This window comes from Vombatus ursinus, unplaced genomic scaffold (assembly GCF_900497805.2).
Source record: "Vombatus ursinus unplaced genomic scaffold, bare-nosed wombat genome assembly UNPS02010219.1, whole genome shotgun sequence".
NCBI lineage: Eukaryota > Metazoa > Chordata > Mammalia > Diprotodontia > Vombatidae > Vombatus > Vombatus ursinus.
Genome location: NW_020949997.1, coordinates 31,632 through 175,810, shown reverse-complemented (window position 1 = coordinate 175,810; position 144,179 = coordinate 31,632). Strand labels below are relative to the sequence as shown.

Here is a 144,179-nt window from a genome sequence, read left to right as displayed (position 1 = left end):
GAGGACACTGGCAGTAAGGGGGATCGGGAAAGGCTTCTTGTAGAAGGTGGGACATTAATTGGGACCTGAGGGAAGCCAGAAAGTGGAGATAAGGGAAAGAACTCCAGTGACGGGAGAAGGCCAGTGAGAAGAAGGAGTTGGGAGATAGAGTGTCTTGGGCAAGGAATGGCAAAGAGGGCAGTGTAGCTGCACCATCAAGTATATGGAGGGAGGAAGAAGAATGCAAAGGTTCAGGTTATGAAGGGCTTCAAAAGACACACAGAACATTTTATACTTGAACCTAGCGGTAATGGGGAGCCACGCAGTTTATGGAGTAGGGTGAAGAGATGGGGTGAGATCAGGGCTTTGGGAAGACCACTTTGCTATCTAAGTGGAGGATGGACTGGAGTGGTAAGAGATCTGAGGCAGGCAGACCTACCAGAAGGCTACTATAATAATTCAGGAGCAGGGTGTTGAGGGCCTGCATCAGAGTGGTGGCAGTGTCAGAGGAGAGAAGGGGGCACGTTGGAGAGATGATACAAAGATGTAATTGATTGAACTTGACAACTGATTAGATATTATGGGAGGTGAGAGTATGGAGTTAAGGATGACGCTTTGGTTTTGGCGACTGGGAGAACGGTGTGATACTCTCCACAGTATGAAAAGGGAAGAGCTCCCAAGTTCAGGGCTACTTTTCACAATCCCATAATTATGACCTCAGAAATCTATCAAAGGGTAGGTTGAGAGGCAGATTAGTTGTTCTTTTCTTCCCCCATCTATTTATTTGTTTATTTGCTCATTTATTTGTTTATTTATTGAGCAGGAGAGTGATGTGATCAGTCTGATAGCTCTGGAAGTTTATTTTGATGCCCCGTGCAGAGCATGGATTCACAGTGTGCTCATCTACATTATCAAACATCTTATTAAACCACTGAATGTTAGAGCTAGGAAGTCTTAGAGCTCATTTACCCCAACCTCCTCATATAAAAGTACAGAGAGAAGAGCTTGCCTAAATTCACAGAGCTCATTAGCGCCAGAGCCAGGACCAGAGCACTGAACTTGTACTCCTAGGCCAATATGCATTATATGATCCAACACAGAATAAAAATATTGTAGATTCAAATTCAGTTCAATAGATTAGTTGTTCTTGATATCTATAGAACTTATTCCAATGTTCCCTTTGTCTCGCCTCTGGCCTCAAGAATCCTGAAGCCAAGTGGGACAAGAATGTTGTTTTAAATAAATGCAGTTGGTGGGGAAAGGAGGAGAAGGAATATATAAATCTCAATGGTGCTCAGTCATCAAACACTATTGACAGAGAGCTTGTAATGCACTGATGCTGGTTCTTGGAATCAGTCTTCAACTGTACCCTCAAAGACCTCAGCCTAGTAGGGTAGCCAAGAAAAGCATTTATGCAATCTGATGTACAGATTAATGTGGTAATTACAGCTCCCAGCTAGGGATGGAGCTGAGTGGAGTTAATAAAAGGAGTCTTCCTGGAAGACCTGAAAGAGGTAGGCTTGTATTTAAGGTGGAGAGGAAGGCAATTGGGTTGAAAGGACAAACCAGGCTGTTCTTGTGAATCTAAGAGGTTTGAGAGGGGCGAAATGGCTGGCAGATCTAGTCCAGATGGTGTGGAGTTATGGCTACATAGACGTTAGTGGAAAGAGATGGGGAGTCACCAGTTTAGTATCTGTTATGAGCTAGGCATTATCTTAATCACTGGGGATACAAAGAAAGGCCTCCCCGCACCCCCAAAAAAGTCCTGTTCTCAAGGAACTCATGGTCTAATGGGAGAGACATCATACAAGCAAGTAGGGATAAGAAAGGCATATACTGGAAAAATTGGAGATAATCAACAGAGGGAAGGCACTGGGGATGTTGTCCAGCTGTGTCTGACTCTTGGTGATCCCAGTGGGTTTTTTTTTTTTTGGCAAAGATACTGGAGTGGTTTGCCATTTCCTTCTCCAGCTCATTTTACAGATGAGAAAACTGAGGCAAACGGGGTTAAGTGACTTGCCCAGGGTCACACAGCTAGTAAATGTCTGAGGCCAGATTTGAACTCAGGAAGATGAGTCTTTCTGACTCCAGACCTGGCACTCTATCCACTGCACAACCCAGTTGCCCGAACGGGGAATAGGGAAAGGCTTTCAGGAGGAGGTGGAAGTTTATCGGAGACTTGAAGGAAGCCAGGGAAGCCAGAAGGGGAAGATGAAGAGGGAGAGTTCCAGACACAGGGGGATGGCCGGCAAAAAAACCCAGAGCCAAGAGATGGAATGTCATGTAGGAGGAAGTCCAGGAGGTCAATTCCTAGTCACCAGAAGGTTAGAGTGAACAGGTCAGACAGTCAAAGCACTTTGATATCTGATGATTCATCATGTGTGCCTTCAAGTGTTTAAAGTTTTGGCTAAGGCAGCTAGGTGGCTCTGCAGGCTGGACCTGGAGTCAAGAAGCCCTGAGTTCAAATGAGACCTTGGATGCTTACTAGCTATATGACCCTGGGCAAATCACTTAACCATTGATTCCCTTAGTTTTCTCAACAGTAAAAAGTGGAAATAATAGCATTTACCTACTTTCCAGGGTGGTTGTGAGGATCAATAGAGATAATCTTGGTAAAGTGCTTTGTAAACCTTAAAGTGCTTTAACAAACCCTAGCTATTATTATGTGGAAGAGGGTTCAGACTGCAGGGAATCCCAGAATCTCTGATTTGAAAGGAATTTCATCTAGTCCGTCCTCAACCAAATCAAGAATATCCTCTTCAGTAAACACTAATCTAGCCTCCTACCACTAGAAGACCTCCCGTGACAGGAGGCATGAAGCCTATCCCCACTTGTAGGAAGATTCAAGTACAACCGAAGTAATTACAGCCTTCAAGGCTCTAAGGTGGGCACTAAAGGAGGTACAGAGAAGAAGACCACTATGGGTAGCCTCCACACAGTCCACATAGCCTGAGAACGTTCACAAAACATTTTGTCCCACTTGTCCCCAGAGGGCTGAACAACAGGTCAAATAAATGTGATAGGCAGATCTCGGCTCCATACACAGAACCTCTCCAGTTTCTAGGAGTAGATTATTCCAAAATCTGAATGGGCAGAGACTGCCCCAGGGGAGGGGGTGGGGATAATGTATTCCCTCCCTTGCAGAAGGACTTCCAGCCCGGGTTGGACCTTCACTTATCAATGGTGGTGGTAGGAGACCTATCAGCCCGCAGCTGTTCCCTCTTCATTTCTGAGATTCTTTGAGTGCTTTTGTATTGTTCCCTAGCTCAAAATCTTTGCAGCTCTAATTCCTGGAGTTATCTTCAGAACCTTAAGGAGATACTTAAAAAAAAAAAAACCCAACACCATAAAATCCCCTCAACAATGACTTTGAACACATAGCCCACGACTAATGGGAAAAGGTGGGCATCTCTCCCAGCACAGGCTTCAGAGCAGAGGACAGGAAGCAACTAGCAAAGCTTTATCCCTGCTCAGATTCTGTTGTTTTTATCAGGCTGCTTTCTAAGCAGAATGTGATTACTGAAAAGGCCCCCTTCAAAGGAAAAAACAGGCAGTTTCCTTCCATAAAATAAAGGCTAAGATTGCTTTTTTGGTATAGGTAAATCCGTTTTTTAGGAAAGTCAAAACAGCATGAACATTTTCTCCAGTGCCATTCGCTGCCTGATAAGGTGATTGAGGATTCAGGCACCCAAAGATTTGGAGACCAAATCTTGGAGTACAGATGCAGACAACCTGGAAGGTGTCCCTGACCACTAGCCCAACAACTCTTGAGGCAAAGACAGCATTTCTCTATGCATAACCATCAATAATCAGGACCTAGCAAACCATTATTAGGCCAGGCTCCTACCTTACCTTTTTTTTTTTTTTAGTTTTTAGGCAATTGGGGTTAAGTGACTTGCCCAGGGTCACACAGCTATTAAGTGTCAAGTATTGATCTGAGGCCGCATTTGAACTCAGGTCCTCCTGACTTCAGGGCTGGTGCTCTATCCACTGCACTACCTAGCTGCTCTCCTACCTTACCTTTCTTGCTGTACCACTTACAAATCCTCTGCACAATCTTTCTGCTCTACACCAACTGGACTAATTCTCCATTCCCTGAATATATATTCAACTCATCAAGTGTTTATTAAATATCTATTATATGCGAGGCTCTTGGTGAGATGCTGAGAATACTAGGACAAGAACCCATGCCCCAAAGTGTCCACTCTACTGCAATACCTTTTACTACTTCTCCCCTTGCCTTTTGCTCGTACCAGTCTGTCCACCAGAAATATCCTCCCTCCTCTTCTCCTCCTATCAAAATGCTCCCCATCTATCAAGGCCTGGGCTGATACTCTACCTTCACCACAAAAGTACCTAAGATGACCCTAACCCTTCCAGAAGTGAGGGGTAGGAGATAAAGAAAGGCACGTCGGAAGTTCAGGGTAACCCAGCGATGGGTCTACTCCTAACCAGCCTCCTACAGGGAGGAAAACAGGGGAATGCGCTCTAATCTATTTCTTTAGAGATCCTTTATCAGAAGGTGGCAAGATATCTGTGGCAGATTCCCCAGAGACCTTGGGCTAGGGTGAAGGTTGGGGAGGAAGTTCTTAAAACCAGAGCATGATTTGCCTTGGGTCACCACTGAATCAGCAGAGAAAAGATGACCAACATCCTCAGGGAGGAAGGCCAGGCTGCAGACACTCTGCAGAACATACGGGAGAGAAGAGGCCAAGCAGGCAGGCGGAGGCAGCCTCCCCTCCCCTATAAATGAGGACATTCTATTTCTGAGTCGCTTCTCCACATCCCTCACCCACCCCCCTCTGAGTGTCCACATCCTACTCATCCTTTCCGGCTAAGCTCAAGTCCTAATTCCCCTTAAAGTCTTCCCTGAAGGCCCAACCCATGCTAACCCCTTCGAATCACTCAGGTGCTTAACTACTGCCTGGATCACTCATTGGGCACTTGACCTGCACTGCCCCTGTGATGCCCAATCCTGCTTTTTGGCTTTTACTCTATATGGAAAGTATGTGCACCTCAGTCTGACGTGAGAGTGACCGTGGGTCCACCATGCAAGCTCAGGCAGGCCCTACCAAGATGGAAAGGATTTCAGAACAGGCCTGGTGTCTATACCCCAAAGAGATCAAACAAAAGAAAAGAACCTGTAGGCACAAAATTACTTAAAGCAGCTTTTTAGGTGGCAAAGAACTGGAAACTAAAGGGATGCCCACTACGTAGAGAATGGTTGAACAAATGAAGGCATGTGAATGTAATGGAATATCATTGTGCTGTAAGAAATGACCCAAAGGATGACTTCAGAGAAACCTGGGAAGACCTTTGTGAATTAATGAAGAATGAAGTGAGCAGAACCGGTAGAAGAGCTGGTACTATAAACAATATCGAAAAGACAAATAACTTCGACAAACTTAAGAATACGGATCAGTTTGGAGACGATCATCCTCAGGTCGGCCACAACATGAGGAATTTTTCAGGCACCATGGTGCAGCAAAAAAGCAGTGAGCTTGGGGCAGGGAAGACCTGGATTCAAATCCTACCTCCAACCATTTCTAGCTGAGAGAACATAGGCAAACTGCTTACCCTCTCAGTTTGTTTCCTCCTCTGTAAAATGGGAATAATAAAACCTGTAGTAATTAACTTACAGGGTGGTCATGAAACACTTATATGATAACGTCTTTACATTTACTTTGCAAACCAAATGCCAATTATGATTGTTAAGATCAAGCATAGTGCCTGGCACATAGAAGGCACTTAATAAATGTTTACTAAATATTATCTAATAATGCACAAAGGTTCTGAGACCTGCCTTGGTGGAGGAAGCAGCCACAATGAAGAAGTGACAGATCCTGGAAGGACTAAAATATAGATACGTGCTTCACATCTCCCTCATCTCCTCTCCTTGCTCCTTTCTCTCCCCTGCCCCCAACAAAAGATTGTAAATTTCTCTTCTCACTGCCCATCACGAGAGCACACAGAAGCTTTTCCATACTGAATGAATGAACAAATGAGCATAAGCCACTGAGGTGGTGGTTAGGAACTGGTGCCTCTAGGTACCAAATAATCAAAACCACTTTCCTCTTCCTGAGGGAACTTCCTTCTCCAGTCCCACTACTGATGTTCTCTGACTGGATTTGCTGGCCTGGTCTGTCCTACGCAGACGTGCACTCCTGCCTTACCTTCCAGCTGCCCTCCTGAGTCAGCTCTATCCTGTTGCCTCTGTTTACTTTGCCACACTCTTGGGAACAGGGAAAGGGAACAAACGTATGCTGGGCTGAGCAGGAAGGGATCTTTTGGAAGAAGAGAAAATCTCCAGATCCTGCACCTTCTGTCCCCATCACCTCTGACTAAAGGAAGCGGCTGGGGATCTCTTCTTATCCCTTTCCCAAAAGAGAAGCTCTTAACCCAAGTCTCTCACTACAAAAACCAGCCATCCAGCACAGTTTAAGAGAAGCTTTACTTCCATGGGCAAAAACATTAGACAAAGAAACTGATCACACAACCGGGAGTTAGAATACCTGGTTCTGGTTACTAATTGCCATGTGACTCCACACTGTCTCTCCTTTCTTGACTCAAAAGAAATGTTCCCTTAAGCCTAACCCCATGCCTTATTTCTAGGGGTTATTCTGATTTCGAATGATCATAAATAATAAAATTTATTCCTTTGAAGGATCTTAGGTATGTAACAAACCAGTCAATTCATTCTATGTTGATAAAGTAGCCATGCCTTATACTAGACACTGAGATCATCTCACTGTAATTCCTTCATTTTCTTCAGATGAAGAGAAACTGAGGTCCAGAGAGGTATCAAAGATCAAGGGATTGTAGATTCAGAGCTGAAAAGGACTTCAGGGGCCATCTATCCAACCCAGGAATTTTACAGAAGAGGAAACAGAAGCCCAGTACAGTTAAATGACTTGTCCAAGACCATACAGATAGCAAGCAGCACAATCAGGATTCTAATCCATGTTCCCTTACTCCAGTTCTAATTTAGCCCTCTCTCCACAGTAGGCCACACAGTCTAAAGCCAAAATTAGAACCCAGCTCTCTTGCCTTCCAATGACTAGGGATGTGTTCACTTCCCTAACAGCCCAGAAAGAAACAAAGAGTACTTGTTTGAGGGGGAAAAAAAATGACTCCTCATAATGAGGGCTTGCTACCTATCATCTGTATTCCACACAGCAGAGTCAGACTAGAGCTAGAGTAATTCTGCAGCCCCTTCCCCCACCCCCAAGGCCAGAGAAGAGGGCTCATAGTCCCACTCCAAAACATACACCCAGAGTTATCTAATTCACCTAGGCAACTCTATCAGCTGGCAACTCTGCTTGCTCAGGACCTATCACCTCATTGGCAAGTTCCTCCTAAGGCTTGAGCCCAGCAGCTCTGGGAGAAGATGAGAAAGAGAAACTTTCCTTAATTCAACTCATCAACACATTTTTATTAAGCCCCTATTAAGTTCAAGGCCAAGTGCCAAGTCCTGGGGTTACAAAGATGGACAATGACAGTCCCAGAGCTCATCCAACAAACATATATTAATTTCATATTAATGTGCCAAGTATCTGCTAGTCACTTAAAGATTTAAAAAGTGTAAAGAGCTTATATTCTATAGAAAATTCAAAGAACTCATAGCCTGGGGGTGGGGGTGAAACCCAACAGGTCCTCTCTTTGACAGAATACAAGGTAGGGTGTAATGTGGGCCAAGGAGAGCTCTAAAAAAATGAGAAAGAACATTTTCAGCTGGGGGGAGTTGGGGAGGAGGTGACTGGGGAGAGGGGGAAACCAGGGAAGGCTACATGGAGGAGGCAGCTCCAGGACTGAGCCTTGAAAGGAGGATTCTGAAAGGCAGAGCTATTCCAGGCCTTCTTGGAAGCCTGATCCCCAATGCACAGCTAAGAGTTCAAAACGCTAGGGGGTGGGATGATGGGCAGTGCCAGGCACACAGTAGGCGCTTAATAAACATTTTCTGAGTTGAGTTGTGCCCCCGTGGGCTGCCCGGGGTCTGCCTCTTGGGCCCCGGGGCGTCCTCGCGAGGACCGAAGTGGAGGGTTGGGGGCAGCAGCATTCTCACATGGCCGGGAGCTAGCCCAGGCACAAAGGAGGCAGGAGGCAGGAGGCATGAGGCTGGAAACCAGAGCCTCAGGAAGCTACCTCCGAGAACTTCCTACCACGGAGGCAGACGTGTCCTCTCTCCCTCCTCTTCTGCCCTCTGCGCCCACGGGGACCATGCAGTCCTGCCTGCGACATTCATCAGGGTCCGCTGACAACCTGGGTACAGCGCGTCCAGGTGAGGAGGCTGCTCCAGGCCACGGGCTGCCCCCCGCCCGCTCCCTGCAGCATCTCGCCATCCCCAGGGCTCCCGGGCGCGTGCCCGTCTCCCGCGGCGCCCGGCTGTCTCCGCGCGGCGGGGAGGGCTCCGGACAGCGGAGCGGCGGCTCCCCGGCTCGCCCTCCCGCCGCGATGCTCCCCCCTCCAGCGCGAGCCCCGCGGGGCCGCCACGCGCGCCGTCTCCCGGGCCGAGCCCGCAGCCCGCCCGCTCGCTCACCTGCAGCTTCCGCGGCGCTGGTCCCCGCTTCTCGGCGCTCCCCGGCACCGGCTGGGCCCTCCGGGACCGCGGCGATGACAAGCGGCGGCGGCGACAGCTCTACGCACTCGGACCGGCTGCAAGCTCGAGCGCCCCCCTTCCCCGCCCCCGGCCCCCCCGCCTGTCTCCCGCCACCGCGCGCATGCCCGACTATATACACCGCGCGTCAGCAGCGAGGGGCCACCCACCGCGGAGCCCCGGCCCGGCCCCGCCCCTCCTCCTGGCCCCGGCCCCGCCTCGCGCCCCCGTGCCCCCGCGTCCCGCGCCCGGGAGAGCCCCGGAGGCTGATAGAGCCGCGTGCTGGGGTCGGGGGTCCTCCCGTAGGGATGGGGCCCCGGCGCTGACCAGGAGAGGAGTGACGCGCGTCTGCCCCCAGCCCCGAGCACAGGGGCTGCTCTGGGCAAAGAAAGGGTTAAACATGTGTGAGCTCCGTAGCCTCGCGGTCCGTGAAGGTGGGCAACCAAATCCGTAAGCCCGGGAGGTCTTGGGCGAGCGGCCGCACTGCCCGAGGTGCCTCTGGGTACTTCCCCGTCTCCTGGTGATGCGAGTGTCGTGGTTACTCCCGAAATCTAGGATGCTCTTTTCTCCGGCAGGAACGGGGGAGGGGAGGTTAGCTGCACCATTCAATAAAACTACGGTAGGCTGGCTAACTCAAGCCTACCTTTTTTCAGCGCCATCCTGTATTGTCACTGAATATGATGCCAGCAGGCAGAGTGCGACCGGGCTCTATTTGGGGGAAAACCCCAGTCCGGTTTCAGTGCCTCCCTTTCCCTAAGGCGCCTTCCTGCACCAGAGAGTTTGGACTCACAGGTTCAAGCCCGAGTGGGTCTTTGACCTCCAGGAAGTTTATTTGTGCCTCAGGATAGTTCTTAAAATAATTTTTATTTCATTTAATGTTTCCCAATTACATGTAAAAAAAAAACCCAACAATCATTTTTTTAAAAAATTTTAGGTTCCAAATTCTCTCCCTCCCTTCCCTCTACCCTCCTTGAGAAGAAAAGCAATTTGATTAAGATTATACGTGTGAGGCCATGCAAAACATTTCCATGTTACCCATGTTGCAAAAGAAAACAAACAAAATATAAAATTTTAAAAAAAGGATGCTTCAGTGTGCACCCAGAGTTCATCAATTCTGTCTCTGGAGGAGGATAGCATTTTTCATCATGGGTCTTGATCAGAGTAGATCTTTCATAGTTGATCATCTTTAGAATACTGCTGTTATTATGTACAATGTCCTCCTGGCTCTGCTCACTTCACTTTGCATAAGTTCACGTAAGTCCAGGTTTTTCCTGAAACCATCCTGCTCATCATTTCTTATGACAATAGTGTTCCATCCCAATCACATATCATTCAGCCATTCCCCAATTGATATGCATCCTCTTAATTTCTATTTCCTTGCTGCCATAAAAGAGCGACTATAAATATTTTTGTACAAATAGGTCCTTTCCCCTTTTCTTTAATCTCTTTGGGATACAGACCTAGTAGTGGTATTGTGGAATCAAAGGGTATTGGAGGTTTTATAAGTCCTTGAGGCGTAGTGCCAAATTGTTTTCCAGAATGGGCGGACTAATTTACAACTCCACTAACAGTGCATTAGTGTCCTAATTTTTCCACCCCCACCCCATCATTCATCATTTTCCTTTTCTGCCATTTTAGCAAATCTGATAAGTATGAGTGAGGTGGTACCTCGGAGTTAATTTATACTTCTCTGATCAATAGTGATTTAGAGCATTGTTTTCATGTGACCATTGATAGCTTTTTTTTTTCCTTCTTCTGAAAACTACCTGTTCATATCCTTTGACCATTTATCAACTGGGGAATGGCTCTTATTTTTATCGGTTTGGCTCAGTTCCCTATATATTTGAGAAATGGGGCCATTTTCAAAGAAACTTGCTGCAAAAATTTATTCCCAGTTCCCTGTTTTTCTTCTCATTTTGTGCCTTGGGACATAAAAATAAGGGACTCAGGGAATACTCTTGCTAGGGTTATAATCTGACATCAGATAAACTGCCCCCCACCCCCCACCCCCCAAGCTAGCTCCACTGGCCCAGTTTTCCCTTCACTTTCTATAAATAAAAAAATACTTATTAAATGCTCATTTAGTAAAAGGCAGCCTAGCCTCACTTTTTAATACCTGTGAAACTTGGCTTTTTAAATTTACAACTGGTACAGCTGTCTCTCCTCTCCCACTCCCCAACACAGAAGGAAGGAGGGCCCAAAGTTATTCGACACAAAATCAGAAGCCAAGGGAATAAGCTTTAGTCTAATCTAAAGCTGATGGGAGGAGGCTGTTCAGGGAAGCCTCATCCTTGCTGGAATGGGGCTGGGGACTTTCTGGGTCTATCAGGGAAGGTACAGCCTCTTTCTTAAATGCAATTAAAAACCAAACTTGCCTCTAACCAAATCTACTTGCCTGAACCTTCTGGAGTCTAGATTCTTGGGTTCCTCTGTCTCACTCCTCCTCCACCCCAACCCACCCCCAGAGGAGATGAGGTAGTTCATATTTTGCTTAGCAATCTGAAATTGTTTAATTCTAGAGAGAAAAGGGCAAAGAGGCCATTCCCACTGTTATTTGCTCTTGGGATGGGCAGACCTTTGTTTTTCAGAGTTCCAGCTGTCCTCACACCCTATAATTAAGGTGTGTTGGAGATGAGGAAAATTATATTTCTTCTGTTTTCCAAGTAATTTCAAAGTAACAGGATCACCCAACTGAATTCCTCTTCGGGGGACCCTTTCATCTTTATAATAGCTCTTTATAGCTGACTCCTTTTGTCTTTGGAATGCCGAGTAGTTTACTTGATGTTTTATTTAGTCCCACAGCATCTTGGGAAAAGTGGATACAGTAATAACTGATAAATTTATGAAGCACTTTAAAGTTTTAGAAGCACAGGGATTGGTCTCCATCTAGAGAAGGGAAACTGAAGCAGGACAGTAGAGTTTCACACCATATGTCAGGGTCAGGAATAGGATTCAGGGTCCTTGATTTGGCACAGTGTCTTACCCAATGAAACCCCCAAGTAAAATCAGGACCTCTGGGTTCTAATTTCATCTTTAAATGGACAGGTCAGGAATGATCCAATCTTGCCCTGTTCCCTTTTACTCTATGGGGAAATGAAAGTGGAGGGAGAGGGAGAGAAAGAGAGAGAGAGAAAAGAAAAGGTCAGAGAGACAGGGAAAGAAAAGGGAGAGAGAAACAGAAGGGAGGAGAGAGAAAGAGTCTCCCAGTGCAGGAAAAGGCAGGATGGTCAAGCGGATAGAGCTGGACTAGGTATCCACCTGATGTTCAAGGCCTCCCTCTGACAAATACTGGTCTATGTAACCCTAGCCAAGTAGGTTACTTACCTTCTCAGGCCCAAGCAACTAGGACTACACATTGAAACAAATGGTATAGGTTTAAGGAGTTTGTTTAGTGGCAGTTACCTCCATCAAAGCCAGGACTAGAAGCAAAGAGCTAAAGGAGGTGAAGAAGAGAATGCTTTAAACCTGTCTACAATATAGATCCTGTGTAGCGCTCAGGACCAAGAGACCTAGAAGACTTCTCTACTCCAAGGCTGTATTCATCTCTGTTCTTTAAAACTAAATCCCAAGAGTGGCCTTCTGGCCTTTCCAGACAATATGGCGACTCCAAATGTAGCAGTAAGAAGCATTTGCCAAAGTGATTGCTCAAACTGTAGGGTAGACAGGGCAGGGCATGGCCCCATGATTTCTGCATGGGCCTATCATTGTTCACTGTTTGCTCCTTTGTTGTTTGCAAGCTGACCCAGGTTATGATTACCAAAGTCCACATGGGCAGTGTACCACTAGCCAATAAAATCAGATAAGCTCCTATCAGTAACCCATTAGGAGAATACAGTTACTCATTAACAAGGCTCAGAACCACAGAAATGGAGAATGGAAAGGAGAACTCAGTGGTTCTCGAGTCCAACCCCCCTATATGAAGGGAATCTGTACTATAAATACCCAACTTCTGCTTGTCCAGCCTTTGCTTGAAGACTTCCAAGGAGAGAGAACTCACCACCCTCTACAGGCAGCCCATTCCACTTTTGGCCGGAATCCCCAACGTTTAAACTAATTATTTATAGCTAGAGGCCTTAACCTTAGAGGTGAGCCAATCTTACCCTCCCACTAAGCAGCGCCTGTCTGCCTACTTCCCATGAATACAGTCTCAGCTCTGGGGATTCAGTTCTACCACTATGCCCCCAAAGTCCAGATTTTATGTAATATCTAGACAGAGATTTGAAATGTCAGTTGGTGCTGTTTCCTTCAGCTCCCCTGGTCTTTCATCACGTTAGCCCAACAGCGCCAAGAGCCAGTGAAAAAGAACTCATGAGGAAGCTGAGGAGAGTAATGTAGCCTTGGGAAAGAGAAGAGAGAAGTTGTTCTTGATGAGATTAGAAAGGGGCTGACTATCAACATCAAGGTCCCCTCCATATTTTTTATCTTCACGGGATAGGTGGTGTTGCCCTTTTGCCCCTCATCAGTAACATGAGGCAGAAAGCTTTTCTGGTGAATGTCCTTCCTCAAAGCTGACCTGGGCATAGCAGGAATCACCATCACCCAAGGTAACCAATGAATAGACAGGGGTTTTCTAGGAAAGGAAGCTCTTCCTCCTCCACTCCACTTGGGCTCCAATGTCGCCTCATGTAAAACCAGTTTGAGAAGGTTCAGAGAAAATGAATGCGGAATATTTTATTTTTCCAACACCACCATTCACAACCAGAACAAGATTGGAAGAGGGCTCAGGTGCCTTCTGGCTTCCCTTGTCAGGACTACAACTGAAGACTGATGACAAAACCCCTCTCTAGAGCCTCACTGTGATGTGACACCTTGGCTTTTCAAAGTCTGTGCCTCCAGAGCAAAAGCCCTTACAAGCTGTTCCAAGCTGGAAAGGCTTTGGCAGACTTTGTCTGAGGACCAATTTGCTTAAGCAAAGGCAGGCTCATCAGGTTGGCTGCTGTGGGAGGAGTTAGCCATGGCAGCCACACACCACTATCATTCCTCCTTTTTTCTCTCGACCTTCTACTTACTTTTCTTCCTTCCCCTCTTTTCTTCATGCCCATCTATGCCTTTTCAGTCTGGTCGGAGGCTTCCAGGAGCGTTGTTTATTTCCTCTAGTGGCTTAGGTAGAGTAAAAGAAACTGCTGACTACAATCTATATATTTAGGAAAGGTGAATGGCCATTAAAGGAAATAAGTTATCTCATTAGAATCCAGAGCATTTTGAAAATATTTTCCTATTTCTCTCCTTTCCAAAGAGCTTGAGAGAGAAGTTGCTTACTCCTTAAGACTGACCTCCCCTTTCTCCTCTCCAGATAAGGCTTATTTTGAAGAGGGAGAAATAAAGGGAAAAAGTGATAGTGAAAGCCAGAATAAGTGAGGGACGTGGCTATTGTTAGGAAACTACGTCTTCTGCCACCACACTCTATAATCCCAAATCAATTTTCAGTCAAAAACAACACTTAAACTTTCTAACGTGAAAACCTTAACCATTCAACATTCCAACAAAATGAGCTCCATACTCAGTTTGTCTCAGATTCATCCCAAGAGTGATACTATGATTTTTCTTAGAATTCCTTCTTGATGATATTGCTTTAAAAAGGATTTTAAGTGATGGGAATTTATTTAAAGGAATGAGGATTTTAAAGGAATATGAAGTTGTTGGTATTCTCTAAGGAAGTATGCATGCGCCACATGGTCTACATTTCTCTTGAAAGATGTTTAAGGAAAGTAAAGTGCTTGGAGATGAAAAAGTAAACACAGCCAAACAGTTGTTGGTTTGTTTTTGTTTTTTTTTTTAATTTCTCCCTGTAAATGGCTCTCACCAAGAACAATGGAAACAGTTTTTTGATGAGGAGAGAGGTGAGAAATATACTCCTTTGTTTCCCTAGTGAAGTCAGAGACTCCTTCCAAGAAAATGCATTACTCTGCTTGCAGGATACCTGGCACCTCGGCAGTGCTTAAGCCCCACCCTGGTAAGCAGGGCAATCAATAAGTAAGTTTAACAAGTGTTTGAGTTCTCCAAAGGAAAGGAATTATGTAAATCCAAAACCAGAAAAAAAACTTCGTAATTCTACTAGTTTTTTTTTTAAAAAGGACACATTTAGAACCATAGAATTCATGGAGATGTCTGAAATAGTAGTTCTTGTTTGTCCGTTGTTTTTTAAAAGGACCAGTTACAACACGGGGTGATATCTTAACTCATGGATGAACTGGATTTAAGTGAGAAAGAATCAGCCTCATTCTCTCTTCTAGACTCATTGAAGTCTAGTGGCAAGACAAAAGTCAGGACTACTGGTGATGTCCCAGGATTCAGTGGATGACCATGTCAACGTATGATCATGTGCTACACCCTTCACAGTGCCTGTTTCATGGCTGGTTGGAACAAATTTGGCCAGGGGAAATCTTCACATGGCTGGGAAAGACACCCCCCCCCCAACTCACTGATGGGTTTGAGGCCTGTGGGTTACCCTCAACCTGGTTTAGCCCATCTGCCAAGATGGTTTAGCAGGGTGTGACCACTGCAATGCTTCAGCTTCTTGGAGGCACAGGTGAGAGCTGAGTGCCAGATAGACACCAAAGGTGGAGGAGCAGCTATAAAAAGGCTCAGCAAGCCCTCATACCAGAGGTGAACACCCCATATACCCCAGATGTCTGAAACAGTGGTGAGAAGAGAGAAGGGAAGGGAGGAAGCAAGGAGTGGCTAAAAGCTTGATTTCTCTAGTAGAGACAGCATGAGAGTGGAAAAGATTTGGAATTGGAAGACCAGGCTCTGCCTTTTGCTAATAACTTTGTGACTGTCAGGTTCCTCATCTATAAATGACCTCTCAAGTCTCTTCCAGCTCTAAATATAAGAACCAATGAAAGCAGCTTTTGTTTGTCAAAGGGCTTTGGCAAGAACCTAAATGCTGATGAACAAGGGGACACATTGCAAGACAGGGAAAGACCCAGAAAAAAGTTGGGAAAGCTTGCTGAAATTATAAAGCTTGAGGAACCTCCCGCAGCAGCCTCTGGATACTGGCCACGTAAGTTGGCAAAGAGTAATAGAGAACTGAGTGTTTCTGTTCCAGTTAGTAAGGAGGGGAAAGAGAATTTTCCAGTAACCTGCAGAAAGTACACTGTGTTTCTGACATTACCAAGTAAAAGCCACATATGCACAAAATACAGCACAGTCTGCTTACCAGAGCTGGTGAAGGAATTAGAAGGATGCCTCTACTCCAGGTAGAAAGGGAAGAGAGGAAGTGCTCGTTAAAAAAAGTATTTGAGAGAAAACAAGAATAGATATCAATAAAATGCATTTTTAAATAAGAAAAAAATAGATAAAATCTTGGGAAGAAAGGATAGGAAGAAGTAAAGGGGAATCTTAACCCTTCCTTAGGAGTTAGAAAGTAGAGGAATGACACAAAGAAGATAAGAAGGAGGACCTCCTCTAAACTTTGGAAGCATCGTAACAGGTACCACCAAGCCCCTTCCCTAGAGGTAAAGAAAAGCTCCCAGGAACGTAGATGGTGATCCTCCGGGGCTTCTATGAGAAACGCCATTCCATTCTGGTCGGTAGTGGTAGCTGCCAGCTCTCGGTAGGAGGGGCCCAAAGTACTAAGATGTCATTCTAACATGAACTGTAGGGAGGTACACTCTTCCCATCAGGTCTGGGTCAGAGAATAATGTCCTGAGGCTTGTTAAACCTGATGGCCACCAGTCACTTCCAGTGATTCACATGAGGACATGCTTGCAATAAATGGAACCTAAAAGACAGAGACGATGAAGTCCTGGGGAAAAAAACCCAACGATATGAGCTGTACAGGGAATATTTTCACAATTGTTGCTGACTGGAGGTAGGGGCTTGACAACAGAAAGGTAAATTTGGGAAGGTGGTATTTGCAAATAAGACCTGGTCTTCTTGACCATAGCTTAAGATAGGGAATTGATGGATTTGTTGACTAGGAATGGCTGACTTGGGAGTCAGACCTAAGTCTGGATCCCAGCTTTGCCATTTACTGGTTATTTGACCATGGACTTCTCAATTTTCTTCAGTTTCTGCATTTGTAAAATGGGAATAATAATGGTATTTACTATCTACAGAGGTGTTGCGAGGAAAACACTTTGTGAAGCTTCAAGGGCTATACAAATGTGTCAATAATAAAAGCAGGTTAAAAAAACTGGCCAAGAGAATCATGAACCTGCTACAAACTAAATGTGGAGAGCGAGGGAAAAAACTGCTTATATACATTCACCTTGCCAAGTACAACATAGGAAGAATATCAGTGGAGAGGACCAGTAATTATCAGGAGAACAATACCAGGAAAAAAAACAAAAAACAGAAAAAAGACCATAATTACAAACAACATGGCACCAAGTATCTATATAAAATTCACAAAATATAGATAATAAACAAAAGGAGAGATGTTAACATAAGGTAAATACACCATTATAAATTAAGAGTGAGAGTTGGTGAGATATGACTCAAGGCTAGAATATAGTTATTGAATTATTTACCTTAGGTCAACAATTCTTAAAATGTAATCCCTAAGACTCTTTCTGGGAGCCTGTATGGACAAAACTATTTTCATCATAATACTAAGATGTTTTAATTTCTAATACAGTCAATATTGGTAGATATAATTTCCATAAGCAAAAGCTTCAGCTATTTTCATAACAATACTAAGATATTTTAGTTTCTTTTTTTTCTTTTTTTTTGGTGAGACAATTGGGGTTAAGTGATTTGCTCAGGGTCACACAGCTAGTAAGTGTCAAGTGTCTGAGGTCACATTTGAACTCGGGTCCTTCTGATTCCAAGGCCAGAGCTGTATCCACTGCGCCACCTAGCTTCCCCTAAGAAATGCTGATGATTTTTTTTTTTGGGCAGTTGGGATTAAGTGACTTGTCCAGGGTCACACAGCTAGTAAGTGTGTCAAGTGTTTGGTCTGAGGCCGGATTTGAACTCAGGTCCTCCTGATTTCAGGGTTAGTGCTCTATCCACTGCGCCACCTAGCTGCCCCCAAGATGTTTTAATTTCTAATACAGTCAATATTAGTAGATAGAATTTCCATAAACAAAAGCTTCTTGGGGAGTCCTTAATAATTTATAATAGTATAAAGGGTCAAAAAGTTTGAGAACCACTGCTTTACAGAAATGGAACTATGGAATAATAGTATTCTTTATTAAAATGTTTTATAGTAAAGTAAAATGGATATATTGGGAAATGGTGGAGATATAAACAAAAGGATGACAAAGTATATTTCAAAAATGAAAAAAAACTATATTATTTGTGAAAAAATCCACAAACCAGCATACAGAACATTTGGATGAGGATGAATAGGAACAGAGAAGTAATAATAAGTTCCCAATGGATAAATTACCTAAATATCAAAGGTCATATATCATTTAAAAAATTTGGAGAGGAATGGAAGGAGGTACCTTGTACAACTGTGGCAGGGAAGAATTCTTTACTAAATAAGAGGGGTGCTCACATACAATAAAATAGACAATTTTGGTTGAATAAAATTGAAAAGCTTTTGTAAAGACAAAATTCATACAGCTAGAATTAGAAGAGAATCAGTTAGCTGGGATAATTTTTGGTACCAATTATCTTTGATAAATGTTTATGCATGAATGCAACAGAATATTATCGTGCTGTTAAGAAATTATAAATATGAAAAATTCAAAGGAACTTGGGAAGACTTGTATGAACTGACGTAAAGAGAAGATAGCAGCACCAGGAATTACAGTCAACAACATGACTGCAGTAATGTAAAGGAAAATACTACTTGGATCATTGTCAGTAGTACTGAACTGGGATCAGTGTGGTGAATAATCATGTCTTTAGAACACTTGATGGTAAAGCCTCCCACTCTTCATAGAGAGGTGACAGATGCTAAGTGAGGAATGACACATATAATTCCAGAGAGAGCCAATGCATTGATTTGTTTTGCTTGATTGTGCTTATTAAAAGAGGTTGGGGAGGTGAGAAGGCAGCTAGGTGGAGCAGTGGATAGAGTGCCAGGCTTAGAATCAGGAAGACTCATCTTCATGAGTTCACATCTGGCCTCAGACACTTGTACAAGTCATTGTGCAAGACCCTGGGCAAGTCATTAACTCTGTTTGCCTCAGTTTCCTTAAAAATGAGCTGGAGAAGTAAATGGCAAACCACTCCAGTATCTTTGCCAAGAAAACTCCAAATGGGGTTGTGAAGAATTGGACAAGACTGAAAAATGACTCAACAACAACAACATGGTCTCTGGAAAGTGAGTGATGTAAAAACAAAAAAAGAAATAAAAGTGTCTCTAAAACATTTATAAAGAGAAACACTAATTTAAAAAAAAGGAACAAGAGATTATATACCATTATATACCAGTATACCATAGCTAACTGAATCAGAGGGGGTGTTTAATGAGTTCTGGAAAGAAACCAGAAACTAGGAAGGAATAATGATTTTTTTTTTAATTAGGTAAAGAGGCCATTCTCTGCCTCATTTTTTAAAAATAATTTTTTAGTTTTCAACATTCACTTCCATAAGATTTTGAGTTTTAAATTCTCTCCTCCTCCCTCTCCCCCCTCCCCAAAACAGCATGTAATCTGATATAGGCTCTACTTATACATTCATAATAAGCATATTTTCACATTAGTCATGTTGTAAAGAAGAATTAGAACTAATGGGAGGAATCACGCAAAAGAAGAAATAAAACAAAACAACTAAAGAAAAGGAGAGCAAATAGTATGTTTCCATCTGTATTCAGACTCCAAAGTTCTTTCTCTGGATGTGGATAGCCTTTTCCATCATGAGCCTTTTGGAGTTGTCTTAGATTCTTGCATTACTGAGAAGAGCTAAGTCTATCAAAGTCAGTCATCACACAATGTGGCTGTTATTGTGTACAATGTTCTCCTGGTTCTGCTCATTTCACTCAGCATCAATTCATATAAGTATTTCCAGGTTTTTTTGAAGTCTGCCTGCTCATCATGCCTCATTTCTTATTAAGCCTTAATCACTGAATGAGTGGTGCCTCAATCAAACTGAGACCTGTTAAAGACCTTAGCTTGAAAAGGCCAAGGTCTCCCACTGCATTCTAAGCCATCTTTAGTTGTCTTAATCTATATCTGGCCGCTGGACCCAGATGGCTGTGGAGGAGAAAGTGGGGCCAGTGACTCTGCACAGCCCTCCCTCACTTAAAGCCAATTCACCTATATGTCATGGCATCACCTCCCTGATGTCACGGTCCTCTTCGAAAATGAAGGACAAACAACCACAACCACCACCACCACCCTGGGCAAGTCATTTAACCTGTTTATCTTCATCCATGGGAAAAGGAAATTGCAAACCACTCTAGTATCTTTGCCGAGAAAACCTCAAGGACAGTATTGGCATGCTATGGTCACGAAGAGTTAGACATGACTGAACAACAGAAGATGAACAGAAGAGTGACATGATTCCGTAAGAAGAGCATTGAGAGTGCTAGAACCCGAATGAGCTGACACAGACACTGAATGCTAGACACAACAAAAGACTTACAAACACATTCTTCAGGCCTTCATCCCCTCTGACGAACTAGTTGATATTATGCCAGTTTCTCTCCTCTCCGATTGTTCACAGAGCTGCCAAAATAATCTAACGCACAGAAGTCTGACTATACCCTTGATCACAAAACTCTGTTGGCCCCCTCTCATCTATGGGATGAACAATGCCTTCTTAGCTGTCCTCTATCTGGCTCTAAACTTTCCTTCTATCCTTATTTCACGTGACTTTCACTCATTTACATTATAGACCAGCCAAAATGGACCCTAGAGGTTCTCTAGCATGATGTTTTTATCGCCCCCACCCCTAAGCATGGATGCAAGCTGTCCCTTGGATCTGGAATACATTCCAGATGTATTCTTACCTCCCTCTCCTTGTTAAAATCCTTTCATTCCTTCAGCGCACAGTGCAGGTATAGTCTCCATGAAGTCTTCATTAATACCCAGAGTTGAAAGTGTTACATTCTCTTTCCAAATTTCCTTGGTCTTAATCTCTTCTCTGCCTCAACATATTTTACCTTGTATTATGCATATGTTTTTTCTCCCCAGTAGACTACAAGAGAGTGCCCTTTGTGTAGGACCTAAACAATTTGTCAACTCTGTATCTCAGAGCATAACAAGATGCCTGGAGTAGACACTAATAGATATTTTTAAAATTTTGATTGAGGGCATGAATAAAACCAGAAAAGGAACAGAACCTCTCTTAGGGAAGATGGAATAATGGTCAACAGAACGAAAGCAGCTCTTGTTGTGTTTCTATTTCTTTTTCGAAGGTGGATGACTTTTGGACTGAAGGGAAGAAAAACAGTAAATAGGGTTGAAACAAAATAAACAAGATGGTGAGAGCACCTAGTTGTCTTCAATGAGTTCAAGTCATAGGTAGATGTGCTTACTGAGCCACTATCTGTGGACTTTGAAAAATCGTGGAAAATAATAATAGTCAACACATTTATATAGTGCCTGCTCTGTGCCAAGTACTGGGTTAAGCACTTTACAATTATTCTTTCATTTGAGAATCACAAGCACCCTAGGAGACAAGACATTATTTTAGGTCCTATTTTACAGATGAGGAAATTGAGGCAAACAGGGTGAAATGACTTGCTCAGGGTTACACAGCTAGTAAATGTCTTAAGCTGGATTTAAACTCAGGTCTTCCTGACTCCAAGTCTGGCATTCTATTCACTGAACCACTTAGCTGCTAAACAGAAGAGTCAAACATGACTAAAAATAGGTGAACAACAAAGTGGAAAAGGCAAGATTGGAAATAAACAAATGAACATGTCTTGATCTCTAAAAAAATAAATAAAGGCTAGCAGCTCTTTCAACTTATATCCCACTGAATTTGACTTTTGACAAAATTATAGAGACTGCCTTATTAAAGTGATGGTTTGTGAACATTTAGAAATAAAATTAGTGATTGCTAAGAGCTAGGATAGGTTTAAGGAGATCCCATTTTCTTCTTTTTCTTAACCTCATTTTCTTTTTTGACACAATGACTAGGCTTGTAGACTAGGGAAATATTGATGACATAGTATACCTGGACTTGAGCAAGTTTTCACAAAATACAAACTGCTTAACAGGTACTAGAAAAGTCCTATGGCTAGTAAATTCTCAGCTCTTACCCTTTCAGTCCCTGAGATTCAGAATACCCATGTGCCTGAGGAAAACTGTTCTCTTCCCTATCACCAATTCCCATTTCCTTATTTCAGTCCTATCATTCCCATGTCCCAATCCAACTCTTCCTGCTCCTTCCATTGTGCCTCTGGGAATTCCTGTTAAACTTCCCCTCATTCTAGACCTCTTACTTTGTTTCTTCCATCTCAGGATCACAGATTTGGCGCTGGAAGGGACCTAAGACATCATCTAGTTCCCCACCACCACACTTACTTTACAAATGAGGCCACTGAGGCCCAGAGAGGTTTGAGTAACTTGCCCAAGGTCATACAGGGAGAGGCAGAACCAGTGTTCAAACCTAAGGCATTCTCCTTCCAAATCTGATATTCACGGCACTGTACTGTGCTGGTACTCATGGAGGCCTGGCTCCCCCTCTTCCTCCCCATCACCATCAGAAACTGTATTAGACACTGCATCTAAGCCTCTCCTTGGACCCTTGTTCCCATCCCTTCCAATGTCCTCTGGAAAACTGCCCCGTAGGCCCCCCTCCCCCTCTTCTCTAATCTTAAATCTCTCATCTCCTGGCTTCCTTCCCTGATGCCTACAAACTCTTCCAGGTTTCCTCAATCTTTAAAAAATCCTCACCTCATGCTATCAGCCCCTCAAACTAACAGTCCTTTATCTCTTCTTCCTTTTAAAGCCAAAGTCTTAGGAAAAGTTATCTATAGTCATCATCTCCACTTTTCTTACTCACCTCCCAACCCTGTGCAGTCTGGCTTTCATTTTCATCACTCCAATGAAAACTGCTTTCTCCAGAGTTATCATCGATTTCTTAATTTCCAAAGCCAATGGCCTTTCCTCAATTCTGTTCTTTTTGACCTTTTGGCAGCATTTGTTTGTGTTGAGTACCTTTTCCTCCTGGATACTCTCTCCTAAGTTATGTGACTTTGCTCTTAGTTCTCCTGTTTGACTTTTCATTCTCAGTCTCTTTGGCTGGCTTACGTTCCATATCCTGCCCTTTAACTATGATTATTCTCCAGGTCTCTGTCCTAGATTCTCTTCTCTCTCTAGGTAACCTCATCAGCTCCCCTAGGTTGAATTATCATCTCTATGCAGATGACTTCCAGAGCAGAGTGAGTGAGTGTGTGTGTGTGTGTGTTCGTGATTATTTTGTTGTTGTTGAGCCATTTCACTCGTGTCCAACTCTTTGTGACCCTATTTGAGGTTTTCTTGGCAAAGATATTGGAGTGGTTTGCCATTTCCTTCTCCAACTCATTTTAGGAAACTAAGGCAAATAGGGTCAAGTGACTTGCCCAGTGTCACACAGCTAGTAAGTATCTGAGACTGGATTTGAACTCGGGTCTTCTTGACTCCAGGCCCAGAGCTCTATCCACTGTGCCACCTAGCTGCCCAGATACACACACACAGACAGAGCCATAGTGTCTCCTGAAGTCCAATTCCACATTATTGCTTACTGAACATTTCAAAATTGATGTCTTATAGGCATCTCAAATTTAACATGTACGAAACAGAACTCATTGTTTTCCCTCCCAAACCCTACCTTCATTCCAAACTTTCCAATTTCCCCTATTTATCTATGTGGTCAACCAAATTTACAACCTTAGAGTCATTTCCTCTACTTTTTCCTCACATAACCAATCAATTGCAGAATCTTATTAATTATCCCTCCACATCATCTCTTATATTCCTCCCCTTCTCCCTCCACTCATATGGACAGCAAAGTGGGGCTATCAATTCCCTTATTCTGGATATTAACAGAAGATGCTGGATATATCACTAGGCATGTGCCCCAAGAAGATCAAAGGCAGAGGGAACGGTAGTACATATTAAAAATACACATACACACTGAGGTATTCATCAATGTAACTACATATAATCTCTCTATGTATATAACTGTTATATACACTGTTGTGCATATATATGTGTATATATACATACTTTTGTAGTACCAAAGAATTAGAAGTAAAGGGGTTGCCCGCTGATGGAGGAATGGCAAAACAAATTGCTTCATATCAACATAATGGAATCTTGCTGGGCTGTTCAGAAAAGAGGCATATGGAAAAGAATTAGAAAAACTTACGAACTGCTCCATGAGCTGATCCAAAGGACAGTGAGGAGAACTAAACAACTTCCACAATGGAAACAAAACTGAAAAATGAAAGCGTTCTGATCACTGCAGCTGCCAGTGATTTCCAAGAACTATAAAACACAGAGGTGGTGGGCATTCAATGCAGAATGAGGCACACATTTCCAGACACAGTCAATGTGGTGATTTATTTTTCACAAAGGTCCTCACTTGTTACAATGGAGAAGGGGCAGGAGAGCAACACTGATATAAAAGAAAGTATCACTGAAACATTAACAAAGAATATGGACAGTACACTGGGACTTACTAGAAATAACATGGTCATTAAGATGTTTTAATGACTATGCTTCATTTTCTTTATAACAATTTGAGGGTGAGCCATATTCACTTACTAGTTTTTGTCTACAAAAAACTACTTTCAAGCTTTTCAGAGGAAATGGACAAAATGTGAGTGCTTCTAGGCTTTCTAAGGTCAATCTTTCTGTTGATTTATCTGATCTCTTGAGACAAAGCATGGTGTGGTTCATGTTGTTCTTGATCAAGGCTAACCTTCATTCAGTATGTAATTGCAAAAACGTTTTTGCTGGGGGGAAAGCATAGCTAGATCTGGTGCTCTGTGCATTGGCTTGTGCTTTTAGAGGTAGGAGTGGGATTACCTGACTGCAAGACAACAATTACTCACATTTACACAGTGCTTTAACATTTATGAAGCATTTTTGAAGTGGTCTTAATTGTTAACTTTTTAACTCCCTTTTTAGACACATCTAGGTACAATGACCTCAACAGGCATACCCTACCTCAACTGGCTGAACCTTAAGTGAAACCATCAAGGAAGCAGCTGCACAGGAACATTGCTGGCCACATCCTGCTCTTCTCAAGACCCTTTATTGGCTCCCTATTGCTTATTAAATAAGGACAAACTTTTTTGCCTGAGATTTAAGGCTTTCCACAACTTAGACCCATCCTATTTTTCTTTTTAGTATTTATTTTTTTTGTTACATTTTGGGTTCCAAGCTGTTTCCCTTTTTGCCTCCCAACCCCACATGAGAGAAGGCCAACATTTGAAACATAAACATATATGAAACCATACAATACATATTTCAACACAGCAGTTCTTTCTCGGGAGGTAGATAGCATCTTCCTTCATAAGGTCCTTTGTAGCTTATCTGAATAGTCATATAACTCAGAATAGCTTAGTCATTTACAGTTACTCTTCGAATAGCATTGCTGTTACTGTATAAAACATTCTCTTCATTATTTCATGCAGGTCTTTCTATGTTTTTATAAAATCAACCTGCTCATCATTTCTTACAGCACAGTAGTATTCCATCACAATCATATACCACAACTTGTTCAGCCATTCCCCAACTGATGGTCATCCCCTCAGTTTCTAGTTCTTTTCCAACACAAACAGAGGTGCTATAAACAATTTGTAACATATAGGTTCTTTTCCTTCTTCCCTGATCACCTTGGGAAACAAGACAAAACAGAAACAGTGGTACTGCTGGGTCAAAAGGTCACAGTTTTATAACTCTTTGGACCTAATTCCAGATTGCTCTCCAAAATGGTTAAATCAGTTCACAATTCCACAAACAGTGTATTAAGTGTCTAACATTTTTAGCTAATCTGATAGCTGTGAGATACTATCTCAAAGTTATTTTAATTTGTATTTCTCTAATCAGCAATGATTTAGAGCATTTTTTCATAAGAATATATTTAGCTTTGGTTTCTTCATGCAAAAATTGCCTGTTCATATCCTTTGACCATTTATCAATTGGGGAATGACTCACATTCTTATAAATTTGACAAAGTTTTCTATATATTTGACAAAGTTCTCTACACAGGTAAGATATGAAGCCTTTATCTGAGAAACTGCCTATAAAAAGGTTTCCCCCAATTTTCTGCTTTCTTTCTAATCTTGGCTACACTGGTTTTATTTATACAAACCTTTTTGATTTAATGTAATCAAAATTATCCTTTTTACCTCTCTCAATGTTTTCTATCTTTTGTTTATACATAAATTCTTCTCCTATCCATAAATCTGATAGGTAATATGTTCCATGTTCTTCTAATTTACCTTATGATAGCTCCCTTTATGTCTAGGTCACGTATCCATTTTGACCTTATCTTGTAAGATATTGGTCTAAACCTAGTTTCTGCCAGATTGCTTTCTAGTTTTCCTAACAATTTTTACCAAATAGTAAATTCTTATCCCCAAAGCTTAAATCTTTACATTTATCAAATACAAGGTTACTATAGTCATTTGCTACTGTGTATTGTTTATCTAGTCTATTCCATTGATCCACCATCATATTTCTTAGCCAGGACCAGATAATTTTGATAATTACAGCCTTATAATACAATTTAAGATCTGGTGCTGCTAGACTTCCTTCCTTTGCATTTTTCTTCATTAAATTTTTTGATAATCTTGACCTTTTGTTCTTCTAAATGAATTTTATTATTTTTTATAGATCAATAAAATAATTTTTTTGGTAAATTAACTGGGATGGCACTGAATAAGGAGATGAATTTAAGTAGAATTTTCATTATATTGGCTTGGCCCACTTGTGAACAATATTTCTCGAATTATTTAAACTGACTTTATTTGCATAAAAATGTTTTATAATTACCTTTATGTAAGTTCCTGAGTTTGTCTTGGCAGGTATGCTCTCAGATATTTCATATTGTCTATGGTTATTTTAAATGAAATCTCTCTTACTATGTCTTTCTGCAGGGCTTTGTTGGTGATATATAGAAATACTGATGGTTTATGTAGGTTTATTTAATATCCTATTACTTTGCTAAAATTATTGTTTTAACTAGCTTTTTAATTGAATCCCTAGGATTTTCCAAGTATACCATCCCATTGTCTGCAAAAAGAGGTAACTTTATTACCTCACTGCCCATTCTGATTCCTTCGATTTCTTTTTCTTCTCTTATTGCTATTGTTAGCATTTCTAGTACAATATTGAATAAAACTGGTTATAATGGGCATCCTTGCTTTACTCCTGATCTCACTGGGAAGGCTTCTAGCTTATCCTTATGCTTGCTGATGGTTTTAGCTAGTTTGCTTCTTATCATTTTAAGGAAAAAATCCATTTATACTTATGCATTCAAGTGTTTTTAATGTGTTGTATTTTGTCAAAAGATTTTTCTGCATCTATTGATATAATCATATGATTTTGGTTACTTTTGTTAATTGATATAATCAAGTATGTTAATCATTTTCCTTATATTGAACCAGCCCTGCATTCCCAGTATAAATCCCATTGGTCACAATGTATAATCTTTGTGATATATTGTTGTAATTTCCTAGCTAGTATTTTATTTAGGATTTTTGCATCCATGTTCATTAGTGAACTTAGTCTATAGTTTTCTTTCTCTGTTTTTGCTCTTCCTGGTTTAGGTATCAGCACCATATCTGTTTCATAAAAGGAGTTTGGTAGGACTCTTTCTTTGCCTATTATTCCAAATAATTTATTTAATATTGGAATTAGTTGATCTTTAAATGTTTGGTAGAATTCACCTGTAAATCCATCTGGTCATGATGTTTTTTTCTTAGGAAGCTCATTCATGGCCTGTTTAATTTCTTTTTCTAAAACAGGCTTATATTTAGATATTCTATTTTCTCTTCTGTTAATCTGGGCAGTCCATATTTTTATAAATATTCTTCTATTTCACTTAAATTGTTAAACTTATTAGCATATAATTGGGCAAAACAACGCCTAATAATTACTTTAATTTCACCTACCCTACTTTTCTAGCCTTCTCTCATACTTATACGTAAATGAAGTTCTAGACAATCTACACTACTCATTGTTCTTGATACACATGCTATTTTTCTGCTTTTGCTTAGGTTATTCCCCGTACCTAAAATGCTCCCTGTCACCCAACTGTTGTATTCCAAACTATCTTTTAAAGGTCATCTGAAATGCTACCTCCTCCAGGAATGACAGCAGCTGATACTTACACACCTTGTAGTGTTTTACATACATTACTACATTTGCTTTTCACAAGAACCTTGTGAGCTAAGTACTATGTGTCTCTGAAAGAATAAGTGAGGTCACTCAGGTTGTGTGTGAGTTAGCATTTAAAAACCAGGTATCTCCCACCTGCAAGTGCAGTATTCCTTCTACTACACCATGATGTCCTTCCTTGATTATTGCCTTTTCTCTAAGACCTCACATAGTACTATACATCTTTTTCATGTGTCTCTCTTATGCTAATTATTGGTATATGTCATAACTCTTCTCCCCAACTATTTAATAACCCAGAGAGGATAGACTAGCAGACTTAGCATATACCCCTGCATGCAGTAATAAATACACATTGAACCAAATCGTAAATAGATGACTAGATGAATTACATCATTTCAGCTTTTTATAGCTTTAGAGTAGGGGGTTCAGCTATATAATTTTTAATTATTCTATTAGAAAATGGTGTCAGCTAAAGCAACTTCACATGGATTATGCTCACATTATTGCATGAACATAATTATATTTTAACTGTTAAATACTGTATTTTCAGAGATATATGCAAAAATTTTACTTCAATTTTTATAATTGAACTACAAAATTTAGCCTCTTATTCAAATGAAGCTTCTTATAAAACATCATGCACAATGAAACTGGCTGGCCCTTTATTCAGAGGCTATCAGGAAAAAAAGTCTAGAATGACTTCCCCTTGGACTTTGTCTTCTGCTCATCAGTACAGAAAAAGACCCTTGTTGTGTTCAATTAAACTTACTGAACTGAAGGAAGGGACTGAAGTATAAAAAACACATTAAAAGAGAAGTAACATTCACTCATCATGGCTTGTGAATAGTTTGACTATGCAGGGCAGTTTCTCTGTTAGCCATGGCCCCCACAATCAAACCAAGAGCAGGACAAGGAGAGACTCTTATAACTTGATAAGGTGATCAAGCTGAAGAGGTGGAGCAGGAACATCTAAATGACATCAAAATGTCCAGTGGAGCCAACATAATGTGGGATCTATAGTGGCAGGCAGCTCATGGCATCAATACTTCATATTGCTCTTGTAGGCTTATAAATAACGATGTAGTCAGAAGCACTGTGTTATGTAGTGATGTAACTAAGGTAGAGAAAAAAAGCTTTATCTATGTACTGTAGCAAAGAGTCTTGAAGATTAGGCTGGTGATCAGGACCAAGCACCCATAATAAAAGGGATTTATTTGTCAACTTATTTGTAGTTTTGTTTTGCAGGTGACATTGCTTTTGATAAGTAAACAACTAATGCCTCAGTTTCATCTGGTATTGTGATAAAACACAGTTTCAACACCAGAAGGTGAAGCATTAGTTGTAAAAATCAAAACAAAACTCCAGTGCTTTATAATCACTACCATATACTAGCACAGGTTCTTTAGCCAAGAGCTGCTTGACATTCTGGAATAATGCTAATGAATCTATCATCTACTAGGAAAGTATTTAAGTGTTTCATCAATCTTAAATAATAAATTATACAATTTTTTTTGCCTTCTACTTCTAATTACTAAATGTTAAGACTGAAAAATGAGGCCAGGAAACTGGAAACAAAAAGTGAAGGCAGATTTTCATTACACTTAAGTATTGTTTTTAACTTTTCTGACTACATCAGATAGACTAGATCTTAAGAAATACAACTTCAAAAGAAAAATTCAAAATGCTTACAGAGAGAATCAGATCAGAAAGCTATCTGTCAAGTTATAGACCAGTGATTCAACATATTTAGTTCAATGTTCTTAAAATTCCAAATTCTTAGCTTCTTTTCTTCTCCCACCCCCAACATCTAAATAAAAACAGAAATGTACCCAAGAAATGACATGGCTCCCATCTCACCAACCTCCTGTGAACTCTACTGTAAACCAAAACAACTTCCTAATTTTGTTTTTCTAAAGAGTTTTTGGCTAAAGTTTCTTTTTCTCAAAATTCACAAATAAAAAATATGTGTCTCCTTTCTTCCTTACAGAAAGGGCAAGAAGAAGAGAGGAAGGAATTAAATAAAATCAACTCTTTTAAACAGAAAAAAATACAACATAGGTGGGAGATTGAAAGGTTAAGTGGGAGACCAAACTGGCCCTTCCAAAACAAAGGAGAGTACATGCAAATATACTGACATGCTCCTAATTCTAAAGAGGAAAGAAATATCAGCTGTCTTTATGTATGGAAATTTTGATATCTGTACTTTCATGTGTACACGGCATTTTAAAAAGCTGAGTTGCTAAAAAATTTGTCCCAGTGTTAGAAAACTTTCTAGAAAATTGAATGGCTGACAAGAGGTCACTGTTCAAGGCAATTAAATATTTCCGTTTTCTTCCACATATAAATAAAGGCTTAACCAGACTGGTGGGAAAGTTGTATTATACTTGAACATCCCTAAAAAAGGTATCCCATATGCCAAATGTCTCCTTTCTAAGTTCAAGAATATTTTCTTTAAGAAATGGATTTAACATATTAATAACTAAAACAAGGCAGAAGTATTTGGGGTTGGAAGGCAAAATTCAAAATAGAAGGATTTAAATCCCTAGACTAGCAACTCTACGCTAAGCCCAACCAAGAGAACTAGAAAGCACACAAAAGACAGAAATGGTCCATTTGAAATATCTGGAGTGCCAGAGACATCTAAAGTGAAGGTTGAAAATAGACTTTTAATACACCTCCCTCAGTTCTTTTTAGAGGTGGAGGACTAGAGGTGAAGATCAGAGTTTTTTCAAGGTTATTTGGTTAGCTTTGCTGAACTGCTTTGTTCCCTCTTTTTTATCATTTGTTATAGGGCTGGCTCTCTGTGGGAGGGAAGGACAAGATTAAACAGTGGGAAATCTAGGTGATGTAAAACAAAGATATTAATAAAAATTTATTAAAAAAATAAAATAGGCTTTTATGTCAGAAGTGTCAATGAGAAATGCTTGCTGAATTGAGCCCAATTCCACAGAAAGGCTAAGCACCAGGCCAGCAGGAGTAATGCCTGTTTTAAAGAAACAGCTCTTTATCCTTTCCCAACTGTCCAGCTGTCTCCTTAAGGAACTTGCAAAGACCACATATTTTCTCACCTATGGCACCAGAAAGGATAATGGGGTTTGGAGAACAGAGCTATTACAGATTCTTACAGTTCTTTCTGGCTTGGAGGCTCTTAAAAGTTTTTTTTTTTTTAACTTTTCCCAGACCTCCAAAAGTGGCAATGTTTTATCTCCTTCCCAAATGTGGAATGGTAATTTTCAAGTCACATAGGGCTGAAATGACTTACGGTTTTCTTGGTAGTAGCAGTTGAAAAAATAAAATAAAATAAATATTACTGGGTTGAGGAAGGGAAAAACAGCAACTCAAAAATGCCACCTTTTGTCTCTGTTGATCCTGGAGAAGTCATAGCTCAGGTTTCTATACAAATCCAGAAAACTCATTTTTCCCTTTTCTCAACTTGCTTGCTGCCACTTTGGGTTACAGGAAGAAGAGTTTCTCACACAACTGGATGGCTGGTTCATGATGTAAGACTTGTCCAGACAGGAAAGCTAGCTTGTGGGCATACTTGCAGGGAGCTGGGACTCTGATGGTGCCAGGCCAATTCCAGTACATGTGGCAAAGCTTGAATGTTAACCTGGAGGCCAAGAACAGAACAATGCACTCAGGACTACTTTGTGCTTAAAAACATCTATTTGTCCACGTGGGCATGCCAATTATCACACACCATCACATTGCCCGAGTTCTTCTTAGCAAACTAAAACCTCAGATGTGCTGAAAAGTTCTTGGAAGCCTTCCTAATTATTTCCCTACATGGAAGATGTTTCTGATATTACCATTAACTTAATCAAATGCCTTGGACAAATTAATTTACCTGTAGCTTACCAAATCACGGAAACTTTCTACCGAAAATGCGTAAATTCTTCCAGTCAGCCAAATTTAATGTTTTCAAAAAAAGACTACAATTATGCTAAGAAAATTAAGTATTTTTGTACTGTCCAAATTTAAACTATATTTTTACCCCTTGAAAATACTAGTTAAGGATTTCAAGGAACTCAATTGGCAATTGTTCCTGTGGTTGGCTGTATCTTAATTAGCTGAATCCAGACTTACCTCTAAAGCTACAATTCTCAAACTTTGAGGTCCCAGGACCCTTTTATGCTCTTAAAAATTAATGACAACCCCCAATCACCTTTTGTTATCTGTATTACATTTGCCAATATTTACAGTACTGGAAATTAAAATGTCTTAGTATTATTATGATAATAGTTTTGACCTTGTGGACCCCATGGAAAGTCTCCAATTCTCAAGCCCATATTTTGAGAACTACTGCCCTACAAGAAGAAAGGGCTCACCTCTGCATATGATCAGGGCTCAGGTTTGCAGTGTTGAGAACGCATACATAATGTGTAGGAATGCCACAGCCCTGCCGCACATGATGGGCAAGTAGGTAGAAATCCACCCTGGCAAGAAAAATGATCAAACTTGTGACATGGATTCTATTATAGAATCACAAAATCTCAAGAGTTGGAAGTATTTTATTCAATACCCAAGCAGGAATACTCTCCATACAACATCTCCCAAGAAGCTTGAAGACTTCTAAAAAATGAAGACCTCACTACATCTTCAGGCAGTCCCTGAAGACTTTTGTATAGCTCTATGTTTTTTTTTTCTTTTTGGTGAGGTAATCAGGGTTAAGTGACTTGCCTAGGGTCACATAGCTAGTAAGTGCCAAGTGTCTTAGGCCAGATTTGAACTCAGGTCCTCCTGACTCCAAGGCCAGAATTCTATCTACTGTACCACCTGGCTGCCCTGGATAGCTCTATCTTTTATATTTGGAGCTAGAAGGGATTTGGAAATCTAGCTCAACCATCCCATTTTATTACAGATAAGAAAAAAAGAGAACCCTAGTTCAGTGTTATTTCCTGGAGAGCTGGTAGACATTGGCATCATCTCCATCTCCATTACAGAGGGAGGTCTGTGCCTGATGTTTTGTTAGCTTAGGTGAATCTCTTTACCTCTACCAGTTTCTTCCCTCAAGCACCATAGGCAGGAGGCAGAAGAAGAAAAAAAAAGTGTTTTCTATACACAGAGCCTCTAAGAACAACCCTTCCATCCTGAATCTAGAACAAAAGAATTTACAAAATTAAGTGTCCTCCAAAAGCTAATCTCCCATATTTCCCCAAAGACGAGCTGAAAGGCAGCTTACTCACCACTCCCTGCTTGTGATGGTGTGGTCCACTACAGTACCTGGGGAGGGAGTCACAAAATTATCTGTAGCAGCTGAATACAGGTTAGTGCTAATTTTTTTCTGTACCACAAACACCACCATCTTTGGTTGGTAGTTTTCAAAAGCTTCAAAGCACTTCTGTAACTGAGGGATCTCATAGCTAGTGACCGTCTTCAGCTGGCCATCTGATACTCCATCTCTGTACACCACAATTTTCTCCGGCAGGCAGTGGTTTACCTGAAGTGAAATCCCAAATAATACAAATTCTTTATTATCTCTGAGAACAGGGAACTCACCAGGCACAGTACTCATTGGCAAGAAAGATTCAAACTTGCATTTCTTGGGTATATGACATCAGATATATTTGACAGACAGGTCCAAATGGAGTCAGTTTTGCTGAAAAAAGTTCTTGTTAATTTCTATACTTCCACAGGATAATGAGAGGTCAGGAATATCAAAAAGAGCCATAAAACAGTACATAAAGAGAGGCAAACTTGAGTCAAACAGATTACAGGACCACAGATTTAGAGGTGGGAGGTTCCTGATTCAAATGTGTAGGAAAAGTTGAAAGATTGGTCAGAAAAATGATGGTTCCAATTCATCTGCCTTTCAACTTTCAGTTTGTATTAAACCTTCATAACAATAACAATAATATTAGCTAACATTTATATAATGCCTGCTGTGTACCAGGTACTATGCTAAAAACTTTGCAAGTATTTCATTTGTTCCTCACAACAACCCTGGGAGGGAGATGCTGTTATTATCCCCATTTTACAGATGATGAAACTGAGGCAAACAGAGGTTAAGGACTTGCTCAGGGTCATGCAGCTAGTAAATTTCTAATCCACATATAGAATAAAACAAAACTCTTCTTTGGCATAGGTATACCAAGTAAACTACCACTAGTAAAAAACAGTTTATGATGGGTCGGCTTCCCTAACCCATCTTTCCCTCAGATTATTAAGTGGAAAGCATACCCAAAGATGGAGACTCACAAGGTGATGAAATAAAGCTAAATAAAACATTCTTCTACTTGTCACCCTGAAATATTATGGATGTTTAATTATTTTTTTTAGCTTTTATTTAGTATTTTATTTTTCCTCAGTTACATGTAAATACAATTTTTAACATTTATTTTTAACTTTAGAGTTGCAATTCTCTCCCTTCCTCTCCCCCCCCCATATTGAGAAGGCAAGCAATTCCATATAGGTTATACATGTGCAGTCATGCAAAACATATTCATAATAGCCACGCTGTGAAAGAAAACACAGACAAGAAAAAAACTCAAGAAAAATAAATAAATTTTTAAAAAGTATGCTTCAATCTGTATTCAGACACCAACAGTTCCTTCTCGGTATGGATAGCATTTTTCATCGTACGTCCTTCAGAGTTGTCTTGGATCACTGTATTGTTGAGAATAGCTAAATCATTCATGGCTGATCGTCTTACAATATTGTCATTACTTTGTACACAGTACATTTCACTTTCCATCAGCTCATGCAAGTCTTTTCAGGTTTTTCTGAGAGCATCCTGCTCATCATTTCTTACAGTATAATAGTATTCCATCATAATCATATACCACAACTTGTTCAGCCATTCCCCAATTAATGGACATCCCTTCAACTTCTGATTCTTTAACCCCAAAAAAGAACTGCTATAAATATTTTTGTACATATAGGTCCTTTTCTTTTTTGTTTTTTTTTTATCTCTTTTGGAATACTGATGTTCAATTCTTTAAAATTGTAACTATACAACACACCAGAGCATAACTTGGAAAAAATGAAATGAAATAAAATAACTATCCACTTTGTTGAATGTTTTCAGGTTCTTATTTTAATAGTAAAATATTTAAAGTTCTTTTTCTGTATGAGCTAGTTCACTAGGTTTTTGTTGTGTATATGTGTCTTTTTTCAATAGTTTAGCTCACAATTAATTGGAAAAGATATTTTTGGTTCTTGTTCAGTGATGCTGAATTCAATGTTCACTATATTTCCTTATCATCTGAAGGTACATTTGGCCCAAACAGATAAAACTGGACAATTTCTGAACTTTATTCTGCATAATGCATTGCACACATTGTACCTAAATTGAAAGTATATATATATGCTTGAAATCAAAGGAACCTTGCAATGACTGCTTTTGCAATATAATTACCTAGATCATATTTCATACTTTTAAAAATATCTATAACATCATTTTCCTGAGAAACACAATATATTTAATTTACTATTACATAACTCATTTGCACATCCTGAGACAGGGGTATAATGGAAAGGGCATTGGTTTTGAAATCCAAAGATCTGGGTTCAAATCCTGACCCTGTCACTTACTACCTGTGAAACTGTGGACAAATTGTCAGACTTCTCTGGCTCTCAGAGTCATACATATGTAAAATAAGAGAGTTAGCTGAGATGATTTCAAAGTCCCTTCTGGTCTTGAGCCTATGATCTTGTTATTCTCCTTATGCCAGAGAGAGGGAAACAGAGGCACAAAGAAGTCATAACTTTCTTTGGTGAAAGTAAGAAATAGACCATTGAGTGATGTACTCTTGCTCCCTATTAAGATATCTCATTTGTTAGTTAGCAGCCTTTACTGGACACAATGTGTGATTTTTGCCTTTTAGATACTTTAGTTACAAAGGAAATGGAGGACATCATTCCTAACCTCAAAGATTTTATAATCTAAGGTGGAAATACAGACATGAAAAAGCAAATTTAAGTACAACTAATATATTACTGAATGCTACTCTACTTAAATATAAGGTACAAGTATAAGATAATGAGATATTGATTCTGTGAGCCCCAATGAAGTAATCTTCATTGCCCACTATCCTATGATGATCATATTCTGTAAATGAGAAAACCAGGGCACATGGTATGTGTGAGAAAGACTGTTCCTTTTTTTTTCTTTCTTAAAACAAGGAATACCCTGGAAAATCCAGGATGAACAGTCTTGCTTTCTTCACTGCTCCAGCCAGACTAATCACTCATCTCTCTACTTTACCAGATACTCAGCATTTAAGATTACAGAAGTATGACTAACTAGAAGATTGTGAACTTTAAAACCTATGTATCATTAGGAGTTTTAATTTTATTTGGGAGCCATTCAGTGACATGAGCAGCAGTAGAGAAGTGGGAAGAGCACTAGATTTGAAATGAGAGAACCTGAGTTCAAATCCTAAATTTGCTGTTTATGACCTGTGTGATGACTGCCAAGTCATAACCTTGCTGGGCCTGTTTCCTTCAACTGTAAAATGCGGATGCTGGGCTTAGTGATTAAATTTTAAAGTCCCTCCAGTTTTAAATCCTATGATAAAAATAGACATACTTCAATACTTGAAGGATCAGCATGGGTCCTCCCTCTAATACAGATCATAGCCCCTCTTTGCCTTAGTGGATGATCTTCATGAGTGGTACAGAACAAAAAATTCATCACTCTGTCGCCAAACTTCAGGGGATGCCTCTTTCCTCTGACCCCCCTCGATAACAGGTCTATAGGCTATCCCAGACTAATAACCAAAGGTTTTCCGGTTTGGTCAGACCTCAAATAAATTGTATTCTGAGGTAATAGAGTCAAACTTTAGTGGAGACATCAAAATATATTTAAGTAAAATGATCCTTCCTGCTATACACAGCACAGAATGGAGGCCAAAAGGTTGGAGGCAGGTGGATTTGGCAAATGGAAGGAATCACTGAGTTCAGAAAAGATTTTTTAATCTAGGTTTATTCTAGTTCAACAATTTTAGAAATATATTTTAAATTTCCATATGACATGATGGCAAAATAGGATTTTTCTCCCCCAAGTTTTGGTTTGGTTCCACACTGAAAAACCACCACTGAAAAACTATTGTTTGGCCTTGTTTTGAGACTCAGCTAAATAGCAGGTTCATTCTGAATTTAGTACATGGTTGGACTCAGCTGCTGTCCTAGGCAGTAATTAAAGAGGTGGTTAGAAGCTGAAACTGGACTGTGACTCTGAGAACAGAAGAAAGAAGCAAAGCCAAGAAACAGAGGAAGACTTGTATCTGCAGCTACACTGTGGTCACATGATGTAATAGAAAGAGAATGGGACCTGCAGTTAGGAGCCCTGGGTTTATCTCTCTCTGCCTCTGTATGACATGAAACAAATCATTTGCCACCTTCCTTTTTTTTTTTTTTTTTTGCTTGTGAGGCAATTGAGGTTAAGTGACTTGCCCAGGGTCACACAGCAAGTGAGTATCATGTGTCTGAGGCCAGATTTGAACTCAGTTCCTCCTGATTCCAGGGCCAGTGCTTTATTCACTGCACTACCCAGCTGCCCCTACCACCTTCTTTATCTGTAAAATGAGATCCTTTTTAGCTCTAAAATGATAGCATGCTTAATAGGTTTCTTTATAGAAAGAAAGCATACTACAGATCATTAACTTCTACTATTAGAATGATATTAAAATTTGTTTGCAGGGAGGTACAGTAGAAAACTTCTTTATATGCATGAAAGGAACAATTCTAGGGACCAGATTTAGTCTTAAACAACAATTTTGATAGCTTACTTTTTCACAAGGGCTAAATCCATCCTTAAGAAGCCCAAGGTACATGGATAAAGGCTTACTTTGAATACCTCTATGACAAGCTGAGAACATTGTCTGCCCACTTCTCCAGCCCAGTATCAGCTTAATGGAAATTACGTGCTGATTCTCATGGCTCAGTATACTTTGGATATCTGAATTGGGGTGGAGGGGTAATTATATATTTGTCTTATGAAAAGATGAGAGGATTCAGCTGGCAAAGACTTACTCATAAAAGTCAGGTAAATTTGTATGCCATACTAATTATTTAAATTAAGTCTCTGATAACAGCAGTGGTATAGGGGCATAAGGTTGAAAACATGGAAAGCAATAATGCCAAACTGCAACCTTATTCCCCTTGGTTTGATACACACCATCACAGGTTGAAACTTTCTTGTTCAATTGTTGAACTTAGGACTGTTGGACTTTGAACCTGCTTAATAAGTCCAATAAATATGATTTGGGTTTACTTCTACTAAATCATATTTCCTGTCAATTTACAGAGATCAAGTAGGAAGAGATCCTGAAATTACAAAAGTCTGGCTTTCCTTACCTCGTAATACTTCTTTAAGGAACCCACCAGGCACAGTTTTAGGCTGTCCACAATCTCCTGATGAGGCATCTGGAACACCACTCGGGAATACCATTTGGTGAGAGAGCTGGTAAAGGAAAGACAGAGAAGAGAAAATACATCAATAGAAGTTTGAATCTCAGATACTAAAAGGAAGGTTTGGCAATTAACCAATCAACATTTATTATGTAACAGGCTCTATGGGGGAGACAAAAAAAAATTCTTGGTTCTTATTTCCAAAGATTTTGCCATCAAATTTGAGAAACTCACTTTAATTCAACTGATATTTATTAATCTCCTACTATGTGCAGTGCTAGGTAATGAGGATACAATGCTCCCTATTACCTTTATGATCAAATAGAAACTTCTCTGGTATTTAAAGCCCTTGACAGCCTAGTCCCCCCTTACCTTTCCAGCCCACTTATACCTCACAGTACACCCATATTGGCCTTCCTGATGTTCCTCCATACTACCTAGATTCCATTTCATCCTTCCCCATCTTTTTCACTGGGATTCCCCTACCTTGAATATGCTGTGCCCTTACCTACCTTTCAGAAGCAATCATTTCCTTCAAAACTCAACTCAAGTTCCTTCTACAGCTCCCCTTTGGTCTAGATTCCTCCTCTCAATATTCCTCTACAGGCTTCAGACAGGGATAAAAGTTGGAGCTGAGACCCTATTCCACTCCAAGGTTCAGTGCCACATTGCTCCTATTTGCTTATGAACTTGTTCCTTGCTCAGTGCAAAGTACATGGCCCACAACTGCTGCCCACTCAGGAATGCCACTCTTGGGTGCAGATTGTTTCTCCAGTCTGCCTTCCATCTGTGACCAAGAACTGAAGAGTAAGTAATAAACTAACAGTTGGGCACTTGTTCTTGCACCCTGTGTGCAGTTCCAGTGCCCCACAGGGGTCTGGGATCTGGTCTTGCCCTCTGCACAGCCTCCATCCTCTTTAAGTCTCTGGGCTCCAGAATGGTCTGGTATAGTGTACTCCTGGCCAGACTCCATTCCTAGGATCCACAGACCTCCTCTGTCTCCTTATGCTGATGCAGGCTGAAAAAATGGTTCACTGTGACTTTTTCTTTAGTTTCTCCATTAGGATTTGGTCTGGTGCATTTTTTTTATCTGTTTGGAAGAGTTTTGTTGGGGACAGCATGCTATATTTCTCACCTCTATTCTGCCATCTTGACTCTGACTAGTGGAGAGTCTTTAACAGCAGGCAATTTAATTTGGTTTTTGTTTGGTGCCGTGTGTGTGTGTGTGTGTGCACGCACGCACACATGTATACATATATAATGTGATGTGATCAGACCTGTATGTGAAGGATGGAACTAAAATGGAGAGGGAGGGGAGGAGAAAAGGGAGACTGAAAGTAGGGAAACTAGTTAGGAATCTACTAAAATAGTCTAAGTGAAAGGTAATGAGGTCCTGAATTAGCATTACTATACCAAGCACTGTGTTAATATAGTGCTTGGTACATAGTAGGTGCTTAATAAATGCTTGCTGATTGATTAGAGAGGCAGTAACCCAGCTGAACTCACCCAACAATCCCTTCCTAACAACTTTAAAATAACCCTTTAAATCAAATTCTGGGGTAGCAGAGCCAACAAAAGGTCAATACAACTTATGAAGTCAGCAGGAGAGGTCTGTAATAAAAGAGTAAGGGCTAGCTCAGAGTGCACCTCCTGGCAGCAGCTGCTCTGGGAGCTCTTGGCCTCGAGATGGTAAAGGGATTGGACAACTGGTCAGAAAGAGACCTTTCATAAGGGACTCTTGAGCTGACACACTGTAGGACCAGGTGCTGTTTGGCAACTTCGCTGCCCATCCTCAGTTTTGGGTCAAAATTCCTGGGCAGAGAGGACCACTCGTAGTCAGTCACAAGGAAGCAGTAGCCTTGGTCACAGTTCCAAGGCAGGGAGGAGCCATAGCACTTGCAGCTGCAGGGGAGCAGGGTAAAGACCATAATGAAGACCAGGAAAGCAGTGACCAAACCTCTCTCTGGATCATACCATCTTGGAAGCAACAAAAACTTGCAGACTTCCAGAACTAACTCTGAAAACAGCATCACAAAAAAAGCCCAACTTTAACATAAAGTTCAAAGTGCAAGAAATAGGCTAGAAAATGAGCAAAAAACCCCCTAAACAAACAAACAACAAAACACCTGATCATAAAAAGCTACTACGGAGGCAGGGAAGATCAAGACACAAACCAAGAAGAAAACACTGTGAAAATAGCTGCAAGCAAAGCCTCAAAGAAAAATGCAAATTGTATTGAAGTCCAACAAGAATTCCTGAAGTGATAAGTGTGGTAGAGTAAAAATGGGAAAGAAATGAGAGTGATGCAAGAAAAGTATGAAAAAGAGAATTAATGGCTTGGTAAAAGAGGCACAAAAAATACTGAAAAAATAACATCTTAAAAAACAGAATTAGGGGCAGCTAGGTGGCACTGTAGATACAGTACTGGCCCTGAAATCAGGAGGACCTGAGTTCAAATCCGGCCTCAGACCAAATACTTGACACTTACTAGCTGTGTGACCCTGGGCAAGTCACTTAACCCCAATTGCATAAAACAAAACAAAACAAAACAACACAGAATTAGCCAAATGGTAAAAGAGGCACAAAATTCACTGAAAAGAAGGACTCCTTAAAAAGCAGAACTGGACAAATGGACATTTCTCGTCCATGAAAAATGAAAAATGAAACAATGAAAAAAATAGAAGAAAATGTGAAAAACCTTACTGGAAAAATAACTGACCTGGAAAAGAGGTCAAGGAGGGTTAATTTAAGAATTAGTGAAAGCCATCAACAGAAAAAGAATGTAAACATCATATTTTTAAAAATTATAAAGGAAAAATGCACTTAGATCCAGAGGGCAAAATAGAAACTGAAAGAATCTACTGATCACTTCCTGAAAAAGATCCCAAAATGAAAATCCTAAGGAATATCACAGCTAAATTTCAGAGCTCCCAGATCAAGGATTGTACCTATTGTATGAGGGAAACAAAGAGGAATAAAAGAAAACTTAGACGATATTATCATGTTACCCCCTAGGCATAACCAGATTACTGACTTCTAATATTTGAAGTGATGCTATTTGGAAGAAAGACTAAACTCAACCTGTATATGCAGCCATCAAGCACTTGAAAGAAATTATAAGAACAATTTTAGCTTAATACAAGAATTTTATATGGAGTGGTACAAAAATGGATAGGCTGACTCATTAGGTAATAAGTTTTCCCCTTTCTAGAAATCTAAAAGCAGAAGCTGGATAACTACTTTTCAGGAATGTTAAGTGAGATGGGGGACAGATTTTGAATGACATAGGTTAAATTAGGTAACCTTTAAGGTCCCATTTAATTTCAAGATTTTATTAAGTCATATACCTCCACAATCCTCTAATCAGTGTTTCAAGGCCCTTATCTTTGACTATTTAAAGAATAGTTTCATTTGGAAGTAATACTTTTACCTCAAACTCAATTTATCTTTTTTTTTTATTCTTCTTTAGAAAACTGACTTCCACCACATCACACCTATCAGACTGGCCAACATGACAAAACAAGTAAATGATAAATGTTGGAGAAGATGTGGGAAAAATGGAACACTAAAGCATTATTGGTGGGGTTGTGAAATGATCCAACCATTTTGGAGAGCAATTTGGAACTATGATCAAAGAGCCATAAAAATGTGTGTACCCTTTGACCTAGCAATAGCACTTCTAGGGCTGTATCCCAAAGAGATCATAAAAATGGGAAAAGGACCCACATGTACAAAAATATTTATAGCAATTCTTTTTGTGGTGGCAAAGAATTGGAAATTGAAGGGATGCCCATCAATTGGGGAATGGCTGAACCAGTTGTGGTATATGAATGTAATGAAATACTATTGAAATGATGAGTAGGTGGACTTCAGAAAAACCTGGAAAGACTTGTATGGACTGATGCTGAGTGAAGTGAGCAGAACCAGGAGAACATTGTACATAGTAACAGCCACATTGTGCGATGATTAACTTTGATAGACTTAGCCCTTCTCAGCAATGAAATGATTTAAGACATCTCCAAAGGCCTCAGGATGGAAAATGCTATCCACATCCAAAGAAAGAACTAGGGAGTTTGAATGCAGATCAAAGCATACTATTTGCTCTTTTTTTCTTCTGTTTTGTCTTGTTTCCTCTTTCTGGTGGTTCCTCCTATTGGTTCTAATTCTTCCTTACAACATGACTAATGTGAAAATGTTTAACAGGAATGTATATGTGTAGCCTATATCAGATTGTGCACCATCTTGGGGAAGGTGGTGGAGAGGGAGGGGAAGAAAAATTTAAAACTCAAAAGCTTATGGATGTGACTGTTGATAAATCAAAATAAATTAATAAAAAAATTTTTAAAAAAACTGACTTCCTGTCTAGACCCCTCATCTGCCAGTTAGCAACAGTGCTCTCTGTACAGAACAAAAACAATTAACAAGAAGAAAAGCAAAGCAAAAGAACAGCTCAGGCTATAAAGTACTCTGCATTCCTCATCTCAAACCCTCATGAGGCTGGGAGGGAGAGCTCATTGCACTGGATGAAATGGCCTCACCAGGACAGGATGATCTAAATAATGATAGCTTGCATGCGCAGATCACATGAAGGTGTACGAAATGCTTCACATATGTTATCCTGTGTGATCCTCACAACAACCTCGGTCTGGCAGACAGTATCATTATCCCCATTTTGCAATTTAGGAAACAGGTCGAAAGAAGTAAAAGAACTTCCCAGGATCAGAGCTGCTGCTCAGTGAGTGTCTTAGGCAAGACTCCAAATTCAGCACTCTATCTACTTCACCAGTTAGCAGCCACTTAGACTGAATCTAATAAAATGAAATGTAAAGTTCTACATTTAGGTTACATATCACCTTCTCTAGTACAAGATATAGAAGGCTTGGCAGTTCATGTGAAAAAGGTCTGAGGGCTTCAGTGGCCTGAAAGAACAGTATGAATCAACAGTGTGAAATGACAATTAAAAAAAATGCTTTCCTAGGTTGCATTAATAAAGCATACCTTCTGGGATTAAGAGTTAATTGCCAGGGGCAACTAAGTGGCACAGTGGATACAGCACCGGCCCTGAAGTCAGGAGAACCTGAGTTCAAATCCGGTCTCAGACCAAACACTTGACACTTACTAGCTATGTGACCCTGGGCAAGTCACTTAACCCCAATTGCCCAAAAAAAAAAAAAAAAAAAAAAAAGAGTTAATTGCCCTTCTTTTTCTGCCCTGGGTAGAATACCTCCGGATTATGCTTGGATTTGGAAGTCACATTTTAGGAAGCACACTGACAAGGTAGGCTGTGTCTTAAAGAGGGTGACTAGGATGGTAAGTGGAATGGAGATCATGCCCCAGCTTAAGAAGCTAAGAATATTTAACTTAGAGAAGATTTATAGGAGAATGATATACATCTTCAAGAATCTGAAAGGTTTTCATGGAAAATATGAATAAGACCTGTTTTGCATGGGTCCAGAAAGCAGAACTAGGAACACTGAGTGGAAAGATGCATAAGAGAGATTTAGGTTTAATGTAGAGAAAAAATTCCTAGCAACTGGAATCCCAAAGTAGAATGCAGTTAGTAGGTGGTGTGTTTATTCCTGTCTCTCAACAACTTCAAAGAAGATTATTACCCACCTGACTTTTATTTCCTATACAAAGAAACAGATCCCTTAGGACAATAGCTAATGCTAATGACAATACAAACACTCAACTGGATGACCACTTACTAGAGGTATTTGTAGAGGATTTCACTGGCCAGGTATGGGTTGGACACTAAATGGTCTCTGATGTCCCTAACTCAGGAATACTGTGATTCTCAGAAACATCAAAACTTGAGTCATTTTTATATTCTTCAGGCTTATAGTAAATATTTGTTAAAATTAATATTTCTTATCTTATATTGAGATTATTGAGACTGTTATTAAATTTCATGAATTCTTCCTTCAAGATTTCTTTTGAATCTGTCTCTTCTCCATTCCCAATGGCAATACCTTACCCCAGACTCACACTACTTCAACAGCTGATTTTTACAATAGCCCCCTACATGCTGTAAAAGATGAACCCTTATAGGTCCTTCTGACTAATCTCTTCCTAGTTAATCTAATTTCCCTATTTCTATACCACAGTTGGGCTTCCCTAAATATTGCTCCCAGAATATAATTCTATTCCTCTACTTCAAAGCCTAACATTGTAACGTACTGTTTACCACCTCAACTTTAAACTCCCCTGACTGGCTTTCAAGGTTCTACAAAATCAGCCTTCACTCTACTCACCTAATTTTCATCCATTCTCCCACAAAACAAACTATCTACTCCAATCGTGAACATCTCATGGGGCCATAGGTTTAGAGATAGAAGGGAATTTTGGTGTCAACTAGTCCCACCCTCTCACTTTACATATAGATCCAAAGCCACAGAGGCAACAGTTAGATTCAAATTCAAGTTCTCAGACTCTATTCCAAAGCTACTTTTACCACATCATGCTACCTCTTCACTGTTTCTGGAATGTATCATGCTGATTTCCACATCTTCACCTCTGCTTCAGATTATTCCCCTAGCCTGAAATGTCCTTACTTATTCTCCAGGGGCCATTTCACAGACTACTTCTTCTGTGACTGAATATTACTGTCCAGAGAGATCTCACCCTTTTCTGAGTTACAGGACTCACCCATTAATTATATAATGTCTTATATGTTCTCATAATAATTTGTTCATATGTATTGGTCTTGGCTCCTCAAATAAACTGAGTACCAGGCATATCACCGTGTCCATATAATAGCTGCCCATATAACACATAAACCAAAATAAGATGAAACATTAGAGGAAATAACTATAAGGAACACTTACAGACTGATGCTTGCAACAAAGCCAACCACAGAACGCATCCCCCTGCTGGGGTCATGGTAAACATCCATCCCGATCACCATCAGTTGTTTCTGGGAGAGAAAAAGCACAGCCTATCACTTCTTCACTTCATTTAATATCTGATCCCCAAAGCATCCCATCTTGCATCTTTTATATACTAAAGAGCTATTTTTAAAGCAAGAATGTGATAAAATATTACCTGCCTGACTTTTACACTTCCTATATAAAGAAATAGGTCACTCAGGTAAATGGCCAATGCTAATGACAAACAGTAGAAGTAAGAAAGCTAAGAAGATACCCGAAGACTATTAAAACAACTATTTTGGACCCTTAAAGAGACTAACATGAATGGGTACAAGTATCTCATTTTTATCCAGGAACTGGGTATCTAAGTTCCACTCACCAATGGAATGTCCACTCCCCAAAGTTCTCCACCTAATTTACAGTTAATCTGTAGCAAAATTTTTTGGGCTACACTCCATAGCTTGGTGGGCTGTGCAACAGTTCGGGCATTGATTACCTAGGACCAAAAGAAATTAAAAAAAAAAACCAGAACAACATCATTTTATACTAATCTGATCAGAAATCAATACAAAATAATGATTATTACTTTTATTCAAGACATTATAGTTGGCAGATGCCATTATCTTATCAACAACCTCAAGTTTGGGTTTTCAAAGGAAATAAACTTTCTTTCTTTCTTTTTTTTTTTTAATTTTTAGGCAATTGGGGTTAAGTGACTTGCCCAGGGTCACACAGCTAGTAAGTGTCAAGTATTTGGTCTGAGGCCAGAAATAAACTTTCAAAAGGATCTCCTGCAAAATGAGAAAATACTTCTGAGCAAAGCTGATGGAAAAAAACCACTTTTCTTTTTTAAAGCAAAGTCCACATTCTCAAGAATCAGCCTTGTAAAACCAATCAGAGGCTTATCTTCTCAAGAGGCAAAATTACTAACTAAATCTTGGCAAAATTGAGCATTCATGAAGGGATATATGCTGCTCATCTGGACCCCTCTAATCAGGGGAACAGTAATCAGGGCCAGTATACAATCTGAGTTCTGATCATACTCCACAAAATATTTTTTTCTCCATCTCCTCAACATCCCCAAGAAACCTGGGGGGTTGAGCTTCTTGATTCTCCCACACTAAACCCCAGCTCACTTGTGAGGGCACTGGAGACTGCACACAGCACAGCTTCTTGATGGCCCCATACAGATCATCTCGTGTCCCTGTGATGATGCAAACCACCATCTGAACTTTTCCCTTTGGAAGACAAAACAGACATGTCACAATTCTGCACTGGAAGGCCAGGGCCTTTCTTGGGACCTTTATTTGGGGCATTTACTGCTTTTTAACACAAAAGAGCCCTTAACAGTGAGGAATAAATCGAGTATCTCAGGTTCTGAGTTTCTTAAATATGGACTAATATTGGATCATCTCAGAGATTCTCCAGGATGAGAAGATGAAGGCTTTTTTTGTTTGTTTGTTGTTCATCTCTGCGGGCAGGTGTCTATGAAAATTCAGACTGGCCAAGAAATATTTTGAAGGCCCTACTTAGAAGGCCATTGTAATAGTTGTAGTGAGTGACAGAGTGGTGCTGAAGGCACTCAAATCTCAGCAACACTTGTCAAGAATTAAAATGGGAATCTTAGCAGAACTGCCTTAGTCTCTCAGAATTTACAAGGATAAATTTTCTGGAGCTGGTGATGCTGGGAGCAGATCTTTGAGGGAGTGAATTCATCAATTTATACTTGAAATGTCTGAATGGTCACTTTGGGTCTTTAAGGATCAAACCAAAGAGTAATATGAAATATCTTTTACCACTTTCCTCAAGTAAGGGCCAGAAATCTGGAGTAGTGTGTTTATATGCCTGCAAGCTAAGAATGGTTTTTACATTTTAAAATATAACAAAACTTTATTTAAAAATATAAAAACCATTCTTACCTGGGACCTTTCAACCCCTGATCTAGAGCTCACAAATCACAATGCAGCCTGTAAAGAAATATGGTATGGCCTCTTATGAACATAATCCTAAGGGCCCCATTGCGGGAAGAGGGGGTGAGGAAAGGCTAGGAAAATGGCTAGTAGAGATTCTCAGGAAGACTTAATTCAAATAGGTACATACATGTGTCTCAGCTCCATTCACCAGTGGAATATCCGCTCCCCAGATTGACTTCAATAGCCATTTCTAAAATATGTAAGTGCCTCTTTCCAAATTCCAGATTTCAAGAGAAACTCCACAAGTACCCTCATCCTTAATTTTGTTGAGAAAGGGAATAGTTTTTTTTTCTATCAGAATCCCCTAACACTTAAAACTATAGAGTAAGGTATCTGCACCTACAAAAAAGTAAAATGATTCCTTAACAAATAACTACTACTAATAGAGGTGAGGGAAGGAAGTTATTTCTCAGGGAATAAATGTCTCCACGCTATATCAAAATACTTCTCTAGTTATGCAGACAGAAAATAAAGCAGAATTAGAATCTGCTTGCCCTAAGGGATGGTAGAAAGACCAACATGGCCATTGTGAAGTAAGTTAAATAAAGCTTGTGCTAGGTAAAGTTGTTCTCCAGCTAGCATGGGTGTTTTTTAATGTTCTCTCTTCAAAGAGAGAACATTAAATGGGTACTATAGATGAGAGACCAGGAGTACCACACCACGGAGTAAATTCTGATACTGTCAAGAATACCCTAACAATATTCTTAGGGCTCAGCACAACACTCTTCACAGAGTAGGCACTTAAAAATTTGTTATATTGTAACAAACTATTCCCTTTATAATCTATTTCACTAAGAAGACTGAAGCCATGTGATGTGGGTCCCCTCAGCTTTCCTCCATTTGTCAAACCATCTTAGTATCTTTACTCCATTCTCCTCTCACCTAACAAAACAGATAATGGTGCTATTTTGCATTAAGGCTAATTATTCTAACAATACCCCTGATTCCTTTCCCTCTAAAGCCTAATTCTAGCAATATTCCATCTCCTGCATACATCTTCAACCTTCCCCTCCTCACTAGCTCCTCATCTCCTTACCATGATTCTTGGGTTTTCCTAATCCTAAAAAAAAAAAACCTTCCCTTCACGCGCCTACCATTCATCTCCTTCTTCCCCTTCACTGCTAAATTTCTTGAAACAATTCTTACCCTTGAGGCCTCCTTCTTGTCTCTTCATGTACCTGTAACCAGGTCTCCATCTCCCCATTCAGACTCATAGAGTGTCACTGAGCTAGTTCAGGGTAGAACTTAAACCTGGCCTCCTAACTCCATGCTTTTCCTTCTCTGCATAGGGCACCTCATGGGTCAAAGACTACCCAGACCGACCATGTCTCCCGTAATCATTCCACCCTGAACGCAGGTTTGCCCTCGCCATCTCCTCTTCCTCCTTATCTTCTCTCTCATCTGTAGGTCAAGTTATGACCTTTATCTTGAGCTCTGGGCACTGTTCGCGCACTGCCTACAAGGCAGCCACTTGAATCCAACCTATCCAAAATCAGCTGTTTCTTACCCATTTCTCATGAACAGCCAGATGCCAATCCCTGTCTAATTCTGTGAACTGCCTCACCATTCATCTGCTCGCTTCAGGTGACAATACCACAGTAGAGGTTCTCCCTGTTACTCTTCTCCATTATTGCACAACATCTTCTTAGCAAGTTTTCCTGGCTCCACGGTCTTCTCCCTGCAATCCATCCTTCCAGTTTCCAGAGCAATCCTCCTGAAGCACAGATCTCTTCAGGACACTCCTCTGTTCAAAAGTTTTTGCAAATCCCTACAGCTTCCTGAATAAAGTTCAAACTCCTTTGCCTGCCATTCAAGGCCCCTCAATCTAGTGCCCCTCTAAATCCCCAGCCTCATCCTATGTTGCCCCTGTGACTCTACATGCCACCCAAAGTGTACTATTCTCTGCCATTCTTCTGTAAATTTAATTCTATTTTATTTTCATGAAGATCTGCCTTCTTTTCCTCTCATCTTCTACCTAATCCCACTGGGAAAAAAAAAAAAGAAAAACAAAACCCCTATTATAAACATATATAGTCGATCAAAACAAATTCCTGCATTGGCTATGTCCCCCCCCCCCCAAAAAGATATCAATCTGTATTGTGAGTCTATCACCTCATCTCAGAAAGGGGTAGCATGAAAAACCTTGTTTTCATACTTCCATGCCTCTGTCACACTGCCTTTGCATCAAGGTAATCAACTTTTATCACTGCCCTCATCAGACTTAAATCCACTTCTCAAAACCTGCTGCTTTCTCTCCTTTCCCTTGAGCTGGTTCATCGACTATTTAACCAGTCAAAAGAGTTGTGTGTGCCATGACCTGCTCAACTAAAAAAGTTATTTACGGCTAACTAATCAGGGTACTTGTCTGATGGGCCAGTCTAGACTGGCACAATATGAATCCTGACCCAGGGGCAGGCTGTAACAGCTAAGCAATGAACATCACAAGATGACTCCTGGAACCAACAGCTCTGTTCTCAGGGAACTGAAGGGATTCAGACAACAAGTGGTTAATTGTCAGAATTGAGTGAACCACACTGAGTCTATCTTGTGACTCAATTCTGGAGCTTGCTCAGTTCCCTTTCTATTCAATTATGGGTCTAGTCCAAATTCTGTTTTGTGAGAAAAGTTTATTCAATTGTGGAAACTAGAAGAAAACCTTATTATATTGTTTGAACCTAGCCCTGCATGGCTAGGAAGCTAGACCACCTCTGCCTACTGTTTAGAGGCCCTTAACCAAGGACCTAGGCCATGCTGAAAAGAAACCCTGTCACACCCAAAGTCTGATGCCAGGAGTTTTCTCACAATTGTGTATCTCAAGAAACCCATATGTCTTATCTGAAAACTGGTCCTGAACTGATCAATCAGTTATTGTCTCCACGTTCCTTTTTTTACAGACACTTGGGGGACCTCTTTTTCTGAATTCAGGGAATTGCCTGTTTGCTCTCCCCCTCCCAAAAAGCAAGTCCCTAATCTTTCATCCCATTAGAAATCAGATTACCGAATGTTTTACTGTTTCTTTCTAATTAGCCTTATTTGATTGTTTTTAATGTATAAAAATCTGTCTCTCATGGTATTCAAGGTCCAGCCATAAGATGAAGAAGGGACCCAGTCCTGATTTGTTAGGTGATTGGCATACATTGCTTAGTAAATCGATATGCTCAGAAAAGCAAACCTTTGTTTCCTCCATCATTTCATCTTTCACTCACCACAATTCTTAGCACACCAATCTCTCAGATAATAAATAGAAGCCAAATCAGGTGCTCTCTCTTGGACACTAAATTATAACACCTGAAGCTAAGGTCCCTAAGGAAGAAAGACTGCAGTAGTGTTAAGGAATAAGAAAGATGACAACAGCTAAAAGCCAAAAAGGCCAACTATATTTGCATGTATATAATATTTCAAGTAGACATGAGCAAGAAAATTCTCATGCATTACCAACTGAAGGCTAATAAAAGCAAGAAACTTTAGAACAGATGACTATCACGAATACAATTTTAAAAGAGATATAACTCCAACTTATTTACCTCAACTCCCAGCATGGATTTAATGGTTCTAATGTAGGTCTCTATCCGGTCATCCTTTAGTTCAATCCAGGCAGGTGGGCTCATTTGCATACCAATGGGGCCAGCTATCTTCTCCAACATACCAACCAACTCTCGGGCTTGGTCAACAGCTCTCTTTGGGTAAAACAGTGCCCAGAAATGCATAGGAACCTGGGGACAGCCACAAATGTTTAAGTATAGCATAAGTCTGCAAAACAGGTCTTGAGCAAAGACTAGAAAAGACTCTTAAACAGTCCAAAGTGACTGTCTGCAGGCCATTTTCAGGTTTATAATTTGTCCACTGAGTATATATTCCTTGCTCCTGTACTTAGGTCCTGCCTTACCTAACTTCTACCACAGAATCGCTTGTACTCTATCAGAGACAGAGCTATTAAGGCCAGGTAGCTAACAAAGCACTGAGCATATCTTCCCTGCTGTCTTCCCCGACAGACTGCACTTTAATATGGTAGTTAACTCTGGATTCTAGTGGATCCTTTTTTATATCCTTGGGGAAAAAAAGTGTAAAAGAGGGCAATGGACTCCCTTGTCAGCCATAAATACAATTCACTCACTGTCCTTCAGCCAGACCAACAAAAATTCAACATGATCAGTGAGAGTACTGCTTCTGCTGCCTTACCAGCCAGTGAGTTAGCACAGGAGGTGAGTCCTTTGGGATGGGAATTCAGAATCCACAATTTACCATTTGTCTGGCAGTCTCTTTACAAAAATGACAACGAAATATTCTTGCTTTGCCTTTCAGAGCCTCAGGAATGCTAACATTCTATTTGTCAGTTCAACAAATTACTTACTGTCAAAATGGAAGCTTCTCGGGTTACTTCCTTAGTCCAGTTTAAGTCCTGAGATGTGATGAATGAACTATTTCTCAAGTTTATTCTTTCCATCGGTAGAACACGCCCTGAAATCTAAATAAAAAATAATAATTCTGAGGAACAAAGGACCCTAAATCACTTATATGTAAGTTTGACACTGCCCAATAGAGTTGTAGGCAGATCAATTACAGTGTACTGATCCCATTATGGGTTCTGAGACTGGCAATTTCAGGATAAACACAGTCACTGAGTCAGAAGAAATAAGGAAACTGTTAAGGAATGTGTTAACGCTGACCTGGGCATGTAATCACCTTCCAAATGGAGGTGAAATTTCTAGGGAATCCCCCCTACCCCACACTTCCAACAATGCCCCCAAGAGACATCCTTACTGCTGCCAGAATAATCTTTCTTCATGCCACCCCTCTGTTCAAAAGCTTCTGGAACTCCCTAGAGCCTCCTGAGTGAAGTTCAAATGCCTTTGCCTGGTATTCAAGGCCCCCCAACCTGTGCCACCCTAACTTCCCAGCCTTGTCTCATGCTGCCCCCACCACACATCCTACATTCCAAAATGAACTATTCTCTGCCATCCAAAGAAACACTACTTTCCAACCCCCTTTCTTTTGCTCACATTGCCTTCTATGCTTTGAATGCCTTTCCTTCTCCTCTTCACCTGAATTCCTATGCAATGTTTGTAGCCTCTCACATGATACTTCTTCCATGAAATTTTATCTGATCCCTAACTCAGTTAACAACCTTTCTCCTTCAGACCTGATGAACATTTTATTTTTCAAGTTATGTGATAATATGAAAAGTATTACATACTATGTATTATAGCCACCTAAGAGAAAAGAAATCTTTTTAATTAGAACCTACTGGTGCTTTATATGAATATAACAACTGGATTCCAAAGGGTTTCTTCAAGGTAAAGAGATGACTAACAAAGAATAAATACTGGAATGAAAGAAAAAGCAAAGGAGAAAAAGAATATGTTTCATAGGGCAATATTTTATGAAGCTAAAGGCTAATGTTAAACAAAGGTCACTCTAAGTACTAGAATAAAAACAGCTAATGTTATAAGAGGCAAAAACTAAAAAGAGTAGATACACGCTAAGAACAAAAGGGATACAGAAAGACGGGAAGGAAGAGCTCTTGGACTAGAATGGAATATACCCAACAAGGTCCATAAAAATAAATTTGCCTAAACTCTTATGAATTAGATCAAGATTTTTTTTAAATATTAAGATGTATATGAAAATCTAGGGACTCAAGGAAAAACACACAGTGAAGAACATTTGATCATCTGAATGGATTCCACAGGGTCACGAATTTAAAGCTCGAAGTGACCTAATATGCCCTCTGGTCCAAACTCTCATTTTACCAATGAAAAAACTGGAGCCCAGAGAAATTAAATCAGTCAACAAGCATTTAATAACAAGCATTTACTACATGCCAGCCATTGTGCTAAGTAATAGAGACACACAAAAAAGGGCAAAATCAGTCCCTGTCCTTAAAGAACTCCCATGCTAATGGGGGAGACAGTATGCTACAACTATGTACAACCAAAATACATCTAGTATAAATGGAAAGGATTCTCCAAGGGAAGACACTAGCAGTGGAGGAAACCAGGAAAAGCCTCTTGCAGAAGTTGGGATTTAGCTGGGACTTGAAGCCAGAGAAGCCAGGAAGTGGAGATGAGGAGGAAGAACATTCCATGCATGGAGGGCAGCCAGGGAAAAAGCCCAAGTTAGGAGATGAGATGGGGGTTCAAGGAATGGCAAAAAGGTGGTACAGTTAAATCACAGAGTTATTACAAGGGGAATAAAGTATAAAAAGACTGGAAAAGCTAAGGAAGGGTTTTAAAAGCAGGAGGATTTTATATTTGATCCTCAAGGTAATAGGGAGCCACTGGACTTTACTGAGTAGCAGAGTGACATGGTCAGCACCTGTGCTTTAGCAAAATTACTTTGGCAGCTAAGTGGAAAATGGATTGGAGCGGGCACAGATTTGAGGCAGGGAGACCAAACAGCAGAGTATTGCAACAGTCCAGGCATGAGCTGATAAGGAACTGTACTAAGACGGCAACTATGTGAAGAGAAAGAAGGGATCTATATGAGAGATGCTGTGAAGGTAGAAACATCAAATGTTGAACATGACACCTAGACTGTAAGTCTGGGTGACTGGGAGGATGGTGGTACACTCAACAGTAACAGAGTAGTTTAGAAGACAGGAGGATTTTAACAGGAAAGATAATGTTACAGATGTGTTGAGATTGAGAGATACATAGTAAGTAACTGAAGATTTGAACTCAGCTCTTCTGACTTCAAAGCCAGTGCTCTTTTCTGTTCTACTACCACATGGCAGGTGAAACAGAAGTGATCTTGTCATGGGTGTAGAGTAGACTATATACTACCTGCACATGAGTAGGAATTACACAAAGAAGTTCAGGAAAGAGATTATAAACTTGTAGCGATATGGAACCTTCAACTATGTGCCTATCTGCTGGAGTTCTGTATCTGTCAAAAGCTTAATACAAGCTGGGGAAAGCATGACTAGACAATAATTCACGGGCAAAAAGTCTCAGAATCTCAGTGGACTGGAAGCTTATTACTAGTTAACAGTGTGACATGATGGCCAAAACAAGTGCTATCTTGAGCCACAGTGTTCGGCATGAGGGAGCCGGTGGGTCCCATTACATTCTGCCCTGGTCAGAGCCCATCTAGAATATGACCTTCTTCCATGGATTTTGGGGGGTCATATCTTAGGAAGGACACTGACAAACTTAAGTGTTTCTAAGACGGCAAAGGCACTAAAAAATAATGTGACCTGAGGATCTGCTGAAGAAACGACTAATTTTTAATTCTGAGAAACAAGTTGATGGGTTTATTTGTCATTACGGTGGAGGGAGGCGTTACAGTTATCTCTAAGCATATGAAAGGTTTTCATGGCAAAAACTTGTTCTGCTGAGTTCCAGAAGGCAGAACTTGGATCACTAGAGAGAAGTTATAGAAAGTACACTTAGGCTGGATGTAAAGAAAAACATTCTAACCAACAGAGCTGTCCCAAAGTGGCATAAGCTGCCATGGCCAGGGAGAGGTAGGACTAACTGGTCTCTAAGGGCTCTTCCAACCCAGAGATTCTGAGGGTAAGAGCACTACAAGATAACCATAATTAATATATAAAGAATGAAAAGAAAGGACAGGATGGAGAATAGAGGACCACAAAAGGCAACTAAGTATTGTCAAAGAAAAAGAAATTGTAAAGCACAGATCCAGACAGCTTTTAGGACAGAAAGATCAGAAGAGAATTAGAAAACAGGACAGTTTGAAAATTCTATGGTCTGTATTCAATAAGCCATATTTATAGGAAGGAGAAGAAAAAGGGCCCACAGAAATCCTGAAAGCAAAAAACATCATGTAAAGCCTTAAAGCACATTTAAATACAACAAATGCCAAATGGCATCCTTAGTTCTAGTTTGATGAAATATAGCCTATATTCCTGGGAAACATAGAAAAAAATTATGAAAGACTGAAAAATTAGATTAAGGAAATTCAAGTTTGATGGAAACCCAGAAAGAAAAATTTATGACTAGAAAAGGTGTTCAAGAACAAATCAAAGGCATTTAACATCGGGATATCATGCCTTTCACTTTCCTAATGCTCTCTAAATCTCTAGTACTGATTCTGACTCCCATCCCACATTCTTCCAGCTTGCCTTATGCACATCTGTATCCAGACAGAGCCCCCATCGTATCATTTCATTGTTGGCCATCTCATTCTTCGAAATTTTCTGCAGAAGGTTTCCCAGGGCAGTGTGGTGCTGTTTAGGGCTTAGGTTGATCTGTTGGGTTAAATCCTACATAAAATTGGAAGAAGAATAAAGGATCATGAGGATTGCTTCTTCTAATTCAGGGCTAAATAAATAGCACTGCTTTCAAAATGAAGGTTTGTGAAAACTCTTTCCCAGTAAAATTAGCAAGGATTTACAAGGGCCTCAAAGATTTATAAAACCCCCCTTAACATTTACACAATGACTACATTAACGAGGTATACTGAGCAACACAGAGGTATACTTCCTACTGTTTAGCACAGAAATGATCCAACCTGAGACATACATTTGGTGACATGGCCAGTGTATTGATTTATTTTGTTTAATTACTAATTTGTTACAAGGGGGGCTTAGTCACTGGGAAGGGGAAATGATGTTTAAAAAAAAAAAGCACCAATAAAACTTTTCCAAGGAAAAAAAGATCTAACCATCTAACCAACACACACACACACACACACACACACACACACACACACAGAAAAAGAATGTGCCAAAATTTTTTCTTTTAGGAAGGGGCTTGTCCTACAAACATTTATTAAGAATATCTGAAAACAACATGTGTGTGGGGAGAAACTCCTCCTGAAAATACAAAAGTGAATGAAGTGCAGGGTTTTAATGATTTTAACAATATTTTTAAAAAAATACTACTTTAATCATATGAGATAATTTCCAGAAAAGGTACATTTTCAATTCCTAGATCTAAAGTCTGTCACATAACAGTAATAATAGCCAATATTTACATAGCACTTTAAGGTTTGTGAAGTGCTTTACAGATATTATCTCATTTGATTTTCATAACAATCCTGTGAGGCAGAAGCTGTTATTGGTCCCCTGTACAAAAACTGCGGCTTCTCTAGGGTCACATAGCTAATAAGTAAATATCTGAGGCAGAATTCAAACTTAGGTCTTCCTGGATCTAAGCCCAGGAACTATAAACACTATACCACCTGGATGCCTCTATATTAAATTCTATTTGATATAAGTCATTAGCCAGGGGATTTCATTATGCCCATGTAATAAACTGTAAGAGTGACAAGTTCTATCATTACCCAGTATACCTAGCACTTCCAGATCTAAAGAAGAGGTTCTTAACCTGTGGTATGCGAACTCGTTTGAAAATGTTTTTTAGGGGCAGCTAGGTGGTGCAGTGGATAGAGCTCCAGCCCTGGAGTCAGGAGGACCTGAGTTCAAATTTGACCTCAGACACTTGACACTTACTGTGTGACCCTGGGCAAGTCACTTAACCCCAACTGCCTCACCAAAAAGCAAAAACAAAAAATGTTATTTAAAAATATATTTCAATATAATTGACTTCCTTCATAATCCTATATAAGGAGAAGGGACAGACAGGATGTGAGAATGAGGAAGGCAATGTGGCAGAGTGTTAGACTAATTGTAGACTTATTCTCTTTAAGCTAAATATTCACATTCAACAAAAGCAGACTTAATGTTAACAGATTAGAACACTTTTCTGAGCAGGAACAGTTTGCTGCTAACTTGGAGGGAAAGTTGAGCCAACACACAGTTGGCAACAGTGGAGCAGAACACGAGTGGGCAGCTTTCAGAGGGTTGGTGTACAGGATTGCATTTGCTCATCTGGGTCAGAACACTCGCAATCATCAAGACTGGATTGATGGAAACGATGGGGGAATTCAGAAGCTGCTAAATGAAAAACAAGAACTCCACAGGGTTTACCAGCAGGATAGTTCATCCATCTCTAAGACGGCAGCATTTAATTCCATCAAAAGTAAAGTACGTGTGAAGCTTAGAGAGATGCAGGATTCTTGGGTCAGTAAGAAGGCAGAAGACATTCAGTTTCATGCTAATAGTAACAATCCAAAGCGTTTTTATGATGTCCTGAAGGCTATGGGCTAAGGATATATGGTGCATCTCAACTACTCAGTGCTGATGGAGCCACATTGATTAGTGATAAGGACATGATCCTAGGCTGAACATTTCCATAGTGTTCTCAACATGCCATCATCAATCAATGCTGAAGCAAATGACCATTTACCTCAGGTTGCAGTAAATCCCTCTCTAGACAAACTGCCAACTGAAGAAGAGGTTTTGAATGCCATTAGGCTCCTCTCCTATAGCAAAGCACCTGGTACTTACTCTATTCCAGCTGAGATTTACAAGGTGGGGGGTCCATTGTTCATACAAAAGCCAACTGAAATTTTCTGGGTTATATGGCAAGAGATTATCTCCCAGGAGTTCAAGGATGCCTCTAATGCCCATGTTTATAAAGGTAAAAGAAATAGATTGTCCTGTGACAATCACGGGGGGGGGTCTCTCTCTCTTAGTCATTGCTGACAAGATTTTTGCCAGAGCCCGCCTTAATAGGCTGATCCTTCACTTGGAAGATGGTCATCTACCTGAGAGCCAGTGTGGCTTCAGAAAGGGTAGAGGAATGCTCGATATGGTGTTTGCTGCCTAACAACTCCAGTAGAAATGCCAGGAGCAGAACAAAGGTCTGTAGCCAATGTCTGTAGATCTGACCAGGGCCTTTGATATTGTCAGTCATGAGGGCTTATGGAAAATTATGTCAAAATGTGGTTGCCTGGAGAAGTTCATCAACATTGTAAGTCAATTTCATGACAGCATGCTTGCCTGAGTTCTAGATAATGGACAATGCTCTTGTGCTTTGCCAGTCACCAATGGAGCAAAACAAGATTGTGTGCTCCCGTGTTTTTTTTTTAGCATGATGTTTTCAGCCATGTTGTCAAACGCCTTCAATGAGGATGAACATGGCAGCAAGGTCAGCTACCACACTGATGGTAAATTCTTCAACTTAGAAAGGCTATAAGCCAAGACCAAAGTGGAAGGAGTGTTGATTCATGATTTTTTATTTGCAGATAATTGTGCACTCAATGCAGCCTCGGAAGCTGAGATACGACAAAGTATGGATCAGTTCTCTACTGCTTGTGCTAATTTTGGCCTAACAATTAACACAAACACAGGTGCTCCACCAGCCAGCACCACACTATTCATGCATGGAACCATCAGTTACAGCAAACAGAGAAGTTTTGAATACTGTGGGTAAGTTCACTTACCTTGGCAGTGTACTTTCCAGGGATGTACACATTGATAATGAGGTTGATTAGCCAGAGCTAGCTCAGCATTTGGGAGGCTCCAAAGGAAAGTGTAGGAGAGAAGAGGTATTAGATTGACTACCAAACTGAAGGTCTAAGAGCCGTTGTACTGACCTCATTGTTATGTGCCTGTGAAACCTAGACAGTATACCAGCACCATGCCAGGAAACTGAATCGCTTCCATTTAAATTGTCTTAGAAAGATTATGAAAATCACCTGGCAAGATAAGGCACCAGGTACTGAGGTCCTTTCTTGAACTAAACTGCCAACCATTTACACTCTACTGCACAGAGCCCAACTCTGATGGGCCGGCAGTGATGGCAGAGTGAACTCACACAACGCAAGTGCTCACATGGAAGGCAGGAGAATACATGGACGCCCTCAAGGTCTCTCTGAAGAACTCTGGAATCGCTTGCGTGGCATGGGAGACGCTGACACAGGACCACCCAGCATGGCATATCCTCATCAAATAAAGTGTTGTGCTCTATGAGCAAAGCAGAAGTGAAGTAGCTCAAAAGAAACTCTAGATGCACAAAGTTAGAGAATTCTCCCTGAATGTTCACATGGACTATTTGTGCCCAACCTGTGGTAGAATATTCCGAGCTCGTATTGGTCTGATCAGCCAGCTGAACACACTGTAAGTTGACTCTAACATAGTGATGTCATTTTGGTCCTTTTCAAGAACAAAGGACAACAAGCAATGTATTTTACTTTATGCATTTAAAAACTTTCTGAGAAAAGGACCCATGGGGCAGCTAGGAGTTGCAGTGGATAGAGCACTGGCTCTGGAGTCAGGAAGACTTTGAGTTCAAATCCAATCTTAGACACTTGATACTCACTAGCTGTGTGACACTGGGCAAGTCGCTTAACCCTAATTGCCTTGCAAAAAAGGAAAAGAAAAAGAAAAAAAAAAAAAGGACCCATAGGCTCCAACAGACTGCCAAAGGGATCCAAGACATTAAAAAAAGGTTAAGAGCCCCTACCTAGAAATTATGTGTCTAGAGAGCTTCCAGCTCAGAGGTCTAACAAGCTATTTAGCTTTACCAAATGACAGCTTGTAAGCATGAGACAGGTTCCTGCCAGCAGTTATATATGAAGGTATAAAGAGCATGAATGAATTTCTTTGTAAATTGTATTTATTCTGTGAGACTGATAAATTGTACATTTACCACACCCTACAAGGCAGTTATCAGTGTCAATGTGTGTGTGACTGCTATAAAAATGCTTTGTGGTGTTAATTCATTTGACAACGGGAGTGGTAGGTAGGTTTGAACTTTGGCATGAAGGAAAAGGAAAGAAGCCTTTTACTAGATAGTGATCTCTGCCATCACTCCACGTCCTATATGATAGTACTGATAGCAAACCACTGTCACCTGAGACAAGTACTTGAAAACAAGTAAAGCTAACATAGGCTACGCAGAAGACTATAAGCAGCTTGCATAGAATTTAGGAGGAAATGTGGTTTTAATCACATTTAAAAGTTTGAGCCTTTAAAAGTTTCAAAAAACAAAGTCTTTAGCAGGACTTCTAGGCTAGAATATACTAAAAGGAATTAAGGAAATGAAGGCAGAAATCAAAGGTTAGAAGAATTCACTGCTTAAAAAGAACATTATTTATGGCTCTTTCTATTTCTCCAACATCATTCTTCAAACAGCCGAGTAGCAATGTGGGACAGTGATTAGAGCACAGGACTTTGAATCAGAGGAACTAGGTTCAAATTCCATCACTCTTACTTACCTGTCTGACACTGGGCAAATTGCTTTACCTCTTGGGGTAAAATAAGGAGGTTGGAAAAGATGATCTCCAAGTCCCTTGCACTTCTAAAATAGTATTTTTCTATGAATTCAAACACTCTTTGTATCCTTGGGAAGAAAATAATTTCTCCCTAATTTACAAGGGGGCAAAACTGAAGCATTAAATAATGAAGAGGCTTGCTTAAAGTCATAATGGAGGTCAGTATATACACATCACTAATTTCTCAGCTCAATGATTAAAGATCTTCCTTTAAAGCAAGAGTCATCTTGTTACATCATGATAATAACATGCTAGAGACTGTAGGATTCTAACCTTCATGGCTCTAAAGTCTTTCTTCATTTTTTCTGGAATCCCGGTCATGAAGGATAGCTCTGGAAGTAGTAAGATCTCTCCTTTTAAAAGCTGAGGGAAGAAAAGAGTAAAAGGAGGAAATAATGAAGAAGAAGAGACATGGTGGGAAACCATACAGTTCCCATTGCTCTTTGGTGACTGCTGACTACATGCCTAGCTGTGCATATATCATGGTTTTCAGGCACGTCCTTTGATTTGCTATACCCAGCATTACAAGGTTCTGAATAAGGAAGCATTAAATCTCAGTAATTTTACTTTGTTCCTTAATACATCAGAAACTTTCTTAGCTTGAGCTGTTACTTTAAAAAGCATGTAGTTACCAGTAGACTGTACAATATTGATGTTATCAGGAGAAAAGGTAAAACTAGGAAAAGAGACTTATGTCTCTTCTGAGTCCCAAGACACAGCTGCAGCCATCCCGTGGTGAACAGTTGTGGCCAACCAGTATCTATGTCGGGTACATAGCTCATCTCCTCCATTCCTACTTTTTTCTGCCTTCAGTGTTTGCACCTGATGACATGTGATGAAGTCAATCTGGGGGGTGTAAGCAGAAGGTTAAGACTGCTTTCTCGCAAGAAAGGAGATTCTACAACTTCCCTAATTAAACTGGTTTGATATTTTAACATTCATGCTCAGGAAATTTTTCCTTTTATTTAACTTGGATCCCTCAAGATACTTTTTAGTGCTTCTTTACAGACACTATTTATGAGAAAGTGTCAAGGGGCAGCTCTGACTTCATTCCTCTTCACACGTAAACAGCATTTTACAATCCCCAAAATATATTCCTCATAACCTCATGAGGTAGGCAGTCATTGCAAACCTTAAGAACTCACGTCATATGAAAAACATTGGACCTAAATTTGCAACTACAATATAATAATAAATCCATGGTTCTTGAAAGTTATCAGACTGTTCTGGAGATGGATGAGAGTAGCCAAAAACTTAACAGAGAAGTGTAAACGTCAGTCTCACTCACCCTCCCTTGGTTATTCTGCCTCTCACTGGGCCTGTGGATCAGAAGTGGCTGGTCCTCCTCTTTGACTGCGACTCCATAGTTTTTGCTAGAGAAAGGCAGAGGCAGAGGAAGTGTTTAGAAGAACGTTTATGTTCCGAAAGTGACAAGTTCCACTAACTAAGCTTCTTAAGCAGTTCTATAGCATAATATTTGCATAACAGTCCTTGTCAGAAATCCATTGGGAAGAGCTCATCATTTATCAATAGTGTCAAAAAGAAAGATCAATTTTCTATGTAAATTAAGTGGTGGTAACGTAAGGTATTTAGTCTACAAAGAGTTTGTAATCTACTGCCACCTGGTTAAAGGCTTTGTTAACCAGACAGGACTAAATATGAACAAATCATTAGCTCAGTTATTTTAATGATTTCTTCATCCAGCCTCCTTACCCAACCAACTATACCAAAATAATAATTATGATAATAGTGACCATTTAAATATATGGCACTTTAAGGTTTGCAAAATGATTTACAAATATTCTCTGGGAGGTACTTACTATTATTACCCCCATTTTACAGATGAGGAAAAGACAGACAAAGGCCAAGTGCCTTTCCCAGGGTCACACAGCTGATAAGTGTCTGAGGCTGGATTTGGAGTCAGGTCTTCCTGACAGGAGAAACTACCAATGAGCAGGGAGATTTAAGTTTAAAAGATAGCATATTCATGCCAAATATCTTGAGAGTTACTACTTAGCTTATTATTTAAGAAAAATCATACTCTACAATGAGATTAAAGTTCCTTCATTCTCTTCCTTCTCTGGGTTCACACTTAGTCTTTCCTACCTGTAGTATTCCAAGAATGTAATCTCCTTCCCATCAGACATTACGAAACTATCTTTTGGAGTCTTATTCCAGTCAATATCATCAATACGATAGGTACGATTGTTGTATCGGGTTATAACAATGTTGCCAACTAGCATCTTGGTACACTCATCTTGGAAGTTTTCACTGCTCTGCTGATATATGGCATGCCTTTGGGGAAAACAAGTCAGAGTTTTGACATGTAGTTACCAGTTGACTACAGAAAAAACAGAACGAAACACAGAAGGGACAAAGCAATTTAATAGGAAACAGGGCAGGTGGATCTGTCCCTTCCCCGCCTCCCCTTTCTCTCTCCCCTTTTATCCCTGTCTCTGTCTTTTTTTCTCTCTCTCAGCAAGGTTAACTACTTATTGCTTCAAGTTTCTCATCTGCAAAATGGGAATGATAATCACTTCTCTCTTTAACCAAATTGAATTAACCAAACTGAAAATCACCAACATAGTACATAAAATGCTATAAAAACACCTTATTAAAGGCTACAATGTGGAAGAGAGACTGGACTTGTGTTTGGCCCCTGATGGCAGAGCCAAAAGTCATTGGTAGAAGTCACAATGAGGCAAATTTAAGCACTGTGTCTACAAAACTTTCCTAGTAATTAGAGGTACCCAAAAGTAGAATGGGTTGCCACAAAAAGTACTGGATTCTCCCCCATTGGAAGTCTTCAGGCAGAGGATGGATGAGCCCTTTTTGGATGTGACTGTATGGATTCCTTTTCAGATGTAGGATAGACTAGATGGTCATAGAGACCCTTTCCAACTTCAAAATTCTGTGATTTTCTGATCTCTTGTACATCTTATTCCACTAAAATTAGAACTGATAAATTCTTGCCTTGATTTGCCTATAATTTTCATGAAGGGCAAAGAGATAGGTTTTTCATTATTAAGGTTTATTGTTGATTTCCACCAAAATTATAGAAGATGGGGCAGCTAGGTGACGCAGTGGATAGAGCACCAGTCCTGAGTCAGGAGGACCTGAGTTCAAATGTGGCCTCAGACCAAACACTTGACACTTACTAGCTGTGTGACCCTGGACAAGTCACTTAACCCCACTGCCTAGCCAAAAAAAAATTATAGAAGAGATTATTAAATAAATGGTTTATATATGACAGGAAACAATGATACTGGTAACCACCATAGAACATATTATTTCTAGATTTCAGTAAGGCCTTTGATAGCCTCATGTACAAAATGGAGAAATATGTATGTATATATATTTTAAATCTACATATATACACATATACACATATATATTCCACTCCATTAACATAACCATCATCCTGAGAGCTTCATCACCTCTCACCCACACAATTATATCAGTCTTCTGATTTAATTTCTACTTTCTTCCTTGTCCAATACAGCTTCCATATAGTGATTAAGAATAGCCTTCCTATTTCAGTGACTTCCTTCTGCCTCTAGGATAAAATACCAATTTCTTGACCTGAAATTGAAGGCTTTAATCATCTGGCCTCCACCCTCCCTTTTCAAATTTATTTCCCATGATTCCTATATCTGCACTCCATTAAACTAGAATCAAGTCACTATTTCTTGTCCTTGACATTTCATCTCCTATCTGTCCATGTGCTCCCAGCTGTCTCCCACACTTCTCCTTAAACCTCACTTTCAGCATCCTTTTCTTCTTCCAAGGTTCAGCTCAGGCATCACCCTACCCCCACCCCAGCCGTTCTAGTTGTTAATGCTCTCTACCTCTTCAAATTACTTTATATTTCCTTTTGTAAATGTGTGTTACATCCCCCCACTGAAATGGAAAGTCCTTCAGGGCAGGAACTCTTTTTCATTTTTATCTCTGTATCCAGCACAAAGCTGGCATTTAATAAATGTCTATTGAAACAAATTTAAGTATGGACAGAAAAGAAAGAGACAGAAAGATTGTCAGGAAAAAGGCAACAGGATTAAGGTAGGGTTAAAAAAAAGTAGCCACAAATGACCCTGACAGTCCAATTTGGAGAACAGGACCCTATGCCTAATATTTCTGAGGAAAATTGGCTTAAAAACACTATTCTAAAGAAGCTTTTGTCTATTTCAAAATTTAATGGAACACATGTTCTGGCCCTCTCTCCTAGCCAGGCTGCCACATTTGCTTTAAGGGTTCCAGAAGGGTTGGCATGTTCTTCTCCTAACGGTCTATGCCAGATATTTTCTCTCCCCACTGTTAGGGGACAATGACTAGCACCTCAATTCAATTTAACCATTTAACAATGACTTTTACAAAAGGATATTTACTCCAAAGATATACCAAGAACAAGTACAGACATCCCTTTACCCCAATACCTCCAAGGGCACATTGGCCTATAACACCTCAGTCTCTGGGGAAGGAGGTTCAAATCTTAGCTCAGTTCCAACACAGCATTGGTCCTACCACATTCAAATCCAAAGGTAGTAAGTGGTGTTGGACAGGTCCTCATATCAGCTTCTACTGGGAGGAGGACCAGAAGATCAGGGGAGGAGAGACCTAAAGACCATTCCTTGCTCCTTGGTACATCAGTACTGAGCTGGCTTAAGTACCTGGTCTGACTCTGGGATTCCTGTGGCTTCCTTGCTGACATTTTGAAACTCTCAGATACTCCACTCCCTTCACCAATATCCTGAGTGAAGGAGTCTCTGAGATGTCCTACAAGGGGACAAGGCAAAGTGCCAGTAAATGAAGCTGACAGGGCTTTCTAAATACCTTAACAGTCAATCAAAGAGCTTCTCCTCCATTGCATGAAGTGGAACCAGTTACAGAATTATCCCTATATGCTCTATAGTCTCTTGCATGTCATCACAATTCTCCCAGAAACCATCTACCCAGAGTCCTCTACATGGAGAGAATACATCAGCCAAATAAGCTTTAGATTCCCATTATATTAATTCATTTTTAGAATTAGTCTTTTTTAATGAAAATGTTGTCTGTATTAAATTTTTTTAAAAACCGCATTAAACCCTCCTCCCCCACCATAATGACAAAAAAATCAAATCCATCCTTTTTTAACTTTTGAAAAGAATTTTTCCTCTCCCATATGAAGAAGACAGGTAGAAACATCTAGAATGACTGATTGTTCACATGTGCCAACCTTTGATCACTTATTGTAAAAAAATTATTTAAGAACTTTCCAGAATCAAGAAAAATAAATGATATTTTGCCAACAGAAAAATCCATAGAACTCTAAAAATAAAAAGCTAAAAACTTAACTCACCCATATCCATCACCACCAAATTTTAAAATAACTTCAAAGACAAAAGAATCTTTCAAGCCACCAAATTTCTCCTGAATCAGGGTCTCCCCAGATTTGCCTGCCATGGCTCCAGGGTTGTTAAAAGTGACAGATGGAATTCAAATTCAGAGAGACTGCTTTAATTACACATTTTATTCTACAACTCCTGTCCCTCATACAGGGTTCCCCTGAGAATATATGCTTTGCTAGTATCAAACAAAGAACTAGACTGTTCTACAAAGAATTCCTATAACAAAGAATTCCAGTAAGGATGTGAATCTGAGCCTATAGGTAGACAAGAAAACATTACCCCATAATGTGCCCCTACCTTTCCCAGGGATCTAACCTACTGTTCCAGAATTATAACGTCACCCTGGAGCTGTACCCACTTCCACACCTCCTCACCTCATCCTTCCCCTTCCCCCTACTCCCACCAAACGGGGAAAGAATTTGAGATTTCTAAGAGTCCAGCAAACATCTCATGTAGGAGAAAGGAATAAGCTCTTACATACTGCCTACTGCATGGCATGCACTGTGCTAAGCACTTTACAAATTTATTATCCTATTTAATCCTCACAACAACACTGGGAGGCAGGTGCTAGAATAACTCCCCCCCTTCCATTTTACAGTTGAGGAAACTGAGGCAAACAGAGGTTCAGTGACTTGCCCAGGGTCACAAAATTAGTAAGTGTCTGAGATTGGATTTGAACTTGGGTCTTCAATGATTCCAGGCCCAGTACTCTATTCACTGCACCACCTACCTGTCCCCATAAAATTTATAATTAAAATGGAAATTAAGTTAAGGGGGGAAAAAGTCAGGGAAAAGAAGTGGAATATAAAGAGGGTGGAAGGGAGTGGTAATGCCAAGGCAAACCACTGAAGAGGGTTAGTTGCCCCTAGAGTTCAGTCATCCTGCTGAGGCATTTCAGCAGCTGGAGGGCAGAGTAACCTGTATGCAGCCACAAATAGTCTGACAGTGAGTTTAGCAAATAAAGAGAAGACTCTGCTAAACTCTTATATTTGTTGCCTCCTCTGATAAAGAAATCTCTGCAGCTTAGCCTGGGATTCAGTTTTCTCTGATCCCCTTGATTCTGTTGATCCTCCTGTGGACCCTGCAACTGCACCAGGTTCTAGACTACAACCTGGTGACAAACTTTTGCTTTTTCATATGAAAATTCTAGCTCCTAACCTGGTAGGATTTCCCACCCATGGTATTACACACTCTTCCAAATCAGGAAAGTTTTTATGATAATAGTGAGCTTTTATACAGTGCTTTAAAGTTTGCAAAGCACTTTAGATATTACTTCATTTGACCCTTATGACAGTCCATTTTATTATCCCCATTTTACAGATGAGGAGATCGAGGCTGAGAAAGATTAAGTGATTTACCTAGGATCACAAAGTTAGGAAGCAGATGAGGGCAGAATTTGAACTCAGGTCTTCCTGACTCTGAGTTTAGCAAAGTACACGCTATGCCACCTAACTACCTCTGTACCATAAAATTTGCCCATGCCTATTTGCCACAGCTCACAGCCATGACAGGATATGGGTCCTACCCTTGGGGCTGGGAGGGAGAAGGGAGAGGAGAAAGGAAAAACAATAAACAGCAGCATAAATTTTAAAAGTCTGTTTAGTGCCCCTAGAGTCACTCCTCTCCAGGCTGCACTCCTAATCCTCTCAGAAATGTCTCCAGCCTGGAAGTCCACTCTACCCAGATACTTCTCACACTGAAAGGCACCCCTCCTCCTTCTGATTGGCTGATTCCTCCCAACACCTCCATTTTAAGAGACCCAAGCCAATCATATTTTCCTTCCTCTCCAGGCTGCACTCCTACCATGCTGCCTTCACCTCCTACCCCTCATTTTCAATTGCCTTTTATGTGTTATCTTCTGCCATTATAATGCTTGTTGAAGACAGGGACTGTCTTTCTGCCTATTTGTATTTCTAGTGCTTAGCACTCTATCATATGGTAAGCACTTAATAAATGCTTGCTGACTTGACCTGATCTTGTGTTTGTTGTATTAAAAAATATAATAAGCCTACATGGAGAGACTAGAGAAATTCCTACCCAGAGAGTCTAAACTGTTCTTCATCCTCCTCTTCCTTGATTTTGCCTTTGCTCTTCACGTTCACAGGACCAATTTGGTGGTCCTCAACTTCACCCATGTTACTGAAACTTCACCTATCAGTGATGTGAGTTCACTTTCAGGGGCTGTGACTCATCTTCTGGAGGGAAGGAGGAAGGCCTGGCACCCACTTGAAAATGGGATATAACTAATACATTGCCACCTGCATCTTTACATATATTTAATAATCCCACTCTATGTTAACACATTGATATGTTGGTTACTTTCAGCAACAGGGCAGAAGCCACGGAGAAATTTATTGAGAAGTCTTCCAGATTGAACCCAGAAGAAATGCAGAGTGAAAAAAGCAGAGGTACAAGATAAACATATGTGACTACAATAATGTAAATAAAGTCAATATGGAAAGGTAACTAACTTATCAAATATAATGGTTTACTGTTACTATCATATTGACAAAGTCAAAGAATACACCTCTCCTTTTTGTACATAATAATTTAACTATTTTAGGGAATGTCCTCTTTAAAGAGGGCTGTTGATAAATATCTATTACATCAAAACAAAATATACATTAAAAAACAATAAAACATCAAGTCTGGTTCATTCGAGCTCAAAGCTTCAATAATTGGATATGAATTACATTTTGAGGGGTCTGCATAGGAATTTTTATTTTGTTGCTGTTTTGCATTTAAATTCCCTGATCAGTATGGACTAAGAACTTTCTCTGGTTGAGAGATGAGCAGTGAAAAGTTTAGCAGGAAGAGCAGCATAAATAATAGTGCTTTCTAATCAAAAGCATAACCAGGACTGGGTAACCTGAGTTTTACCTACAGAGAACAAACATCTATCTATACATAGTCCTTCAGCAGAAACAACTGAGCTTAGCATCTAGTTAGCTATTCTGTCTTAAATATTTCTTTTATTGTTTCCACATCGTGAATTACAAAGTTGATCTAAGTTTCTTGCTGTTTGTGCTTAGCTGTTGTTCAATTTACTATTCTTAAGAGTTTCCTCACAATAATTCTACAAGAATAAAATAAGCATAAGGTTTAGACGTGTAATTTCACTAGTATAAGGGATTCTCTGCCAATGCAGCTCAACCAACACCTACAGACTTAAGAGAGTTGCCTGACACACTCTGAAGTTATCTGACTTGTGCAGGGTCTCAAAAACACAATGTGTCAGCAGTGGGACTTGAATCTAGGGATTCCTGGCTCTGAGGCTGGCTCTCTAGCCCCTCATACCTCGCCTCATGAAAGTAAGCAATATTATCCCTATATGATGAAGAAACTGAGGATCACAAAGCTGGTCAATGGATGAACCAAAACAAGAAACCAGGGCTTCTGACTCCAAGTCCTGTACTCTTTACACTACAGATAGGAATGAACATGGTAGTGTACCCAGATTTGAGCTGATGAGGGATCCCCTTGGTGAGATGCTCCTCTTCTATAACTACAGGGATGGGGAAAATTTCCCTAGCCTGGATGTAGGTGATCAATCCACCAGCTACCACTATCAGTGTTCTATGTAGCTGGCTGGCACTGAGTTAGGAGCCGGGGATGTAAAGACCAACTCTAAAATAGTCCCTTCCCCCAAGAAGTCTATCTTCTATTGGGAAGACAGATATATGGGGGGGTGTATACACACATGTAAATATATATCATATATACATATGTAAAGTAAGGTAGTGGGGTAAAAAATGGTCCTTGAGCTGAGTTTTAAAGGAAACTAGGGATCATAAGAGTCAGAGGAGAGCAAAGAGTACATTCTTAGCATAGAGAGCAGCTGATACATGAAGATGGGGGATGGAATATGCAATGAACAGGGACCATCTTGCTGGTTTGTATTAGTAGCCAGTGTTGAGCACAGGGCCTGACACATAATAAACATTTAATAAATGCTTTATCATTCTTTAATTCATAAGGAATTTCTGGTTAGGAAACATTCTTTACCAATGCAGACTAGCAACTGTTTTGTAATTTATCGTTTCAAGAGATGCCCGTGGCAAAGCTAGTATTTGAACCTAGGTCTTCCTTTCTTCAAGGCCAGCTCTCTCTCATACTGTCTCTTTGTTGGCTATAAAAAAGTTTTCGATTTGATAAAGCAAAACAATGCCTTAAAAGGTTTTCTTACAACAAAGAATCTTCCAAGTATACATCAAAATTACTCAGGATTCCTTGAAAGATATAGCAGAGATAATCTTGTTCAATGACCCTCGGATCATTGATATCATGTGAAGCATAAAATAAGACCAACGCTCACCAAATATGATCACCACTCTCAATGAGGAGATCCAGTACAGAGTCCAAGTTAAAAAGGGATTCCCTATAGATGCTGAGGTCCTCTAGTTGTGGCTGTTTGCAACTGGCATTGTGCATGTTGCATCAAGCCCTGCAACACTACAAAGCCTCCTGGATGAAACGTATAACCATTTCAAAGAATTAGGCCTAACCATCCACATAGGAAAAATAAGTGGATGGAGAATGATATTGTCCAGACTATGACTTGCAGTTAGATAAACAACCTGTACAGCTTGTCCATGACAGCTATACCCCAGGCATTGTAATGCAAATGAATACCTTGGGCTTAGAATTAAACAGAAGGAAGGGAGTGTGTTGGATTGCTTGTATGTATAACTCCTTTCATAATCCTAAACTTGTTTTTGAAAAGAAGGCTTATCATTTTTTTAACACCAATATTCTATAAGTTGATGGAATATAGGTGTGGAATAAGATACACAATTTCAGACATAACCAGTGTGTTCATCTGTTTTGCTTAACTGTGCTTATTTATAAGACAGCGTTCTATTTTTGGGGGGAGGAGGCACTCACTGGGAAGTGGCAGTGCTGTAAAAAAAAAAAAAAAAAAGTACAAGAACTTCAAAAAATTCTCCCAGTGTTGTTATACAACTTAAAGCCAGGGAGCACTGCAGCCTTTAAAGAACTAAAATTCGTACTACTCAAAAAACAATGGAGAGGGACCTGGTTGGAGTGAGTAGAGGCTAATAAAGAAATATATGACCTTAAAAGACAGATTAGTCAAATGGTAAGAGTGAAGATTAACTGTCTGGATGGCCTGTCTGCTAGTATTCTTCAAATGTCAGAAGACAAAAAGAAAAGCGTGCCCCTTGCCTCTCACATGCTAGATGGACCTTCTTTGACAAACTGACTGGAAGACATGGTTAAGCTGCACAGGATGGGCTTGATTTGCATTGGAGGGAACATCCACATCTGTGAAACTAAACATACATTTGAGTAAATCAGGAGGACATCATGGATATAGTATACCTGGACTTCAGGAAAGCACTTAACAAAGTCTCTCACCCTATATGCAAGGGAGAGAGAGGAAGGAGGGGAGGACAGGAAAGAGGGGGAACAAAAAGACAAGGAGGAGGGAAAGGAAAAAGAGAGGGGGAAATAGAAGGGAAGGGAAAGCAAGAGATGCAGGCTGAAGAAAGTATAGTTGGACAAATTCAGATTTGACTGAATGACCAAATCCAAAGAGTAGTCATTATTGGATTCATGTAAAACTTGCAAAGAGTTGTCCAGGGTAATGTGTAATGTAATTAGGGATCTGCCCAGACCCTGCCACAGGGCATTTACCAATGTCTTCAATAAAGCCTTAGAAGGCATTCTTATGGAATTTGGTTTGGCACAAAGCTGAAAGAGATAAGTAAAAATGGTGAGAGACTCAAAGAAGATCTTACTAAGCTAAAATGAAGGACCAAACTATTAAGATGAAATATACAGTTCTATACTCAGGTTAAAAAAAAATCAACTGTAAAAGTACAGACTGGGGGAGATGTGACTAGATAAAGGATTTAGGGAGTTTTATGGATTGTAAGCTCAATGAGTAAACGATGTGAAATGACAGATGGAATAATTAGCCTGGAGAAGAGAAAACTTTGGTGAGGACCCGAGAACTGTCTTCAAGTACCTGAAGGGCTGTTAGACTAAACTGGTATATGGGATAGTGAATCTGGTAGAGAAAAAGGATCAGACTTGTTGTACTAGGCTTTGTACAAAGGCAAAAGGCTTAAGGACAATGAGTAGAAGTTGCAGAGAGGCAGACTTAGGACTGATAGAAGGAAAAGCTTTCTTCCAACTTTGGTTCATGCTAAGAACGGGCCGTCTTGGGAGGTAGTGTGATCTACTAACTACAAGTCTCTCTGTAAAGAAAAGCTGAAAAAACACTTGCTGGAGATCTTATAGAGAAGATCCTTGTGGTTAAAGGGCCTCTGTGTTTCATTTCAAGTCTGAGATTATCTGGTTCTGAAAACAGGTCAGGTTTTATTTGTGATTTTATTCCTTATTTTGTTTTTATTTGTTGAGATCATTAATTTTTTTTAAGGTACTAGAAGTAAATAACCTACAGGAAATCTGGCACCTTAAAACAAAAAAAAGAACATTTCTTCAGAAGCACATACTATGTAATGGTAATCCAAATGATAAAGGGTTCAAAAAGACATAATATATGAATAATTGGAATATAAAGAAGCAGATATTATAGAGAAAATAAAGCTTTTCTCAAACAGACAGATTATCTAAAATAAAGAAGCCTACATTGTGTTGCAAGTGAGTTACCAACTATAGAAGGAATGTGCTGGCTTCCAAAGATATTAAGAGATTTTAGAATATATGTATATTAAAATTGTATGTGGCAGCCATCTACCACTATCTGGCTTAAACCTACCTTTCCAACTTAACTTCATATTATTCTCCTGCATGCATCTGACATCCCAAGTAAAACGTGAACTCCTTGCTCAGCCCCACTTTCTAGAATACTTTATGTCCTTCAAGGCTTTTTTCAGCTATCACCTCCTCCAGGAAGCATTCACTGATTTTTCTTCCCTCCCCCTTCCATTGTTAGTGTAATGTCCCTCTCAATGTCTGCCCTTTGCACACCCTGATACTTGCTGGATTAGGTGAGAAACAGGTCTGGATAAATATGAGAAACTATGATGGCTCAGCACTAAGAGTCTGAGTTGGAGAGGAATGTCATAGCACCAGCTTCTCCAGGAGGGGTTGGAAATCATAACCAGGAATGAGATAGCCAGGACTAAGAAAATCTTCCATCTTTTCTCAAATTCATTCCTTTGCCATGAATCCCAGGGGCAGTTCTTCCAGTCTCACTCTCTGCTTTTCACTACTGTTCCAAGTAGCATTCAAAGCTCTCCTTAACCTGGTCCCCTCTTACCTTTACAGTCTTCTTATGCTTTACTCATCACCCCACGGACTCTTCCACCCAGTGACCCTGCCCTCTGTGCTCCATACCGCCTCTTCACTGGCTGCACCACCCACCACCCACCACTCCCCTACTTCCCATGCCTGGAATGCTCTTCCTCCTCATTCCTCTTTTCTGCCTCCTGGTTTCCTTCCCAGGTAAAATTTCACCTTCTACAAGAAAGCTTTCCAAATTCCCTTGAATGCTAGTGACTCCCCTCTGTTGCTTATCTTTAATTTACCTTGAATTTATTTATGCAGTCTGTATACAATTGTTTGCATATTGCCTCCCTTTAGATTGTAAGCATCTTGAGATCAGGGACTTCACTTCTGTCTTGTATCATCAGAGATTAACACAAAACTTGCTCTAAGTAGGTGCTTAATAAATGACTGTGGATTAACGAAATGGTTTCCAAGGTTGGAAGTGGTGGGGGACAGTGTGGGGAGCTGTCATCAAATCAGAAGATGGGAAGAGAAGTCACATTCCAGCCTTCCCTCAAAAGCCAATCACGGGGCTTGTCTCCAAGGCAACCATACTTTCACTCACTGTCATCTAAACCTCCACCACTCTGCTCACTCCCCTAGATTTCTCCCTCCTGCTCCAGAGTGGGCCCCTCAGGGAAATTTTAACTTTGCTCAGGGTACCCTCATCAGCAACAGGGCATATAACTTGGGAAAATGCCATCTTTCTCCATCCTCCCCCCTCCCAGTATACCCATATCCTGTCCTCCAAATCACTTCACAGCTACAATAGGTATTCCTTTAGTTGGTAATAGCCCCTCCCCACATTCTTTTCAATTTCAGTGAGTCAAAGCAAGGTGTAAGAGATGAGCAGACATTCTTCACAATCCAGCCACACTGTTCCTTACATAAGATGCGCTGCCTCCCACCTGCAGGCATTTGTATTGGTCATCCTCCATACCTGGAATGTTCTTCCTCCACACTTTCACCTCGTGGAATCCCTGGTTTCCTTTTAGTTTCCTTTCACCTACTGTGGAAGACATTTCCTATTCCCATAAGTTATGATGGCCTTCTCCTCTAACGCTACTTTGATTTATGTACGTCTTAGGTAAACATACATACACATAGATATACACACATTTTTTTTTCCATTAGGATGTGAGCTCCTTAAGAGAAAAGACTTTTACTTTTGTCTTTGTATCCAGAGGGCTTAGCACAGTGCCAGACTCACAGCAGGTGCTAAATAAATGCTTGTTGATTGATACCTAGAACCAAGACCAGTGGAATTAAGTGAATGTGTGCCATCACACCTTTTAACTATGGTTTCATTAGCACCCCAGAATCCCTTTACCCCTCCGAAATTCTACCACACTTGCCTTACTGATCTCCAATTCTGGATATCCCCTCTCTTCCAATACCTAACTGGCTGTTGAAGGCTCTACAGTCACAAAACCATTCTCCACTAAGGCCATTACAAATTCGTGTTCTATGATCTCAGCTAAACTTTTGTTCAACAACCTTTTTATACCTCCTTTATTAACTCATCAGATTCCCCAGAGACTATTCCAAGCCCACATCTCAAAGCCTATCTTATTCAAATGACAACTCCCACTTCACTGAAAAACCAAGGGTAGCCAACAAAATAAGCTAAAATCTTCTTTCTATACCTCAAAACTTCTCTTACCCATCCTCTCCTGCCTCAACAGAAGACGTGTTCCTTCATAATAAAGCTAATCTTTAGGTAAGTGAACAAGCATTTATTAAGTGCCTACGGATGCTAGGCACTACGATAAGCCCTGAGGAAACAGATTACTGTCATCTTTCCAGGACTCTTAAGAGTATACATCTATCAATCACTCACTCCAATTACTCTCTTTACCCTGCCTTTAAAAATGTTCAAGTCTCCCATCTTCGAAAAAAGAAAAACAAAAACAAACCAAGACAACAACAAACCAATTTTCCTTTACCCTGTTAATTCCTTGAGTACTAACTCTCATTCATTGGGAAACCTCTTTTCTTTTCTTTTTAAAAAGTTTCACTGGTGCTTGTTTACACCAGATAATTCCCAATATTGTCCCTCCCCCGGTAGAAATCACTCCATTGTCATAAAGACAGTTAAGCAAAACCAACTGATAGTGTCTAAGCAACATTTGACACCATCAGTCCTCCACCTCTTTAGTGAGAAGGGACAAATAGGCTTCATTCCTCTGGAACCAACACTGCTCATTTGAGTTGAGCTGCCTTTCAGTGTTGTTTTCATTTACACTGCTATAGTCACTGCATATAATTCTCCTTGTTTAGATTACTGTACTCTGCATTAGTTCCTATGTCTTCCCATGCTTTTTTGAATTCTTCATATTTGTAGCTTTTTACAGTTCAGTAATTTTCTATTCACGCACCAGTTTCTTCAGCCATTCACTATCAATGGCCACCTGCTTTTTCCCCAATATTTTGCTACCATAACAAGTATTGCTGCAAATATTTTGATATATAGGGAAGCTTTTTTTTCCCTCTTGTCTTTGACCTCCTTGAGAGCCCAATAGAGGCATCAATAGATCAAAGTATCTGAAGAATTTAGTAACTTCTTTCTTATAATTCCAAATAATTTTCTGAAATGGCCTTGGGATCAATTCCCAACTCCAATAGTGCTTCAGTATACTATCTTCCCCAAACAGTCCCAATACTATTTCTTTTTTTTAATCATCTCTGTCACTTTGATGGGTATGAAATGAAAGCTCAGTTAATTTAATGCATTTTTCTTTCATTATTTTGGACCATTTTTTCACATGACTGTTGCTGGTTTACAATTCTTCTTTTGAAAACTGTTTATGTCCTTTGATGACTTATCAGGGAATGGTTCTCAGTCTTAGACTACAAAAGATACATGTGTGAATTCTTTATAATCCTTGGACTATCAGACTTTTATTCAAGCACTGCCAAACTGAAAAGAATAACTTTTATTCTATCACTATCTGCTTCTCCATATCATCCTACCATTTCATTCCTTTACCCCTTGTCATCTGGCTTCTCTCTCTACCACTACTACAATACTGGTTTTTTTTTAAAGGTCATTAATAATTCTTAACTGCTAAATTCTCAGTTCCACCATCTCATTCACTCACATGACATCCAACACTGAGTCATTTCGAATGACTTTGTGAGAGATATCAGCCAGCAGGAATAGTCCTCCATCTGTCCGTCTGATGCTAGCTGCATAGCCTGGCCAGATTTGCAACCTTAAATGAGAAAAAACAAACAAACCCAAAACAAGTGCTCTTTAATCCAGGGATCCTGGAGAAAGATTTTATTCTCACATTTAAAACAATGATACTAGACAGAGATTACTGTTCCCTTGTAACAATACCATGGAATTTGGTAATTGACAGAGTCAAATCTAATATCAGTTTGATTTTACTTTAAAAATTTGAAAGGAAAGCATTTGATTAGATTTTATAAATTTTTATCATATCATTCCATTATTCATTCTGTTTTTTATATCAACAAACTATAATATTCTAAAGTCTAAAAAGGAAAAATCTGTGAAGAACACTCAAAAAATGAGAAATATGTTGCCAACCTGTGATGTTGTAGTATCATAGCACTCGAAGGATCATAGAAATTCCTTCCCACAAGTTTCATATCTAAAAGTTTCATTACCCTGCCAAAAGAAAACTCCAGGATAAGTGTTCTGTCAGAGAACAATTAATTTCCAAGTCTAGCAGGTCTTCCTTTGTCCCATAAGTAATAACTTTTATACAGTTGAAATAAGACTTCCAAAAGATAAATGAAAGTTACTGATATACTCATCTTGAGGCAGAAGTGTATACACACACACACACACACACACACACACACACAAATACACATACATGTGTATATGTCTGTGTATATGTATAAAATCTTATTTTTATTGAGAACCTTCCCCACTCCCTTATCTAGAAAGCCATCTCTTATAATGTAGATTTTTAAAAAAGGAAAAAAACAGTTCAACAAAACTAATTAACTTTACATATATATATGTTTGATGTAACTTATTACCCACATTATATATATTTGGTGTAACTTCATGGCTAATAATTTGCCATAATAAAATGAGATATACATTTTGTTGCAACCTCATTGCTAGTACTTTGCCATATAAAATTCAATCTACTTCCCTACTTTGTGGATTATAACTGTCTATCATTACTAGAAAAGAATGGAAGAGCATTCACTTTTGAGGTGATTAATCCATCAGTACTTTTTCCCTGGCAAAGGAAAAAAATTTCCTCTACTAAAAAAAAAGTTATCCCCAGTTGCCAAAAAGAAAATGGAAATGGTATTCTAGCAAACTGAAAAAAGGTAGTATATTAGTAGGATGGCCTTATGAAAGTTACATACATTCTTTTTTTTTTTTTTTGGCTAGGCAATTGGGGTTAAGTGACTTGCTCAGGGTAACACAGCTAGTAAGCATCGAGTGTTTGGTCTGAGGCAAGACTTGAACTCAGCTCCTCCTGACACCACGGCCAGTGCTCTATCCACCTCGCCACCTAGCTGCCCCCCTTAAATACATTCTTAAAATGAAGAGAAAGCAAATAAGAGCAGTCATTAAAAATCTCCAAAAAATATAGTGTAAGGCATAGATGATAGGCTGAATTTTCCCCCCAACCCTTTTAAAAATCTTTACAAGGGATATATTGATAGAAAAGGGAAGAGAATGGATACATTCATAAAGGATATCAATAAAAATAAATTTTTTTAAAATCTGCAGGAAACATTAATACAATTAAGGAGAAACACTTTGATGGATATTTCTATATACCATTTCCAAGGGGAGGTATGTATATGTGTATATGTGCTTTATGCATATTAATTTCAAGAGTCCCTACTGGAACCCAAAAGACCCATGTTTCCTTAACTAATACAAAACTTGTTTTCATAGACCCAACTCTCTTTATTGGGCTTCTTGAGAATACAATCCTTCACTGAGAGAATCAGAGTTGTCCTTTCTAACTGTTCAAAACTTTAAATTAAGCCCAGGCTGCAGGTAATGCTAACCATTCTCCTCAAGAATATTAGTATTAACTTGAAAAGAGAGATTGAAGACAAATAAATTAAAAGAACAAAAGTGTCCAGGTAGCCTAATACTTCTAGGAGAATAAGTACTACTTTATTCCCAACTGGTTCTCACCGCCGAAAAACAACATTGTAGAAAGGAATACACAAGTCAGAGCTGGGTTCCAAGATCTTGGTCATTTGAATTTTGATGGTGATCTCAGTACCATCAGTCTTCCTCTGACTCTTCAACTCAACAGCCTAACAAGAAACAAAATTCAAATGAAAATTATAACGGCAAGCTCCCAAGCCTTAATATATTCCAATTGTGTCTTACACATGAATTATGGCAAATACTACTAGGCAAAATCATAATTGGATTTGAAAAATTCTTAAGCTCCAGGAGAACTCATTTAAACATTACCCATACTCCCAAAGCAGGAGTATGTTAGGGTTAGGGATTCAAAATAAATCTCAATTCCTAGATGCAAAAATTTTCAACCATTTTTCTAGAACAAGAAGGTGTATCTGGATTTACTATTCATGCCAGTATTTGCATATGCAAGAACCTCTGGTCTATTAGACAAAAGCCTTCTCGAAAATTATTTAGAATTTACAAATAAAATATTCAAAGACTACAGGTTTTCCCACCATTCAAACCACATGATCATGCCTAGGTTGCCATTTAAAGAACAACGCCTCTGCGTCTCACTTGCTGAAGTCTAATGGGCAGATAGAGGATGGCTCCATCAAAAGCAGTGACATCTCCAGTGACAGATCGATGGTCCTTCAACATGCCAAACCTCATACTCTTGCATTCCACATTGGGGCTAGGAATCAAGCAAAAGGTTCAAATTCAATACAAGTGAACAAAGCAGCATTCTTACATTATCACTAGTAAGAAGCAGTTATGTTCATAACTGCTGCCCCATCTAGTGGCTACACAAAACTCTAAACCATCTTCACAAAGCTGTAATAAACTTTAGTGTGAGATTCGTAATTAAACAAGAAAATTAGAAACCAAGCAAATGATATTCATTTAGCTATGTGTGATGCCCAACACTGGGTTAGATACAAAGATAATTAAAACAATCAATTCCATACACATTTACTTAACTGCCTCTTATGTGTAAGATACTGTATCAAGTATCTTGAAGGATAAAAAACTGAAAGAAAAAACCAACAGTTCCTTCTCTCAAGGAGCTGGGAAAGTACAACATATACTTAGAAAAGCAAATACTATATATATATATATATATACACACACACACACATATATATATACATATACATATATATATATATACACACACATATACAACAAAGTAATATGGGAGGATAGTCAGTCACTCAATAGGCATTTATTAAGTACCTACTATGTGCCCAAGCACTGTGCCAAGCCCTTGGGAATCCAAGAAAGGCAGACAGTCCTTGCTCTCGAACTTACAATCTAACAGGGAGACAATTTGCTGACAACTACGTACAAACAAGCCATATGCAGGTTAACTAGGAAATCAACAAAGGGAAAGCACTAGAGTTAAGAGGCACTGGGGAAAAGCTTCTTATAGAAGGTGGGATTTTAGCTAGGACTTGAAGAAAGCTAAGGAAGCCAAAGAGGTAGAAATGAGGACAGAATTCCAGGCATGGTGGCACAGCGAGAGAAAATGCCCAGAGCTGAGAGATGGAGATGTCTTATTTGGACAACAGCAAGAGGCTGGTGTTGCTGGATGGAAGACTATGTGATGGTTGTGTTTAGGGGTGGGGAAGGTATAAAAAGACTGGAAAGGTAAGCAGGGGCCAGATCACTGAATGTCAAACAGATGAGTCTGTATTTGATCCTGGAGGTGATAGGGAGCCACTGATTAGAGTTTATTGAATAGAGGAATGACATGGATTGGAAAATTTTAGGATTTTAGGAAAATCACTTTAACAGCTGAACAGAAGATGGACTCAAGTGAGGAAAGATTTGTGACAGGGGGACCAACCAGCAGGCTATTGCAATAGTCTAGGTGTGAAGAAAGGAGGACCAATACCAGGGTGGTGGCAATATCAGAGCAGAGAGGGGGCATATTTGAGAGATATTGCAAAGGTAAAATCGACAGGCCTTGTCAACAGACTGGATATGGGGGGGGGTGAGGGAGGAGAAGGTGGTATGAAAGACAGTGAGGAGTCAACATGACACCTATGATGCATGTCTGGGGGAATGGAAGGACAGTCATCCAATGAGTTGAGCCTGGAGTTGAACAAGAAGAGACTGAACTGGATTGCCTTTGGGACACTGCAAGGATGGCACTACAACTACGGGGTTAGGAAATGCATCCCATAGGGTGACACCAGAGGTTAACCTTAAAGGAAGGTAGGGATTCTAAGAAATATTAGGAAGAAGAGAATGTATTTGAGGAATGGGGAACAGCAAGGACACTGAAGATAGACTATCAAGTGCAGAGAACCACAAGTCGGCCAGTCTGGATCGAAAGGGAACACGAGAAGATGAGTAATATGAAACTTACCTAGAAAAGTATGCTAGAGCCAAAGTATGAAAAGCCACTTGGGACCCAGTGAAGATTCTTGATCAAGAGTGACAAGGCCAGATCGATGCTTTAAGCGGATTACTCTGGCAGCCGTGTGGAGGGGCAGACTGGAAGCAGAAAGGCCAATGTTCCCATTGACTGTGGTCAGAGAAGGACAAGACAAGGTTGCAAGAGAAGAATCAAAGAGATGAGTCACAGAGCAGGACAAAGAGAAGTACTTCTGACTAGATCACAATTCCAGCCCCATCCTCAGAACCATCCTTGCCCTAACGTACCTTCCAATTTAGAACTGGGCTTTGGGGGAACAAAAACGGGATGAAATATAGGCAAAGATACATAGGCCATATTTATTCTTTATGTGAAACACAATAAAACATACTATAATGCAAAACAGAATATGGTACAGAGTGCTATGTAAGGCCAAGAGAAGGGAGATTTATTTCTGATGAGAGAGATCAGTGACGATTTTAGGAAAGAGGCAGCATTTGAACTGGGTTTTAAGACATATGAGCAGAATTTCAAAAACAGTTGGGAGAAGTGAGGGGAAATGTTCCAGGCATAGGGAATGGTGTGAACAAAGGCACAAGGGTGAATATGACAAGTAGTTCAGTGTATTGAAGCACAGAGTTCATGGAAGGGAGGAGAGAAAGATGAACCTAGAAAGTAAGGAAGCCCCAGGACTTGAAGATCCTTGAATGTCAGGCTACAGAGCTTGAACTCTGTCCTTTAAGCAGTAGGAGCCACTGAAGGTTTTTGTGTAGGAATAACATAACTATATCTGTGTCAAAGAAGGAATGACCTGGCAGTTGTACGAAGGATGAATTACAGGCTATTGCAATAATCCAGGCAGACAGCATGGGGCTTTTAACTCTAGGACCAAAAGTATCGCATTGAGTAACTTTGATTATACCCTGGATACTACAAGAAAGGCAGCATTACACAAGGAAAGAACCTATCTCACCTCTGATACTTTCTACCTGCCCAGCCTTGGACAAGTCACAACCTCCCAGAGCCTCATTTTCCCCACCTGCAAAAAGAGGGGGCTAGACTTAGATGGCTTCTGAGGCCCTAGACTGAGGAACACAGAAGGCAAGCGCTCTGTGAGCCTGCCAGTATCCCGAGCTAAAGAGTGAAGCATGTTGAAGGACATGAAGGTAAGATCCTAAAGGAAATTCAAAGCCGGTAACTTCAACAGATTTTTCCCAACACCGCAATCTCATGTACCAGAAGGATTACATCAAGGGGCTAAAAGTCACTCGCCTTCAAAAAATGCAGGTACAAAGTGTCCTGTATCCCAACCAAGTTCCTAAGTCCACTATAGACACTCAGCAATTCTATTAATCTCTTCTTCTTGAGTTCCTAGTAGTTCCTTGTTCCTTGAGTTCCTAGTTCCACTGTAGCAACTGTTACAAGTATTTATCCTTAAATTTCCAAATGCTTTCTGATTCTTTCCAATCCTCACTCTCAGATGAATTTACCTTTTATTTTACAGAGATCCAGGTCGTTTTGGTCTAAGTGCCCTGACCATATTTTTTTTCTACTCAAACTGTGCTACATCAACTCTTTAATCCTTCCTTCTAGTCTTGGAGGACAAGATGCTCCTCCCATTCTTTAAACCTAATCTTTTCATTTATGCTCATGAATCCATCCAGTTTCTGACAGAAGGAAAGACCTGGCTCCCAAACTTATTGTTCCTTTCTAGCAATCTCCAATCCCACTCCTATGCCTGGAGTGAGTATTTGACAAAAGATTCTTCTTACAAGATATCCTGATAAAAATACTTTTATGTAATATTACTGATCATCCTAGTTAAGTGCTCACTATGTGTCAGGCACTGTGCTAAGTGCTGACAATAAAAATAAATATAAGGAGAAAGGCAGACCCTGTCCACATTCTCAAGGAATGTACATTCTAACATGGGAAGACAGCACATGAAGGAGATGGGGGGAGAAAAGATATGAAAGCACCCAGCAAGCTGTTGTTGTGTTTGTCCTTCATCTCAAAGAGGACCATGACATCAGGGAGATGATGACATGACTTGCAATTGACTTTGTTTTGAGTGAGGGAGCCCTGTGCAAGGCCACCAGCCTCACTTTCTCCTCCAGAGCTATCTGGGTCCAGTGGCCAGATATTCATCAGGATGACTGGAGATGGCCCATGATGCAATGGGAGACCCTGGCCCTTTCAAGCTAAGGTCTTTTTAGGTTTTCACTTTGAGTGAGGTAATGCCCATTCAGTGAAGTAATGCCCATTCAGGTTTTCACTTTGAGTGAAGTAATGCCCATTCCCTCTTTAAGAAGTGGGTCAAGGGATGGCCCCTTTAATTAAAAAAATCAAACTGGGAGGGGAAGTATGGATTAAAATTTTGCTGGCCAAAAGAGAAAGCTACTATTTACATTCACTCAGAGCCAGGAGGGCCCAAAAAATAACCATTAAGTGGTGCTTGGGCAGGGACCTTTTGTTGTCCAACCTATGCGCTCTAGAGTGAATTGGGTTTAAAGCTTAGTCTTTGAGAAGGTAATTTTGATGACCTAGCAACTAGAAAAATCTCAAAGGGTCAGGAATGCAGCCTGAAGATGAATGAAGATATGATTGGCTTGGGCATCCTCCTTAAAATGGTAGTTCTGGAAGGAACTAGCCAATCAGAGGCAGATATCATAGGTCCCAGATGGTTCTTCCAATGGGAGAGATCCAAGGGTGCCATAAGCTTCCAGGGTGAAGAGGTTTCTATAACCTGGTAGAGAAAGTCTAGAGAGTCAGAAGGGCAGCAGGGAGAAGAATGAAAACCTGACTTACAAGACCCCCAGTCTTCAGATCTTATCTACTCATCCAGACTTAGAATCTTGGAAGTCGTCTTTGACTTCTAATCAATCATCAAGCCTCATCAATTTCCCTTGTCCCAAACTTATTCCTTCAGAATTCACAGTGTCAGGGGCATTTAGGTGGCGCAGTGGATAGAGCACCGGCCCTGAAGTCAGAAGACCTGAGTTCAAATCCGGCCTCAGATCAAACACTTGACACATACTAGCTGTGTGACCTTGGGCAAGTCACTTAACCCCAAAACACCTAAAAAAAAAAACAAAACAGAATTCACAGTGTCTTCACTGAGGCCCTTATCCCTTTGAGAATTGCTACAACAGTCTCCTCAGTGAATCCTTATATCCTGTATGTACTTCCTCCAACTTATACTGCACCATTATTGTTTATCATACTATTCCTCTGCTTAAGAGCTTCAAATAAAAGAAACTGACGAGGCCAGTGAGTCTGGGTTTCAAAAATTTGTTTGTAACACCTGATGGATGGGAACCATGGTGATAGAATGCATAAATATGGACTAAAATTTAATATCCAGGAAGGCTGAGATAAGGGGAACTGCAAATCAGGGAGGGAGTGGGAAAGATGCAAGGCAGCACATAAAATTTAAAAGCTTTTGCATGAACAAGATCAATGCAACTAAAATGAGAAAAACTATCAAATGGGAAATCATTTGGGAAAAATCAAATAGGATTCAAATGGGAAAAAATCATTGCATCAAATATCTTGAATGAATATTAGATATGGAGGTAACTAACAAATATTAAGAGACTTTCCCCAGTGTTGAAAGGATATGAAGATTTTTCAAAATAAGAGTTGCAAAACAAAAAACACTCAATATTATGAGAAATATTATTAATATTAATAGATGCATATTAAAAAACAGGTTTCATTTCACAGCCATCAAATTGGCAAACATAATAAAAGTGAAAGTGTTTGTTGTAGGAACTGTCTGAGAAATACAAACACACTAATGCACCGAACTTGAATTAAAGGCAATGACCAATATTGGTTCCAGAAGCCAAATGATGAAATACATCTTCCTCATCTCACTTGAGAAGTAGGATATTACTGGTGTCAAATGTTGCATACACCATCAGACATGGTCTCTGTTTTTTAACTGGTTTTGCTTAATTTGTTTCTTTGTGATAAGGAAAGACTCCATATGGAATAAGAGGATGATATTGGGACATGTCTGTGGTATAAAAACCCAAAGACATAAAGAAATAGGGTAACCTGGCAGAATTTTGTTTTGTTTTTTAAAGTAGAAGGATACTATAGTAAACAAAACCTCTCCCCCGTTCACTCTCCTAAATAAAAGGACCTATGGCTGGCTACTTAATAAAAATAGGATAACAAGAAAAATTTCTTTCACAGGGCATTTGAGAGCCTTTATAATTTAACTCCAACCTACCTCTCCACATCCTTATTTCACAATTATCTTTCATCCTTCTTTCAATGGCTAATTCTACCAGTTTGGAATGCTAGCTGTTTCTGCACTCCCCATGCCATTTCCTGCCTCTGTTCATTCATGGAGGAATTCCTCCATGCCTGGAATATATTCTCTCATCTCTACTTAACAGAATCTTTTGTTTTCCTTCAAGGTTCATCTCAGATGCCAACTATTCAAAAAGAAAACCTTCAATGATCTCCCAGATGAAATTATTCTTTCTTTCCTCAAATTTTCTTAGAACACTCTATCTAGAAGTCTCCACTGCCCCCATCATATATAACTTGTATTTTAATTGTCTGTGTACACGTTATATGAGCCTTTGTACAATGTAAATTCCTTGGGGGCAAGGACTGTTCATCAATTCAAGAACTGTTCATTTCTATATCCTGTGTTTAGTACAGTGGCTGGCACATAGTACATACACTTAATAAATGTTTAATTGAATTCAACTAGAAAATGGCTGAACAAATTGCAATGATATACCAAAATGGAATAGTTATTTTCCTGCTAAAAATTACAAAGGAAGACTATAAAATAATGCAGAAGGAACAAAGCAGAATTTGAAAAGCTTACATGGTTTTTATAACTACATAAAACAAAAATATTTAAATATAAAGCCATAAAAGAGATTGGAAGGAGGCACAATATTTCCAGTTAACATAATTTGCTAAAGTAGGTAATTTTACTAAAATGGGATCCACAATTACCCAAAAGCATTTACTTTAACCATATTGGAAAAATCAAATGTATGAAGAAGGGTTATTGCCCAGACAATGACATACAACTGAATGGATAGCCCATGGAATTAGTCCATTACTACATACGTATTGGACAGACACTGAAAATGGACAATGAATGCAGCCCAGAACTCAAGAAACCAGGCTGAATTGCATTAGGAAACTGTGCAGTGCCTTTGACAATTACAGATTTTCACTCTTCAAGTAAAAGCACCTCATCTTTCCTATCCTTCCCCCTCAAAAATCCAAAACAAAAACAAACAAACAAACCCCAAAGCCTATCTTTCTAACACCAGTTTTTCTTTGAAAATGCTTTGTGGTCACAAATCATGAAAGCCCATAGTCTCCAAAATATTAAAGTTGTGAGTATTCCAATGAAAAGATTATATGATGAGCATAAACAGGCTGAAATATTATTGGGCCCTAAAAGTCATAGACAAGATATCTTTAAAGATATACACAAGCAGACAATGAGATGAGTTTCTTAAGTAGCAAGACTAATGGATAACAATAACAGGCCATGTGGAACACACGTATTCAATCAATCAACAAATAATATGTGTGCGCCAGGCACACATAAATGCTGGGAATAAAAAGACAAACATGAAATAGTCCATGCCCAAGAAGCTTACATTCTAATGGAGGAGACAATACATACACAAAGTGGCACGGGCATTACTTGAGAAGAATAATCGTTTTAACATGGTTTCACTTTGTGCCAGCAATGGACATATACGTGTATGCTTCTACTGACACCCAGCCTGACTCAGAACATTTGGCACTGAGCAGTTGAACCTAGGTTGAATGGATTCTCTCTTTAGATAGTTTTCTGTCAGTTGATGCTAGATTTTGTGCCATACACATATGTTTCATTTCTTTCTTTTGCTGGTTTTTAAAAATGGCTATTACTGGAATGGTTTAACAAATCACGATTCATGAATGTAATGGAATATTCTTGTGCCATTAGAAATGACAAAAGGGATGGTTTCAGAGAAACTTGTATGAATTGCTACAGATTGCAATGAGCAGAAACAAGAGAACAATTTATGCAACAAAAACAACACCGTAAAGACAAACCACTCTGAAAGGCTCTGATCAACGCAATGACCATCCACAATGCCAGAGGACTCATGATGAAGCAGAAGAGCTGAGGTGTAAAATGAGACATTGTTTGGGACACGGCCAATGTGGGAATCTGTTTTGCTTGTATATTTATTGTATTTATACAAAGGTCTTTTTTTTCTCCAAAAAGGGGGAGGGGGGAGAGGTTGTGACAGGAAAAGAAAATAGATTTTGTTTATCTAACCCCAAGTTAAGAACCTTCCAGGCACAGGCTTCTTGATATTAGAACATCAAGGACACCAATTTTAAAAGTTGCCATATAGAAAAAATGTTTGTTATGGGCAAGACAGAACTGAGTACTGAAGACTGAGAAAAGATCTACTAATGAAAATCACTTTTACACAGTGAAAATCACTCTTACCGTTGTGGGAAGTCCAGGTGATCTGGTAAGACCTAAGGCATCGTTACTGGATTATAAAGTGCCTACCCAAAAAAAATGTTTTAGAGATTTCTCCTCCATTATATTTATTTCCTATGGATCTAGAAAGCTTATCTTCATTGAGGGAATGAATGTGGATAAATATTGATATAATGAGAAGCATAATTATTCCAGACTTACAGAAATTTACAAAAGTAGATGAAATATCACAACTTAACCTTATAACATACCACACATCCCAAAAGCTAAGAAATGTATCCAAGAAATGGGGCTAAACATAATTCAATAGCCTAGGAATTTGTCTGATTTAAACTCCACTGAAAACCTACTGGCCATAAAAAAACCTAGACATGGGGGAAAAAAAAGGACTCTTTTTCAAAGGTATATTTAATACCCAATGTGATAAAACTTCAATGTGGCTTCAATGTGAAATCGTGTAAATAAGATGACTGCAACAAAAGGATATTACTACTCAAAACGTTTTAAAGATGTAAGGCATTATGAGGTTTTTGACAGAAGTCAACAACTTTAATAATTTAACTTCGTCCCAGTCAATTTGCCCAGCACTACACCCAGGCTTCGCATCCCAGGCTGCATTGGCAGGGAAGCCTAGCCGGAGGACTGTGAGATGTCGTCCCACAGTAGGTGGCGCCCGAGCTGATCATGAAGTGGGGCAGAAGCAGAGCCCTCTAGGCACCAGTGACAGGCGAGGCTGACCTTGCAGGAGCAGGAGCAGCAGGAGGCCACCAGCCAGGCTCAGAGCACAAGGCCTGCAAAGGTAGGAGGCCCAGGCTAGGAAGCCCTGGGCACCTGCTCCCAGAGTCTGGGGGCCAAGCGAGGCAGCAGGCGGAGGCCCCAGGAGTGCACAGCTGGGTCTGAGGGGGAAGGAGGCCCAGATGGGGGAGGGGGAGCAGGGGAGCCAGAGGTCCCTTGTGGGGTAGGGCAGGAGCTCAGGGGGAGCCCAGGCCAGAGCATGGTGCAGTGGGGGATGGGATGCCCCGCCAGCGGGGGGAGGCGGCCCAGGCCTGAGCCAGGAGGCTTGGCAGCATCTCCAGCAGCGTCCAGGAAGCAGGGCAAGAAGGCCAAAGGGGGTCGAGGTGCCACCCACACCGAGGAAATCCCCAAGCCATCTGGATCAACACGACCAACCAACATTTATTAAGCTCCTCTTTATGTGCAAGGAAACAACAAGCCAGCTACTGGGCATACAGAGTCAACACAAAAGTGATGAAATCATACCAGAGGGATACAACATGTATGTAAATAAGCATAACATCAAGAAAAGTGACAGAGAAGAAAGCACTGACGCCTGGGGAGTCAGATAAGGAGGTGAGAAGGGAGTGCATCCAAGTCACAGGGAATGGATTAAGCACAAAGAGTGAGAGGGCTGAGTTCAGGGAGTCCGTTCTGCCTAGAGTAAGCCCAGCAAGAGGAGTGGAAGGAAAGATTGGGAATGGTCTTAAACGTCAGACTAAGGAGTTTGTCTTTTATCCCAGAGGCAAAGTTTTCGGACAGGGTAATGACGTGGACCAACCTATGTCTTAGGAAGATTATTTCAGCAGTTGTGCGTAAGATGGAATGGAGAAGGGAGTGGTTCTGTGAGTAAAAAGGTGACTAAAATACCTTTTTATGTAAAAAGTTGTGATTACATGGCTTAAATGTTTTAATAAAAATCAGATGAGTCATTTTTTAAAATTTGGTCTGGAAGATAGAAATATCCAGTCTTTACTTGGAACCTAAGCTCCGAATATTTTACTGCTACTTTAGTTTTCCTCTTAAAAATGTTTTATTAAGGCTTACAACATCTTCTATTACTTTTGCCAAACCTTGAGTTTAGTTAAAGCTTACTATCTACTATTCAATCAACAAGTGGACATGGAAAGGTCTTTCTCTACACCTCAAAAAAATTGGGGAAAAACTGATTAAATTTCTATGACAGATAATTTCTGTGGGTCTTCTGGTAGCTTGAAGTAGTTTTTTTCCCCCTACTGTTACAATGTTAGAGTTTATACTAAAGTAAAAAATTTTTCATCTTAGATGGGTACCTCCTTGCTTGAATCCTATAGACTCTTTGGATATCCCAGTTGGTCTTCAGTGTGTTTCGCTGTAGTAAGTGTGTTGGCTGGGGCTGCTGATTCAAGTTTCCTATTGTATTCTTCATTTTGGTAATTTTCTTCATTATGTCTTTTCATTTAAAAAAAAAATTAATCCTAGCTCTGTTTCCTCCCAAGATTTTTACAATCTTTATTCTTTTGGCATCGTTGTTTGCTTACTCATGTTAATTGTTGCTTAAATTTTCTCCATGACCTATAGCCATCTGAGGACATTTAAGAATATCTTATATTGGGTCTTTTGCCATCAAAATTGTTTCTGGTACCTTAAGCTGATTTAGTAGGTCTATGGTATTTTTTTTAAACTATCAAGATTTTGCTCAGCTCATTCGTTTTGGGTGACTTTTATTTACTTACAGTCTTTAAGTCATGTTTCTTTTCTTTGGTGCTTTTATTTGTAGGGTTTTTTGAGGAGTTGGGGGAATGTATGATGAAGATAACCTGATTTTCTTCAAAAACCTCATTCCATCATCATGACTAGAATGCATCAAAAACTGCCTCTTGCTGGGCAGACCTGGAATTCAAGCTGGTCCAACTGTTTTCTTGTTGTCAGGTAAAGGAGGGTGGATATTTATGTTTTCAATGAGTGAGGTGAGATTACCTCTTATTCCCCCCAACCCCACCCCTCAACAGAAATCTTTTGTTCCAGACCCAGTTGGCCTTTTCACTGTCCCCTAAACCTGTCTAACCCTATTTCTGAATCTTTACTTGTTGTTTAGTATTCAAGGGCTCGGTGTGCCTTCCCCTATATACTCTCTGCCTACTCACATCTTACGTATCTTTCACATCAAGCCTTCCCTTTTAAACAAAGCTTTTCCTCACAACTGCACACTGATGTCTCCCTTCTCCTTGACCTCTCATCACACTTTCTGTCTCTACCACACTTTTTGAGCATTTAATCACAAATGATTATGTGACAAATGAAGAGCTCTGCAGAAGGTGGTACATAGCAGATATATTGGAAGCACTTTATTACTTGTAATAGTTGGAATGCTCCAAATTAGACACTGGATAGTATGAATCATCTGACTGAGAGGTTGGACGGAGATGAAAATGGCCCAGGATTGTTAGTTCTAGTGGATGGCGGATTTGTGCTTGTGTTGCATCAAGTAATGAGAATTATAAATGAGCTATTCTTCAACTGAACACATGTGTACATGTCTTATTTCTCCCAATAAGACTGGAAGATATTTAAAGGAAGAGGCTGCCTTTGCATCCCACCCAAGTTATTAACCTACACTGTTAGGTTAGTAACAAATACTAGCTCAATTAAGCCAAACAGGGAAAGGTGCTTATACTATGCCAATGTATTTGCAATAGATAATACACCAGACCACAGAAAGGAACCCATGTCCAGCTTCAGGTTCTTGTACCTGTCCCATTTAGTGAGTAATCTTTTGCAGTTTTGACCAAAGTCCAGGTATGGTATAGTCAGAGTTCCCCCAAAACACAGGCTGTGCCCAGCTTTGATTGATCTTCTGTGATACATAGAAGCAGCACCTCAGTCTGCTGACCTGAGATCAATCATTTCAGCTCTGAGAGACTAAAAGAAACGACTGTACTACTATGACATCAGGCACACACATACACACAAATGCACACAATAAAGCAAGATGTTCAGAGTTTGAGAACAAGGTTGACAACATTAGCAATTATCTCAGGATTCTTTCCATTTCTTCTACTTGTCTCTTAATTTTTCATTCTTCCCCTCTTTTCCAAAAGCAGGTCCCCAAAGTTACCCATACTTGTCCCAGAGGGATAACTCAGGAGACTAACAGGTCCTCTCCCTTTAATTTCTCTCTGTGCCATATGACAGGTCACATTTTTGTTACCCTATTTCTCCATAACTTTGGAGCTGGTCTCCTATCTATCCAGGGCAAGGGAGTAATATAAATAAAAAACATCACATCCAGGCATCAGTTAATTTTCTTATACTATTTCACACATGAAACTGGAAGTCAAAAAAATCACCTTACTGCCAGACATATTGAGAGAACTAATAACAATTTAATTAATTATTAAGATGTAAGAATGGGAAAATAGTCTGAGCTCCTAAAAGAGGGAACACAATAAAGACTGTTGATATAAAGTAAAATCTACAATCTCTGATTGCCTACTATTTGACTGCCCCATATCACTTCAAAGAGTGAGAAAGATTAGAGGAATTGCACACATCATTCTCAGTTTTAGAAGGAGCAAAAGGGAAAAAAAAAAAGGAGCAAAAGAGAAAAAATTTGCTATTACCTGAAAGTCACATGATACTGATACACAGCTTCATTCTGACAGTGTATTTTGACGAGGTTCAATCCCAAAGGTTGGGGGATCCCTTTTGATCCTTGTTTCACAAGGGGCTCTCTGGGAAAAAATACACACATGAAAAGAACAACACAATAGACAAGCTGGAGGAAGTATGAATATGTCATGATTCTGCCCAGATATCTAAGAAATCATAGCATTTAGATGCAAGTTTTGAAGCATAATATCAGAAGATATAGTTTTAGCAAAATCTGTTTTGAAAATTCAATTCAACAAGCATTTATTAAGTGCTTACTATGAGTGGACCACCACGCTAGGCTCTAGAGGATACAAAGTTAAAAAAAGAAACACCCCTGCCCTCATGGAGCTTACAGTCTAGCAAAGGGATAATACATATACAAATAGCTATAATATACAATGTTATCTAATAAGTACATTAGAGAATGGAAAACAAAGTCTGAGAGGGAGGCAGCATGGCATAATGAATAGACACTTGACCTCAGAGTCAGAAAGTCAGGAAGACCTGGAATCAAGTCTAATCTCTGACACAAACTGGCCGTATGACCCTGGCACATAATCTGTCAAAGCTCCAGGCAAATAAGACTATAAAGTGTGGAGATGGTACAAATCTGCACTGACTAAGGGAGTTTCTTCATCTAAGAGTTCCATATTATCAATGAAGTAACAGGTCCAGTCTCAATCCCTAACCCTATGAGGACTACGGTTGGGTTTAGTTGGGTTTAAGCATAAACTCACAAAGGATTTCAATAACGTTCTCCTCCCTCTCCCAGTTATCTTCTCCAATTTGGTATTATGATAAGGAATTCCTCTTCTACAAGTCCTACTATATGGCTTCTTTTGGTGTAGTGGTAACCCTAGGTTAAAATCCCAGAAAGACTTCAAAAACAGGCCTGGAGACTATGTATATGTCATCCTAAAACCAGACTAGTTAAGTTTGGAGAGGATTATCAACAGAAGGTGATGATTTCTTAGGCCACAAAAATTCATGAAGCTACCTACTAAAAAGGTAGATATGTTGAAATATTCATCAGTGGAGAGAATACCTAAGCTAATTAAAATACAAAGCTCTGTAAATATTTAACAAAAGAAACTGTCTTGTTAAATCTGAGCTGGAAGGGAAACAGTGAATCATAACTCTACTCCCTAGCATTGTTACCCAAGGAATGTTACATCATTCCTTGACTCTTCTTTACAAATTACATAACCTCTCCAATGACCAAAAAATGTTATTACCCATCCTACTGGGATTCTGGTCTCATGAAAAGTACTATATCAGTTCCCCAGGCCTAAACAAATTAACTAGAAAGCCTCCAAAGTCATGATAGACCACAAAGACATTGCTCCTCACTTACTTTTTCTCCATCTGTTCAACAGGACTATCTGAAGGGTGATCTTGATAGAGGGGGAATGAGGATTTGGGTGATGGCAGTGATGATGATGATAACAATGGAGTATCTGGAGATGATAACTCACTTGGTGCTTTACATATCGCTCTGCCTAGGCCAACAGTTGGTCTTCCCAAAGGAGCCTCCAAGTTCCCTCTTCCAAGTGTCCTGAATTCATAAACATTACAGATTTTTTAAAAATTCAGTACTTTTATCTATGTTCCATTTTTATCATCTCTAAATCTACTTTATTCCTAGAATAGTCTACAAAGTGGACTGAGTGCAGTTTTGTGAAAATAAATCTCAGAAAACAATGATATAGAATAGAACATGCTATGAAAAGAGAGTAAAATGGTCACATCCACCAACTACTTTTGGTGCTGACCTTCTAGATTACTTCCTACATCAGAATTGGAACACCAGTGTACCTCACTTAGTTTAACAATTATTTTAAAACCAGAATTAGAATTCCTAAGAGGGAGATGGGGTAATAGATTCATTGTCTTATCAGGAAATCGTATGTTTCCCCTCTTTTTAGTGAGAAAAAGGGAATGCAATTGCCTGCTATTCCTAGAAAATGCCTAAGGTCTGTTATCACTAAAACAATGTCATGAAGACAGGCAGACCAAGCCTTCTTAAAAATTTTTCTTTTGTTCTCAAGGTCAGTTAAATTAGTTTTTTGAATTGTAAGTTTGTCTGAGAACTCAACAACACTCACCTATTCCAACCAAGGGAGACTGATGACATCTTGCTGTCCCCAGCTGCCAATACCAAAGGGCCTGGGAGAGTTGGTTGATTCAGAAGCTCTTCTTGGCTTTTAGATGCCATATCAAAACTCAAGCCTCGGCCTAAAATGCCTCTACCTTAATAAAAAAAAGGTCAGATATTGGCTAGAGTTATAGGATGAAAAGAATTTTCTAAATGATCAATTTCTTTGGAGACAGAAAGCACAAGGATGAGAAAAGAGGAAACAAACCACTCTAAAGTCTTTGATCAGCCTGCCACTTACCAAAGGGGGTCATGTCTCTTCTCAGAGCAGGGCGGGCTGCTGTCTCAAACCCCAGCCCACGGAACATCGATGGCAAACCGACAGACTCCTGTATAAGTGCAAACAATAAATAATTATCAAGTGAGAGGATTTTCAAGAACCAAAAGTACTAGTGATTTTCTCAAGCTTCTGGCAGAAATGAAGGTCCTTTATCTTCTTTATTCAATCTTGGTAGTATTATAGGTTGAGGGATAAAGCATAATTGAACCTCTTTGTAACATTACTATTTGGAAACAACCAATTTACCTAATTAGACAACTGCCCAACAGTCATATTTCATGAGGAGACAATTTAACAGTAGCTAACTCTGAAAGGGAAAAAAATCCAAAAATTATCATAGAGATCAATTATATTTAAGCACAACTATATTGGCAGCTAGGGTGGTACAGTGGATAAAACGCTGGGCCTGGAGTCAGGAAGACTCATCTTCATGAGTTCAACTCCAGCCTCAGACACGTACTACTTGTTCGACCCTAGGCAAGTCACTTAACCCTGTTTGCCTCAGTATCTTTGCCAAGAAAACCCCAAATGAGGTCACAAAATCAGATGACAACAACAATATTTAAGCAAATATGCTGTTGAAAAGACCTGTCCTTTATTTCCAGTTCTACAAATAACTCCAGCATATTGTTTCACAGAACTACTGGAACTTTTGGAACTAGCAAGTACCTCAGGTCATCTAAATCCAGCCACCTCCCTATTTTAGAATTAGGAAAATTAGGCCTAGCAAGGGTGTTTAGTCCAAGGTCACATGGCAAAAAGCAGAGCCAATACTAGAAAACAGATCTCCTGAATCCTTATAGATCAATGTTCTTCCCACTGTACTCCATACCCATGAATTTTAGTTTGTCTCATCTAGAAAAAAAAATTTACATACTTCAAAGAGGACAGATAAAATATCTGTGCAAAATAATTTCAGTAAGAGAAGAATTATATAACTCTTGGCTGGAATATGTAAAATGAGCCATATATATTAAGTAGAGAATACAACAAATTATGGCTTTTTTTATCTATTTAAGTTTCATGAATTTTCTGAATTACTGAAACAGAAGAAATTAAGTGAGGGAAAATGGCCTAAATAAAGTTCTGACTTCAGTGTCAACTTTTCAGTAATGCTGACTCTTTAAAAACAACAAAGATTTCATTTCTCTTACAGTTCCTCAATTGCTACAAGGTTTTTACTACAGCCATTCACAGATTCCTTGTCTCATGTTACACTTACTATACTTCAACAATGTCAGTATCACATGCCACATGAATACAGAAGCCTTAAGCAATCTGAGTATAATCCTATGTTACTGGAAAATATTTATGTTCCTGCAAAACAATAGTACATTTCACACACTGCTAGCTAATGGCTCAGTCAGGTTTTCCCCTTGATCTTTTAAATCCTTTTGTTCTTTGAGTTTTATTTATGTAAGCAAATATTGTTCCTGTTATCATACATATACAGGCTTAAAGACACTAAATATTTATAAGTCAAATAAACTTTGGCTAAAAAATATAAACAAATGAATAGTAGCAGTAGCTAAAGAAATTATACTGCTTTCCCTTAGGGCTTAAGGGCAAAGAGCCTTATCAAAATAACAAACAACCAAAAGCCACTAAGCTGACAACTATGATCTCTACAGTGTTGGCACACTATAAAACAACAACAACTGCTGCCATCACTATATTGCTAACACCACAGAGAAAAAAGAATACTTAGAAAGCAGCAAGAGGTCATGTCTTGATTTGTCTCCAAAACTACTTCTTACAAAATCTGGAAAGGCACCAAAGGGAAGTGGTTTTGTACAAATCTCAGAGTGCCATTTGTGAAGCATTTTCCTGTTCATGACTAAATTCTAAAGTCAGAAATTCAAAAACACAGTTAGACAAGAAGAACATCATTAATGGGCTTCCTATGTTCTTACCTGTTGCAACTGCTCATATTGCAGGCTTGTTTCCTTTGACCTCCCCAATGAATTGCCTTGGACTGCCTGTCCTGCTCTGCCCACAGCTGTGTCCATAAGTTTGGGAACATATGGCTGAGATCCTGGCAGCCGTACGCTTGGGAGCGAATGGAAAGGAGGAGTTCCTCTGAATGGAGAACGAATAGGATCCATTGGTTGGCTGTAGAGGACATTGGTGTTGATCCTGTTTTGGTTAATCACCTGTCAACAAATTAAAGAGGAACAAAGGTTCCTAATTCATTCTACCCCTTCAAAACAAGCCCATAAGAATATAAGAAAAACCACAATTCCCCCCAAACTCCTCCCCAATTCCATGCTGCCCATCATTCTTATTCTAAGAGTGGCTCTAAGATATATTTTGGAGCAAAATATCAGTCAATCAACAAGCATATATTAAAAACTTACTTTATGTGAAGTACTTTGCTAGGCATTTGGGATACAAGTACAAAGAATGAAATAATCCCTACTTATAAGGAACTTACATTCTAATAGGGAAAACAAGTGCATATATAGGTACATACAGAATAAATACAAATAAATATGAAGTAGTTAAATAAAAGGTAGTTCTGGGAAGGAGAATACTAGCAGTTGGAGGGATCAGAAAAAGGTTTCATGCAGAAGATAGCACAGAAGATTCGTCTTTAAGAAGAGAGGGATTCAAATGAGGAGAAAGGTTGGAAGGAATGCATTACGGGCATGCGGCACTCCAAAGGCACAGAGATGGAAGATGGCAGGAAGGGAGATAGTGTCCAATGAAGCTAGACAGGTTGGCGCTGAGTTGTGAAGGGTTTTAAAAGCTAAACAGAAAAGTGTGTATTTCATCCTAGAAGCAACAGGAGTAGGAACACTGGAGTTTTCTGAGCCTCAGAATGTGGAGTCCCCTCTGTATGTATCCTTTATCCCGTCCATTACCATCTTCTGTAGCAAACAGCAACCTCAATCCTCTCCCCACCTCCAAATCTTCAACTTCTCCTATTCACTGATTCCTTTCCTACTGCCTTCAAACATGTTCAAGTCTCCCATCCTTAAAAAAAAAATGTTCACTAGACTCTACCTTCCCCTCAAGCTATCATCCTGTATCTTTCTTCCTTTTCTTAGCCAAACTCATTGAAAAAGTTGCCTATATTCACTGTCTCTCTTTCCTCATCCTCTCACTTCTCAACCCTTGCTGTCTAGTTTCCAACCTCATTACTCAACTGAAACTGCTCTCTCCCAAGTTACCAATGATCTCTTAATTGTCTAATCTGATGCTCTTTGTTCAGTCCTCATCTTTCCTGACTTAACTGACTTCTTGACTTGCATTATTGAGCACCCTCTCCTCAGGAATATTCTCTTCTTTCTGACTTTTCATGACACTGGTTCTCCTACATATTATGACCTTTCCTTCACTTCCTTTACCTATTCATCATCCATATCATGCCTCCTAATTAGAGGGTCTTCTCCAAGATTCTCTCTTGGCCCCCCTTTTTTCCTTTTCACAGAACTTCTACAAAGGTTCAAAGAACTAACTACATTGTCCAAAAGGTCCTCTGTTAAGAAGCTGCTTCAACATTGAATCTAGTACTGTTATTCAGGAAAAAGTCATGCAAAATACAATAAGGGTCTATAACCTGTGAAAAGTCTAAAGAAGCCTAAAAAATTCAGGTTGCCATGATATATTTAAAAAAGAAGAAAAAACTCTTGGAGTAGAGATAAGGAGGTCCTAAGTAGGAAATAATCTGAATTTAAAAAGACAAGGCATCGTGCTGATTTCAGACTCCTGATATGCCTACTTCTCTTTCCTTCCAAATAAGATGTATCAGCTACATGATACTAGTAAATATGGTAAGGCTGATAAAACGATTGGTGAGCTACAGAGAATTTTTAAATCCCTTAACAGAAGCCCACTCTAGGTTATTCTTTCTTACATCTGTAACAACTAGGGTCACATATGTTTCCAGGAAATGTTAATATCTGTTGTTCAGTCATGTCTGCCTCTTTGTGAACCAATTTTCTTTTGCATTTTCTTGGCAAAGATACTGGAATGGTTTGCTTTTTCCTTGTCTGGCTCATTTTACAGATGAGGAAATTAAAGTAACCAGGGTTAAGTGACTTGCCCAGGGGTCACAGAGCAAATAAGTTTCTGAGGTCAGATGTGAACTCAGGAAGATGAGTCTTTCTGACTCCAGGCCCACTATCTTGTCCACTTTACCACCTAGCTGCCCCAATAATATCTCCGGGTCTCCCTTTACTCCCCAATACTTCCCAGTTGACCCCTACCCCTTACTTCCCAATCCCAAAACACAAAAGTGTAGTTCAAATTTATACAACTCTTTAAAGGCTCACAACCAGTCAGAACTACTACTAGGAAGGTAGGCCAAGTATCTATTTTACCAGTGAGAAAACAGGCTCTGAAAGGTTAAGTGTACTGCCCACCACAGGACTAGAGCTGGGATGTGAACCTAGGTCTACAAGCAGAATGTTCTTTCTAGAGTTTAGTAATACAACAGTGGAAAAACTTGAACAGCACTAAAAAGTTACTCAAAAATATCTCCCATACCTGCCATAGTATCTAACATTACTGCTTCTAAAGACACTCATTTGGGTTAAGACATCATTTCCAGAAAGACCTTATTAAAGTGTACATGTAAGAAGAACATAATAGAACCTAACTAGACTTTATCTGATTGGTAGTTGTCAAGCAAAGAACAAAGTCTTGTGAGAATAAAGCACAAAACAGGTCAGTGGTTGTCTGCAGTCTCTGTTGTTGTTTTTCAGTGGGGGGGGAGTGAGAAGAGAAGAAAAAACGTGAAGCATGATAATGACTGAGAAAAGGCATCTGATCTTGGAGGTGGTAGAAGGGAGATAAGAGAGGTACAGTATATGAGTAATCTGGATGAATAAGATTGTCACAAATAGGAGAAACGGTAGATGGGTAAGTGGTTAAAGGATATCAACAGTTCCTCTTAAAATGCAAACTTATTAACCATATTAAAAGCAGAGTCTAGAACTGTGATTTTACTGGGGTAGGAACTCTGGGGTGAGGAAACTCCCTCTCCCAGTACTTGTGGACCACCTTCTCAGCAACTTAAGACTCTCCCTAGAGAGTGGACAAAAACACCACAAAGTTAAGTGACTTGCCCAGGGTCACAAAGCCAACATAAGTCAGAGGCAGTACCTGAATTGAGATTTTCCTGAAATTTTCCAAGACCAGCTCTCTATCCGTACACCACATTGCCTATCAAACCATATGAAAGATTCTACCAGTCAACTAATAAGCAAAATGCAAACTGAAATAATTTAGGTTTCAAATGTCATATTCAGCAAAATGGCAAAGATGAGAAAAGATGGAAATAGTCAACATTTGATGCACTATAAGAAAGACAGCATATTAACACAATGTTGGTGAAGCTGTGAATTGGTCCAACCAATCAGGAACGCAATTTGTAATTATACTAAGAACATGACTAAAATGTCCATTCCTGGGAATCTTATTTATAGACATATCACCCAAGGATGTCAAAGACATAAATGTTCCACAGACACCAAAATGTTCATAGCAATACTGTTCATAGCAATACTTTGTGCAGTGGCAAAGAAATGATAACAAAGTAAATATCCCTCAGTCTGGAAATGGCTGAATAAACTGTGGCATATCACTGCAACAGAATTCTACTGTGTCTTGATAACTTATGACTAGGAAGAATTCATAGAAGCAGGACAACTTAAATGAACTGATTCAGACTGAAGCAGCAGTAGGAAAGCAATTCACACAATGACAACAATATAAATAGAAAAGAAAAAACCAAAACGTATAATTATAATGACCAAGCCTAAGTGTTGGACATAGCAATAAAACTGAAAATATATTAATTTGGAGAGAAAATGTACCTCCCTCTTTTCTTTGCAGATGTTGGGAGGACTGTAAGTGTGGAACACTGCTCAGCGTCAGTGTGTGTTGCTTAGTTTCACTTTTTTCCTTTCTTTTTTTATTCTTTGTTATAAGAGATGGCTCACTGGGCCCAGAGAGGAGAGCTATATGTGGAAATGGAGATGATGTAAAAACAAAAGATAGCAATAAAAATTTATTTAAAAAAAAAGAGTGAAGTTACCTAAGATATACATTATTTCCCAATTTTGACTTGGGCCCAACCTTGCCAGAAAGCACTTTAGATCTCTCTAAATCCCAGCTGTGTTGAGAAGCTTTAGGTGGTATACATTTAAGAGTTTAGTCTGAAGAGTCCTGGGTTGGAATGCCTATTCCTCTTAGGCTACTTACTCTCCGTGGTAATCTGAGCACATCAAAATCAAAGCTCTAGAGTCTTTACCTAAATTTCCCAATCTGTATAAAAAGCAAGATGAAGTGGTTGTTGTCTTGGAGCTCAAATATTCCTAAAACAAATCTCTATACCAGAATTTTTTTTCCTTTCTCATTCTGCAGGAGACCTCCTATTTCTGCTGTGACCCTGGGTAAGTTTTTTTCCCCTCTCCAAATCCTCAGTTTCCTCACCTGTGAGAGAAGGTTAGTTGACATGCTCTCGAAGGCCCCTCCCCTCCCCCAACTCTCAAGCTACGGTCCTCTCTCTGATCTCGGTCAGCAAGCCAACCGCTCCTGACCTGGGAGCCTCAGGTCATGCCCCTCCCTTCCCCCCAGCTGTCTTCTCTATGGCTTCTTTCCTTCTCCCCCTCACCCCACCTCCTTCCCCTCAGTCTCCTAGCCCTCCGGTTGCCCTCAGCAGGGGCTCTCTCACCCCTTCGAAGCCCCTTTCCCTTTTTGGCTCCCGTAGGCAAAGGAGAATGGGACGGGCAGAAAGGGAGCCACGGGGATCTGAGCAGGTGGGGGGGGCGTCGCGCGACTCAAGAGGTGCAGGGGCGGACGGGGCGGGGGGTCCGCGGGCTGGCGGGGAGACTGAGCAGTACGGTCGGCGCCCCGGGCAGCCACGTGCTCCTGTAGGGGTTCAGCCCCCTCCCCCTAAACTCCCTTTCCCCCTCCCCCCGTCCCAGTCCCGGGCGCCACTCTCCCACACCTGTTGGGCCTCGCCAACACAAGCCGGATTCTCGGGACCCTCAACTGGGCCGGACAATGGCTGACCCGTACAGTAGGAAGCTTCGCGCTTCGAACTCCCTGCCGGCTCCCACTCCTTTTACCGAAGGAGTCGCTTCTCCTTCCACCTCTGGCCCCTCCGGCCCCTCCGGTCCCTTCTTCCCCCCCTTCCTGCGCTAACGTTTGCAACTAGGACGCGAAACCCATTCATTGGTTTTGACGCACGCCACTCACTTCTCCTGGGCCTCTCATTTGCCCCTCTTTGGGGGGGCGGTGTGGGGTGGGAAGCTATCGTCCTTTCCCACCTATCCCAGCGAGTTACCTGGGTTAGACCAAAAGGGTGTGAAGGCGGGAAAGAGTTTCAAAGTGATTCTAACTTTGACACTCAGTACAGACCACACTGAAACAGCACTTACGTGTAATGGCTTTCGAAAATATAAACTCTTTTGTCAGTAAAAGTCACCTAAATACTGTTTAAGCTTCGGTGACGTTTGTAAAAATTGGTTGGTCCCGTTGGGGGTGGGGCGAGGTCAGAGAAATTGCGCAGAAGAGGGAGGGACGTTGCGGAGAGTGTTAATAACTTAGAGAGGGGACAGTTTCGGAGTACTGTGGTGACGAGGGGTATGGCTCTTCCAGCCCAGCAAATAGAACCCAAGACACTACGAGGCAACTCATAAATCCAATTCTGTTGCAAGATTAAGGGCACCTTAATTAGTTAATTAATATTTAGTTACAAAAGTCTTTCCCTTAGAGAATAATGGTGAAGTTTCACCTCCTCCTTCCCTCCCCCTCTCCATTCTACCCTAGCCTTGGAGGTAGGAGACCCGGGTGGGAAATCCTGTTTTGCCAAGTCGCGTCAGGCCTACAGTTGTCACTTCCTCATGTGTGAAACAATAATATCAATATCTGCCACAAGGTTGCTACAAAGATAAAATGAGGTTAACCAATGCGGCTTCCCTTTGCCTCAGGAATAAAGTGTAAACTTATTCTGGCATTCAAGGCTTTCTACAGTCTGGGTTCAACCTACCTTTTCAGCTTCCTCCATGGGTTTTCCCTTTTATATACTTTATGCTCCAGACAAACTCCATTATGATTGTGTCCTGTCTAGGTTTCATGCCTTTATTCACACTGCCCTCCTTTCTTGAAATAGATTCCCACTCCCATTCTTTATTCTGTCCTTCCATACGGGCCTTGCTCTGTAGCCAAGTCCTCTTAAATCCAAGTCCTTCTTATCCCTCCACCACTCATCCCTGCACTGCCCCAACTGGAAATGATCTTTTCATTTTCATGTTCCTCATTACTGTCAGAATCATAGAATTTTAGCATTGGAAGGAATCTCAAAGGCCAACTAGCCTAACCTATACCTGAACAGGAATTCTTTTTCTTACGTTTATTGAGAGGGAAACCTTGACATACAGGCTATTTCACTTTAATATAGTCCTCATTGTTAGGAAATTTCTCATTAGACAACTTAACACAAATGCAAACATTTGTGCATAAAAGAAAGCTGAAAAGCATATGTCCGGTGTCCTAATGCTTTTCTAATCAAATACTTACAGTCCCACTTACACTCCCATGAACCCTGTCATGAGCTTTCTTGCCCTTCTATCCCCACCTCTGGGCTACCTCCCACTGAATCTAGAACTGGGGTGTTCCTGTTGATTCTAGCTTCACAAACTGTTTTCTTCAGAATAAGAAGATACTATACAGGTGAGCAAGTTCTAAGAATGTTACAGTAACAATGTACAAGTTTTCTGCTACGACTCATGTAAAACACATTTTCAGAAATGTGAGGGCCATATATTAAAGAGGGCATCTGTCACATTGCTCTAACTAGGGTTTTTGGAATCTCAGGCAAGCCAGGCTGGGGATAGGGACTGGGCATGGCAAAACCCTTACCAGCAATGCCCTGAGAACTCACTTTCAATCTACCAGGCATCACCTTCATTGTACCGTTCTGGTGACTTTAATGGTAAACCACTTGCGGTTAGGACATGCAGTAAAGGGGCCTATTCCTCAGGTAGTAAAGCCTTTATATGGGAGGAGGCAGAGTAGCAGAGTGGAGGAATAAGGCAGTACTAGGAGCAGCCATGGACTTTCTCCTCAGCCCTAGGATGAGGTGAGAATTTGTGGCAGATGCAGCAGGAGGCTGCTGGAGATGGGGGTGGTGACTCAGGGCCTGCCTGGCAGAGGGGGGAATCTTGTACTTTGGATGCAGAGTGCTGGAGTATGGTATTAAAAGAGGAACATGATGCACAGGAATTATAGACCAAAGGTCTATTGAAGCTCTAAATTTCACCCTGGGCCAATTGGATTGATTGAATTATAGTTATCCTACCCCAATTACAGCTCTAGCCTGAGTACCTATACCTTTGAATCCCCACTGTAGCAAAGAATGGACAATCAAGAACAAAGACTTTCTATTCTGGATGATTACTGCTTTGAAAAGATGGAAAATGAGAAATCAGAAGAGTACAGTGGGGAGATAGGATACAGGACAAGAGGTTTCAAAAATGAAAGCCACAGAGGAAAATGGAATGGGGGAGGGAAATAATTAAAGTTGAAAGAGAAAATGTCAAAAGGGAACTGGATATGAGTAGGAGATATCTGGTTGTATTTCTCCCAGTATGTAGCATAGCACTCTGCATATAGTGTGCAAACAATATTTGTTGAAGTGAATTAGGAAGAAAACTGGATAAATGGAATAGAAAGAACACCTCTGAGAAAAGGAAGAAAAGTGATAAGAAAACTACAGCCATATGAAAAGGAAAGAGGCAGGATAGATGAGAAGTGCACAGGTAGATTCACTCTCTACCATCAAAGTGTCTCTCAGCAAAGGGAAGAGTAGAGAGGAAAAGAAAAAAAATTAAGTAAAAAAGTTAAAAATCAAGATAAATCTAACCCATTGTTCTAAAATGGAAAGTAAGTTCCTCAGCACAATTCTAAATTTTCAGCTGTCAGACAAGAACATGCCAAAATATAGGAAGTCCCAAAAGTCTTAGTTCAGTTTTAAGCTGCAATGGCTTATATTAGAATTATAATGATAATTAATCATAATAATAGCTAGTATTTATATAGCATCTACTATGTGCTAGGCACTATGCAAAGTATTTTATAAATATTACCTAGCTAAACAGTTGAAACTGGTTGAAATAAGATTGTATTTATAACTCTGCTGTCAGCTTAGAGTCAAATTAGTTACCATAATCCCACCATCCTAAAATGAGACTATTAGGGAAAAGATTCAAGAGGTAGGAAAAACATTCAAGAGTAGAGGTTCTTCTGCGCCCAAAGTGCAACCAAATTGTGTATACCCTTTGATCCAGCAATACCACTACTAGGTTTGTATCTCAATGAGATCATACAAATGGGAAAAGGATCTACATGTACAAAAATATTTATAGCAGTTCTTTTGTGATGGTAAAGAATTGGAAACTGAGGGGATGCCCATCAATTGGGGAATGGCTGAACAAGTTGTGGTTTATGAATGGAATAGAATACTATTGTGCTATAAGAAATGATGAACAGGCAGAGTTCAGAAAACCCTGGAAAGACTTATGTGAATTGACGCCGAGATGAATTGAGCAGAACTAGGATAACATCGTACATAGTAACAGCAACATTGTTCGATGTTCAACTATGACAGACTTGGCTCTTCTCAGCAATACAATGATCCAGGACAATTTCAAAAGACTCCTGATGGAAAATGCTGTTCACATCCAGAGAAAGAACGATGGAGTCTGAATGTAGATGGAAGCGCACGATTTTCACTTTTTGGTTTGTTTGTTTGTTTTTCTGGTTTTCCCCTTTTGTTCTGTTTCTTCTTCACAACATGACTAATGTGGATATATGTTTAACACGATTGCTTGCTGTCTCGGGGAAGGGGAAGGGGAAGGGGAGGGAGCAATTGGAACTCAAAATCTTATAAAAAAAATGAAAACTATCTTTACATGTAATTGGAAAAAATAAAATACTATTTACTAAAAAAAAAAATTGATGTTCTTAATCTTTTTGGTGTGTCATGGACCCCTTTGGTAGTCTGGTGATGCCTATGGATCCCTTCTCTGAATAATGTTTAAATAAATAAATCATAAAATAAAAATATATGATTATAAATTAAACCAATTATATCAAACTAGTTTTCAAAATATTTAAAAAAAAAAGTTCACAGACCCCAGGTTAACCCATGTAATAGAGTTTGCAAATAGTAGGTGCTCAGTATCTATCTATTTTTACCCCTTGCATTTCATACAGGAAGCTAAGTGGCACAGTAGATAGAATGCCAGGCTTGTTGTCAAGAAGACCTGAGTTCAAAGTTGGTCTCTGGCAATTACTAACTGTGTGACCCTTCCCTTAACCTGTTTCCCCCAATTTCCTTATCTGGCAAATGAGGATTATAATAGCACTGACCTCTCAGGGTTGTTGTAAGGATCAAATAATTGCAAAACACTCAGCACAATGCCTGGGACATAGTAAACACTAAAATATGTTAGCTATTATCATCATCATAGTTGGATATAGGACAGGTTTATTTTCCTCATTGATAAAATAGGAAAATTGAGGTATACAATAAGTGACTGCCCAAAATCATAGGGCAAATCAGGGTTAAAACTAGAAAACAGATCCAAAAACCACTAAATCTTAGCTGAGTATTTCTGACCCTTGGCCCTGCAAACCATTAAGAAGGAATATCTTGGGAGACCTCAGACGCTATCTAGTCCAACCCCATTTCATTTTAGAGAAGGCAGCTAGGTGCTGCAGTGGCTAGAGAAAAGGTCCTAAAGGTAGGAAGACCTGAGTCTTAATCTGACAATTACTAGCTCTGTGACCATGGTCAAGTCACTTAACTGCTGCCTGCCTCAGTTTACTCAGTTGTAAAATAGGGATAATAGCACCTACCTCCCAGGTTATTGTGAGGATCAAATGAAATAATAACTATAAAGTGCTTAGGAGAATAATAACTATCAAGGTGGCAGATTAGAGCCAGCAACAGTTGAACCCTCCCAACATTCCCCTCTAAGCAACTTCAATAACCCTTCAAGTAAAATTTTGGAGTGGCAGAGTTAACAAAAGGTCAGGGTGACACATTTTTCTGGCCCAAAACAGGTCTGGAGGAGAGGTGTGTGTTAAACAGATGGATGTCAGCCAGAGCCAGGCAGCAGCACCAGTGCAGGGCCTCAGAGGCTGCTGCCAGAGCAACAGCTTCAGGAGCTCTCAGTCCAGAGACCATAAGGTGGGGTCAGACAACTAGTTAGAAAGAGATTGCAGGTGAAACTTTGCAGGTATTAGTTGTAGCTGGTACTGATTGGCAACACAGCAGTTCTGGGTTGCAGTTCTAGGGTGGAGAGGAGCATTTGTGGTTGGTCACAAGGGAGCAGGGAACCTGGTCTCAGTTCCAAGGCAGAAAGGAGCACTAGACTTGTGGCTTCAGAAGAGCAGGGAACCTGGGCACAGTTCCAGGGCCAAAAGGAGCATTAGTACTTGTGGTTACTGGGGAGCAGGGACCCAGGAGAGCAACAACCACACCTCTGTCTGGATTATACCACCTTGGGAGCACCAAAAACTCACTTAGAACTAGCTTTGAAAACAGCAGTGCAGAAAAATCCTGAAGCTTGGGACAATGTCTCCCCATCTCTAGGCGAGTAGAGCCCAACTTTAACAAAAAGTTCAAAGTCAAGAAATAGGCTGGAAAATGAGCAAAAGGTAAAAAGAACTTGACCATAAAAAGCTACTATGGTGGCAAAGAAGAGTTAGAAGCAAACATGAAAACATCTACAACCAAAGCCTCAAAGAAAAATGCTACTTGGACTCAAGCTCAATGAGAATTCTTAGAAAAGTTAAAAAAAGATATAAAAGTGGTAGAGGAAAAATTGGGAAATGAAATGAGGGTGAGACAAGAAAATTATGAGAAAAAATTAATAGCTTGGTAAAAGAGGCACAAAAAAATATTGAAGAAAATAACACCTTAAAAAAACAGAATTGGCCAAATGGTAAAAGAGGCACAAAAATTCATTGAAGAAAATAGCTCCTTAAAAAGCATAGGCCAAGTGGAAAAAGAGGTACAAAATCGTGCTGAAGAAAATAATTCATTAAAAATTAGAACTGGGCAAGTAGAAGCTAATGACTCCATAAGACATCAAGAAACAATAAAAGAAAAAATAGAAGAAAATTTGAAATACCTCGCCAAAAAAACAACTGACCTGGAAAATAGATTGAGGAGAAACAATTTAATAATTTAAAATAATAAAATAATTGGACTACCAGAAAGCCATGATAAAAAAAAAAAAAAGCCTAGACATCATATGTCAAGAAATTATCAAGGAAAACTGCCTAATATCCTAGAACCAGAGGGTAAAATAGAAATTGAAAGAATCCATCCTGAATGAGATCCCAAAATGAAAAGTCCCAGGGATATTATAGCCAAATTCCAGAGCTCCCAGGACAAGGAAAAAATATTGCAAGCAGCTAGAAAGAAACAATTCAAATATTATGAAACCCACAGCCAGGATCAAAGATTTAGTGGCTTCCAGGTTAAAGGAGCAGAGGGCTTGGAATATGATATTCCAGAAGGCAAAGAAGCTAAGATTAAAACCAAGAATAATCTACCCAGAAAAACAAAATATAATCCTTTATGGGAAAAAAATGGATATTTAATGAAATAGAGCACTTTCTAGCATTCATGATTGAAAAAAAAAACAACCAGAACTGAACATAAAATTTGACATTCAAACATAACACTCAAGAGAAGCATAAAAAGGTAAACAAGGAAAAATCATAAGGTACTCAATAAGGTTAAATTGTTTACATTCCTGTAGAAGAAGATGATTTATGTAACTACTAAGAATGTTATTATTAGGGTAGTTAAAAGGAGTTTACGTAGACAGAGGGCATGGATGTGAGTCGATTCAGTTGTATGTGGAAATCTATCTTCCCCAATAGGGTGACAGGAGGGGAAGGGGAGAAGAGAAAGTGTGTGTGTGGGGAATAATAAAAGGAAGGGCCGATTAAGGGAGGCAGTGGTTAGAAGCAAAAAACCTTTTGAGGAGGGACAGGATAAAAAGAAAAACAGAGGAATAAAGAGAAGAAAATGGGAGGGAGGGAAATACACGGTAATCATAACTGTGAATGTGAATGGGATGAGCTCATCTGTAAAACCAAAGAAGATAGCAGAATGGATTAGAAACAAGAATCCAACAATATGTTATTTATAAAAGACACACTTGAAACAAAGACACACAGAGTTAAGATAAACGGCTGTAGTAGAATCTAATATGCTTCAGCTGAAGTAAAAAAGGCAGGGATAACAATCATGATCTCAAACAAAACGAAAGCAAAAATAGGACCAATCAAAAGAGATAATTAGGAAAACTACATTTTGCTAAAAGCTACCATAGAGAAGTAATATCAAAAAAATTTACAGCAAGTTTCTCTGGTAAAGGCCTCATTTCTCAAATTCATAGAGAACTGAGTCAAATCTATAAAAATAAAAGCCATTTCCCAACTAATAAATGGTCTAAAGATAGGAATAGGCAGTTCTCAGAAGAAAAAATTAAAGTCATATATTTATAGTCATATAAAAATGCTCTAAATCACTATTGGTTAGAGAAATACACACTAAAACAACTCTGAAGTACCACCTCACATCTATCAGAAATGAAAAATGCTGGCAGCGATGGGGAAAAATGAATTGTTGAATAGTGAACTGGTCCAACCATTCTGCAGAACAATTTGGAATTATGCCCGAAGGGCTATCGTGCATACCCTTTGACCCAGTAATATCACTGCTAGATCTGTATCCCAAAAAGATCAAAGAAAAAGGAAAAACACATATATGTACAAACATATTTTTATCTGCTTTTTGTGGTGGCAAAGGATTGAAAATCAAGGGGATGCTCTTCAGTTGGAGAATGTCTGAACAAGATGTGGCATATGGTTATGATGAAGTACTGTTGTGCTACAAGAAACTATTCAGAAAAAACACGGTAAGACCCATATAACCTGAAGCAAGAAGTAGGACATCATTGTGCACAGTAACAGCAATGTTGTAACTGTGAAAGCCTTGGATGCTCTGATCAATACAATAACCCATGACAACTCCAAAGGATTTATGATGCAAAAATGCTATCCATCTCCAGAGAGAGAACTGATGAATGGAGTTCAAATTAAAGTATAATTCTCTCACTTTTTTTTTTTGTGATATGGCTAATATGGAAATTTGTAAGATTTCACATGTATAATTGACATCATATTGCTTGCCTTTTCAGTGGGTGAGGGTGGTGTATAAGAGAGAGAATTTGGAACTAAGTACAGAAGGTTAAGCGTCTGGTGGCTTTAAGAAATTGAAGGAAATATTAAATTTTATTGAGGTGAAACTAAAGATGTATTTTTCCCCATCCAAGTTAGGTCCCTAGTTACAAACTCCTGAAAGTTATATTACTTCACTTGGTGATCTCATCAAATTCCAATGGGTTCAATTATGATCTCTATGTAGATGATTCCCAAATCTATATATCCAGCCTTCATCTCTCTGCTGTGTTACTCATCCCACCTCCAGCTGACACCTTGAAATGAACATCCTCTAGGGATCTCAAACTTAACACATCTAAAACAAAACTCTTACCATCCCTCCCCCTTTCCAAACTTCCAAATTACAGTTGAGAGTACCACCCTCTTCTCGTTCACCCACTTTACAACCTTGGATCCTCGCTCTCTCTTACCGACAGATCCAATCTATTGCCAAATCTTGTCATTTCTACCTTCACAATATCTCATCCCCTTTCTCTCCAGTCACATCCTGTATTTCAAGAGCCTTCTAACTGGCCAACCTGTCTCTTCCCACTCCAATCTATCTTATATTCAACTAATCATGTTGTCCCTTGTCTGCTCAATGAGCTCTAATGGCTTCCTATTACTTCCAGGACAAAACAAAAAAGCACCATTTGGCACTTAAAGTTCCTTATATAATGACCCTTTTCTGTTTTCATTTTTTTTCCCACCTTACTCACCTCGAGGCATTCTAGAATCCAGCTACACTGACCTATTTGCAATTCCTCAAACGTCTCCCATTTTGATGTCTTTGCACAGCCTGTCTACCCTGCCTAGAACACTCCACCCCCTCTTCTGTGACTTTCGGGTTTCTTCAAAACTCAGGTCAAAGCCCACTTTCTGCAAGAGGCTTTCCCTAGCTCCCCTACCTGCCAAACATCTTCCCCTTTCAGATTGCCTTCCATCTACTTTTATACATTCTGGGTGTTCCTAGTTCAGGGGTGGGGAACCTGCTTAGAACAGGTGATCCCTGAGGGGACAGAGCTTAACACAGTACCTGGCACATAGTAAATGCCTAATAAGTGCATGTCTACTAAATTTTTAAGTTTTAAGCCACTACGCAAAACTGCAGTGCTCATTCTTAGGGAAGATATGATCTTTGTTTAAAGATTTTAAGAGCTGGAACCTACAAGGATTTAACTGGCCCCAAGAACGAACTAGGGCCAATGGGTAGAAGTTGTAAATAGGCCAATGTAGGCTTGATATAGCGGAAAACTTACTGAATGCTATCCAGTGGGCTGTCCGAGGATGCTCTCACTGAAGTTCTATGGAAAGCTGTACGCTCAGCTGTCAGATTATTGCTCATACATGGTCTGGACTCAACAGCCTGAGGGCCCTTTCAATTCTGAGAGTAGGTCAAGATCTGTGATTATTATTCCAATTTTATGAATGAGGAAACCAAGACTCAGGTTTCGACTTGCTCATTCTATAAAGTGGCAGAACTGTGACTCAAATTCCACACTCTGGATGCCGAGAACAATGAATGTTCTCTCCATTACACCAAGCTGTCACCTACAGCAATGGTGTCAAACTCAAGTACAAAGGGTACTAATCCCTACAGAAGGATCCCTATGGGCCACATTAACTTGGTTTTAAAAGGTAACGTTATCCATGTTTTATTATACCTTTATTTTGTTAACAATTTCTCAATTACATTTTAATTTGCTTCTGGCACACCACCTTTGGCCTACAGCACAGGGCCCGGCCTTTGCCTTTGGTATCTTTCCCCATTTGTTTTATATGACCATTTGCTATGTACTTACTGTGTGCAGAAAGGTGCTTTGATAGATGCTAAATGAGTAACATTTACAAAATGCCTTGCCCCACAGAGATCCCTTCCTGGAGATGCTCCTCATAGAAGAGTTAAATGACTTCTTTCTTTAGGATCTCTAGTTTTCTATCTGTACTTGCTTAAACCCCCCCCACCCCCCCCACCATGTTATTCATCTAGTACACACTGTAGCTCCTCATAGCTTTGTAGGCAAGGACCTGGTTATAGAGACGATGTGGCAATCTTTTTGTTTTTGTCTAGTTTTCAAATAGAAATCTTGGCTGAGTCCATTTCATTTTACAAATGCCCTTCTCTTTGTATTTATGTTTTCATAAACTATAAATACACAACTGCAGTTAAGTCTATGCAGTCTTTTGTTCTATTAATTGCATGGAAAGGAGTGAGTTAAGATATGTGATCCAGAGGCTCAGACTGGAAGACATTGTTGCTTTCCCTCCTCTTTACCCTTGATGACATCTAATCTGTGGATCAGGAGGATGGAGAGAAGTGAAAAGGACACTGATGCAGGATGATTGATTTATTGTGACTTAAAACCTAAAATATATGCTGAGCCATTTGACACAAGGGCACCCCATATTGCCACCCAGGAGTTCCAAGGGGTCAGGGCCAGAGACGGCAAATCCTGGAGGGTACCTAACACCTTTGAATTTAGTTTCAGAGTCTGAAGTGTCCTTATTCTTCATCAAAAAGAAACCACTGAGTTTATCATAGAAATCCACTGGCACAAAAGTCATTAGCAATTCTCAAAGAGTAGCTAATAACAGCTAACATTTATGTAGCACATACAATATTAATCATTTTATCCTCATAACAACCCTGGGAGGTAGGTGCTGTTATTGTTCCCATTTTACACAGGAGAATGAGGTTGAAAGAGGTTTAGTAACGTGCCCACGGTCACCTGGACAGTAAGGGTCTAAAGCTGGATCTGAACTCAGGTCTTCCTGATTCCAGACTCAGTGCCCCATCCACTGTGCCACCAGTTACTTCAAAAGAAGAGGAGCAATAATTGTGACCCAGAGAGTCAAGGGGAAGCCAGGCTCATCAGCAATTCCTGTCTGCTCAGCTTCCCACTCAACCTGTGGAAATCCTGCCTAAACCGACAACGAACTTCCAAGGAAGCCTGTCCTCTCCAGTCATCCAATTTGTCTAGATCTTTGATTTCAGGGTATAGAGAATACCTAGGGATGAATCTTCCCCTGTCAACACAGATCAGCAAGTGTTCTGCAACTTAATTCTGAGGCCCTGAGAAGTTGTGACTTAGCTAAGGTCATACAGCCTTTAAGTGTGAGAAGCAGGACCTGAACCCAGGACCTCCTGCCTCCAAGGCTAGCTCTCTAGTCATTATCCCAAATTCTTTCCTAGGATAAGAGCAGGAGCTTTTTCAGGACAAAGCAGAGCTGCATTAACTTACTAAGGACGTGAGCAAATGGAGCAATAGCCAATCGGACTTACTGACCAGAAGGTTTGTGGATAATGGGACCAAGGAAAACCTCCCCCATGACTGACAGAGTGGTGGAACAGGACAAAGGAAAAGAGTTTGCTACAGGAAATGAATTTCCTCACCAGGGCCACTTAGAAGCAGGGAGAGGGTCATCTTTATAAAATCACAGCCTACTGTGACCTCACTTCCACAGCACAGGGCTTTTTGGGCACAAGTTTCTCAGTACCCATGGAACTCTCTTCTCCTAAGAAATTATGCACTAAGCACTACCCTCATTTCTGGGGAGAGGACCATTAGTAACAGCCTACAGAGGCAATGCCAGACCCCGCTCTGCGCCTTGGATATATTTGGGCCAGCTGCAATTGTGTCTTTGGAGACCACAGAGAACAGATTTTTCCCTTTATCCATGCAGAACTGTAACACTACACCGTCCTTGAACAACGCAATGCTTTGGGAGGATATCTGGAAGTCTTGCATCTCCTACTTCCTGCAAACTGAGGCATGTAGCATGTATGATGACATTGTATCATCACAGCTTGGCGCTAATGCTGGAGGAAACTCAATACAGCTGAACCAGGAGGTATACAGATTCTACTAGGAAGGGAAAGGAGAGGGGAGTTTTTCTTCAAGGGGCTATCCCTTGGAGGGACGAAATGCCTGGTGATCCAGGACAACCTGTACACTGAAGGTAATAATACCATAGGCCAAACAAGGAAAGCCAGGCTGTGACTGTGGTCCAAGAAGGGTAGGCATGTTCTATGGTGGTGGGAGAGTGGGGAATAGAAAGAGAGTCTCTTAGCTCAAGGTTTTTGAGCGGGCCTCCCTCCATAAAGCCCATTGCCTTTTTCCTCTTTTTAATACCTCAGGGTCACCACAATTATCCCTCTCTGAGGTGAACCTAGCTACTTTAGCAGAGAAAAAGTACTACAGTGGTTAGGCTTGGGATGGGCCCCCCAAATCAGTCAAGAGCACATGGAGATGAACAAACAGTGTGTTGACACAAGCTTCTCTATTCATGCCTTCCAACAGAGCCTACACTCTAGCAAAATGTTGGCTTCAGAGTCCATGGCAAAAAGGGTATCCTGCACAATTCTGTGATTCAGGACCTTTAAAAGTAGTAGATTTTCCTGTTTCCTGCTTGAGAGGAGTAAAGTTGGAGCCTTTTCCTTTGAGATACAGCTGACAAAGAAGGACTAGGGGAAGGAGTTGGAGGTCGAGGCACAGGAAACACCTCTACTTCCGTCCAGTAGATTCAAGTAAGAGGAAAACCAAAAGAAATAGTCTTACTTTCCACGGCTCCATTTGGGTCTCCACTGCCCTTCAGCACATATGGATACTGTCAGTACAAAAAAGGGGGAGACATAAATATACAGTATAAATAGAGTGGGCACAAGCCCATAAATACAGCAGTAGGCATTTGTATATTATTTCCACTCTCTCCAAAGGCTATCAAGCCACTCATCACCACTTGGGAAGAAAGTCATTGAACCCTTATAATCTCTGGACAGTCAGCCATGATATTTATCAGAGGCAGGAGTTGCAGGTTGGAATGGTCTTCTGGATCCCAAAGGAGTTCAGGAATGAAAATTTTAGGGCAAAGAGCAAATGGCACCTCTTTCACCCTGAGTCGGCTGGTTCTACCGCTGTTTGTGATCCAACAGGGATTCGAAATCAGGGGAACACACGAGCTTGTGCTTCACATGGCCCAGCACTGTCAGATCACCTGTCCTGCTGTCTCCAATACCCACAGACACCAGCTCCTACAAGTGAAGGAAGAATAATCTCATTGCCGCTCAGTCTCGACTTTTCCTGAACCCCCACCACCTCTGGTTCTCTGACTCAGCACCTGGCTCCAATATCCTTCCCAAAGAACTTCACCCCAGAGGCCCTTTAGAAATGTACTGGTTACTCCTTTCAAATATTACCTGCAAAAAGGAGCAGGAAGTACCCACTGTTACATCCAGAGTCACTTTGCCCAGAAGCAGCTGCACCTTTCCTGATTTTCGGATAAGCAGTTTTCCCACCTGACCCTCTGTCAGGTCACTCAGCGTACAAAGGTTCTCTGCCAGTTTAGCTTCCTATAGATTAGACAAGAAAGAAGAGGAGTCATTCTCAATTGTGACAAGGAAGTGAGCTACCCCCGTCCCTAAGACCTCGAACTACCCCGGCAAGGAATCAAAGGGAATGAACTCTTGGCTTGTCAAAGAGCCCTCCTGCACCAAAATCCCCCAAATGAGTCAGGGAGTAGAAAATAATGAGTCAGGCTAGAATGAGAATGATACACACTTGGGGCTCCCCCCGCCTGGGACCCTCGGACCTATCTCCCCCACTTACACTCTTCACGATCATACCCGGTCTTTCTCTGGCTTCATGAGCACCATCTGCCCATCTTCTCCTTGAACCTCCGTCTTGATGGGCTTGATGTCCTGGGTAGGAGGCTGGCCAGGAAGCGTGTCAGGCAGCTGTAGGAACAAAAGTTCTTCCTCCTTGGCAAAGTTCAGTTCCCTGAGTAAGTCCGCCACGGACACATCTTGAGGAAGTCCAGGTGCTGTTCGGCTGGGCCGGGAGGGGGCCGCTGCCTTGGCCTCATCCTCATCTTGTGGTTCCTCTTTCACTGCACCAGGGAAAACAAATGAAGGGATTTCTACTGGGAAGCTTGCGCACACGCGCGCACGTGTGTGCGTGTGTGTGTGTGTGTAGAAGTGTGGAAATCTTTGCACTTACAAAAAAAACTACCACACTTATGTATTCATGAAATTTCAATGTTTTAAAGATCTTATAGCAAGTGACCCTGAAATGTGCTAACTGGGAGATCCATAAATGGATCTGACCAAATGAACATGTAGAAAAGAAACTGCAAACAGTCTCAAGAAGCCTCTCTGACACAATTTTTAGAGCCAGGAAGCATTCCCTAATTCCAGGGTAAGGTCATAAAAAGAATGTATCACACCATATATTGTAACATATGTTTCACCAGCCTTGAGAAACGGGAGTATGTGTGCATTCATCCTTCATGGGCTTCCAATGAAAAGTGCCCCTTGAACTGAGGTCAGAATTCAGAGGATGCATTTCATTCCTGGGCATGCTCCCATTCTGCAGGTAGGCATGTTGGTGGGCCAGGAGCCAGATGGCTACGGACAGCCGAACTACTGGTGCTGGACCCAGTCTAGCACAGGGCGGCAGCTGAGCAACCTCCTGGAGTAGAGGGTCCTACTTCTCCATACCCAGCTTGGGCAAACACTTGTCAATGAATAGCCCTGGAGAAAGTGAGACAAGCTGGAAGGGAAAGAGGCTACCTTTCAGTGCTGGCACATCCACCTCCATACTCTCTTCCTTGGTTCTCCCTAGCCAGGGCTTAACATCAGGTTCTTCACTTTCTTCTTTGAAGAGCCACCCTGAGTGCGCCAGAGGAAGCTGCACAGGTTTGTTTCGTGTATCATTCTTGAGCCCTGGGTCATCTATGAACTGTCAGAAGGAAGAATCAGAGGACTCTTGTAATTTGGCAAGAAGGAAATGCACAACATTCAATGGTGCCCAACCTTGTCCTTTACCAACCAAGGGAGCAGATGGCAAAAATTCCCAAGACCAGCTGCTGTCCAGTCCTTTGGAAGACCTCAGAACTCTCCTTCAGTCACGCCTTCCCAGAGGCCCTCCCCCAGCACCACACAGATACCCTCTTCTCCCTGGGATCCCTGGTACATACATCATCCTTCTCCAGCATGCGTAGAATTTGTTTAGTTTCCTCATCTGTTTCCCTCTTCTCCTTTTTAATGTTGATAATATGAGATGGGCCAAAGTCTGACACATCCACTGTCTTATCCCAGTTGCCTGTAGGAAATCATGCAGCTCGTTTGGGATAAAGAAGAGTCCAAGAAGAGAACACAAGGGAACATTAACATCACCCCTTATTCTTCCTCATGACAGGCTGGCCACTTCTAGCATCCCTAGTCTCAACCCAAAGATTTAATTCAAATCCCCCACCTATTTCTTCCACTCTGACCCCCGACATTCTGATACCTTTCTTCTTCATCATTTCTGCAGGACCCTGCTCAAAGATGGAGTGGGACTGGATCACTTCTGGACGACCCCTTCCTCGACCATGCCCATCTCGCTGTCGATCTCGATCCCTCTCTCGTTTCTCTTTTTTGACTGATATTTCTTCCTTTGGCCTGGGGAAAAGAAAGTCACTTTGCCTGAGAGCAGCTGTACCTTATTCTCCCCACCTTAACGATATGGACCTTTTCTAATCTGGGGAACATTTCCTTAGTTTTGTGGTTCAGTAATCATGGGGCCTTATATTTCAATTCTAAGGTAAAGCAAGTCAGAACTCAAACTGGAGTCCATTTCCTTCTGTTCTTCCTCTGCACAATCCCTTATAATATGATTCCCATCACTTTTAACTTTACTAACTAGTAACAATTAAAATACAGAATTTAAGATGGTTACCTAACACAAGGTGTTTCAGGAATGAACTTCTGTGACTACAGGGATGCTAGAATGAAAAGTATTCCAGAATAAAGTCTTTGGTTTTTCTTTGCCTAAATAGACCAGAGCCTGAGCTTCAGACCACCTTAACAGCTTCACAGAGCCCCAAGATCCTAAAACAGTTAAATGAGGGGAAGCCTCACAAGAGGCCTAACCACTTACTCTTCCTTGATCTTCCGGCTAATGATGTTAGGAGTGAAGGTTTTCTGGAAGTAAAATAATACAAGTCATAAAGTATAGAACACCACACCAACCATTCATCAATATACAATATTATGAACTAAAGAGAGATTCAAGTTTTACAGAACTGGTAACTGGCCTAGGAAGAGAAAGTATTTAATGCCCCATCCATGTCATGCAGTGAGGCAGAACTATGAATGGAACTCCAGACTCTCAGCCTCATTTTGCCCCCTCACTCTCTCTGCTCCTTCCAAATCTGCACCTTTACACAGATGGGAAAAAAGTTTATTCTTGACAATGTGACACTAACAGATTCATCCTGGCAGTGTTCCTCACTGGTATGGGGTCCAGTAATCCCTCCCCTCTTGCTGGGCTAGTTTACTCACCTCAACTTGGATACATGCTGGTAGGTCTGGGGGCAGTGTGTGCTTTCTCAGAGAGGGGGGTGGGCCAAGGATGTGACCACACTGCTACTATTCATGTTCTAAGGGTACTAAGGGTAACCTGGTGTGTGGGAGGTATACTCTCCTGCTCATCACTGCATCTTCTGGGCCCCTAATGATGTACGTACCATTTAAATAAGTTAGTCTCTAATGATGCTATCAACTCTTAATCTTGAAACAGGAGGCAAAGCAATAATAATCATAATATAACATTTACTCAATATTAGTCAAAAGCAGAAATAGTAAAAATATAACAATCTACCACTAAACTTGAGTCACACAATATAGTGTCTGTGGGGGAGCAAAGACACACACTTAGAGAAACTTAGCAATGAGGCAAATGATTAAGGAAACTCATGCATAAAGCAACTCATGATTCTGGACTGCAAGCCTGAATGTGAGCTGTCTCTTTTAAGCAAGGGTCTCCATCACACATCATCTGCTCCTTTCTGAGCCTCTCTAGTCTCCTGATACAGGAAACTACTTCTCTACTTTCAGGTTACTGAACCAAAGTTATAGTCTTTTAGAAAAGTTGTAGCCATTACACTCTCTATGAAGCAGTAATTCCCTTAAGCCTGGAATCTGCCAACCTAATGGTGTGCTCTGTTCTCTATGGGTTACAAGAGGGCTTCTCCTTCCCAAGCAGTAGACAGCAAATAGGGTAATGCCAATGTTCCCCAGCCAGCTCTTCAAACAGCTAAGAATTGTTTTCTCCAATCAGCTCTCAGCAAAACAACATATCTAAGCAGCACAGCTAAAAGCAACACAGATAGAATGCCCCTCTCTCCCCCTTGGTGGTTCTCTTTCAAGCCCCAGAGGACAGCAAGGAATAGCACAGGCAGGTAGCTACTGTTTCTTCACCTGCCTTTTCACCTTCTGTCTTTGCTTGGTCACTTCTGGTTTCTAAGGCTTCAGAACAGGACCTTATACAAAAAATAATCTACTTCTAACTCACAAATGCAAAATCCCCAGTTCTATCAATATCTGTATCTAACAAAAAATATACAATTTTCCCATAGTTCCCCACCAGATCTTCAATTTTTAGTTTTTCAGATATATCCTTTAAAACTCTGAAAAGGACCAAATATAAATGAGCTTACGGACAACAATGCCTTACAACCATCTCCACCTTTAGTCAGTACTTGTGATTTTGAGCAGCTTTCAAAAAAGTCCTCTAAGTATATTTACTCAAGAGGCAGTTTACTCTCAGGTTCTCAGAACTGTCTCAAGCTGCTTTTTTCACATGAATATCCTTTTTATGTCCCTTTATGGTTTAAAAAAAAAAAGTCCCTGTAAGAAAGGCACAATATCTTATGCTGATTAAGATTCCACTACAACGGCAGATTCTACTGACGATATCCACATAAAGCAGTATATCAAATTGAGGTTATTCAATGGATCTTTAGTGACTTAGAGAATGGCTGGGAGAGAGGTGGCAGATCTAGCCGAAGCACTGCTGTTAAAAATAATCTGAAGTCTAATTAGATATTTTTACTCCTATCTCATCTCCAACCCATCATTCACAAGTTGCCTGTCATCTTCCTAATAAACTGTTCTGATCTCATCGCTCTTCTACTTTTAAAAACCTTTGCTTCACAAATACAATCTAAATATCTTATTTACTTGGTATTTGTGGCTCTCTACAGTCTGGTTCTAACCTATCTTCCCAGACTTAGCTTGAAATATTACCTGCATGCACTCTACTCTCCAGACAAATAGAACTGATCTTATAGCATAAGGGAAAGTACACTGGACCTGATGTGAGGAGAGAGCTGGGTTTGGAACAGAATTCTGACACTTACTACTTGTGTTACTATGGGGAAGTCACCATTTCTAGCCTCAGTTATAAAGTGGCAAAATGAGGATAATAATATCTGTAGATGGTTGTTATGAAGATTTAATGAGATAATGTATACAAAATGACTTAAGCTTACTAACCTTACAGCTCTAGATAAATGTCTTGGTTTTTTTTTTTTTGTCTGTTTTGGGGGGTGGGGGGACTTTTGGGAGGCAATGGGTTTAAGTGACTTGCCCAGGGTCACACAGCTAGTACCAGAGCTAGTGCTCTATTCACTGAACCACCTAGTGGTCCCAATAAATGCCAATTATTATTTGTTGTCCTACCTTCTCCTTTCTTCTTAACTCCTCTCATCATCTCCACATGTTAAAACCCTGCTTCTCCTTGAAGACCCAATTTAGATTCCTTCATGAAGCCCTCCCTAATCCCCCACATGAAATCTCAAATTTCTTAAAATACCTTGTCTAGTCCTTTCCTTTGCCTTTATTGTATTATACCCTTCTAGCCTATTTATGTACAAACCTTATTCTTGAGGGCAGAGTCTGTATCTTATAATAATGATAATAAGCATTTATATAGCACTTTAAGGTTTGCAAAGCACTCTGATGCCTCATTTCCCACCTGGCTGCATTCATTTTAGACTTCACTGACTTCTTCTCCATGACCCCAACTCACCTCTCTCCCACTGCATTTCAGCTTCCTTTCGTGAGCTGCCTTCCCTTATTAGACAGTATGCTCCTTTAAGGCAGGGATTGTTATTTTTCATATTTGTATCCCCAATGCTTAGCACAGTGTCTCACACATAGTTAGGTGCTTAATAAATGCTTTATAAGTCATTCTACTTCCATTTAAAACACCAAAACCACTTGCTTGTAACACACAATCAGCCTGCAAGCCTCTATCGCCATAATTACCTAAGGAAAACTCAGTTTTCCAGATGACTCCCTCAGACTATTCATTTATATGACTTCTTTTCCCTTTTAAAGTTGCCTCAATGTTCAGTAAGTTTGGGGAACAGAAGGGACACCCTATGAGTTTTGTTCCATGCTCTGCAGCCCCTGACATGGCTCTGCATCCAACAGCTGTGCCTCACATGAGATAAGTGATGGCCAGCAATGAAGGAAGAGGACAGTTACTTCAGGCCTTCCACTATACCCACGTAGCCAAAGACCAGAAAGCCTGGGCTACGGGAAGGCCCAAATCCCTTGAGCTTCAGTCTATATGGTAAGCTACACGACTCCCTGGAACCTGTATCTCAGTACATCCAGAACTAAACTCATTTCTCCTTAAACCTGACCTTCCTAATTCCTTCCTCTTTTCTGCAGATGGTACACTCACTAGTCTCCCTGTGACCAAGACTCAAAAGTAGGGAGTTCTCTTTCCTGCTTTTCTCTCTCTTCCCAGGATCTAATCAGTAGCCAAGTCCTATCAATTTTATCTCTATTATCTCTCTCAAACCCACCCCCTCTTCTCTATTCACAAAGACACCATCAAAGTTCAGGTTATTATTACCTCTAACTTAGGTTACTGTAACAGAAACAGAAGTCACAGCTGGAGGAGACCTCAGAGACATGCCTAATCCCCTTTATTACACAGAGGAGCAGACTGGGGCCCAGAGAGGTGGAATAATTTGTCCAAGGTCATCAGTAAATTAGTCTCTTGATTAGTCTCCCAAACTTCTAGTTTCTCCTCCCTCTAATCAATCCTTTTACAAAACTGCCAAAATAATCTTCCCCCGGCAGAGGCATGACCCACATCGCTCAAGGTCCTTCAGTGATTCCCATTTAAAGTATATCATTCCTTAGCTTGACATTTAAGACCTTCAGAATCTGGCTTTTACCTCTACATGATGTATTGTAGTATAAAAGATACTGGCTTTGCCCGTCAAGATCAGTGCCTGCAGAGATGCAAATTTATGCTAAGGTGACAAAAAACTCCCTCTAACAATAAAAGATCAGAAGAGGTAGGGCATGCTTTTTCAGAGATGGGTTGGACTGAGTGGCCAGTAAGGGTCTTTCACCTCTAAAATTCTGATTCTGTGAAGTCCTTCTTATGAAGGACTACTTAGGAACGGAGTGACCTCAGGCAAGCCATTTTGGGCTCCAGGCTATAAAATGGGAAGATCTTAAAGTCTTTTCCAGCTCTAACTCTTCTATGATGCCGTCTTTTTCACGTCACTCCTTTTCACATACTCCCAAACACGAGACAAACTCTCACCACATCTCTACGTGCTCTTCAAGGCTCAGGTCAGGGGCCACCTGATCTATGAGAAGCCTGCCCCAGATGCAGGCTGTACCTAGCAGCACCTAGCAAAGGCCAAGCCCACAAAGCTTAATTAATGTTTGTGAAATGAATTCCTGGCAAAGCTGGGTGGCATAATGGCAAAGACACTGCACCTGGAGAGAACTCCCAGCTCCAACATTTAGTAGCCATGTGATCCCCAGCAATCATGATCCCCAGTAAGTCACTGTAAAATGGAGAAAATAATACTATGCACTGTCTACTATACAAGGCTGTTTGTTCAGAAGAAAGTGCTTTGTAAACCTTAAAATGCTATAGAAATGTGAGTTGCTCTCTCTTACAGTAATACTTAGGTTGGTCACTGGACAAAAGAGACTGCCTTTCACAAGTCCATACTGGAAGCTCTCCCAGTCCGGCAGGGCCTTCTTGGTCCCTGGTCTAACCCTTGGTGGATATGGAAAACAGCCCAAGAACTATGGTGCTGAGTTTCTAAAGCAGAGAAGCTGGGGGTGGGGGAAAGAACTGGCCTCTAAGAGTTAGAAGTTAGAAGACTTGGGCTGTTATCTTGTCTGGTGAATTGTGGCCAACTCCCTTCAAAAATAGAGAGCGTAATACCTGCATTATCCACCTCATGGATGATGCTGAGGACAGCATTTTGTAAACCACACATGCATGCCAGTGAGCCACAGTCATCACTCTCATCACCAAAAGGCTGACAGTTGTATGACTTTTTTTTTAAGCCACAGCAACACATGAAGGTGGTCTGCTTACTAGATAGAGAAAGCTCTGATATGAATCAGTGAAATCTCAAGTCCTTTAAGGATTAAAGAATTGCTATTATCATTACTACTTACTATGTGTCCTCAACTTTTCCCTCTCCTTTACAGTCAATCAGTTGCTGAGTCTTTGCAATTCTACCACTAAACATCTCTTGTACATATCCCCTTTGCTCAATGAGCCACCACCCTAGTCCAGACCTTCATAACTTCCCACCTGGACTACAGCAACAGCCTTCTAATGAGTTTCTCCCCTCTCCAACCTAACATCCACACATCTGCCAAATCAGTATTCCTAAAGCAGAGGTCTGACTATGTCACTTCTCCCACTCAAAAATAAGTTGGGGGTGGGGCAGCTAGGTGGCTCGGTGAATACAGCAACAGTCCCGGAGTGTGGGGGCTCTGAGTTTAAATCCAGCCAGGGACACTTACTAGCAGTATGACCCTGGGCAAGTCACTTAACACCAACTGCCTCTCCCACCAAAAAAAAAAGTCAGTGGCTCCCTATTGCCTCTTGAATTAAATAAAAATTCTTGCGTGGCACTTAAGGCCCTTCACAATCTGACTCCAACTTATCTATTCAGACTTATTTCATATTACTTCCCCTCATATACTTTACCTTCCAACTACAGGAGAATACTTACTCGACCCCCATGCCTTTGTACAGGCTTGCATCCAGTGCCTGGAAAGCTCTCCTTGCTCACCTCCTGTTGGAATCCCTAGCACCCCAAGACTCAGTTCAAGCGCCAACCTTTCTGGCCAACCACTACGTCCTCTCCTTGGGCTCTTCTTTCCTCTAACTCCTTGTTGTGCAGTCCTCGGATCTGACTATGAACCCATCTGGGGTTTTCTTGGCAAATACACGGGAGTGGCTTGCGATGTCCTTCGCCAGTTCATTTTACAGATGAGAAAACTGAGGCAAATAGGGTTAAGTGATTTGCCCAGGGTCACACAGCTATTAAGTGTCTGAGATTGGCCCAGCACTCTTTCCATTTCATATTTGGTACTGACTTGTCTGTGTATACCTGGTTTCCTCTGACACAGAATGTAAACACCAAAGGGAAACAACTGTACTCATTTTCAGTACCTCTTCAGTACCATTTTCTGTATCTGACATATAACTTAATAAATGCTTGTGGAATGAATTTTCTTCACTCAAGTCCTTTTCTGATGCTTTATCTTGGGGAGGAAGCAACTGTGATGCCAGAGGAACCCAAGCTATTGCAGGTCCTGCCATGCTGGAAAATGTCCAGTACAGACCACTGCTGTCCAAGGACCAGCAGTACCGGCTAAGGACAGAGAGCCTCATCACCAGGCTGGCAGCAAGGAGATGGAATTTTTCAATCACACCAATTCCACGTGCTAGGTGGTGAAACAGAATGCTCGGCCTGATCAGAAGACCCAAGACCAAATTTGACCTCAGATGATGCTTACTAGCTGTCTGACCTGGGGCAAATCATTTCACCTGTCTGCCTCAGTTTCCTCATCTGTAAAATGGATATCATAACAGCACCTTCCTCCCAGTATAGCTATGAGGATCACGTGAGTGAAATATTTGTAAAGGTTAAGATATCTGTTAGCACAGTGCCTGGCACACAGTGGGTTTATTTTGTCTTATTTAAAACTTTTCTTTTCACTAAAGCATTGCAAGTTTTACGCACAGGGCTCAGCGTCAGCAAAGAGAGCCCACACACCGGGTCCCTGCAGCAAGGGACCGTAGCAAGCTACGTCCCTACGTAGCTTGCTAACGTAGCAAGCACTCCCTACATGCAGGAACAGTGTTAAGCTATGGGGGTGCAAACCAAAACCCTGACCATTTCGGGGCTGGAGGAGCTGAGATAAACGATATAAACAGATAAATATGATTTGAGCTGGAAAGAACACTAACAACTTTGGCAGGATTGGAGGAAGCTTCCAGCAGCACCAAACATCGGGGTGCAGCCTCGAGGGACGCCAATCTAAGTTAGAAAAGCGACACAAGCACGAGGAGTACGGAGGGGAAACCGAATGTACAAAGGCTCGGAGGCGGGAGATGAAGGCTAAGGCACCGAGAACAGTAGGAATGGACTACGGAGCGAGGGGATGGAAGAGTGTGCAATAAGCCTGGAAAGAAGGGCTGGAGCGAGCGGGGCGGGCAGCCTTCTGTCACCACCCTTCTTACCTTCTTGACGCCCCCCAATGTGAGGTCTCTGGAACGGATGGAGGGGAGGCGGCCCGGGGTTAGAGGGGCCGCGGGCCGCCGCCCGATCAGCCCCCGGGCCCCGGGCAGCGAGGGACGGCCCCCTCCGGCTGGGCCCGGTTCCCCCGCCGAGCTGCCCTCCGACATCCTGATAGCACCCACAACCTAGAGCCACGTGGCTGAGAAACTTCGGCCGGGAAGGCACAGCACCTCACCCCACTCACGCCGGCCTCGCCTCCGCCGCCATTGCTGCACCAGCGCCTGAGTACGGGGCGGAACTCGGCGTGTGGTTCCTGGGAGCCGCCACCTTGAGGAAGGGCGGAAACCAGTCTGGCCCGCCGCTTCCGTTCCCCTGCAGGTCATTGAGGCGCGGCGGCGAGAGGCGGAAGTTGGTGAGCCCGAATGGGCGTCGCCATTTTAGTAAAGGGCAGAAGTGAAACTGCAAGTATCCTTTGCTTTTTTTCTCTCCACGGCCGCCGGGGCTTCTCTCATTACGAAGTTTGGGTGTGGCCATCTTCTTAAAGGGCGGAAGTGCGGCTGTGCAGGGGGAGGGTCACTGGTGTGGAAGGTCTGCGCTCGCGCACGCATGCGCCAAACTGTGTTCTAGAGCTGAGGGAAGTAAGCGTTTACTCGATAGAGGACGGTCTTAAGCTGTTGCCTGGGTCTTCTTCTCGCCTTCAGGCAATAAACAGGGATAAGAAAACCAGAGCGGAACAACTCCTTCCCCCAGAGACCTTACTCTATCAGTCAACAAGCATTTATTAAGCACCTGCTCTGCTGTATGGCAGGCACTGCATACACCAAGTGCTGGGGAGACAAAGGCAAAAGACGGTCCGTGCTCTCCAGGAGCTCAAAGGTGGGAGACAACGTGCGAACAAGTGCGTACAGACGAGGTGTAGACAGGATCAGCCGGAGATGACCAACGAAAGGAGTGCCCTAGAACTATAAGCATGTATAAAGTATGTGCAGAATGAAGTCAATGTCGTTGTACTAGCCGAGTAGTCCTGATCTTAAGCAAAATCAGGACAGGCTTAAATAGGAGGTAGCTCTTGAGCTAAACCTGAAGGGGCAGCTGGGTGGCACAGTGAATAGACTGCTGGACCCGGAGCCGGGAGGACTCATCTTGATAAGTTCAAAAGTGAACTCAGTCACTTTCTGGCTGGGTGACCCTGGGCCAAACACTTCACCCTGTTTGCCTCAGTTTCCTCATCTGCAAAATGAGCCGGAGAAGGAAATGGCAAACCACTCCAGTGTCTTTGCCAAGAAAACCCCAAACGGGGCCAGGAAGAGACAGAAAGTGTGAGAAGAGGCAAAGGCCAGGTTGCGAAGAGCATTAAATACCACATAGAGGAATTTTATTTGATCCTGGAGGTAATTAGGAAGCCATTGGTGTTTACTGAGTAGGCAAAGGGATATAGGATGATGACTTGAGGGGATAGCAGAATCTAGTGAAGGTTTTTTAAGAATGAGCATTTTTTAAATCAGTAGAGAAAGAACCACCTCATAGGAAGAGGTTGGTTTCCTTGGCTTTCTTCAGAATTCAGTTCAAGTCCTATCATCTACAGAAGGCTTTTCCAGATTCTCCCTCTGCCCCACCACGTCCCCACCTCCCATTTCTAGTGCTTTTTCTTCTCAGATTATTTTCCATCTATTCTTGGTCAGTCAACAGACATCTGTTAGGTGGGTACTATGTCCGTGCTAAGCTCTGGTAATACAAAAAGAGGCAAAAGACAGTCTCTGCCCTCATAATCTAATGGGGGAGACAAGAAGCAAATATGTATAAAAACCCAAGCTGTATACAGGATAAATAGGAAATTGTTACGAGAAGGAAGACACCAAAATTAAGAGGCATCCTGTAGAAGGTGGGATTTCAGTTGAGACTTCAAAGAAACCAAGGAAGCCAGTAGTAGAGATGAGGAGGGAGAGTGTTCAGGCGTGGGAGACAGCCAGAGAAAATGTCTGGAGCCAGCAGTGGAATGTCTTGTTCATGGAAAAAGATTCCCTGTTTTCTTCCATAGAAATTTTGGAAAGGGTGCTTCTCCTTGGCTGAGATCAAGCCCACTGTCTTGAATGAGTTGGGTTGAGCTTAGATCATATCATGTACCCATCTAAAGGGCTTGTTCATTCTTGCATATTTTCTGGTAAATTATAATATGTATGGTTTTCTCTGATTTCTGTTTGCTCTTTTGCTGGATAAATGGATTTACTAGCTATCCACTATTTTTGATGGTCTTATGTATAACTACTATTTGGTGGGAAGGAATCAAGCTAGCATGTAGTAAGCTTGGAGCTACCCTTCCCTTAAGAGTACCTAGGGAACTCTTTCTGTGGTGGCAAAGAATTGGAAATTGAGGGGTTGCCCATCAGTTGGGGAAAGGCAGAACAAGTTGTGGTATATGATTGTAATGGAATACTATTGTGCTATAAGAAATGATGAGTAGGCAGACTTCAGAAAAATCTGGAAAGACTTGTATGGACTGATGCTGAATGAAGTGAGCAGAACCAGGAGAATGTGCACAGTAACGACCATATTGTGCCATGACTAACTTTGATACATTTAGCTCTTCTCAGCAATGCAAGGATCTCCAAAAGTCTCATGATGGAAAATGCTATCCACATCCAGAGAAAGAACTATGGAGTGTGAATGCAGACTGAAGCGTACTATTTGCTCTTTTTTTTTCTTCTGTTTTGTTTTGTTTCTTCTTTCTTGTGGTTCCTCCTATTGGTTCTAATTCTTCCTTACAACATGACTAATGTGAAAATATGTTTAATAGGAATGTATACGTAGAGCCTATATCAGATTGCATGCCATCTTGGGGAAGGGGACAGGGAGGGAGAGGGAGAAAAATTTAAAACTCAAAAATGTATTAAAGTGATTGTTGAAAATTAAAAATAAATTAATAAAACAAAAAAAAAGGAAAAAAAGAGTACCTAGGAAAGTGGCTTTCCTTCTGAATCCTCAAAAATCATACTCCTAGAAGACCAATATTTAGGGAGGCAAAAACATATAATTCCAATCCCCTAACATAATTCTAATCCCCTTGGAGACTGGAGAAAAGAACAGCCAGCCTTGTGGTGCTCCTGGGACCTTCCTGCTTCTCTCTCCGAACTAGTGTGCTGACAGTAGTATATCCACTACCAGAATTCTCCTCTCCTTAGAGGCAAGCTAGACTTCAGATAATATTTCTCCATGCCCCACATGAGCCACATCAATAGATGAGAGCCCACATAACTTACATTTCGATGACTTGTCTGCCCCATTAGGACATAAGTTCCTCAAGAATAGAGATTGTTTCATTCTTTGTATTTGAATCCCCAGTGCCTTGCATAGTGCCTAGCGTATAAAATTGTAAGCTCTTAATAAATGCTTTTTGATTGATTGATTGAAGATGTGTATATATGATATGTATATGTACATATCATACATGTGTGTGTCAGTGTCTCTGTGTGTATTATAGTGTTTTGTGAATCTTAAAGTGCTTTATAAATTGTTTCACAGGTGAACACACAAGTAACACCATTTGTTGGGCAGGAGAACACAGGAGGGCTCCTAAGAGTAACAGGTTCACTCTAGCAAGGTTTACTTTTGATCTGGTCATACAGGAAGACAGCTTTGGAGGAGTTAAATAAGCTTACTTTATTTTAGTCTAGTCTTCTCAAAAGAGGGTTGCTGATAATGGGACACCAACTCCTATAGCATTCCCTAATCACCCTACTGGAAGGAGCCAAGGAGAAGGGGGGGCAAGTACCCCTGTCTCCATGGGGTCAGTTGAGACAGGCACAGCATTCCAGCTTGTGCACTCTCCTAAATTCCCTCAAACCTTGATGGGAGCCACTCAAGGCAGGTACATACATTCCTCTATGCATTACCCAAATCCCAAAATGGGTTCCCCGCTTACTGACCAGTGTCCACTTGCTTTATAGGGCAACAGACAAAGAAGGCATCTTGCAAACATTAAGCTCACAGGTTAACTTTAGCAATATTGTCATGACCTAGCACAGCACAGGTGTACATTATGTCATCCCTATATCTCACTGCACAAGTGTGGTGGAGATGTTTTCAACCATAATTTGTGGGAAATATTATCTAGGATCCTGGAACAATTATCTAAAAAGAATAACAAAATCCTCCTTACACACACTAAAATTCACCTTACATAAATGTAAGAATTTTTTTTCTTCCATTAACATTTTGAAGATTATTTATTTTCTTTGTCTTATAATATAATGATTCTTACCACCTGAATGTTAGGCCACCAACATGAAAAACATCTATTAAAGTGGGGAAGGATTACAATCTTCCAAAGTGGAGGGAATGCCCATATAGATGAAACCAAAGTATAATAAGGACTGTTAACTTGGATAGTTTGATCAAAACCACAGTATAATAAGGACTGTTACTTTGATAGTTTGATTATAATGCCTCCATGCCTGGTCATTCTGGAAACTCTTATCTGTACCCTCTCCTAGATCCACCATGTGCTGAGGGCCTTTCTGTAACTCTTTTGATATGCTCTGGATCCAGTGAAGTTTGTAGCCGTCAGTTATCCCTCTACTTTGCTACATAATAATAATAGCTAGCTTTTATATGGGGCTTTAAGATTTGCAAAAGCACTTTGCAAATATTATCTTATTTGATTTTCACAACAACCCTCAGAGGAAAGGTCTATTATTATCCCTATTGTACAGATACTGAGGAAACTGAGGCAGACAGAAGTTATATCACTTGCCCAAAGTCACACAGCTAAAAAGTGTCTGAAGCTGAATCTGAACTCAGGTCTGTCTTGACTATAAGTCTGGCACTCTATCCATTGTACCACCCAGCTGCCTCTATGACTAACCCATCTTTTTTTATGGTCATACCTTTCTCTGATGATATTTCTTTTGCCACCATTTCTACACAACTCCTTATTTGTAATGTTACAGTTTGCTCACACCCACCATATGCTTTTCCATTGCCCTTTGGGTGACCCCCAACTTCAATTCTACAAAGGATTGTAATTTTCCATGACTCATAACCATATGGCATCACTAGAAGAATATTGGTGACAAAAAGATGAGCCTTTATTTCAGTGAAAAGCTTAGGATTGTTAGATTATAGCAGGAAGAGGTCAGTGGAACCTGATTTCCTGGTCTAGGGCCAGGAAGATGGGTATGTGCTTTGTTCCCTTGCTGAAGAACATGGACCATGTTAAAATGATGTAGTAACACCTTATTGGTCCTTATAACTGATGGATTGTGCCAAAGATGAGTTAAAAGGAGCTGTCCCTTCCATGGACTATAAAAAAAGCTGGGGAGAAAAAAAAACGTATCCCCATTTGGGATGCACCCAGTGTTTTCTATCCCTTTGAATTCCAGCATAGGGAAGAAGGAGGAGATTTCTCTTTGTTCCTTCCCAGTAACAGTGGTGACCCCAAACACAGGGCAATGAGATCATGTGCTTGCCCAGATAAGCCTGAGACCTTGGCCATTTGCTTCTTCTGCAATTGTTTCCCTCCTCGACCACAGGTCAATGAACAGCAATTTTGAGAAATGGAGATTTCCATCCTTGGCAGCTGGAGTTGGATGTTAACTGCCCAGTAGAAGGTGGTTCCTTAATGGCATTCTTCTCAAAGAAAGAAATGACCCTAGAGGGGATCACCCTAAAAACCCTGTGAGATTCACGAACTATGCCTTACTGACCAGGAGAATCTGTACCGTGTGACTTCCTTGGATAATGCAGATGTGAGGTGAATGTGAAATAGTCCTGACTTTTTTCAGGAGTACAATGAAATTGTTTTTTTACCTCTTGGGATAGTAAGGATATTTTATGACTTATTTTTTGTTTCTGTATTTGTTAATATCTTGGGCATCTTGGTGGCATAGAGTACCTGTCTTGAGTCAGGAACACTCATCTTTCCAAGCTCAAATCCAGCCCCAGACACTTACTATCAGCTGTATGACCCTGGGCAAGTCACTTAACCCTGTTCCCTTCAGTTTCCTTATCTGTGAAATGAGCTGGAGAAGGAAATGACAAACCACTTCAGTATCTCTGCCAAGAAAACCCCAAATGGGGTCACCTGAACAACAATTGTTAGTATGTGCATATTGTGCATAATCCTTTGTGCCTTAAGCATTTTCTATAGTGGAGGAAATAAACGGCTGCCTCGTATTTATATTGTAAATTGAGTCCCTTTTCTAGCAGGGACCTTCACCTATGCAAGGTACTGCCTCTTTGGTAGGAAAAGAACAGTTATGTAAGGAAAACTGATTGGGGAAAAAAAAAACAGCTCCAGACAAAATGAGGAGAATAGAGACAGACTGTTCTAAGAACCAGTTAGAGAATTGTCCCTCAGATGAATGTCCTGACGAGAGCTATTTAAAGGCTGAGCAGAGACAGGGAAAATAATGGCTGTCCACTGTGGTTCATCAGCTCACTTGCATGTGATTTTTTTTTTTTTATCTCTACCATTTTAATTTTTTCCAATTTTTTAACATTTTTATTTAAAGTTTTGAGTTCCAAATTCTATCCCTCCCTCCCTTAGAGTTTCAAAGTTTCTAACTGACAGAATTACAAACCAAGTCACTCTCTGGTAACTTTGGGGAGATTACTTGAGGAATGCTGGATTCATAGCTGAAAGAATGAAGGATTTCTTTAGTTTTATCTTATAAGGCAAAGATGAGTCACTGACCACCCAGAGGCTCTGATTTGAGGCATTAAAGGCTGCTGAGAAGCCAGCGGGAGGACAAGATTTGAGAAGAGGCTATAGGACAGATTAGGAAGGAGGACTCCAGCTGAGACAGCTCACCCTTCTGCTGCTTTGCTGGGCATTTTCTGATTGGAAGAGAGGCTTTGCTTTGTTGATTAATTTGGAGGAAAGCTGGAGCTGCCTGCTGCAAGCTCATTGGATAAGAGGTGAGTCTTTCCACTGTGTAAAGAGCTATTGAGCTTATTGCTTGCCGAAGTGTCATAAGCAGCCGAGAGAGGGGAAACCTCCCAGGAGTGCTTGTGTTGGCCTCTTCCGCCCTTTCTGGCATAAGAGGGGGAAATGGGGGGAAAGATAAGCATTGCATAGGTTTTGCTATGAGCCTTGCTTTGCTGCAAGAATGGGCTTAGAGCTGATTGGACAAAGCAGCATCCCCTGCTATTTGCAGAGCTTGCAAGAGGAGTTTGCCAGTTCTCTAGCTCAAGGGAAATGCTTGTCACTGAAAGCATGAACATTTTTCCTAGTGCCCTTTGTTGGTTTCTAGGAGCAAAAAGGGCTTGTCACTGTTTCATGGGTTCAAGAACGAAGGAAACATAGGTTTGTGTGGCAGGGGAGTAGTGAGGACCTGAAGGGAGCAGCTAAGCAGCTCCCCATAGTGCAAATTTTTCCTGAAACGACCAGTAACATCAAGGCCTTCAGACAAGAGTTGTGAGCTGCTCGGAGGACAAGGGTTTCCCCACTCATGTCTGCTAAGTTTCTATAAGTGCACGTGTGTTTACTGTCCCTCATGAGCATGATATGTATTAGTGGAACAGTATGACCCAGGTGTATGGGTATATTGTTATAGTGTGATTGTTGCTGTTTTATCTTCTATGAAGTAAATTATTCCTGCTTTTGCCTACTGATGAATAAATATTATGATTATTCTTGTTTTGCATCTATTATTTATAGAAACTATTTTATGTTAAAGAAATAATGGTATCTTGAGGATTGATCTTATATAAATGGGAAGCACATTGGTAGGAGCTCAGGAGCTACAATGGTGAGCAAGAAGAATGCATCCCCCCACCCCATACCAGGATTATCCCTAGGATCCTGACAGGAGGGTATATTGAATTATAGCAGTATGGCTGTTGTCCTAGCCTGGGAACCCCAGATCTGCCAGTGTGGGAGAGTCAGCCCAGAGAGCAAGGGTAGCATGTCATGGCTACACTACACCCGTTTTAGTGGGAGAACCTAGACATGGGCTATAGCTGAGCTTAGTTTTAGAGATTCTCTTCAAGTCAATCTACCAGGAGGGCAACAAGCCAACAGACAAAAAGAAAGCCAGAGCTCCTTCTTTGGGGTCAGGTGCTCCTAGACTGAATCCAAATCCATTTGGGCTCAGAGCTGGAGCTCCCTGTGGGGAAGGGCTCCCTGGATCACAGGTTGTAAAAAAGAATTATTGATTTCTTTTTTGGCGGGGGGAGGGGGAGGCAATTGAGATTAAGTGACTTGCCCAAAGTCACACAGCTAGTAAATGTTATGTGTCTGAGGGCACATTTGAATTCAGGTCCTCTTGACTCCAGGGCTGGTGTTCTATCCACTGTGCTACCTAGCTGCCCTATGTGATTTCTCAAAGGCAATTTAAGGTAGTCTTCTGTTCAATTCTGGGCCTAGCTTATTGTCCATGTATACTGTTGAAAGTTTTTCCTATGGGAATAATTAGGGCATAATTATTATATAGTTACTGTATTATATAATTACTGTAATAAATTATTACAATAGTCTTGTGAGTGATTATAGATATCACTTAGGATTTTTTATATCATAACGGGGCTTGGTGCAACTGGCAAAATGACATTCCAGAACAGGAGGACCCAGAGAATCTTGCCATCTAAAAAGTATGCACGGGGCATCTAGGTGGCATAGTGGATAGAGTACCAGCCCTGGAGTCAGGAGGACCTAAGTTCAAATCTGGACTCAGATACTTACTAGCTGTGTGACCCTGAGCAAGTCACTTAACCCCAATAACCTCCGTCCAATAAATAAATAAAAGGTATACCCTCTCCAATTTGAACGTTTCACTGGACATCCTTCATGACAGTGGCAAACAACTTTGGTGAATGTGACTTCATGTTTAATGCCTTGCTGTTCTATTATAGTATTCCAAATCCTATCAGTTGCCAAGTGTTATTAGGTTTATATCCCTCAAATCTTTTTGCTTTTAACTCTTCCTCTCACCTTGCACCGAAACCACTCATCCCATGCCTCATTCTTCCTAACCTGGATAGCTGAGGAATTCCCCTTATATTTTACTGAGAAAATAGAACCCCTCCACTGTGAGCCCCCTCTTCTCCTCAGCTCACACCTCTTGATAACACCTCCCTCTCCCCTTCTTTAATTCAGTCTCTAGTGAAGAGGTGACCCGTTTTCCTTGACAAGGCCAACCTCCCTCCATGGACCCATGATCCTGGCCCCTTTAGTCTTCTCTAGAAGATTGCATCCACAATCATTTCTTCCCTTTCTCATATTGAATTTCTCCCTATCTGCTGGTTCCTTCTCTGCTGCTTAAAACTCCCTCACCCTTAAAAAACTGTCACTAGATGCCACCATCTCCTAAAGCTATCATCTGTATCTTTTCTCTCTTTCACAGCCAAGCTCCAAGAAAAAACTTGCCTTCATCTCCTCCCCCTCACTCACTTTTTAGCTGTCTGCTATATCTTAGTCTATCTCTTCACTCAGCTGAAAACTGCTCTCTCCAAAATTACCAATGCTCTTTAAAAATTGTTTTCTTGATATCTTTTGTTTTTACATTGTTTACATTTCTGCTATTTCTCTCCCCCTCTCCCTACAAAAAAAGCCATCCCTTTTTTTTTAGAGGAAGAAGAAAAAAATTTTCAGCAAAACTAATCCAACATTGAAAAAAAACTGATGTTAAATCCAGTGTTTCATATCTGTGGACCCCCACCTCTACAAAGGAGTTTGGAAAAATGTCTTCTGATAGCTCTTCTAGGGAGCCAAGTTTTGTATAATTTCACAACATTCAGTTTTGATTGCTTTGTGTTGGTTGTTCTTTTGATTTACATAATTTGCATCATTATGTGTATTGTTTTCCTGGCTCTACTTACTTCACTTTGCATTAGTTCATGTAAATATTCATGCTTCTCTGTATTCATATTCATTATTTTTTATAGCACCATACGATTCCATTACGTTTATGTACCACAATTTATTTAACCATTTCCTAATGGATGGGCATCTTATATTTGGGGGCAGGGACCATAAAATTTTTGTCTTTGTGTCTCCAGTGCCCAACATAATGTCTGGCACGTAATAGGTACTTAATAAATGTTTGTTGATTGGTTAACCACCCTCTCTCAGAAATCTTTTTTTCCTTTCAGGTTTTCCAAGAACTGCTCTCTTTTGGTTTTTCATCTACCTGTCTGAGTACTGCTTTGAGAGGTGATAAGGACTTGAACTAAGGTTGTGGTTGTATGTATAGAGAAAACAAAAGATTTGAGAGATGCTGTAGAGATACAAATAGCAAAATCTGGACATATGGGGTGAAGAAGAGTGAGGAGTCTTGAATGATACTGAAGTTGTGAACCTGGGTGACTGGAAGGATAGTGATAATCTTGACAGACTCAGAGAAGTTGAGAAGAGAATTGAGTTTTGTTTTGGAAGTGTTGAGTTTGAGATGTTAGGGTTCATCCATTCTGAAACGTCTAATGCACAGTTGGGAATAGATGACAAGAGCTCAGAAGGAGGACTAGGACTGGAAAGCCTACATGAATTGATAAAATCATCAAGTGGATAGAGAGAGAGAGATCCTAGCATCTACACACAGTTAGGAGGCGCAGGAGACTTAAGGAGAATAGGCAAGCATTGGAATTAGCCTCTGAAGGGGAGTAGGAGAGAATCAATTGCTGTTGAATCCTTTCAGTCATGTCCAACTCTTCGTCACCATTTGGGGTTTTCTTGGCAAAGACACTGGAGTGGTTTGTCATTTCCCTCTTCAGCTCATTGTATAGATAAGGAAACTGAGGCAAACAGGGTTAAGTGACTTATGCAGAGTCACATGTCTAGTAAGTGTCTGAGGTTGGATTTAACTCAGGAAGATGAGTCTTCCTGCTTCTAAGCCCAGCACTGTAGCTGCCCAAAGAGATTAATTAAGGAAGAGTAAAAAAAAAAAATTATCTGATTGAATCGAAGGCCTAATTGACATTAGATAACAAATTTACAGTGAACCTATTTGACTTTATTGTATGATATTCTATACGGCACACAAGTAGGAATGGAGGAGCCAGATGGTGGGAGTGATCTAGGGTTGGGGTTTGGCAAGGAATAAAGCATTGATAAAGGGTTTGCCTCAGTTCCTTGTCTGTAAAATGAGCTGGGGAAGGAAATGCAAACCGCTCCAGTACCTTTGCCAAGAAAACCCAAATGGGGTCGTGAAGTCAGACACAACTGAAAATGACTGAACAAAACAGAACAAAGGAGTAAAGGATTTAATAGTAGACCTGATTTACTCTAGGGTTCAGAATGAGAAAAGAGAGAAGTGAAATTAGAACAGTTGAGATGGTCAGACTATGTCTGGAGTGCTATTCTGTATATACCTTTACCCTGTATATGTTTTGTATATGGTTGTTTGCCTGTTTTCTACCCCACTTAGAACGTGAACTTTTTGAGAGCAGGACTATTTTTGCCTTTTTTTTTTTTTTTTGTATCCACAGTGCTTAGCACAGCATCTGAGACATGTTGTAGTTCAGTCATTATAGTTGTGTCTGACTCTTTGTGACTTCATTTGGAGTTTTTTTTTGGCAAAGATATTGAAATGGTTTTCCATTTCCTTCTCCAGCTTATTTTACAGATGAGGAAACTGAGGTCAACAGGGTTAAATGATTTACCCACGGTCACATAGCTAGTAAGTGTCTGAGGCTGGATTTGAACTGAGGAAGGTAAATCTTTCTGACTTCAAGTCTGGTGCTCCATCCACTGTGCCACTCAGCTGCCCTATTTGACATATAATAAGCTACTAATAAATGCCTATTGAGTGAATGACTGTACCTTGAAAGAAATCAAAGAGAAAAAAAGACCTCATATGTACAAAAATATGTATAGCAGCTCTTTACATAATAGCCCCAAACTGAAGGGGGTTCCGATCTATTGGGGAATAAATAAATTATGGTATGTGAATGTGATGGAATATTACTGTGCCATAAGAAATTACTTAAGTGGACAGTTTCAGAGAAAACTGATGCAGAGTGAAGTGAACAGAATTAAGAGAACAATTCGCACAATGACAATAATATTATAAAGAAAAGCAACTTTGAAAGATTTAAGAACTCTGATCAGAGTAATGATAAACTCTAGAGGACTGAAGATTATACTTGCTACCTGTTTCATGACAGAAAGGTGAGAAACTTCAAATACAAAATGAGACATACAGTTTGGACAAGGACAATGTGGGAATTTGTTTACTGTATTATACATATTTATTAGGATTTTCTTTTTCTTTGCTTCATAGAAGGGAGATATCAGTGGCAGGAGAAATAATAAATGTTTGTCAAGACAAATAATTAAATAAAAGAACTGGGAAAACTAGAAAGTAGGCTGGCAGAAATTATACTTAGATCAACATCCTATGCTATATTCCATAATAAATTAAAACCAAATATATAACATAAAAATTAAAAGATCATGCCATAAAAATTAGAAGATGGGCCGATCATCTACCTTTCCCAGCTATGAGTAGGAAATGACTTTTTAGCCAAACAAGAGATATAGTCAAGATAAAATAAAAAAAAGGATAAAATAATTTTGACTATATAAAATTGAAAAACTTTTGTACAAACAAAATTAATGCATCCAGGCTAAGAAAAGAAGCAATGAGATGTGTGTATGTGTGTAAATAAATTCAAATATCTCTGATAAGCCTTTGGCATCCAAGACAACTAGACAATTAACAGAATATGTAAGACCAAAAGCCGCTCTCCAGTAGATAAGGGGTCAAAGGATATGAAAAAACAGTTCTAAAAAGAGTAATTGCAAATTCATAGCTTTATGAAAGACTATTCCAAATTACTACTACTACTAAAACAAATACAAATAAAAACATTCTGAGGTTTCACCTTACACCCAGCAAATTGATAAAGATGATAAAAAATGGGAATAGTCAATGTTGGAGAGGTTGTAAAAGACAGGCACACTAAAGTGTTTTTGATAGAGCTGTGATCTTGGTAAAAATAAATATTTCTCAAAAGCAATTTGGAACATCTCCAAAGGCCTCATGATAGAAAATGCTATCCACAAAGAAGAAAGAACTATGGAGTTTGAATGCAGATCGAAGCATACTATTTGCTATTTTTTCTTCTGTTGTGTTTTGTTTCCTCTTTCTGGTGGTTCCTCCTATTGGTTCTAATTCTTACTAACGTGAAAATATGTTTAATAGGAATGTATATGTATAGCCTATATCAGATTGTGAGCTGTCTTGGGGAGGGAGGTAGGGAAGGAAGGGAGGGAGGGAGGGGGAGAAAAATTTAAAACTCAACAGCTGTGGAAGTGGTTGTTGATAATTCAAAATAAATTAATTTAAAAAAATAAAAAAATTTAAAAAAGCAATTTGGAACTATTCAAATAAAGGAGCTAAAATCAAGCTAAACCTTGATTAGAGAAATGCAAATCAAAATGACCCTGAGGTACCACATTACACCCATGAGATTGGCTAACATGACAAAACAGGAAAATGATAAATGTTGGAGAAGATGTGGGAAAATTGGAACACTAATGTATTGTTGGTGGAGTTGTGAACTGATCCAACCATTCTGGAGATCAATTTGGAAGCATACCCAAAGGGCTATAAAATTGTGCATACCATTTGACCCAGCAATAGCACTTCTAGGGCTATATCCCAAAGAGATCATACAAATGGGAAAAGAACCCACATGTACAAATATATTTATAGCAACTCTTTTTGTGGTGGCAAAGAATCAGAAATTGAGGGGATGTCCATCAATTGGGGAATGGCTGAACAAGTTGTGGTATATGAATGTAATGGAATACTGTTGTGCTATAGGAAAGGATGAGCACGTGGACTTCAGAAAAACCCGGAAAGACTTATATAAGCTGATGCTGAATGAAATGAGCAGAACCAGGAGAATACTGTACACAGTAACAGCCACATTGTGCAGTGACTGACTTTGATAGACTTAGCTCTTCTCAGCAATGCAAGAATCTAAGATAACTCCAAAGGATTCACAATGGAAAATGCTATCCACATCCAGAGAAAGAACTGTGGAGTCTGAATGCATATGGAAGCATACTATTTGCTCTCGTATTCTTTTGTTGTTTTGTTTTATTGCCTCATTCTCGTGGTTCCTCCCATCAGTTCTAATTCTTCTGTACATCATGTCTAATGTGAAAATATGATTAATATGAATGTATAAGTAGAGCCTACATCAGATTGCACACTGTCTTGGGAAGGGAGGAGGAGAAGGAGGGGGAGAAAATTTAAAACTCAAAATCTTATAGAAGTGAATGTTGAAAACTAAAAATAAAAAAAAAGTGTTCATACCCTTTAACCTAAAGATTCCACAGCTAGAAAAAGACCCCAGGAGGGTCAAAAGAAAGGTTCCAAATACATCAAAATATTTAAAGCAGCATTTTTTTGGTGGTAGTGAAGAACTGGAAACAAAGTAGATGCTCATTGACTGAGGAATGGCTAATAAACTGTGATATATTTGTTAATGGTATAGTACTTTGTCATAAGAAACAAAAAACATAATGCATACAGGAAAATCCTACAATAACTATATAAACTGATACAAAGTGAATTAAACTGAGTCAGGAGAATAATATATTACAATAACTACAACAATGTAAATGGAAAAAAACAGCAACTAGAAAACAATAAAAGATGAACATTGTAAAAATTATAAAGAACAAGCTTGACCCCAAAAAAGAGATATGAAAAGACACCTCCCCCTGCTCCTCTGAAAAGGTTGGGGTCCATGGGTATAGAACACTGGATATGTGTTAGATTTTTTGATGTGTTTTGATGTGTTAATTGGTTTGTTGAATTTTTTTTCTTATTTTTTCTTCCTTTCCTTCCTCCCTCCCTTCTTTCTTTCCTTCCTTCCTTTTTAAATAAGGGATGACTTTCTGAGAGGGAAGGGGGAAGGCTACAGGGAGGAATATAGATGATGTAAAAATCTATTAAAAATAAAAAAGAAAGAAAATGACTTCTCAGTGCCTCAGTGTTCCCTCGAACATTCAGGGAACAAGTAGCAGCCGCTGTCTCGGGGCCCAAACTGTCAGTGTGAATAGAGGTATGGGAGAGTAGCCCCAACACATGTACTGCATAGAGGGCATGCCATATAGTAGGCCAGAAAGAAAAGCAGGTGTACTCTTTGCCCCTCACTACCACTTCCAGACCCTTATTCTGCCACTATCACCCAGCAACCTCACCTCAAAGTTCCAGCTGTCTCTGTTATCCTATCAAGTCGCTATCACTGTTAACCTACCAGACTTCAGGTCACTCTCCATTTCTTCTAGTTCTAGTTGTTCAGTCCCTGCCTTGTGGTCTTCCTCTCTACCCTGGCTCTTTCTCTTAGCTGACCTCTGCTTGAAGACCTCCAATGAACAGGCAGCCCATTCCACATCTGGAAGGCACTGATGTTTAAAACATTTTTCTTGATGTCCAGTTTATATTTGCTGCTTTGCAACTTCTATACATTTTTCTTGGTTCTGCCTTCTGGGCCCAGACAGAACAAGCCTAATACCTCTTCCACATTTCCTTCACATATTTAAAGATAGCTATCATGTTTTCCTTGGGTCTCTTTTCCAGGCTAAGCACCCCCAATTCCTTCAGCTGATCGTCAGATGACAGGAACTCAAGGCACTTTGGTATGTGCATTGTTCTCCTCTCATTACCTTCTAGTTTATCAATAGTCTTCTTAAACTGTGGTGCTCAGAACGAAACACAATACTTCAATTGTGATCTGACAGAGTACAGAAGTATTATCATTTTCTAATTCTTGGAGAAGGAAATGGCAAACCACTCCAGTATCTTTGCCAAGAAAACCTCAAATGGGGTCACCAAGAGTCAGATATGACTGAAGACTACTAAACAACAAAATTCCTGGAAGCTATCTATGCCTTTCAGTGCAGCCCATGGTAGCGTTACCTTTTTTTTTTTTTTTAGCTGTCACATCACAATACTGACTCATACTGAGCCTGCAGTCCACTAAAACCTCAATATCTTTTTCAGAAGGGGAAGGAGAAGGGAATGAGGATTTATTAAGTACATGCTATGTGCTAGGTACTGTGGTTAGCCATTTACAAATATCACATTTTGATCCTCACAACTCTGGAAAGTAGGTGCTATTATTATCCCCAGTTTACAGATGAGGAAACTGAAGCAAATAAAGATTAACTGATTTACCCACGGTCACACTAGGCTAGTGTCTGAAGCCAAATTGAACTCAGTTCTTCCTGACTCCAGGCCCAATGTCCTATCTGTTGTACCCCCACCATCTAAATCTGTGTTCCCCATCCTGTGACGTGGAATTTCTGAATACAAATGTAAGACTTTACCATTATCCCTTTTGAATTATACCATATTAGATAAAGCCCAGTGCTCTAGCCTGTCATAATCTTTTGGGATCCTGACTTAGTCAATAAGCATTTATTAAGCACTTGTTATGTTCCAGGCCATGTGCTAAGCACTTAGAATACAAAGAAAAGCAAAGAGACCGATAGTCCCTGTTCTCAAGGAGCTTGCAGTCTAAGGAGGGAGACAACATGCAAATACTATGTACAAAAAGATATATTCAGGATTAATTAAAGAAAATATCAGAAAGAAGGCACTAAGTAGCATTAAGGGAGATCAGGAAATGCTTCTTGCGGAAGGTAGGGCTTTAGCTGAGACTTGAGTGAAACCAGGGAAGTAAGAAGGCAAAGACATGGAGCATAGCCAGTGAAAATGCCCAGAGTGTGGAAATGGCATGTCCAGTTTGAGGAACAACAAGGAGGCAGATCTCACTGGATTGCAGAGTATGTAGAGGGGAGGAAAGTGTAAGAAGACTGAAAAGGTAGGAAAAGGACATATCATGAAGGTCTTTAAAAGCCAAACAAAGGATTTTATATTTGATCCTTGAGGCAATAGAGAGCCGCTGGAGTTTACTGAATAGTGGGGAGACATGGTCAGACCTGTGCTTTAGGAAGGTCAGTTTGGAGGATGAATGGAGGATGGACTAGAGTAGAGAAGAGCTATGTATAGCAGGGAGACCAACCAGCAGGCTATTGTAATAGTCCAAAAGTGAAGCAATGGTTAGGATATTGCTCCTATTATACCTAGGTACTATGTCATAGAGAGCAGCTTGTTGGACTTGAAATCAGCAAGACCTGAGCTCAAATCCTGCCTTAGATACTTGCTAGCTCTGTGACCCTGCACGAGTCATGTAACCTTTCTACCTTAGTTTCTTCTTGCTTAGAATGGGTCTAATAATAGCGGTTACCTCATAGGGTTGTTGTATCAAATGAGATAATGTATGTAAAGTGCTTTGCAAATCTTCAAGCACCATGTAAACACTGGTAATTATCATCATCATCATCATCATTATCATCATCACCATCACCTCCCACCATTTATTTTCTCTGATCCTTTTCTTATGCTGCTGGTTGAATGCTGGGTCCACTACAGATTTGTTATCTAATCTCAAATGGACCCTCACTACTACATGGTAATCAACAATGTCCTACTCCAACATTTCATCATAATGTGCTAGTTTTGGCTGGTTCTTCCCGGCTGAAAAGGCTATGAATATAGTGCAAGCAACAAATAGAATGTGTTTTCTGAGGATTAATTTAAGTATAGGAAGGCTCATCTCCAGGAAGTTGGTCACTTGGTGGTGAATCTTTTGGCTATGGAGATCTATAAAATTGTAAAAAAATTCAAAATGACCCTCAGTCCTATGCAGTCCCATTTTGCTCCTGCAGTAATAATGGAGAGTAATGGAAAGAGGAGCAAAAGGTGCAAACATTTAGCTAGTTTTTAGACAATCTATAAACTTTAATTTAGTTGTTGATACTATAAATGTGGATTCCTTGTCCAGTGACTAATGAAGGCTATTAATTAAACAAGAAGCATTTATTAAGTACTTCAATCAACAAATAAACATTTATTAAGCACTGTGTGCTAGACACTGTGCTAAAATCTGGGAATACAAAAAGAAGCAGACAGTCCCTGCTCTCACTGAGCTTCCGATCTAAAGGAGGAGACAACATGCAAAATAAATTTATGCCCCTTTGACCCAGCAATAGCACTTCTAGGATTGTATCCCAAAGAGATCATAAAAATGGGAAAAGGATCCACATGTACAAAAATATTTATAGCAGCTCTTTCTGTAGTGGCAAAGAATTGGAAACTGAGGGGATGCTCATCACTTGGGGAATGGCTGAACTGGGCTCTACTGTCTTTGATGGTAAAAAAAAAAATTTGCTATGGAAATCTTTGTAGATCTTTTCCATTTTTCTCTTTCTGTTGTAATTCCATTTTCACCTTCAAATGCCTTTGGGATGACTGCTCAGTTGGGTTTCTCACCAATTCTACTTTAAATTGGCTTTGCCCTATATTGCTTCTCTATTTTATCTCTAAAAATGGGTATAATAATAGCACCCACCTCCCAGGGTTGTTGTGACAAGAAAATGAGAGAGTATATGTAAAGTGCTTTGCAACCCTTAAAGTCCCATGTAAATATATGTTATTATTATTATGAGTGACTCTGTCCATTTTTCCATTATCTTTCTCAGTAAAATCTTATAAATGAGTTTATATTCTAAACTGGTGTTGCCCTTGATGGACACATTTTATGACCGACAAGTAAGTCAAGTGTTTACCAACAATTGTGTCTCTTCTAGCACTGTGAACATTTTCACACAGATAAACCTTACCTTATTGTCAATAAACAGGTAAAGAGAATTATGGAAAGATTATAGAATATTAGGACCTAGGAAAGACCAAACCATTCACAAAAAACCCAGGAAAGCTCTAAAAATGAACTAGAATGAATAATAATAAAGTAAACCAAGGGAATCAGCTACAAATTCCTTTATCCAGTTCAGGACTGAATAGGACAACCAGGATCCTGCTGAAGCCCCAAATGGAGACAAGCCAGGGTAAGTGGAAAGCACAATGTTAACTAAGCAGCCTGGTCTTAAGAGCAGAGGCTGCAACAAGGGTAAGCCCCTGAGCAGTGTCCAGGCATCACCAGTCCGATCCAGTATCCAGGCAGCTTTGGCCTCACCCATGGTAAGAAAGAAGGCCAGACAATTCCTGCAGAAAGTGGGGCCTTGGCTTATTCTCTACACTCATAAGATCAGGAACCAAACACTGGTCCCTAATTCTGACACTGAAGCTGGTGATATGAGTAAACTGAAGAAGACACCCAACACAGTGATGAAATTTCTTGGATTGACAGATGCTTAGGGTGGGAGGGCGGAGCCAAAATGGTGGAGAAAAAGTAGAGACTTGGCTGAGCTGTCTCCCAAATCTCCTCAAATACCTCTAAAAAGTGACTCTGAACAAATTCTAGAGACAGAGTGAGGCAGATTTCCAGCCCAAGACAACCTGAAAGGTCGACAGGAAAGGTCTCTTGCACCGTCCAGCGTACAGGACACTGCGTGGACCCAGCCTTACAAAGGCAGAGCAGGTTTGGGGGCATTGAATCCCCAGTAGGCAGTGATGGTTTTCAGTCCTCTCAGCCCACAGACTCCAGAGACAACTTAGAAGGTCACTGAAAGGGGTCTGTCGGAACTAGGTGAGAGAGAAGCACAGTCCAGTACAGGGTTGCAGGGGGTGCAATACAGCCCTGGCACCAGCAAACCAGGAACAGGCTTTGAGAGTGACTGAATTAGGAGCAGCAGTGGCAGCGCTGCTCCTGGAGCTATTAGCCCACAGACTGAATGTTTGAAAGTCACCTATTTAGACTTCTGGGAGCCAAGATGGCGGGGTAAGCTGTAAGTAGCTCTTACCTTCCCTTATTGACCTTGAAAAACCCAGAGAATACTGCCCCAGGAAAAATCCTGAAATAATAGAGTCAGTAGAAAGAGTAGATGCATAGTCTCTTAGCTCCTGAGGCTAGGGGTATTAATGGAAAGGTCTTTCTTGCTTTGGCTGAAGGGGACCAATACAGGAAGGGAGGCATCCCAGCAAACCAGTGGCAAGCTGCACCTCAGCAAACCAGTAACCAGGCCCCCAGCCCCCAGCACAAGAAGCCTGGGACAGTGCTCCCTGTGTCTCAGAAGCAGAGATCAACTTTAAAAGCCAG

The 144,179-nt window shown here is 40.5% G+C and overlaps 3 protein-coding genes across 4 annotated transcripts in view; all 3 read right to left on the bottom strand.

Annotated features, from left to right (window-relative positions):
• The window catches only part of SLC39A14 (solute carrier family 39 member 14), a 57,297-nt gene extending 48,726 nt beyond the window's left edge, over positions 1-8,571 (bottom strand). For both annotated transcript variants that reach the window (XM_027853915.1, XM_027853914.1), the window contains exon 1: positions 8,516-8,571. The gene's annotated coding sequence lies outside the window, so the exon portion shown is untranslated. The remainder of the gene's footprint in view (positions 1-8,515) is intronic.
• Positions 8,572-30,882: 22,311 nt separating this feature from the next.
• On the bottom strand, positions 30,883-100,734 carry PIWIL2 (piwi like RNA-mediated gene silencing 2). The gene is given in 24 exon segments (XM_027853955.1): positions 30,883-31,366; positions 32,085-32,192; positions 32,943-33,196; positions 38,056-38,161; positions 44,937-45,025; positions 45,358-45,474; positions 46,115-46,216; positions 50,476-50,664; positions 51,303-51,416; positions 55,035-55,175; positions 60,308-60,397; positions 61,323-61,407; positions 62,141-62,329; positions 75,780-75,893; positions 76,235-76,315; positions 77,828-77,952; positions 78,404-78,521; positions 91,083-91,193; positions 92,468-92,668; positions 93,219-93,363; positions 93,510-93,597; positions 95,462-95,701; positions 100,572-100,688; positions 100,690-100,734. Coding segments are annotated over 24 exon segments (3,126 nt in total). The 3' UTR covers positions 30,883-31,209.
• Positions 100,735-111,139: 10,405 nt separating this feature from the next.
• Positions 111,140-124,431, bottom strand: POLR3D (RNA polymerase III subunit D). Its single transcript, XM_027853819.1, has 9 exons — positions 124,166-124,431; positions 116,729-116,772; positions 116,099-116,250; positions 115,785-115,909; positions 115,378-115,546; positions 114,433-114,695; positions 114,007-114,159; positions 113,694-113,841; positions 111,140-113,417 (listed from the first exon to the last, which is right to left on the bottom strand). Exons 1-8 carry the CDS (start codon positions 124,328-124,330, stop codon positions 113,719-113,721), a joined length of 1,194 nt encoding a protein of 397 aa, XP_027709620.1. The 5' UTR covers positions 124,331-124,431; the 3' UTR covers positions 111,140-113,417; positions 113,694-113,718.
• Positions 124,432-144,179: the final 19,748 nt, after the last annotated feature.

Bases quoted from the DNA above. Each gene is read 5' to 3' on its own strand.
- POLR3D (XM_027853819.1), bottom strand. From the start codon at position 124,330: ATGTCGGAGGGCAGCTCGGCGGGGGAACCGGGCCCAGCCGGAGGGGGC. The intron at 116,773-124,165 runs GTAAGAAGGGTG...TTTTACTTCCAG, and splicing joins CATTGGGGGGCGTCAAGAAG to AAAACCTTCACTCCTAACAT. The intron at 114,696-115,377 runs GTAGCCTCTTTC...TCCCTGGTGCAG, and splicing joins GGATGTGCCAGCACTGAAAG to TGAAAGAGGAACCACAAGAT.